The sequence below is a fragment of the Diospyros lotus genome, chromosome 1 (assembly GCF_014633365.1).
Source record: "Diospyros lotus cultivar Yz01 chromosome 1, ASM1463336v1, whole genome shotgun sequence".
NCBI classification, from domain to species: domain Eukaryota; kingdom Viridiplantae; phylum Streptophyta; class Magnoliopsida; order Ericales; family Ebenaceae; genus Diospyros; species Diospyros lotus.
In genome coordinates this window covers 41,292,549-41,414,944 of record NC_068338.1, presented here as the reverse complement: position 1 = coordinate 41,414,944, position 122,396 = coordinate 41,292,549, and the positions used below count along the sequence as shown (strand labels likewise).

Sequence of the window (122,396 nt, the reverse complement as noted above, 5' to 3'; positions counted from 1 at the left end):
AACCGGGCTAAAATACCTAATCAAACCGAATCGAACTTAGACATAAAATCGAATCGAACCAACCGAACCTATTCACTAATCGAAATAATCAAAACTGAACTAACCAAATTTAAATTTTTGATAATCGAACTGATATAATTGCCTAAAAAATTGAACCAATTAGCATAATAATTGACCGTAACTGATATACCGAACCGAAAACAAGCTACCTATCCAAATTCAAATACAATAAACTAAACGCACAACATCCAGACACACAACATGAATCAATCTAAACACACATACATGAATATAAACACACAGCATCCATCCACAACCCATCCGTAACATCAATCTAAATATCAACGCCTTTGCATCCAAATCTAAAATTAAAGGAAAATTGGATAAATTTCATTCATGATTAATAAAATGGCATCAATTTATTTTTACGATCATTCACTCAAAAGGTTACACAAAACCTACCTTATAATATATATCATTCACCTATATATGCACTGTACTACTGCATATACACACAAATATATGTACCTGTTAATCTTCAATTCTGAATCGATTAAGGAATTGAAGCAGACAGAAGCTTTGATGTTGTTTATCTTTTCTCTATTAGCACTCTGAATATGATTGCTCCAGAGAAAAGGGACAGCAATGACGGTGTCGGGTCTATGGATCTCAATTGTTAGTGTCAAGGGGGTAGGATGGGTGACTATTTAGAAGCCGACGACGACAATGATTGGTTTCGAGGGTAAGGGCAAAGGTAATAGACTTAGGGTTTCGATTCGCTCTCTCGAGTGGGATTCGAGTGCAAGGGGGCTGGGTTGGGTGGGGGCGACAACCATTGGTTTCAATCTTCCGATCGACAACGACGACAAGGATTAGGGTTATTTGCTCACGGGTAGGATAAGGGATTTGGGTGTAAGGGGTTAGGGGCTGAGGTGTGAGTTGGGTTGGGGGGGTGCTATGCAAGGGCTGAGCATCGATTCAATTTTTGTTGAGAGGGCACGAGGCAAGGGACCAAACAGCTCAATTCGATTTTTGTGGTTATTTATACCCCAATAATTGAACCGAATCGACTACTCGATTTTTTAGAAAATTAATAATCGAACTAAACCTACTACTCAATTTTTTAGAAAATTAATAACTGAACCGAACCGTCTATCAAGAATAACCGAACCAAATTGACCAAACCGATCAGTTCGGTTCTGTTAGTTCGGGTTACCCAAATTTTTGCACACCCCTAGTTGCCTCCTCTCTCATCTGCCATGGTTGTTTCTCGCCTTGCCTCGTTATTGCCCAAGGCCGCCTAATTACCTCATTGCCTCATTTCTACTTTGCAATAATTGATTAACACACACACACACACACACACACACACATATACACACACACAACAACATATATATATATACACACACAAAGCAAAATATACAGTGGCTGACGGCGTGGGGCAACGAACGATTGATTGAGTAACTGTGGGGGTGACGACAATGCTGGCGAGAAGGATAAAGAGGGTGAAAGAAAGAGATTGGTGATGAAGTCCGATGGCCTTTATTGGAGAAGTTCGATCAAACTTCTCCAATTGAATTTCTCTATATGGCCTTTATTAGCAGACTTTTCTGATTGGACTTCTATAGTCTTCATTATTAGACTTCTACAGCCTTCATTATCGGACTTTTCCGATCAAACTTATACGACATTCATTATCAGATTTCTCCGATTGGACTTCTATAGTCTTCATTATCGGACTTCTACGACCTTCATTATCGGACTTCTTCATCATCAGACTTATCCGATCGGACTTTTTCGATCAGACTTATTCGGCCTCATTATCGAACTTCTATAGCCTTTATTATCGGACTTCTTGACTTTCATTATCGAACTTATACGACCTTCATTATTGAATTTATCCGATTGAACTTTTTCCAGCCTTCATCAAATAAGTATTTGATCAACTTCGATCGGACTTCAGATCAAACTTCATCATCTTTTCACCTTTTTACTCCTTTTCGGTAGCGTTGCCATTGCCCCTTACAGTCGTTCGATCTGTCGTCCGTCACCCCCTACTGCTGTTAGCCACTGTATATTTTGCTCTGAGTATGTATATATATGTTATTGTGTGTGTTTATGCTATTGTATATGTATATATATACATGTTGTTGTGTGTATGTTAATTAATTCGTGCAAAATAGAGAGGAGGCGACAAGATATGACGGCACTAGGCAATAACTAGGCAAGGTGAGAAAATGCCAAAACAGAGAAAAAAGGAGATGACCATGGCAAATAAGAAAAAATAGAACATTTTTTTATAAAAAAATAAAATTAAATGTCAAATGATATGTCACGTACAAAGTCACACATTAATCAAAATTTGATTTTAACATTGGTTAAAATTGTAATTAATTTTAAAAATTACGCTCTTCTTATCAAAATTAAAAACATTAAATAAAATTATTAAAACTCAAAAAGTTTTGATACTAATAGCCCGTATTTATATTATTTTTCTCATAATTTTTTGTGAACAAACAAAAACATTCCCCCTCTTTACCTTCCATGCCGAACCCTTAACCATTCCACTTGGGGTCTCAGAGAAATTCGGATTCTCAGTGGCGCTTATCAGATCTTCATGCATTAAACCTGTTCCAGCTTGGAGCAATCCACACCTATATTTACTTATCGAGCTTCAATTCAGACTCGAAGTTGACAATCCATTCGCAAGATTGGGGTTTAGGGTTTTTCCAGCCAAAAATGTCATCGGGGAGACCGCCGGTGGCCACCGGCGGAGACAGGCAACTGGTGTTGGCCCCGGAAAGGCTGAACGCCGCACTCCAGCCGCGGCCTCCGCCGGCCGGATCAAATGCCCTGGTGGAGTACGTTCCGCCTGCGCCTAATCCAGAAGAAGAGGACCTCGAGGTGAAGCTTCGACGGATCATCGAACATGTTCCAGTTCGCGTCAGCAATACCTCCGGCAGTTCCGCCGGTTCTGGCTCCGGCGACTTTCATCAGGTACCACCGTGTCAAATTTCCGTCACAATAATGGCATTGATTGGAAACTTAAAAGTATTTAAAATTTTTAAACCAATCTCTTAGATAAACAATTTTTTTAAATGGAAAATCACATTGGGAAAGCTTTGAAATTACTGGATTTGGTCTTGCCAAGCAATCGACCTTTGAAAACAAATATACAAGATTGCAAGTTTGCCACTGGCAAAAACTGAGCCCTAGCTAAATTCTCTCCTGCATATTAAGCGCTGAGTCCATGATTTTCTGACCTTAGCAGTGTCAAAGAATTTTCTTTGCCATCAAATCCCGTGGTGTGATTATTTTATGCTCACTCGTGTATTGAATCCGATGATGCATTTAGAGTCTATGAAAAATTGTATTGGAACCACTAACTTTCGATCTTGAATATACAACAACAGAAGCAGCATATAAAGCCTTAATCCCACTATGTAGGATTGGCTATCGACCTTGAATATATAACAAAGAATAATTGTGTGAATATTTGAATGTTCGTAGTTGCACAAAATATATCTCTTACGTGTTTTCAAGAGTCTCGAAGAACTTGCCTTTGAAACATAATATCTCTATTATGTATCTACATGGTGTGTAAAATTAAACTCTCTGCCGCTCCCCGCCCCCTTCTTTTCTCTCTTTTCTTTTGTTAGCTCTCTTGATCATGTATATATTATATAGTGGGACAAGTATAAACTTGTTGGATTTGCAAAATGAATACTTATTTAAGATAAAAAAAGGAAATTTTGGATTGATTTTCTACACTTTTACTCAGAAAACATGTGAAATCTGCTCTGTGAATCTCATATTGATTTGGGTAGTGTTCCAATGAGAATGACTGATGTAAAAATTTACTAGGGTTTGCCTAATGCTCAAGGCCATACGCCTTTGTCAATTCATCCTAACATGCTCCTGAACAAATTATTATCACTTTAGGCAGGCAACTTAGGCAAGTGTATTTGACGTATAGAAGGATTTGTTCTTTTGACCATATGATGAAGACATTCTAATTTTGCCCACCAGGTGCCAACTTATACCCTGCAGAGGATACCCTACTAATTTGTTTGGTTGAGTCAACATTTCTAGATGCAGTAATATGGGCATGATAAGTGCTCTACTGCTATACTGCCAGGTGATGGAAGGGAAAGGGTACTTCCATTCTTGAGCTACAATCCCCTTCTAGTGGCTACCAGCTGGATTATGATTACGACATGTTTGTTGGTCACTCTTAGGTTCATGCTTGAGGATGCAATGGCTAGGTTTTTGTTTTCTCTACCATTATCCATATTAATCATAGAGGTGACATTATCATTTCATATATCTATAAGTTCAGGATAACAAGAACACATACTGGTGTCTTCAACTTAGTAATATCAGATGGTTTACTGTGGCCACATATGATCGGAGTCGAGAGACATTCTTATGAGGGGAGTAACAAAGCATGATACAGTCTGGTGTCTCAAAAGAATTTATCTCTTTTTGAAATTGATTTTGAAGTATTAATTAGTCACGTCATAAATTTTGAAATTTGTTTCGATGTTATGCTACTGTTAAAACTTTCATTGAGATTATATGCCAACCAATTTGACTTATTGTTGACTATTCAAAAAATCACATTAGAGCGCATAAGTAACTGTTAGGAATGGAAGTTTGATGACAACATAACATTGTGACAAATTTAAAAAAATTATATGCCTACAATTAGGCACGTGCACTCATTTGACTATTCAAAAAGTCACATCAGAACATGTAACTAACGATTAGGACATGATTTTAACAGAATTTTAGCTCATTATGTCTATATTGCAACAAAATTCAAAGATTATGAAGTGAATTGATAAAATTGAAACTTCACTCCTCAAAATAATTTTGCAAAATGGGTGGAAGTTTGGTAATTGCTTTGGTCATTTCCTCCTTGTTTTTGTTTTTTTTTCTAATATTTCATTTCTGGTTAAAGGGTGCCTTGCCTATGAAACAAATTCTGTTGTAGTAGGATAAATGAGGCGGGGAAGCTTGGGGGAAGTCTGTAAATGATATGTTTTGACTTAAAAGATAAACAGCTTTTTGTTTTACATGGACATAGGACTATCAATCCAATCTGTAGGTGATATAAAAAGAGTCAAGAGGATCCCTGTCAGGAGCTTTTGTAATGGAAACATTATGTATGATTGGTGTAATGGCAGGGGTAAGTAATTCTTGTAGTAATTCATATGCTAAGTCTAATCTTTGTGGTATTTTAGCAATGAACTTTTCCAAATATTTTTGTTTGCCGAATTTGACAGTGGAAAAGACGGTTTTAGGATTCTTAATATGCATGAAGGTTTTGCCTGCATGAGGTAGAAAGGAAGGGGTATTTCAGTATTTGAAACATCTTCTGTCCATGCTTGCTTTGCATGTTATCCTTCTTCCTCTCCTCCTGTTTATCTTTGTTCATCCCCCCCTCCTTTTCTCGGGTAGAGGCATGCATAACTTTGTGCTTGCTTCGTTGTTGCCTACATGTAATGGTCGGCGGCAATCGGGTGCTGTTCTGCGAGTCCATTTGGATTTTTTTTTTTTTTTTGCTTATAAAGGATGTCAGAGCCTGCGTGTTTGTAAACCACACACTTTCCCATGCTTCTTATTGGCTTGATTGCGCTGTAGATACATAGATGGTTAAAAACTTAAACCATGTATGTGATTTTGAATCCTTTGAAATTTTATGGACAGTATCGGCAAATGAGACGAAAAGAACAAGACCGGCTCACAAGGATGGATGCTGACTACCAGAGAAGAAAAGAAACAGCCGAATTCAATGTGAGGAGGGAGGAAAGAATGAGAGCTGCCGAGGAACGTACAGCCAAGAAGCGCTTAAAACGCCAGAAGAAAAAACAGAAGAAGAAAGAAAAGAAAAGCAAATCCGAAGCTGCTGGAGAGGAGCATCAAAAGGAAGAATCCTCAGACGATGACGGTGGCGACTCCGATGACGGTGACGAGTTGAAAGAGTGAGATTTAATTAAAAAAAAGAAAAAAAAAATGCAGTCCCAAGTTTGTTCCCTGTCTGGGCTGGGTGGGTGGTAAGGGAAGAGGCAGTCTCAGGTTATGTCACTGTTATTCTGGCATTTGTGTTATTGAGAACTTAATGTTAAAGCATGGTTTGTGAAGGAAGAAAGTGGATTTTAGGTGCAAATTTGTTTCCCTTTTTCTCAGTATTCAACTTCTGATGATTTTTAGCGTTATATGTATTTCGCCAATAATTAATTTTTTTTATCACAAATGAAGTTCCTTTTTTTGGTTAAATTTTATTTTTAATTATAGAAATGAGTTAAATTACACAATCATATTTAAGTAACAACAAAATCAAATAGAAACCCATACTCTTAATATTTTTATTTATTTATATTTGGTCATCAATAAGTTAAATAATATAGCAGAAACATTCAAATCTTAAATGTAAGTTAAAAGATTTTTCGAGGGCAAATGTATTGAACTCTTGAGGATTGTAACAAGATCAAGAATGATGGATAAATTAAAATATAAGAATGTATATATTCGACCTCGAGAGTATTAATGGAAAATACTCCGTTAAGAAACGAAACAAGTAAAAATGAATTTATCTTAAAGCAAGATAACGCGATAATTTATTAATTTTTCTCTTGTATTTTTATAATAATAATGGCACAAAGCACTGAGCAGTACAAAAGAAATAGATTCCTCTCTCCGGCACAATTGCTGTCTCCCTCTCTCCGTCCATCTGTACGTTTGTTCTGACCGTAAAACCCTAATAGCCATGGAACAGTCTCGCCGGATTTCCGTTCATCGAGCTCTTGGCGGCGGAGCAGGTTCGGTCTATATGTATATGCACTAGTGTAGATTTGTCATGCATATATATACTTGCATATGGTTCCGTTATCTACTTAAGCACGCATGGATTCCTTTATTGTCCATTTTCATCCGTAAATTGAATCCGAACCGGTCCAATCTTGGACCGAAACTGAACTTTAGCTGATTCACTGATTAATTGAGTTACTGGAACCTTGATGTGGTATTTTGTTTGTTATTCTATATGTATTCAGACGTTTCACTCAGCTTATGATACGATAGGAAGATATTTTACAACAGGATATGAGAGATCATTTGTAACTTCTAAGTATCACTTGCATGTGTACAATATCTGGTGCAGTGGCGGATGTTTTACTTTGGAGGAGAAGGAGGGAAGGGGTTGTTCTGCTAGTCGGTTCCACCGGTCTGTGGCTCCTGTTTGAGCGGGCTGGTTACAACTTCTTGTCTTTTGTCGCAAATGTTCTATTGCTTCTGGTTGTCATCCTTTTCTTCTGGGCTAAATCCGCTTCATTGCTCAATAGGTGGGTGAGTTCACGTGCTTTTGCCTAATTATACTACTATGTACCTACTGGTTTGCTTTAATTTTTATCCCAACTAGTACAAACAAAGAAAACCGCATAAACTCTCTACTACTTAGTTTTCCAGCACAGAGGAAAAAAGAAAACTTCTGGACAGTTTTTGGATACAGCGGGAACTCAATTACTTAGAAGCTTAAATTGTCCCAGCAAAAAAGTTCTTAATATAATTAAAATCATTACAACCAAGTAACAAAATGCCTGATTTAAGCATTTTTAAGATTACAGTGCACAGCAATTGTAGTTCAATTAGCTACTTCTTCTGTTACTAAGGGTCGTACACACTGTGTGTGGGCCATATATATTTGAGAGATATACACAAGTTGGGAGGATAGAAATTGGGTCAGTTTGGCTAGAAATTTCCAAACCTAGCAAGTTGCAATGAAAAGCATGGTGCTAAAACACAATTTAACATGCAATTGTGGTCCACAACCACGATTTTAGCCATTTATATAGGATTATCCATTAATTCAGCAAAGTTTAATAAGTGCCTACTGAATAGAATTGTTTCTAACAACTATTAAAACGTTTTAGGAAAGCATTTATTTGTTTTAGAACTTTCTGTGCATTTATAACATAGCCCGTCTTCTTTCTCAACCAATTGTTGAATCCCTAGAACTACTTCTTCCCCAGCTTCGAAGCTCTTGCTTCTCCATTATTTCTTCTACAGTAAATCTGTGAGCTGGTGAGCTCATCAGGCCATAAAAGCTGAAGATTGAAGAAGCTGGAAAAAGGTTATCTTCTAGGAGTCTGTGAGTCTGTGTTACAGGAGCTTGTAGGTATTTGCCTAAAGGGTCATTGGCCAAGGTGATGCCTTATTATTTCACACATCTTTCTCTCACAGTCAAGTGGTGCTTCCCAGATTTGGGTTTTTGTTGCTTCACAGGAGACAAGTGTTGCTTCTTTGGTTGAGAATATTTACTGTCAACGTAGGCAAATTCATTTCAAGCATCTTGGCAGTATTGGATTCTGTCAACGAGTGAAGGATTGAGATAAGGGGATAAGAAGCCTAAGATAATTCTAAAGATAAAGTCAAGATTATACTATTGTTAATCTCCTATGTAAATCTGTAAAATATAGAGATAATATTGTAATCTATTCCTATTAGTTAGGATTGTAATCTTTTCCTAGTTTTTAGGAGAAATATTAGGATGTCTCTTGTATATATATATGCGGCAGCATACATGATAGAATACAAGTTTTATTCTTCCTAAAACTCTCTTTTAACATGGTATCAAAGCCAGCCATCTAAAGGGCTCTTTTTCTCGGCCTTCATCGCCCTTTTTTTTTTTTTTGCTTTGGCAGTCAGTGCCATTCCAGTTTGCTTTCTGTTCTGCTTCTTGAACGATTGCAACCAGTTTTTTTGGTCTTCTTTCTTTACCCGATTAAGTTTCCAAGATCTTCCTAAGATGTCTACCGTCTCCAACAATAATCCTATACCAGAAGCCGTTGACACAAGCAGCTCTTCAGAAGTTTTATTCTCTGGAACCAACAGCACGAGTAGTGGGGGAGAGTTACAAAATATTCAGGCAGCCTACCGGTTGAACGGAAGAAACTACCTAAAGTGGTCTCAACTTATCCGAACTTTTCTCAAGGGAAAAGGGAAGATAAGCCACCTCTTAGGAATCGGCCCCAAGGAAGGAGATCCCATGTTTGCTGCATGGGATGAGGAGGATTTCTTAGTGATGTCTTGGCTATGGAATTCAATGGTATTGGAGATAAGTGATACTGTGATGTTTTTAACAACTGCTAAAGATATTTGGGAGGCTGTCAACCTCACCTATTCTAAGGTGAAAGATGCAGCATAGATCTATGAGGTTCGGACTAAGATTGCAGCAACTAAACAAGGGGTAAGATCTATCACTGAATACTCTAATGTGCTGCAAACTCTATGGCAAGAATTGGACCATTACCAATACCTAAAGATGAGATGCAGTGAAGATGCAACCCTACATAAAAGATTTGTGGAGAAAAAAAGAACCTACGATTTCTTGGCTGGTCTTAATATGGAATTTGATGCAGTAAGAGTTCAAATACTTGGTAAAGAGGAGCTACCTTCCCTAAATGAGGTAATCTCTCTAATCTGGGCTGAAGAAGGGCGAAGAGGAGTAATGTTAGACACTGTCCCTATGGAAAGATCAGCATTAATGGCATTGAAGGGTCCTAACCGGGGTCCTCAAGAAGAAAAGAAGGCTGCCGGGGATAAGGCTACAGGTGATAAAGATCCTCGAGACTTTCTATGGTGTACATTTTGCAAAAAAACAAGGCATACCATAGAGAGATGCTGGAAGCTCCATGGGAAACCATCTAAAGGAAGACAACTAGGAGGCCAGAATCAAGCCTTTATGGCCAACAACCAATAGCAAGGAGAGCAGAAACTGGCAGAACACAAGGAACAAGGAATGGCTTGGAGTTTAACCAGGTAGAAATTGAGAAGTTAAGGAATTTTCTAAACTCCCTTGACAAGAAAGAAAAAGGTACCTGTTCTCTCGCACTTACAGGTATGTCCCCTTATTCTCTTATCTTACATGCTTTGGGAACAACTCAATCTAACTCTTGGATCCTTGATTCTGGGGTAACAGATCATATGACCCCTTTACCCCATCATTTCATTACCTATAGCCCTTGTTCAAGTTTTAGAAAGATAACCTTGGCCGATGGGTCCTTAACCACTGTTGCTGGCCAAAGAGACATTATCCTCAATAAACATCTTACTCTTAAGGATGTTCTCCATGTCCTCAAACTGTTCACCAACCTTATTTCCATTAAAAAACTTATCCTAGACAATAATTGCAGTGCTAACTTCTCCTCCACCTTTTGTAAAATTCAGGAACAAGAGTTGAAGAAGATGATCGGGCTTGCTAAAACTAGGGCTGGCCTATACTACCTTGATGGATCAAGTGAGCAGGACAACAAGGGCAAGGTGATCTTGTGTCTTGTTTGGTGCAGTCCGATAAAAACCAAATTGGGTTACATCACCATCGTCTTGGTCATCCTTCATTTTTTATCCTTAAGAGTCATGTTTCTAGCCTTATTTAGGAGTGTTGATATTAGGGATTTTCATTGCTCTATTTGTGAATTTTCTAAACATAAAAGGGTGACTTATTCTTCATCTAATAAAAGAACCTCTCTTCCATTCACTCTTATTCATAGTGATGTTTGGGGCCCTGCACCTGTTTCCAATATTTCTGGGGCAAGGTCGATCATAACATTTGTAGATGATTGCACTAGGGTAATGTGGTTGTTTCTTATGAAAAATAAATCTAAAGTAAGCACCATTTTTCCTAACTTCTATAACATGATTAGTACTCAATTTGGGGTGCCAATCAAGAGGCTAAGATCTGATAATGCCAAAGATTTTTTCAACCATTCCCTCACATAATTCTGTCAACAAAAAGGCATCATCCATGAATCATCTTGTCCATATACCCTCAACAAAATGGAGTGGCCGAGAGAAAAAATGGACATCTATTAGCTGTGACTAGGGCATTACTTTTCCACCATAATGTTCCAAAAAATTATTGGGGAGAAGCTGTTTTGATTGCCACTACTCATCAATAGACTGCCCTCACAAACTCTCGGGTCCTATAGCCCTATTTAACTCTTAAACAAACATTTTCCTGAAACTCACATTTCTAGTGATTGGAAACCAAAGATTTTTGGGTGTGTCTCCTTTGTGCATGTTCATAGAGGCAAACTAGACCCTAGAGCTCTCAAGTGCATCTTTGTAGGTTATTCCTCCACCCAAAAAGGCTATAGGTGTTATCACCCTCCTTCCAAGAAATTCTTAGTCTCCGCTGATGTCACCTTTGTGGAAAATTCTCCTTATTTTGATCAATCTTCAGATCACCAAGTCATTTCTGATAGGGAGCCATCAGTATGTCTCCCTAATCTAGGATTTTCTCCTTATTCTGCATCCCCTTCAGATCTGGTTCACAAACAAACTGCATCAGACAAGATTCTAGAGGAGACCCCCCTCCCCCCCCCCCCCCAAGTCTTCCTCCACTCAAGGTCTACTCCAGGCGGCAGACGTTGGTTCCTAGCCCTATGCACGACCAAGAGTCCAATTCCTCTCCTGAACTTGCCAACACTACCAAACCTCTTGACAGTCTAGTAGGTACACCTTCTTTTGATTCTTTTACATCAGAACCCATTGAAGCTAAGAATGATCCTGGATTTTCCCCTAATGACCTTGAATGGCCTATTGCCCTTAGAAAGGGAACTAGGACCTGCACACAGCACCCCTTGCACCTGGTCCTTCCCTATTCAAAACTATCTACCTCCCACAAAGCCTTCCTAACTGGCCTTCATACCATTCCCCTTCCTCACCATTTTTCCGAAGCTGTAAAGGATGAGAACTGGCAGAATGCTATGGAAGTCGAGATGGCAACCTTGGAAAAAAATAAAACATGGGAGCTAGTTCAATTACCAAAGGGAAAACAACCGGTAGGATGCAAGTGGGTGTACACCATTAAGTACAAATTTGATGGGACCCTAGATCGGTATAAGGCAAGGTTAGTAGCTAAGGGATACACACAAGTCTATGGCCTTAACTACCTAGACACTTTTGCTCCTATTACTAAGCTAAATACAGTCCGAGTTCTCTTGTCCCTAGCTGCTACCTTAGGTTGGCCATTACTTCAATATGATGTAAAAAATGCCTTCCTGCATAGGGACCTAGAAGAGGAAGTTTACATGGACCTACCACCTGATTATAGTCCCACTACCTGAGGATAGTTCGTGTGTCGATTAAAAAAGGCCTTATATGGCCTTAAACAATCCCCTAGGGCTTGGTTTGACTGATTTGCTCACGTGATGCGCACTTTAGGGTACAAACAAAGTCAATGAGACTATACCCTCTTCATTCATCTCTCGGCCACAGGGGGAGTAACAATATTACTTGTATATATGAATGATATTGTTGTGATCGGAAATGATGAAGAAGGTATGACTAAACTCAAAGAATGCCTAATCAAGGAGTTTGAAATTAAGGAATTGGGATGATTAAAATATTTCTTAGGCATAGAAGTTGCACACTCACAAGAAGGCATCTTTATTTCTCAACAAAAGTATGTTGTGGACTTGCTAACAGAAACAGGATTGCTAGGGTGTAAGGATGCTGAAACTCCAATTGACCGCAACCACAAGTTAGGGGAAGTTCCATGGGATAAAGAGGTGGATAAAGGGACCTACCAAAGGCGGGTAGGGAAGCTAATTTACCTAGCCCACACTCGGCTAGATGTTGCATATGCAGTGGGTGTGGTTAGCCAATTCCTGCATAACCCAAAAGAATCTCACCTAAGGGCAGTCTATAGAGTCTTATATTACTTGAAGGGAACACCAGAAAAGGGAATTATGTTTAAAAAGGGACAAGGAATGACACTTGAAGTTTATACTGATGCAGATCATGCAGGATCAGTGGTGGACGAAAGATCTATGTCCAATTATTGTACTTTCCTAGTAGGCAATCTTGTAACTTGGAGAAGCAAGAAACAAACTGTGGCGGCCCGGTCAAGTGCAGAGGCAGAATTCAGATCTATGGCTCTAGGAGTTTGTGAGTTGCTCTAGCTAAAGATTTTGCTAGATGACTTGAAGATCGCCTTGGTGACACCTATGAGACTCTATTGTGACAAGAAGTCGGCAATAAGCATTGCTCACAACCCAGTTCAACATGATAGAACCAAGCATGTTGAAGTAGACAGGCATTTTATTAAAGAAAAACTTGACAGTGGTTTAATTTGTACTCCATATATATCATCTTGTGAACAGCTTGCAGATGTTCTCACTAAAGGATTGCTCGCAGCTGGATTTTAGAAGATAACTAGCAAGCTTGGAATGGATGATATCCATTCTCAATCTTGAGGGAGAGTGTCAACAAGTGAAGGATTGAGATAAGGGGATAAGAAGCCTAAGATAATTCTAAAGATAAAGTCAAGATTATACTATTGTTTATCTCTTATGTAATTCTGTAAAATATAGAGATAATATAGTAATCTATTCCTATTAGTTAGGATTGTAATATTTTCCTAGTTTTTAGGAGAAATATTAGGATGTCTCTTGTATATATATATATGCGGCAGCATACATGATAGAATACAAGTTTTATTCTTCCTAAAACTCTCTTTTAACAGATTCTGGTAGTTTGAGTTGATTAACATTCTAGTAAATTTCTTGTTATGTATGATAGTTTAGTATTATTTTCATGTGTCATGAATTTTGGCAATATTCATGCATTAGTAGTGTTCTAAAACGCGCTAGGCGTTAGTGGGGCGCAAGATGGGGGCCTAGCGATTAGGAATTTTTTATTTTTTTTATTTTAACATTTTGATGTAAATTAAAAATGTACAAATTTGTTTACTTGCTGCTTGCTGAGTATGAAGTGTATGGATCTCAATGAAGATATGACAAAAGATAGAAATACATGGAAGTCTAGAATTCATGTAGCCGACCCCACATAGTGGGATAAAGGCTGGATATGTTGTTGTTGTTGTTGTTTGAGTATTGTAACTTGTTACTTGCCATGGAGGAAGTTGGCTTGCTGCTTGCAGCAAGAGCAAGCAGCAATGAGCAAGGACTTCCTCCTTGCTGCTACAGCAAGCCACAACAACGAGCAAGGACGAAGATGGCGGAGCAAGTAGCAAGGAGGAAGATGGCCATACTTAACGGAGGAAGAAGAGTGAGAACCGGCGGGAAAAAACGGCCCGATCGGCAGATAGAGAGAGAGAGATGACGAGATTGGCAGTGAGAGAGACAAAAATGACGAGATCGGCGATGACAAGTTCAACCAGAGAGTGAATGGGAAAGCGAGAGAGAAGGGGAAAGCGGCGAGAGACAGAGAGTAATGACGAGAGAGAGAGAGGGAAGCTGAAACATAATCGGCCCAAGCCGCGCACGACCCAGGCAGGTAGGCAGCCTAGACCATGCCCTACCCAGGCGGCTAGGCGCCGATCAGGCCTGGCACCTAGGGGTGCCAACTAGGGCTTAATCGTGGGGCCAAGGGTCGCCTAGCGTGCGGCCGCCTTTTAGAACACTGCAACATTAGTAATTTTTTTTTAATTGAAATGTTATGGTCCTTATTTTTGAACTTTTCTATAAGAAGTTTGAGAATGAATATTGTTCTTTTATGAATTTTTTTACTAAACTTCATATAACAAATTGCAGATGAAATTTCAGTTAAAATCTGAGAATGGATATTGATATCTAGTTGAAATTCTTTGTTTTGTAACCCATGCATGTTAGGGGACTGATTTTAGCTTGTTAAATGAAACGTGCTCTAGAAAGTTGATTCTTTAGATAGACCTATTGAACTGGGATTCCTTCCCTTTGAGGATTCTTTGGTTTGAAGTCGAGTTCATTTGTCAGCTTGAAATTCATGTTTGATTAGTCTCTTTTTTATTTTTTTGGATGTTCAAAACTGATTGGGTTTGAAATTAAGTTGGACCTACTAAGAGAGTGTGGTAAATTTCTGAAACAAAGAAAAAGTAAACTCTGCAGGTTGAATAAAATTTGATACAGATCTTATACAAAAAAAGTTGTACCTACTCATATAGATCGATATTTTGGAGTATGGTAAACTTTATGTAGATTTTGTATAGAAAAAGTAAAGGCTGCAGATTAAAACAAATTTCTTTTTTTTTTGGGGGGGGAGGGGGGGGGCATAATTTAAACTGTTTGATTGTCAATTAGCTGCGTAACACTACATCAAAATGAATTAAATACAATTAGTCAAAACTACATGTATTTAACAATTTAAAAACCGTAATGGCTACTTTCTTAATTCGCAAAGTTGTAAACTAAAAGCAAGTCATAAATTATCAACATGGGTAATTCTTATAATATAAAAATTTTATTATATATATAGATGTGTGTGTACAGAGAGATTTGTTTGTTCCTAGCACTGCTGTTGTGTTGAATAGAATTTTTGACAGAACCTGACATATTCTAGTGGTGAATTGTCAGGGTTAGTAGGTGTGGAAAAAAATTTGTAAAAAACCCAACCATCACCCAATGAACCAAACAATGACCATAATGTAATCAACAACAACTATTTCTACATTTAATGCAGGAACATCAACATTAAATCACCCAACCAACAAACAGTAAATTCAACCAAATCAGGAATGAATGTAACAAAAATGACTTGTGCGTTCGCTAAAATAAATAAGGGTTTCGACAATGTTTACATTGTAGAAAGACTAGGAAAATTTAACAAAAGAAAATGATGTACCATAGTGGTACCCTATATGGTTGGGCTCTTGTATGGACAAAGCAAGTTGGGGGCTGGACTGTGGTGCTTAGGCGTGTTGTCCTCATGCATATGCATTGCAATACAAACAGTCCAAGGGTAGCATTATTATGTATTGCACTTGCATACCAAAGCTGCAGACTCAAGTTACTCAACTGTGGTCTGGAGGTCAACTACTAGCTATACCTTTGAATAGGTACAGATAGTATTGGAATTCCAAGGCATCTTAATTTGTGGAAAGACCTTCCAGCATGGTGAATGGGGGACAGGCCCTTTGGCACAGTGCATATGGAATGACCTTCCTACATGGTGGATATAGAAAGTCCCTCATTTATGGTGGATGTAAAAGTTCCTGCTGTGCTCTCTTGATGACCTCATTTATATTGTTGTTGCAATAAGCCTCTGAGCTCTCATGCTGGTGGTTGGAGCATAATTCTATTAGGGAAAAAGAACATCAACAGGTGTCTTGGTGAGTCAATGCTCTTCTCAAATAGATGCAGAAGTGTTGGTACAAGTCTCTGATGGGTCTGATGGTACTGCATTGAGTCATTGATATCTTGTGTTTGCAACACATGTTTTGAGGATTAATAGATGCTGACAAGGGTCTGCATTTCCCCACTATAATATGGAGAGATTAGTTCACGTGACATACACTCAAGAGTAATTTATGAAGAGATATGTTATCCTACCAATCCCCAGCTGCAAGATGGAAACAGACTGTAGAAATAGCTGGAGAAAGTATTAGTAACCTTGTGATGCTCCTATTGATTATCATGATCCATGTGGCCATTAAATAGCATTCCATCAGCTATACAAGCTATATTACAGATCTCTCATGCTCTCTAATTAATTGTGCCCCAGCAATAAGTAGAATGCAGGTCTACACCATTGTTGCTATGTCCAGGCAAGTCTTAGGGCAATGCTGAACTATTCATGGAAGCAATCCTCAATGATAGGAAAGCAAGTCAGCGGGATTGTGAGACCTCTTGGTAATGTGCCACCTAGTTAGGTCATAGACAATTGAAAGATTAATGTAAGAAGTCTAAATATGTGAACACATACCAGTGAATTGGAAAAACAAGACATGAGTATGTATATTGTAGGATTGGGTGCTTACCACCAGGCCAAAAGGTTAAGCTGTTAGCAAAGGCGTAACCTTATTTCCTTATAGCAAGGCAGCCCATTGTGCCATGGTTCAATTGTGACTCGGCCCAACCTGACCTCTGCCACATCAGGAGTTGGACTCGACCCAACTTGGCCTACAATACTTTTGCTTTCTTTATATAAAATCTGCAGAAAAATTAATGCACTCTCAAGTGTTCCAACATAATTTCTGTATGGGATCCTCATAGGTTCAATATGAAAACCTATAGAAGTTTTCTGTATAAGATTTGAATACAATTTTCTCTGACCTGCAGCTTTTATTTATTTTTTTTCTTTCTTTTAGAAATTTACCACACTCCTAAATAGCAACTTGTTTCAAAGACAACCAATTCTGAACATCCAACAAACGCTGATCAGATATGACTTAAACTAACTAATGAACATAAATTTGTTAACCAAAAATTCCCCAAAGTCATGGAATTCCAGCTCAATTGGTCTAGCTTATGAATAAATTTTCAAAGCACAACACTTTCATTTAACAAGCTAAATTAGCCCCTAAGATGCATAGATTACTAAACCAGGGATAGATTTAGAGTGGAATGTCAGTAATAATTCTTATATATTACTCAATTTCATCTCCAATTTCTTTAAGGAAATTATGAAATAAGGATTATAAAGAGTATTCATTCATTTATCTGCAATTTCTTGTAAAAAATAAGGTTCAGAAATTAGTATTATACAATTTCGGTTAACAAAAGTTTATAAATGTATGAATATACTTTAACAAAAAATTTACCAAGAAAAAATACCAAAATTCATAATATCAGATCATTCATAACAAAAGTTTACCAGATTGTATGAATCTCATAATACCAGAATTAACCCAAAAATGCATTAGATGAATTTACTTTTGTTTGGTGGCATATTTTCTTAAAGCAAAGAAGTAATGCTTGTTTTTTTGTGCAAAAAGCCCCATATGTGAGCAAGACAGCAATACCAGTTGAGAGAGAGAGAGAGAGGGGCCGAAATTCAACCCAGTGGTTGAGAAAGAAGGAGAGGAAGAACAAGAAGAAGGCCCAGGGCAGGAAGAAGGTGCCTGAAATCAGTATCATACATAAAGCTTTTATAGGCACGTTACACGTAATTGCTCTCATGAATTAATGGATTATCTGGGAGATGGCTAAAGTCATGGTTGTGAAACGTGAGTTCATATTGCAAGTGTGGTCTAGTTTCATACTTCCACTGCATGGTAATTTCTTGCCAAACCTACTGACCTCAGTTATTTTACATTAAAATGATAGAGGTTATGTCTAAAAGTGGAAGTGGTTGCCATTGAGGTATAAATTGTATATTTGGAATGAGCTTTTTAATATTTCCCTCAATGTAGATAAAAATAATGTTTTGTTGTACTATGAGATTGTCAATTGAATAGCATTTTTTTGATAAAAAAGAAAATTGATAGCTTCACTCTTAGAGGGTTAGCCTTTTATGTATAATAATATTGATTTGAGAAATTCTATAGATATTTCATCTCATAGGTTTTATTAAATAGTAACACTAGGGGTTCTATGCATGATTAGGCTTGTGCCAGATATATTTTTCTTCCTCTGAGGGGGCAAGCCTAGGTAGCAATGGTGAGATGGCTCCTTTGTGACTAGAAGGTCACAAGTTTAGGTTGTGGAAAGAGCCTCTTTGTAAAATGAATGTAAGGTTGTGTGCAAAAACAACCCTCCCCTAACTTAACAAATCTGGGAGCCTCATGAGCATTGAGGACCACTTTTTTCTTCCTTTCTTTAGCTATCTAATTTGCATCTGTTTTCTATTATTTCTTTCTCCTATGCCATTCTCTTCTCCTCTCTGTTATCTTTTTTCAAATTTATAAAAGAGAACTTGACAAATTGATGGAGTTAGTTATTGGTGAAAGGTATGACTGAGATAAGTTCAATTTTCATATTTATCCTTCAATTAATTAAAATCATTCAGAACAAAGATGTTTAAAAGGCTATATATTGTTTATATGAAATTGTGATACATCTTCAGAAGTAGGAAGCACCATATTGGTCTTCTCCCATTATATGATATTATTGATATAATGGTAATTAATGTGTATATCCCAATTGTCTTCTCACTAGATTTTTTATTTGATTTTATTTCCCAGCAATTTCTAATTGTATCTGGTATTGTTGACGTTATTCTAGTGGAAATTCTTTATCTTTTTCTAGTGCTAATGACGAGGTTTAGAAATTTGAATAATTAAAATTTCAGACCTCTGCCTCCCCTTCCTGATCTGGAAATTTCTGAGGAATCTGTTCTGAGAGCTGCTGATATAGCACAAGGGTGGATCAATCAGATATTGTTGATTGCACATGACATTTCCATTGGTCAAAATCTAAAACTTTTTCTTAAGGTATTAGTTGTGGATATATCTTCCTGTTCTTACTGGCAAAACTCTTTCTGCATATAAGTTGAATGTGCCAAGAAATGTGGAATTGGTCTTCAGGTTGCTTCGGGCTTATGGTTAATTTCATACTTTGGTGGTGTCTTCAACTTCATTTCTCTGGTCTATATTGGTGAGTTTCTTTGAGGCCTTTCCTGAACAAGTGCACAAGCCTTTCTAAGTGTACTTGAATTCAATTTGTTTGTTTGCTTTCTTTTTCCTGTAGGTGTTCTTCTTAGTCTCTCAGTTCCTGTGTTGTACGAGAAGTTTCAAGATCAAGTTGGTGAAAAGCTAATTTTAGTGTATGAGTTCATTCTGTCATTATACAGGAAAATTGATGATAGTATCCTGCGAAAGATTTCATTTCCTCTTAATAGGAAAAAGAAGACTCAATAGATCAAGTGTGTATCTCTCTCTCTCTCTCTCTCTCTCTCTCTATTATATATATATGCAGCATTCATGCTTTATAGGAATTGCATTCCATAAATTCCTGTGATTTTGAATTACAAAATTCTTAATTCAAGTGATATTTGGGTCTTGAAACCATGTCTAATTTCTCCTTTTGTTATCACATTCACTTATTCACAAATAATGATTGGGTACTGTTGTCAAAAAGTTGCATCTGAAATGAAAATAGAACAATTAATTTGGATTGAGGGGTTGGAATGGGAAATGAAAGATATGGAAGCGAAGTTTTGTTATTCGTCTTGCATGAATTAATTTTGAGGGTAAATGGAGTGGATAGAGGGACCTAGAAGGAGGGGGAGGGCTCACATTTTGAGTACTTCCATTCCCCTCCAAATTGGGAGGAAATTGAGGGGGATTCGAGGACTTGATATTTATATATTTGTTTAGCAACAAAAATGTCTCATTTAGAAATAAGTAATAATTTTTTGTGGTAAAATAACAACAGAATAAAACTAAGAGTATTCCAAAGGTGGAGTATCCTATAGAAAAAAGCAAACTAGAATATGTGCCTACATGCAAATCCAAAGATCCAGAAACTACGCAAGTGAATAAAGACAAAAAAGAGTATCCCCCATTATCTATAAAAATTAGAGAAATGAGAATGGTTCCTTTCACGCTATATACTGAATTGATAGTATATTCCCCATTATCTATAAAAAGAGTATCTCCCATTCTCCTATATCCTTTGAGAAGCTTTTATATTCTTTTCATGCCGAAGAGCCAACGTTATGTACTGAATTGATAGTTTTCTAATGGTCGTTAGGTATACTTTCAGGTTTCTGTTCGCCGGAATTCAATATCAACTATCACACGGTAAGGTACTGAATCATTGAGATTGAGATTGACCCGCTTTCTTTTTCTACACTGATGAAATCTCCCCTTGTTGAGCTCGTGGTTTTAGAAGGGAACTTACAAATACATCCAGGCTTACTTTCACTTGATTAGTTGAAGTATTCCTCTGTAGCCTTTCTTCTGCAGACTATGTTCTCTGGGCGTCTGTAATCTTGTGGGATAATTATGAACTTCACCTTCAAAATTATTTCTGTTCCTTCATAGTATATCTATTTCCCTGATTTATTTCTGAATTGATTTAACATTATGACCAGTAGCCTATTGAAAACTTGTTTTTTGTTATTTTTAAATTATAGTATTTGAGATCAATTCTCTGAGAAATTCTGGAACCCGACCGCTGCTCCGTGCCAAATTGGTCCTCAGGATTTGGACATGTGGGAAACCTTATTATGTTCTTTTGAGGTGAACTGCACGAAGTAGATTGGAAGCACTTTGTGAGATGCAGGGGGTGAAGTCTGGGAAATCTCTCAAAAACTGATGCCTAAAGTTAGTGAGAGGTTGACGCGTGTTAATGATGAGATTAAGTTCAAAACTTTATTTAAAGGAGTTTTAGTCATTATTTACAAATTTAATCATATTATTTAATACAGGGGTTAGCATTTCATTGATTTGGGGCCCTATAAATTTTTGCTCCTGAGGTGCTTCGAAGGGTGAAGGCACAATTACTTTCTCGTCATGTGGTATTATCTGTAGCCTTGCAAATTGCAGCTGTTTGCCTTCCTTACTCGCAGCATTCAGATTCACTCACAGGAGAAGAGGAGACGGCATCTGATACTGAAAGGGCTAAAAATCCTTGGAACCAAACAACATTCAATCAACGCAAGCTTAAAGCCTTAAAAACACATCTTAAATGCAGAGAGGGAGCGCTGACGTGCACTTAAATAATCAGCATTTTAGCTAAGTTAGTTTAGGCATTTACCAAGAGTCTTTTTTTGGAAAAAGTAATGGCAATTTAAAATTGAAATTAAATAAAAATGAGATTATTATTAAAAAAAAATTATAAATTTAATTTAAAATTGAAACGAAAATAAAAGTTGATTTGTTTTGCCCAATTTACCCTTTTTAACAAAGATCGACTGTTGTCTTTCCCGAAACAAACGAATCGAGGAAGCAAAATAGAATTTTTCTCAATAAAATACTAGGCTTGGCGACCAGAATAGTAGACGGTAAAAGAAAATTTCATGAAAGCCTTAAGTTCACTCAATGCTCATCACCATGTTTTACACTGGGGGCCATTTCATTCCACCGAGGTAGTTTGATCCTACTGCACTCATACATTTGTATTAAACTGAACAAGGTAACTGAGTTCGTAGAATCTGAGAACAAAAATACACGAACTTGAAGTTTGTAAAATCACTCTCTGCCTGCCAAATGCCAATTGTGTTTGCTGAAAACATGGTCTGCCCAGAAAATCTCAAACTAGAATTCGTTCAATATCATATCCGGTAGAACCAGGCTATGCAATACTTGGAACCTGGAACGGGTTCGGATGCCGGTAAAGTCACTGACCTTAAGAGCTCCAGTGAGCAGGCGAGGCCCAGGAAATGAGAAAGGATAGTGTTTGCTGATGCCTGGAAAACAAATATATAACTCGAGTGAGAACATTAGATCAATCAAATAACCCCAACTGGTACTGCACGTTTGTCTTCTGGTGTTACAATTTTTCATCCAGAGTAAATGGATCTCTAGACTGACAAACTGGACAGACTTCTGGTCTAAAGACTACGATGAAATTTATATGTAGGACGAGGTTTTACAATTCTCTTTTTAAGACGATATCCTGTTATATCTTGTCTCTCAAAGACTCAAACTATAGTTCTCCATAATGCTCATTACACTACAGTGAGATTGAAGGGTGCAAGATGGCATTTGAAACCCTATGGATGGTAAATCTGCCCATGATATGGAGGAGGAATACTAGCTCAAACCACATAGAGATTCTAAACTGTCAAATGCTAAAATTTAAAACTTCATGGCTTAAAACTGTTTTAACTGTCACATCCAGAGTACGACCAATGAGACGGAATTGGTTCAATTAAATATAGATCAATACCTGCACCAAGAATACATCCAATGCAAGGACAGGGCTGTAACCAGGTGAAATACCCTGGTAATAAGGATTGGCTGAAGAAGTTAGAGCTTTAGCAACCAACAATCCCACTGTGGCTTGCATGCCTAGCACAGCAGCACCCATTCCCAGAAGGTTCACTAGAATGCCATTTTTCAAGCTTTTCACAACATCAGCTCGAGGAGGAGCCTGAAAACACAACCAGTTAGATTTATCAGTAACAGCACCAGTGTTGTCTGATACAGTGGCATACCTGGAGTTTTTACCTTGAACCAATTCATATATGGGATACGTCTCCCAAATGGGAGAAATTAAGTGCCTACAGAATGAATTTGTCAAAACACAATGCATCTGCTAAATTGTTGTCCCAAACTACAATTTCAGGATGATCTCGTGGTCCAAGACCAGAAGTTCACTCCCTACTAAATTTCCAAAATATCTGCACTTGGAATGCTATAAGAACAGAATCCTATTTGAATTCCTTTTAAGTCATTGCTTGAAGCAACAACTTCATGACGTCGTGAAACCAGCTCTAATATTTGGTTGGAACTTACTGATTTTATCAAAATCAGATTGTCAAAAATGGCTTGGAGAATATAAAGTAAACTAAGCACTGAATTTGCCATTGTGCCAAGGAAAGAAAAAGTGGGGGAATAAGAAAATTAAAGATACAAAAAGTCCTGGAAAACTAAGCTTAAAAAAAAAAAAAAAAGTCAAACTGGCACTTGTGTAAATAGAGAGAACCAACCAAATTCAGTTTTAGGAAACATGAAACCAAAAGGCATTTACCATATGTATTACTAATCTTTTGGCAATATAAATTATTACAAATTTTAAACCCTTAATATTCATGATGGCATATCAAACTGTTCCTACCTATCTCCCCAAAACTATATTATATTGCTACATAAGGGAACAGCACATCAACAGAACCTCTATTTGTTTAAACTTTAAAAATGTAATCTCTGCTCTCTCTCTATGTAATGAATCTGCAATTAAACAAATTATGATAGAAGTGTGGGCATGCATGCGCTAAGAATAAAATGATGCCTTTCAAAAAGAATTACATAAAAGAGATTTCATAGAGACACAAAAAAAAAAAGAATGGCACTGTATACAACGAACAAGTGCAGTGACCTTTACCCATTTGGGTCACCCATCTGAATCACGTTTCATCATTATCTAGATCAAAGTTTCAATTAAATTATATGTCTCAATAGCTTTCCATAATACCAGTCTTCACAAGTGTTAAAAAACTTCTCCATCCCCTTAACACAATTATGCACGATGCCTTAAATACAGTTCCCAGACTTTGGTGTACACGGAAAACCATAATTTCTATAAGCTACTTCCATCTTCTCACCAAGTATTTATATTTACTTTATGCTTCTTGTCTGCCCACATACATCTTCATAGTTTGCATTTGTATCCAGCCCATTTTATAGAAGTGCTTCTAGGTATCTTACTTTTCATTCATAAGAAGCGGTAGTCTTGCAACCATTGTAAAACTTTACTTTCAATTAAAGGAGAAAATATATATCTACTTCCTTATGGAACTGATTATATCTACTTATTTTTTGTTGAATTTCAATTAGCCTTAACTGCTTTCAACCACTTCATTGAGGTTTCTAGCCTCTTGCAACCTTTCAATAGAATATACATTTTCCCTTTACATATGTGATACTAGAAGGGCTATTAGCATGAAAAAACAAAACATTTACGCGTTTTTATCCAAAACATTTCAATTTTGGCAATAGACGCCCGATTTAGTTGATTGGCTGCAATTTTAGCCACGACTTGAATTCGATTTGAGAGGCGTGTGCACCCGCTGACATGGCATGCCTAGCATTTTAAAACATTTTGAGTGGGCCTCACGTTGACACGTGGGAAAAAAATAAAAGAGAAAATGTTAAATATATATATATATACACACAAAGAGAAGGAAGTAGGCAGAGGATGGGGACAATGATGAAGGAGGACAACGATGGTGATGGCGGACGGTGATGATGACGACTAATCTAGAAGCTAGAGGCGACAATTGATCTGGGCTTCCTCCTACTCACAGGGACAACGACCGATCTGGAAGTTGAACCGACGACCGATCTGGGCTTCCTCCTGCTCACGCCCACCTCACAGAAAGCAACCCTCTGCTCTTGCTGGCTGATGACGTCCTTTGCCAGTCACCTCGCCCTAGCCGTCGATCGCTTAAGCCGACCCCATCGACATCAACAATTAGCCATCAAGCTTCCAGATTCTAAATTGACCTCCTTCCAGATCGGCCTCTATTGCCGCCTCCAACCCAATGCCGTCACCGGTCACTATTGCCATCATCCTTCGTCGCCGTCTCCGTCCTCCGCATGCCTTTCTTTTCTCTGTGTGTATATATATATAACACATATATATGTTATTTTCTTTTTTATTTTTTTCCACGTGTATCAATACGAGGCCCACTCAAAATGTTTTAAAATGTCAAGTGGCGTGCCACATCAGCGGGCGCACATGCCTCTCGAATCGGATTCAGGTCGTGGCTAAACTTGCAACCAATCGACCAAATCGGGCATCTATTGTCAAAATTGATACGTTTGGATAAAATCGCAAAAATGCGAAAATATTTGATTTTTTCATGCTATTAGCCCATACTAGAAACATGGTGCATCAAAGTGTAGTATCGTACCACATGATTCACATGCTATTAGTTAATAGCTGCTACAGTTGTCAAAGTATAAACACAAAAGCATTTTCATAATAATATACATTAATTGAAGTATAGATGATAAGAAAAATAATTCTAGAAACCATCACTATACAAATACAAACAATTAAACATACAGAGAAGCATAGTTGTCATCTTCTATTGAAAAGTAAAATATGTAAAGGAAAATGCAAAAAAAATATAGAAATGCATAGTTATACACTTTTATAGAAAATCCCTTTTTTTCCTTTTTGTTAAACTCTATTTTTTTTTTTTTTTTTGGGGGAGGGGGGGGGGATGAGTGGCATAATATTCATTTATAAAGGAAAATAGAGAAGTAACTGTTAGAAAATAAATGGACAGAGGTGGACAGTTGGTGTATGAAGCTCGAGGCGTGACAACAAACATCACTGTCCTTAAAGATAATTTCTCCCTCTCAAACAGTGCAAGAGCCCAGGTGGCTATCTCACAGGATACAACAAGCCCTTCCAAATCCGTGTGCACTCATAGGATTTGGGAACGATAGAAGAGCAAGAAACAGTGCAATAACCCAGCAGAACGACTATAGAAGCAACAAGGAGAACGAACAAAAAGGAAGGTAGCAATTGATTTTTGTGTCAAACAAGTGTAGCAAGGGGCTGCTTTTATAGGTGAAGAAATGTGAACGTTCGAAGAGATAATCTACCAAAGGATAAGAAGATAAGGTAGAAGGTAGTCAACAGATGAATAAAGGATAAGAAGTAAAAGACTTGGTCAACAAAGACCTGATCACTCTCAACTGTTGAAGACCAATTTAGAGCATTTTCGAGTAAGGCTAGAAAAAAAAAACTAAACAAAAGGTTGCAATGTGCGATCTAACTCGAGCGCGCCAGGGGGGGGGGGGGGGGGGGGGACGCAAATTGTCGATTTTGCCTTGAATTAGCTCAGTCTCATGCACGTAAGGCCCAACTCTCTAACAACTCTCATAAGCCCAAGTAGACTCAATGCATATGAGGAAAACTTTATATCCTACCAATGTGGGACAGAGACTCTCTATAGACCATTTGAAATATCACATGATTTACAACAATCCCCCACATAGGTGATTGCATCAAGTGTATACTGCAATCCAATACACCACCCATAAGGGATATGTAATTATTAAAAGCTATGTTCATCCTCACTAGATATGCAATCTAAGCACTACTCACATATCATAGGCAGGGATTTAAATTTTATATAGTGTTATACAGTATTGACAATTACTTCTTATTACCCATATGAACCTAATTCATGGGATTTCCAATCACATAGGTCGGATTCCTATCATTGTCAACATTTCAAGTTAGCTTTAATCCCATTCCCCTCGATGTTTCTAATATTAATTTCCTACCAGGAGGTTTAGTTAGAGAATCGGCCAAATTCACTTCTGACTTCATATATAATCTATGGAAATAATTCCATCTTTAAGCAATTGTTTTATCACATTATGTCTCAATCGAATATGTCGATTTTTATCATTGAAAGTTTTGTTCTTTGCAATGGCTATTGCCGCTTGGCAATCACAACGCATTGACATTGAAGGTGCCGGTTTTATTACTAATGGAATATTCACTAAGAAGTTTTTCAACTACTCGGCCTCATTACCAACCAACTCTAGAGCTATAAACTCTGATTCCATGGTGGATCGAGCAATAATAGTTTGTTTGGTTGATTTCCAAGACATTGCATCCCCACCAAAGGTGAACGCATAACCACTAGTGGATTTTGTCTCATCTAAATCGAGATCTAGTTAGCATCACTGTATCCTTCTAATACAACAAGAAATCCACTAAACAAAATACCATAATTTATGGTACCCTTCAAACATAGTTCTAAAAAGCACGAGGCGTAGTGAGGCGCAAAGGGTCCTGGAACCTAAGGCACGAGGCGCGCCTTTGGGAAGCGAGGCGCACATTTTAGAAGGAAAAAAAACTCAAAATCTTGTAAAATCATAAACAACTATCAAATTATCAATAATAACACATGCATATCATTTATGATTCATCATCTTCAAATTCTAAACTAACAACATCAAAGTTGATTCATTCATCATGTAAATTCTAAACTAGAAACATCATCAAAGTTCAAACTCAAACTCAAACTAGTACCAATCATCATGCAAAGTTCTAAACACACATTAACACTACAAGTCCACAATCAAGAAAATGTTTTCATTTTAAAAAATGCTATTTTTCTAAGATTAGCGCATTATAAGAAGACATATAAGAAAATGTTTTTATTTTAAAAAACTATCTCTTGGTATTTTGATAGCTAATATTCATTATTGTTAAAATGATTTTTAATGAATTTTTCAAGAAAAAGTAGGTATGTATTTTGAGAGTGGCAAAATCGCTAAATCCCGAGTTTGTACTAAAACCAAAATTCTATTTTCTTTTTGTTATGGATTTTAATTTTTTAAATATTTTTATTTAATCCAAATGGGGGGTACTTTCTTATTTACATTTATGTATTAAAGTAAATGGAAGGTAAAATATAAATTAAAGAAAATGTGAATATTTACTTAAACTAAAGAAATGTAAATATGTTGTAATGTATACATGCTGGAAATGAGAGGAAGATGGAGTGAGGAGCGAATTGTGCTCCATGTTTTAATTAAATTACCTAGGTTTCATGAGGTGCGCCTCTCGCCCCGGTGCCTCACCATGCAAGGCGAGGGCCTCGCTGAAATCGCCTCGCCTCGACCTAGGCGAGGCGCCGAACTAGCACCTTGTGCCTAGGCGCGCCTTTAACAACTATGCCTTCAAATATCTCATAATTCAAACTAATGCAGTCCAGTGATCTCGATTGGGATTTTGTATATACCTACTTAGTCTACACATAGCATAAGCTATATCAGGTCGAGAAAAATTCATTAAATGAATCAGACTCCCAATAATCTGTGCATACTCAGACTAGGCAACTAGATCACCTTGATTTTTCTTTAGATGAGTGTTAGCATCATAAAGAGTACTCACTGGCATCACATCAAAATTTCCAACTTCTTAAGAAGTTTCTCAATATAATGTTCTCGTGACAACATAATACAATCATTACTCCTTTTTATCTTAACACCCATAATGACACTAGCTTCACCCATGTCTTTCATATTAAATTTGGAAGCTAAAAAACTTTTAGTATTATGCACTATCTCATGACAAGTACCAATAATAAGCATATCATCCACATAAAAACTTATAATCACACATTCATTATCAATGAATTTTGTGTACACGCGTTTATCTACTTCAATAGAAGAAAAACCATCACTAGCCAAAACTTGATCAAAATTTTCATGCCATTGTTTAGGTGTCTGCTTTAATCCATATAAGGATTTAAGTAGTTTACAAACTTTATTTTCTTGACCAAGGATAACACAACCTTCAGGTTGCACAATGTAAATCTCTTCCTCTAAATTACCATTCAAAAATGCAATTTTAACATTCATTTGGAGAATATAAAGTTTGTAAATTGAAGTTAAGGCAATTAGAACACGAATAGATGAAATTCTAGTCACTAAAGCAAATGTATCAAAATAATCAATATTTTGTTTTTGAGTAAAGCCTTTGGCTATTAATCTAGTCTTATACTTGTCAATAGAACCATTAAGATTAAATTTCCTTTTAAAAATCCATTTACAGCCAATGAGTTTTGCTCCAATAGGTAAATCAAATAATTCCCAAGTTTTATTTTGTACAATGGAATCAATCTCATCTTTTATTGCTTTCTCCCAAAACAATTTATCATGAGAATATATAGCATCACAATAAGTTAAAGGATCATTATCAATACGATAAGTGTAAAAATCATCTCCAAAGGAATTTTCTTTTCTTAATCTTTTACTCCTCCTAAACTCTTCATTTATGTTTTCAGAAACATTTTTAAGAGATGGTGCATGAGTAATTCTTTCAGATTTTAAAGGAAAAATATTTTCAAAAAATTCAACATTCTTTGTTTCAACTATAGTATTACAATCAAGTATATCACTTCTCAATACAAGAAACCTATATGCAGCACTGTGTTCAGCATCACCAATAAACATGCAATCAGATGTTTTTAACCCTATTTTTCTTTTCTTAGAGAAGCATAATTTTTGCAAGACACCCCCACACTTTCAAATATTTCAAGTTAGTAGTATAACCTTTCCATAACTCATAAGGTGTTTTACCCGTTTTCTTATAAGGAATCCTATTTTGTAGATGACAAGCTAGCAAAATTGCTTCCCCCCAAAGATTATCAAGTGCATTAGAACTAACAAGCATGGAATTCATCATTTCTTTTATAGTCCTATTTTTCCTTTCTGCTATGCCATTTGATTCAGGAGAATAAAGAGTGATCTCATGAATTATTCCTTCTTTTTCACAAAAGTCATTAAATAAAACATATTCACCTCTTCTATCTGACCTAACTCTTTTTATCATTTTATTTAATTGATTCTCTACTTCTGCTTTGTAAAGGAGAAACATACTGAAGGCCTCATCTTTATTTCTTATTAAATATACTTTTGTATATCTAGAACAATCATCTATAAATGTGATATAATATTTTTTGCCTCCTCTAGTCATTGTTTGTTTTAAATCCCCTAAATCAATGTGAATTAGGCTTAAAAGTTCATATTCTCTTTGAGTAGAAGCACAAGTTTTCTTAGTTGATTTAGTTTCTGCACATATCTCACATTTATTTAAACAATAATTATTTATTTCAGTTATGAGTCCAAGAGATTGCATTTTCTTAATATATGAAATACTAACATGTCCTAATCTAGCATGCCACATATCAATAGAATCAAGCATGTAAACAGAAGAAGTAGCATTCTCATTAATTATTTCAAAAACATTAAGCACAAAAAGACCTTGATTACAATAGTATTTGCCCACAAACATATTATTTTTAGTCATTACAATCTTGTCAGATTCAAATGACACTTTAACCCCAACCTTGCTTAACAAAGATACAGAAACCAGGTTAGCCCTAATGTTTGGAACATGAAGGATATCAATCAAAGCCAGAGTTTTGCCAGATGTGAGTTTGAGAAGAATCTTCCCTTTTTTGAGATAGATTGTTTCTTCTCCTTCTCAAAGATACATATGTGAGTTTGAATCACCAAGATAGATTGTTTCTTCTCCTTCTCATACTAGAATGTAAGAGGAAAACACACTTTTATTTGCACATATGTGCCTACTAACCCCAGAGTGTACCACCCAATCTTTCACATTGGCCACAATGTTCGCTTGAGAAATAACCACAACAATAATATCATTTGCTTCAATCAAATTTGCTTTTGGTTAAGCAGATTTATCATTTCTCACTCTCTTTCTACACTGAGGTGTATGGTGCCCTGGTTTTCCACAAACAAAGCAATAACCTTTCTTTTTCTTGAAACTAAGGTTAGTTGCTTTAGGCCTATAATCAGTTTTATTTTTGTGTTCATGCCTTTTGTTGGGATTTTGAGGTTTACCTTGTACCAAGTTAGCCTTGTACGCCATCTCCTTTGCCCTTGCAAATTGTAGCTCTTTGCGGTTTGTTTCTTCAATGATGATGTGTACAACTAGGTCTTCAACTGATAGTTGTTTGTGCTTGTGCTTAAGTTGGTTCTTGTAGTCATTCCATGATTCAGGCAATTTTTCAATGAGTAGACTAGCTAAAAATTCTTCTTGCAACATGATGTTTTCATCTTTCAAGTCCTCTAAGAGTTTGTGGCACTTGTTGATTTGAGCCTTGATTTCCTTGTCATCCACCATTTCCCATCGGTAGAATTTTCCAATCACGAACTTTTCTTTGCCAACATCCCCAGCTGTGCACTTAGCATTCATGGAATCCCAATTTTTCTTTGCTTCCTTAAAGGGATAGGAGACATCAAATAATTCATTAGATAATGTACTGATTATCGTGTGCCTACATACCTTATTTACATACGTCCAATGGTCCAATAGCTTGGCATCGACACTAGCTTCATTAGGCTTGGATTCACTAAGTGCATATGCCACACTCTGAACATCAAGGATTGAATGTACCCTCTTTTGCCATCTTTTGAAGTTGTTTCCATCGAATAGTTCGATCTTGGACACATCGGGAAATGGCTTCACATATTGCATTGGCGAGATGGAAGCAAGCACAGAAGGCGCAGCAGATGATCCGCCAACATGGTTGACAACACGAGGGATGACATGGTTGGCGACAACGGCATTGTTGGTTGCAACAACACTAGCAACAGGATGGTGGGCTACAATAGCAGCGACAACAACAGCGATAGCAGCATGGTTGGCTGCAATAGCGCTAGCGGCATGGGCAAGATCTGTGATTGCATGGTTGACGACAATGATGTGGAAAGAGGCATCCATCTTTATCCTTAAGAATATTAGAAAATAAATGGACTAAGGTGGATAGTTGGTGTATGAAGCTCGAGACGTGACAACAAACGTCACTGTCCTTAAGGATAATTTTCACCCCACAAACGGTGCAAGAGCCCAAGTGGCTATCCCCCAAGATACAACAAGCCCTTCCAAATACGTGGGCACTCATGGGATTTGGGAATAATAGGAGAGAAGCAACAAGGAGAATGAACAGAAAGGAAGGTAGCAATCGATTTCTTAGTCTCACAAGTCCAACAAGGGGCTGCTTTTATAGGTGAAGAAATGTGAAAGTTGGGTGAGATAATCGACCAAAGGATAAGAAGATAAGGTAAAAGGTAGTCAGCAGATGGATAAAGGATGAGAAGTAAAAGACCTAGTCTCTCTCAACTGTTGAAGGACAATTCAGAGCAGTTTCGAGTAAGGCCAAAAAAAAGAAAATTGAACAAAAGGTTGCAACGTGCAATCTCACTCGTGTGCCCGGGGGGGGGGGGGGGGGGGGAATTGTTGATTTTGCCTTGAATTAGTGCGCGTAAGGCCCAACTCTCTAACAGCTCTCATAAGCCCAAGTAGACTCAATGCATATATAAAGATGAGGAAAGCTTTCAATCCTACCAATGTGGGACAAAGACTCTCTATAGACCAATTGAAATATCACATCATTTACAGCAGTAATACCATTAATTACAAAACCACTCAAAAAAAATCTAGCTCGTCTATTCAAAGATGAGGAAAAAAGGAGTAAAAGTGGACACACCTTTGAAGGGTCATTGGCACTTTTGCGAAGCTTGTCAGAGAGACGTATATACCCAAATGACCAAAACACTGAAATGAATGCAGCTGCTATTCCACCCGCAGTAGAATAAAATGTGACAGGTGACGTGATCTTCCCAGTAATAACAATAGAAAATGAAAGGATCACAGCAGCCACAACAGTGCACACTAGCTGGCCCCAGAAACCTAAACTACCCAACCTCTTGAAGTACCTTGCCGTACTCTCTAACCTCTTGGAAACCTGCATCAAATATTGGAAGGCAGCCTTCAACTTCAATTGCATAACGCATTCAAAAACACTTGATTTGTGATTCTTGGTTTGACAATATACTAGTTCCCAAATACTTACCTTTAGGCATGAATGAATTCAATAGCGCAAGGCATTCAAAAACCCCTGATTTCTGTTTCTTCCCTTGATAATATCCTAGTCCCTAAACACTTTTTTATTTTTTTAGTATGAATTAACTCGCTATATTGTTCATCAGATCAACAATCATATTCATTTCAAACATAAACGTTGGCCTGCAGATCTATGTTTGGATATTGGATTTCTGCGTGGAAAGGAAAAGATAGGGATAGAAAATGAAAATGAAGAACGATTTGTAAATTCATTTTTTCTCATTGGCTTTTAGGAAAGTTGGTAAATTAGGTACTTTATGCATAAACACACACACACACACACACACACACACTTTGCTTGATAATTAACAAAAGAATCATATGCAGGTGAAACCTCATTTTCTTTTCCCTTTTAACGAATTGAAGATCCAAAATAGCACAAATCTATCCAGTACAGACTCATATGCCCTAAATTGTGGGTAATCCAACTCCATTCCGTCGAACTCTAGACGTGTATGAGTTTGTGAGCTTGCAAACTGAAAATTCCTAACGAACGGTTCAAAATTGTTCATAAATTTCAATTAAAAAAAGAGTGTGATCCATAGAAGAATTGACTACCAGTACGAAAAGAGAGAGAGAGAACCTGAGCGAGTTTCGCCTTCTCGGACTCGTCATTTGGGGAAGTGTAAGCCGCAGAAATTGGGGCAGAGGCGAGGATCGTGGTTTTCATTCTGAGCATCAAATAAGAAGAAGAAGAAGAAGGCAGAGATGTAGGTGAAGAAGATAGAGACTGTCGAGTGTTTAGGGAAGAGATAGAAAATGAAGATAGAGAAGGGAGTCGAGGGGCGTATGCGAGGGGACATGGCAACAAGGGCTTTACCGCCGCGGGCGACGGCGGAGCTCCACCGCACCGACCGGCCGGCAACAGTAGAGCTTGCATAGCTACTGAAGCAAAAGGGCCGAAGACTCCAGAGTTCAGATATTAACGGTGGATGTAAAATAGCGAACGAAAGAATTCGGAAAGTAACCCTTCAAATGGGGCTTGTTTGCTTGAACCACCTTTCCTTTTCCCCGACATTTTTCTTTTAATTCCTCTAATATTTCAAAATAGCTTCTATGACTATGGACTTTTTTAATTTTATTGAATGCCAACTTCTAAATTAATAAATCATCCTCCTCCATTGAAAAATAATTTTATTTGAATTTTTTTTAAAAAAAAAATTAATAACATTAGATCTATATGTGCTCCAAGAAGAATTTGGTCATATTGGTTTTTATTTTTATCCATCACAACATGACAGGTTAAAATCAGATATTAATGTTCATTCAAAAAAAATTATAGATAATTAAATCTATTCATGCAATTAGCCACATTATTATTTATCTCATAGAAGAAGAAGTATAATTTATTATTTTCCAGTCAAATCAAATTAGATTAAAACTCGGACCAATGGGCTTCGGTTCTATCACAACCCAAGAGGGCCCAGTCTGAACCTTTTAGGCCTTAAGCCCAAACCACACTGCATTCGCCTAGCGATCCAATCAAAGTTTTAAAACTCGGACCGGAGCAACTCTTTTACTTTACCCGATTCCGGTTCTCGTCCTTACAAGCCGGCCCACAAAACATAATTGGTTTTACCTACTGCCGACGGCATGTCTGCTCATATCCTTTCCCAATTCTCATCTTCGGAATTCAACAAAAATCTATCCCAAATTCAACCCCAATATCAGCATGGGAATGGCCAGTTCGACTCAGATGGAAAAACCACAATCCAACAAACACATCTTCATCCTCTCCGGCCAGAGCAACATGGCCGGCCGCGGCGGCGTCACCCCTCACAAACACTGGGACGGCGTCGTCCCGCCGGAGTGCCTCCCCGACCCCGCCGCCGTCCTCCGCCTCAACGCCCAGCTCCACTGGGAACCGGCGCACGAACCTCTCCACGCAGACATCGACACCAAGAAGACGTGCGGCGTCGGCCCCGGAATGGCCTTCGCCAACGCCATCAAGGGCCGCGTCGGCACGATGGGTCTCGTCCCGTGCGCCGTCGGCGGCACGGCCATAAAGGAGTGGGAAAGGGGCACGCACCTTTACGAGAACATGGTGAGGCGGGCGGAAGCAGCAGCGAGGGGCGGCGGCGAGATCCGAGCCCTGCTCTGGTACCAGGGAGAGAGCGATACGTCGTCGGAAACCGACGCCGAGGCTTACAAAGCCAAAATGGAGAAGCTGATCCACGATGTGCGCTCCGATCTTCAGTCGCCATCTCTTCCAATTATTCAGGTGAATTCTTCCTGGATCGAGACTGCTTTATTTCATCTCAACAAATTCGATTGGTTTATGAAGCAATTGTGTTCTTAAATTGTGTTCGTTTATCAGGTAGCGATCGCGTCGGGAGATGAGAAGTACATAGAAACGGTGAGAGAGGCGCAGAAGAGCATCGATATAGCGAATGTGGCTTGCGTGGATGCCAAGGGCTTGGCGCTGAAGGAAGACAACCTGCACCTCACCACAGAGGCCCAGGTTCAACTGGGCCGTATGCTGGCCGATGCCTACCTCACCACATTTTGCTCGTAACTTCGATATTACGGTATCCTGTTGACGTAACTTTGTACTTCAGTTCGTATGTATTCATGATCGTTTCCTCGCAAAGACTTTGATTGAGTGTTATTATGCTACTTGTCGAGAAACCTTCAGAGAAAGGTTTATCGAATTATTTTTTATTTAATTTTTCTTCTTTTTTCCATTTTGAATCTCGCCCATTCTCTCTCTCTCTCTCTCTCACTCACTCAATCACTCAGTGTCTCTCTTACACGGTCTCTCTCAAACCCGCCACTCTCTCTCAAACCGTCGCCCCACCACTACTGTGAGCACCACCGTCACCCTCCTACCACCGCAAGCAGCGTTTGCTGTCCGTCGCCCCTCTGCCGCGAGCATCGTTCGCCGTGACCCTCCATCTGTCACTCGCACCGTCGTCGCCCCCTCACTGCCGCGAGCAGCGTTTGCCGTCCGCCCCCTGCCACAAGCACCGTCTGTCGTGCCCCTCCCTCTGCCTCTCGCACCGCCTCGCCCGGTCGCCCTCACCACCGGCCACAGACGGCCATCGCCCCCCCCCCCCCCCAACACCGCTTCTCGGACCGCCATCGCCCCCTGCCAGCTGCTCGCAGCGCCTCGCCTCCACCCCCTTTGCCTCTCCCTCCGCCGCGAGCAACCGCCCGCACCCACCAGGGTTCCCCCCACTGCCGTCACCCCCAGCAGATCACCCCCACCCGTTGCCCCCCCAACCCCTTCGCCTGCTGTCTCCCCCACCGCCGCCGCCGTCCTCCCCAACTGGGTCACCCTCGGCAAGTCGCACATACATTTATATATATTTATATTTTTTTTTTCTGCTTTAATTTTTCTATTTGCTTTGTTGTTGCTTTTTTTCTATTTACTTTAATAGTTTTTATAATTCTGATTAAAATTTGTTATTTGATAGTAAATTTAGTTCTTGAAAAAATATAATTAATGCAATTAATTTTATATTGTGAAATTTATATAATATAATTAATTTTATATTGTGTAATACATTTAAAAAATTATCATTCATCAGATTTTATGTAATATAATTAATTTTATATTATGTAATATAAATTACAATTTATGAAATTTATAGAGTGTTTTTAAGTTCACTCTAAATTTTGATAAAATTACAATCTCACTGTTCTAGTTTAAAAAGCTTAAAACAGTTTTGTTTTCATAAGCTCATTTAATTTTGACATTTCTCAATTTCACCCCCCAAACCAAGGAAATTATTCTAATCTTTGTGCTAATAATGCACAATCACAAAAGCAGATCCATGCGGTCTATGGGTAAGCAGAAAATTTAAAAAGAGTGAAAACAATAACACCTACACTCGAGGGATTTACGATTATAATTTATCATTAAAAACATTAAATTAAATAAGTTAACATACATAAAAATATATTAGATTTAATAACTAAATTTTTATAAATTTAATTTTTAATTTTTGACCAACACTAAAAAATGCACTAACAATCGCCATTAGCTACCATTGATTTGAGAATAATAGAATTAAAACGCACTAAAATAATTATAAATAAAGTAATATTTAGACATTTTCGTCTTCTTTAACATTGTCTTCAATCTTTTTCTAACTACATTCGCTGACAGGTTAATTTAATTCTCCAACCACATCATATAAACTTGATATTCCATGAGCTTGAACTCCAAATTCCTCACACAATCAAATAAAAAAAATAAAATAATATTCTTTTATAGCTCAAAATAATTCACATTCTTTATTTTTCATTTTCATAATCAAATCAATCAACTAAAAAAAAAAACAAATAGAAAAATTAAAGCAAAAAAAATATAAATAAATAAATAAATATAAATGTATGTGCGACTCACTAATGGGACAGACTACGGTAGTGCAGTCAGCGAGATAAGGGTGATAATAAGCGAAAAGGTCGAAAAATAGGTAACTAGGGGGCGATGACAATAAGAGAGGCAAGAGAGGGCGACGGTGGGTGGGGGCGAGGTGCTACGAGTAGTTGGTAAGGGAGGCGATGTGTGTGTGGGGGGGGTGACGACGGTCTGTGGGCGATGGTAAAGGCGATAGGACGAGGCAATGCGAGTGACAGAAGGAAGGGCATGTGTGGACGATGCATTTGGTAGGGGGCGAACAACAAACACTGCTCGTAGCGATAAGGGGGCGACGACAATACAAGCGACAAGAAGAGGGACATGGCAAACGATACTCACGATAGGGGGTGACAAATGACTAACGTTGCTCATGGTAGTAAGGGGGCGACGGCGATGCGAGCAACAAGGGAAGGGGCACAACAGATGATGCTCGCGACATAGGGGTGACAAATGACTAACGCTGCCCGTGGCAGTAGAAGGGTGATGATGGTGCTCGCAACGGTAGTAGGGCACGATGGCTTTGAGAGATAGAGTATGGGAGAGATAGTGAGAAAGAGAGTGTGCGTGAAGAAGGACGAGAATCAAAATGAAAAAAAAAAAAAAAGATAACAAAATAAATTAAAAATAATCTGATAAACCTTTTTCTTCTCGACAAGTCGCATAATTCTTTTTTTATATAATTGTGATATCATATTATTTTATTATTGTGATAGTGAACAATTTACTTTTATTTCATTTTTTTCTAATCTAAAATAAATAGAGTACTTTAGTGGTTCCACACTCTTATTCGGACTTTCACCGCACTCGGCACCAGCCGACAGCCAGCTAGCCAACTACCCTACCACCCGTTGCTTCCCTTCCCGTTCAAGGAAAATCGAAAACATGTACACAATACGTGTTACTACTGTTTTTCTGTGATGGTTATAATTTACATTTGTAATTTGTTAAATTTGTTAATGTGTACTAAATGAATATGCCGATTGCCGAGTAAAAATCATTCACATTACAAAGACGCACCAAAAGTTTATCTATAATCTTGCTTCCAAATGGTTTAATTAATTTATAGTGATAAAGAAAGTTAATGTGTGGCATCTTATCACTTAACCATGTTCATGCATCTCTTAAGCTGATGCAAATTTTTTTTTTTCATTATTGGACTAATTAGTTAATCTTTTCATTTGACGCAAACACATAGTATACATTTTAATTTATTTTTAAGCGCACCACTAACTCTCCAATGCCGATCATTGTTGTGAATATTTGACATTTCTTTGGTACACAAAATATCTGTTTTGGATTTTATGGGAAAGTCATGTAAAATAGAGAGAAGCGCGTGGTTGTAACTTCAGGGATACAATTAATTTAGAAGAATATTAGCCAAATTAATTCAAATTAACAAAAAAATTATCAGTTTTCGGACAAGATTGGGTAAAACAGTAGCTTTCCTACCTCGCGCAGCCGAGCAATATATATAGCCATGGATACAGCGAGAGAGAGCAGAGATTCCAAAGAAATTTGGCAATGGCGGCTTCTGCTTCGACGAGCTTTCTCTCCACGCCTGCTCTCCGGAAGTTGCCTCCATGCTCTCTTTCATGTAAGCTCCCTCTCTCCGACGCCTTCGGCGTCTCCGTCTCGCTCCGCCGCGGCAGACGCGCCGGCCCGTCCTTCGTGGTGCTGGCAATGGACGCTAAGCCGACGGTCCTCATCGCCGAGAAGCTCGGCGAGGCGGGGTTGAAGCTGCTGAAAGAAGTTGCAAACGTCGATTGCTCCTACAACTTGAGTCCCGAAGAGCTCTGCACCAAGATCTCGCTATGCGACGCCTTGATCGTCCGCAGCGGCACGAAGGTTACCCGAGATGTGTTCGAGGCGTCGGCCGGCCGGCTCAAGGTTGTCGGACGCGCTGGCGTCGGTATCGATAACGTGGATCTGGCGGCGGCCACTGAGTTCGGTTGCCTTGTGGTTAATGCTCCGACGGCAAACACCGTTGCGGCAGCTGAGCACGGCATCGCGCTTCTCGCTGCCATGGCTCGGAACATTGCGCAGGCTGATGCATCTATTAAAGCCGGTCAGTTACCTTTGACCTCGCTGCTCGTATTACTTTTTTATTAGCATTTGTTTTTCTCGTTAGTGAGAAACGAACATTTTTTGCGGCTGTGTATACTTTCTGTCATGCATTTCTTCGAACTGGTGGTGTGGTCGAACTTTTATCCTTCTGTCTCAGTCAATACTCGGTTAGATCTAGTCCACGTGCGTGCAAGTGTGATGCTTTTTATTTTCTTTTTGTTTTTTGGTTTGAAAAACTTGAAGATGTAGTAGTTTAGATTCTGATTGTGCTGGCTGTTACAGAAACTTGCCAGATCTGATTTTTTTTTTTTTTGCTTTTATATTTAATTTATTTAAAGATTCGACAGGATTTATTTAACATGGCGAAAGCCTGGTATTGTGATTTGAAGAATCGAATTACATAATATCTTGTTACGTAGGCACACTTTCTTAGATTCGCGTACTGATTTGAATATTTGTTTGCTAACGTAGTTATCTCTAGTTATGGTGTTGAAAAATTCCGATTTGAAAGAGAACTTGTTAAAGCAATGGATTTTTCCATCTCTACAGTTCTACTGGCTTTGCCACTATACCCCCTAGCTATGCCACCAATATCAAACAAATTGTGGTTCCAAAATTCTTGGTGAAACAGTTGATCTCCCTGCTTAGTACTTGCTTTGAAAATTATAACCATTAGTCTTTTGGGCAACATGGTGAGACATGCCATGATGTCCACTGTAAGACCAGTGCCATTGGTTTTTTTCTTCATTTCTTTTCACTTCTTGTCTCACTTAGCTTTCTAACTTGGGTCAATCCCTTTACTGGGATCAGATACATCTAGGCTGTACATATATATCTTCCATCTATGACCTCCAATTTGTATACGTTTAGGCCTTTAATTTGCACCATGCAACTCCTCTATTTTAATCCACCTAATTATAAACAGCACTCTGGCATCACTTAATAGATGCGATGTATATTTTGTATAAATGAAAGAACATGTTTATAGCCTTATTTACATGAAAAAATGAATAAATAGATAGAAACCAAATTTATGTCGAAAGCTCTTATACAATTAAGAGAAAAATTCATGGGGCAAATAAAAACTTTCCATAAAAATAAGTGGCATAAAATCTTACAAAAAAAAAAAAACAAATAATTTCTCCACAAGGTGAGTACAAATTTTTTTTCAAGACTATTCAAGAACTTGAACGGGTACAAAAATTCTAACTTTCATATGCTACCAGAGGTATATAAAATATAGAAATATTCTCTTTCATCAAGAGTAATTCTCTGTAGATTGACATGCTTCACTCTCCCTTTTGAACTCTATGTTTTGAGGAAAATTTGGTGGTTAGAAAATTGTGAAAATTTTGCAATTCCAGATTTCTGGATTGCATGAAATAAATTTGGTGGCTGCTAACAAAAAAATATCAGTAACTTGAACATGCAATAATGAGGCCAACCACTCCATTCAACGGGCTTGACCCATCATATACCGCAAAATAGGTGCTCTGTTTCTAAATATATTTATTTACCAATGAGGAAAAGTTTGAGAATTTTCGTTAACTCGCTATAGAGAAAGCAGTTCTTATATCTAATTTCTTAAATCCATGCTTACTACCATTCTTAAAACTATGCAGTAGAAGTCATTTTCACAACTTGCCTGAAGATTTTATCAAATTCAGTACTTTTTCTTTTATTCAAAACCTTTAACAACAAATTGAACCTTGTGCTTTACTAAGTTTGCATTGCTATCTTAACTTGAATACCCATTTGTTTTTGAGGTTTTTTCAACACTAGTAAGCTTCACCATCTCAAATATTATGATTGTTGTTTTTATTTTGCTAGAAATTCATTCCATCTAACATTTCTTCCATTTAACTACCCTATTAGTAAACAAAGTATATTCAGAAGCGGGACGGTTCATTGATGGCAATGGACCCATTATCCCTTATTTCTTCATAAGGGATACATGCTGACAGTTTTTGGTCAGCAGCGTCCAAATTTTGTTTTGTGCAATCTGCAAATACGTCATAACTGATTTCTTGTGGTTTTTGAAATACCAAATTTTCCCTATAAATGGAAAGCTCAAACGGGAGAATGAAGCACCTTGATCCAAACATAATCCCTCTTGATAAAAGAATCTTTTTCATATTTTTCCGTATACCTCTTGTAGTGTGTGAGATGGTAGTTATATTTCTGTATTCTTAAGTTTTTGAGTATATTTTTGGGTGTGAATTTTTGTACCCGCCAACCCCACATTATGGGATAAATAAAGGCTTGGTATGTTGTAGATTTTTCATGCCCTGCTTGCAGAGAGAGAATTTATTTACCTTTTTTTTAAAGAGATTCTATACCCATTAGTTATATAATATATTTGTCCCGAGGGTTGATCCTCTTAAATATTGGAGATTTTTCCATATAAATTTGGCGTCTATCCATTTATTCATTATTTTTCATCTTTAGTGCTGAGGGATGGTTTCTTTAATGTACATAAAGTACATCCTGTGCTCAACAGTTTTGCGACTGCATCCACCATCTGTAACACCAATAGCAACAATGGATTTACCTCCTTCAAAACTGCCAACCACCACCTGCAACCAGTATCATCATTGAGGAACATACCCTTATAAAATGCCTCTTTGCTCCTACTGACTGACATCAGTTCAGGCCTCAGGCAACCAGCATTTGGTTCCAAACAGTTCAAATATTATTTAATCTGGCCTAATGGTATTCTTAATAATGTTTCTGTGGATTATTGATGCTACAGTGGCTTTAAATTCACATTGGAAGTAAAGATCATGCTCTACTGTACATGCTAGAGGTTAACTCTAATCATTATGTGGATATTGGATTCAAGTAAAATTGAGAAGTGAAACCAGTTAATCTGTCATATTTTGGTCACTTCAGGGAAGTGGCAACGGAACAAATATGTAGGGGTGTCGCTTGTTGGAAAAACACTTGCTGTGATGGGTTTTGGCAAGGTAGGATCAGAAGTTGCCAGGCGCGCCAAGGGGCTTGGTATGCATGTGATTGCTCATGATCCGTATGCTCCAGCAGACCGTGCCCGAGCTATAGGTGTAGAGCTTGTTAGCTTTGATGAAGCTATAGAAACTGCTGACTTCATCTCACTTCACATGCCTCTCACTCCTGCTACATCAAAGATTCTCAATGATGAGACTTTTGCAAAGATGAAGAAAGGAGTTAGAATTGTCAATGTTGCTCGGGGGGGAGTAATTGATGAAGAAGCTTTGGTGAAGGCACTCGATGCTGGCATTGTTGCTCAGGTTCTTGCTTTTACATTTTTGAATCTCAAGCAATCTGTTTATTGAACCTGGATAACATGTCCTTATCCTGCAGGCTGCACTTGATGTTTTCACTGTAGAGCCACCGCCAAAAGATAGCAAATTGGTACTACATGAACAAGTTACTGCGACTCCACATCTTGGTGCCAGTACTATGGAAGCTCAGGTCTGTTTTATGATAAGACTTGCCATCTGCACAGGCCTATATAGTTTTCTTCTACGGTGTCATTAAATAATGTCTTGTTTGCTTTATAGGAAGGGGTGGCAATTGAAATTGCTGAAGCTGTTGTTGGAGCCTTGAAAGGGGAACTTGCTGCTACTGCAGTGAATGCACCAATGGTTCCTGCTGAGGTATCACTTTGGATGTCTGCATTTCTTAACAACTTTTTTCTTGGTATTGTCAAGGCCATGTTATCTTCTGAGCTGCATGCTGTTCATAACTTTCCCCTTGTTTAACACAATTTTTGGATCTTGGATTGGTGAATGGAGAGGAAAGTGGGATGGAAATCAGAACATATATAAATAGTTATTATTTAAGGATCCAGGAAAACAAAAGTTTCAACAAATATTAACCTTCTTGCATTTCTTTTTCCTTCTGGGTCTTTTCCTTTGATTGATAAGTATCCAAACATAGGCATTGAATTGAAGTATATTTTCTGAGCAGTGTGTATTTTGTACATTTCTTGCTCTTCTTTTAAGAATCTGTTATTTTTATGATTGTTGCATTTAGACAATTTTCTCATCTGGATAATTGTGGAGATTAACTTTAACCTTTGACTCACTGATAGCTTACTGTTTAACCTATCTGCATTTGTGTTTGTGGCTAAGAGCACTTGTGTGTGTCTGATGAGTGCAGATGACCAAATTTTACTGATCTTATTGAATAAAGAGCCCTTGATCTTAACAGTTTACAAGCTACCTTCTTAGGGTCTTTTTTCTTTTGGCCTCTTACCCAGAAAAAATAAAAGATGTCAAAATTTAACCACATTCTTTCTTCAATACTGCAGGTGTTAGCAGAGCTGAAACCGTTTGTTGAACTTGCTGAGAAGCTTGGTCGACTAGCTGTCCAATTAATAGCAGGTGGGAGTGGTGTTAAATCTGTAAAAGTGACGTATGCTTCTGCCAGGGGTCCTGATGACCTTGACACAAGACTGCTTCGAGCCATGATCACTAAGGGCCTGATTGAGCCTATATCCAGCGTTTTTGTAAACTTGGTGAATGCAGATTTCACTGCTAAACAGAGAGGTATTCGGATTGCTGAAGAACGGATCATACTAGACGGTTCACCAGAAAGTCCCCTTGAGTTCATCCAGGTTCAGATTGCAAACGTAGAGTCAAGATTTGCCAGTGCAATGTCAGAAATTGGGGAGATCAAAGTAGAGGGACGGGTGAAAGATGCCACTCCACATTTGACAAAGGTTGGATATTTTGATGTTGACGTGAGCTTGGAAGGTAGCCTTATTCTCTGCCGACAGGTTGACCAGCCTGGTATGATTGGGAAGGTGGGAAGCATTTTGGGAGAGGAGAATGTCAATGTGAGTTTTATGAGTGTCGGGAGAATTGCTCCGCGGAAGCAAGCGGTTATGGCCATTGGAGTGGATGAACAGCCTAGCAAAGAGGCGTTAAAGAGGATCGGGGACATTCCAGCTGTGGAAGAATTTGTTTTCCTCAAGTTGTAGCCTGTTCAACTTATCCACCATACTACCTACGTATTTCGTTTGTGCCAATTTTGAGGACCCATCTATGTGTCATGTAGTAGCTTAAAGGTGAGGCAGAAACGATTCGGCTGTGCAATTATGAGGGTTTCTTGTGGATTTTGGAACATTTATCGTATCCTGAACCAATAAAAGAATAAGAAAAAAAAAATCAGCAGGTTACGTGATTTCTTCCTTCTCGCCTTCTTTTAGCTACCTGTTGGTTCTATAGAGTGTACATGTGGCTTTTACTAATCAGGAGACATGGCTTTACATGCTTTTACTACAAAATGGGTTCCAAGATCAATCAAAATATTCCCTCCATATTTGCCACTGAAATTGTCGACCACCCAGGTTTATGAAATTTACCCATTATTGCATTGTATAGAGGACGCGAAGGAAAAGTCTATTATTCTCCACGGAAGTGAATATATTAACTAATGGCATTCATATATTACTTGATCTTGGGTTTCGATATCATTCATTGATGATGATGATGATGATGATGATGATGATAATAATAATAATATGCATTGATCCATCTCTTTGCATAACAAAAATCATCATTGCAAGTAAAGGAGAACATTTCTCACTTTTTTTGGTCTCTTCTTCCGGTAAGAATCTCATTCTCTTCTGCCTTTTCAAGCATCATTCATACCGGCTGATTACTTGGAACAGAACACATCTCTCTTGCTATATATCTGCTTCTCCAGTTTCCTGCAGTTGAAACTTCTTTCAACTCTGTCGACCATTTCTTCGGTCGAAGTGCACTTGGCATGGGGGCGGCAATGTCAAGGCTTGCTAAACAGTTTCTTGGAAAGCGCGATGTCAAAATTCTGATGCTGGGTCTCGATGCTTCGGGAAAGACAACCATTTTGTACAAGTTGAAGCTGGGGGATGTCCTTACAACCGTACCCACAATTGGTATCTCTCTGCAACTGCAACAAAGAGTTTAATTTCTCAACATGACACTAGTATATGTTTCAATAACACTTTGGGTGCATCTAATTAATTTCAATTTAGTAAGTTGACGAACAAAGTTGCCTTCAGGTTTTAATGTCGAAGCACTAGCATACAGAAACATCAGCTTCACCGTGTGGGATGTAGGAGGGCAAGCCAAGGTAAAAAGTTCTCAAGGAATTTCTTTACTTGTTCTGTTCTTTCATTTTTAGTCAAGGTAATGGCGATTATGGAGACTTGATGTGGGAAAAATGAGTTGAATATGAAGTGAGACACCTGCTAAAAGACTTCTATTATGCTTGTGTTGGATATCTAAAAACTGAAAATCAATCCAGTGGCTTGATCTATATAGCCTGTGTACTCTGAACATCAACTAATTAATTGTGCCAACAATTGCTAGATAGATTCGGTCTTTGTGGCGACATTACTTCAGAAATACCCAGGGGATCATTTTTGTGGTCGACAGCAATGACAGAGGAAGAATCTCAGAAGCCCGAAGGGAGCTGCATCAGATTCTGAGTGAGGTTTGTGATGTCATAAATGTGGGACAAATTAATTGAAGGCATAAGTGCTCTCATCTGAGTTTTCTTTCTCATGAATAGAGATCAAGCTTCCATTTTCACCTTTTGTTGCAGGATGAACTAAAGGATGCTTGCTTGCTTGTTTTTGCCAACAAGCAAGACCTTCCGCATGCCATGTTTGCTTCCGAGGTTGCTGACAAACTCGGCCTGCATTTACTTCGCCGGCATCGATGGTGAGGATCACAGCATCCTTCTCATTCTCATGCATTCTAAATTTTGCTGCTTGCCATGAACAACAACTGTGTTCATATAGGTACATCCAGGGAATTTCTGCAACCTCCGGCCGAGGTCTTTACGAGGGTCTCGATTGGTTATCCAGCAACATTCCCAGCAAGACAGCAATGAGCAGCCTGACTAAAGAAGTTGGATCTAGTCTCACCAGCTGACTGATATTTTTAGCCCATTCGTCGTGGTGAGAAATTATTTTATGACTTCGAAACACCATGTCAGCAAAAAAAAAAAAATAATAATAATAATATTTAGCGTCCTAAATCAGTCAAATGTTATTGCATGTTAGTTCATCTCTTTATTTTCCTCCCTTTTTCTGCAGAAGAGAAATTGTATCTTCTTGGTGATTAGTCGTCCCGTTCCATCTCCAACTCTACTTAAGGTGGTGGTAGTTCACGGCATAGGTGCATTAGGATGCCCGGGAGGTCTCAAGTTTGAATCTGGAGCAGCCTTGCTTTGCCATTTGAGACTTGTCTAGCCGTTTGCTATGAGATTATCTTAGGTGGCTTAACTTATGAAGAATATAAATCTCCCAACATTGTGCATTTTGTTTTGCATAATTTATGGTAGCTCTAACTAAAAGAGGATCCACAATGATTAAACTACTTGTGTGTTAAAATTTTTTGCATGTACCTATCAACCCAAATCAAATGAAGATTATGATATAAGAAACTAATACATGATCTCTATTTGTATGAAATCACCCATTTAGAAAGATATAATGACAAAGATAAATTTTATGTTTTTATGACATAAAGGTAAAGAAATGGAGCGACTGTTAGTTATGATTCAAATTGAACATTTTCTAGTAACAAGAAATTTTTATAAATACACTAAATATCAATAGGAATTATACGAAATATATCAAGAGAAAGATAATTTTCTTATTTAAAAAAAAAATATCAATAGGAATTTTAAGCTAATGAGAGATATGTTGTTTGTTTAAATTTATTTTATTTTTTTATTTTAAGAAAGATATAAAAAGATAGTCTTCTTATTTCAAAAGAGATGTCAACAGAAATTTTTGCTAAAATTCTAAAATACTTTTATTGCATTCTGGAAATTATTTTTCATCTTAAAAGAAAATATCAACAAAATCTTGGCCTAAAGGAAGATAAAGAGAAATATGACCTTTCCTCTACACTGTCGAAATGGAAAATATTTTCCTTTTCTCTCAGCTGGCAGCAGATAATTCATGTAATTTAGAAATTGAATATATACATGTAAGTACAGGAACAAATTTAAGTTAAAAAAAAGAAATATTTATGGACCAAATTGACCAAAATCAAATACTTGTTTTGAAGGTCAAGTTGGCCTTGTTCTCCATGCATATTTCTTTGTTTTCTACTATTGGGTTATTCTGTGATCAGTAATTCAGAAACAATTTGTAGAATCAATTCATTGAACTCTTTTCCTTGGAGTTTCTTTGGTTACCAAACTAGAAAATGGCTGGACACTATTACCAGACCTGCCTCTGCCTGGAAATTATCTTGCTATCATATTTCATTAACTTCCTTCCATTGACACACTGAAAAGGTACTGTGGCTTCATTAGTGTGTTCCAGCATTGGGACTTTGTATCTACACGGAATCACCCCCATCATATTTAAGCTTGAAATTGCTAGACCTCAAGAGATTGTGATTTTGAGATTTATACTAAAAAGACCGTAAAATCATTTAAACTGCAAAAAGATTACAATACCATCATTCATTCATTATTATTGATAATATGTATTGATCCATCTCCTTGGCATAACAAAAACAAACAGTTTTCACTTGTTATGTTTGTGTCGTCATCTTTCTCATGCTATATCTGCTTCTTGAGTAAATATAAATATCAACATAGTTTTTAGGTGGGAGAAGAGTTAAATGGTTGCCATGTCACAATATTGTGAATTTTTTGTAGGTAGAAAAAGTTTAGTATATAGTATATAAATAGTTAGATAAAAATTTGTGACATAATTAAGATTTCAATTATTTTATCATGCGTAAGGGAAAGAGATTGCAAAAAAATCGTGAGAAGGCCCAAAATGCTAATTTACGGTAAAGAAGAAAAATACTTATCTTTTCTCAGTATATAGGTGAGTTAATATATGATTTTATTTACCTAACAATTTTATATTTGGGTAAATTATTAATTAATTAAATAAAAATAAAAAAGGCCACCAGAGTATTTTTGGTGTGGGTAAAGGAAGGGTTTTAGGTTTGAGTGGGAGCAAACGAAATCGGTCGCAGGCGGAGAGAAAGGGGACGAAGATGGAGGGCGCGTCCTACCAGCGATTTCCCAAGGTGAAGATCCGAGAGATCAAAGACGACTACTGCAAGTTCGAGCTTCGGGACACCGACGCCAGTATGGCCAACGCCCTCCGCCGAGTCATGATCGCCGAGGTTCCCACCGTCGCCATCGACCTCGTTGAGATCGAGGTCAACTCCTCCGTCCTCAACGACGAGTTCATCGCCCACCGTCTCGGCCTCATTCCCCTCACCAGCGAGGGCGCCATGGCGATGCGCTTCTCCAGGGACTGCGACGCCTGCGACGGCGACGGCCAGTGCGGGTTCTGCTCCGTCGAGTTCCACTTGAGCGCCAAGTGCCGCGACGACCGAACCCTAGATGTCACGAGCAAGGACCTGATGAGCTCCGACCCTGCTGTTGTCCCTGTCGACTTATCGGATACCGGCTCTGGCTACGACAATCCCGAACAGAGGTCCCTCCCCCCCCTCTCTCTCTGCGTGCGCGCGCGTGTGTCGTGCCATTCAATATTTTATGTTTCATGTTAGAAATGTGTCTTAGGTTGAAGAATCTTGTGATAATGTTCTTATTGCTCTGTTGAATTGCTTTATTTTCAAAGCTATAATGCTACAAAATACTTTCATTTTACTATAGTTTTTGTTCAACTTATTTCTGCATTTATCAGAAATTGAGATTATTTAATTTCTACTAAAACAACAAAATAACATATCCAACCTTTATCTCACTACGTGGTGTGGGCTACATGAAATCTAGACTTTCATTTATTTCTGTCTTTTGTCATATCTTCATTTAGTCCCATACATTTCATATCAAACTTTAATATCTTTCCCAAAGTCTTTTTGGGTCTGCCTCTACCTTTTTTTTTTTAACTAATTATTTCATTTTATCAACTCTCATCGCATGAGTGTTTCTTGGTCTTCTTCTCACATGACCAAACTATCTTAGTCTAGTTTTTCTCATCTTCTCTTCGATTGGCACTACTTCTACTTCTACCTTATTACGAATGATCACATTTCTAATTTTATCTTTTCTTGTATGGCCGCACATCTATCTTAGCATCTTCATCTCCGCTATACTCGTCTTTTGCTCATGCTGGTACTTGACTGCCCAACATTCTGAGCCATACAACAAAACTGGTCTTATAGCTGTCCTATAGAATTTTTCTTCTAGTTTTAATGAGATTTTACCATCACATAACAATCCTGATGCATTTCTCCATTTTAGCCAACCTGCCTTAATTCTATGCATCCCTCGTGAATTTTTTCATCTTTTTGAATCACCGATCTCAAATATCGAAAATGGTATTTTCTTTGTATGATTAGATTTTCCAATTTTATTATAACATCTTCCATTCTTACTAAATTTACATTTCATATATTCTGTTTTCTTTCTACTTAATTTAAATCCCCTAAATTCTAAATTGTTTCTCCACAACTCAAGCTTAGTGTTCACTCCTTCTTTTATTTCATCCACCAATACTATGTCATCTGCAAATAGCATACACTCTGGCACCTCTGTCTGAATGTGTTTAGTGAGTTCATCCATTACTAAAGCAAATAAGTATGGACTTAATGCAAAATCTTGATGCAGTCCCATTGTAATTTTAAACGGTATTCTTTCTGCATGTTTTGACTCTTGTCTCTACATTGTGATACATGTCCTTAAGGGTTTGTATATAGGTTATTTAGACTCATTTCTTCTCTAAAACCTTCCATAATACTTCTCTAGGGACCCTATCATAGGCCTTTTCTAGATTTATAAATACCATATGTAGGTCCTTCTAATGATCTCGGTATCTTTTCATTAGGCGTTTCAATAGGTATATAGCTTTCATTGTTGACCTTACCAGGCATGAAACTAAACTGATTTTTCAAGACGTTTGTTTCTTTTCTGAACTTCTGCTCTATTACTCTCTCCCAAAGTTTCATGGTATGGTTCATTAACTTAATTTCTCTGCAATTTTCACAGTTTTGAACATCTCATTTGTTCTTGTATATAGGAACCAAAATACTCTTCCTCCACTTATCTGGCATATTTTTTTATTTAAGGATCGTGTTAAATAATTTCATTAGTCAGGAGATGCCCTCTTCTTCCATACATTTCCATGCTTCTATTGGTATATTATCTGGTCCCACCATCTTATGATTTTTCATATTTTTTAATGCTTGCCTTATTTCTTTTGAACTTATGCGTTGATAAAATATATAGTTCATGTTCCTTTCGCAGTTACTAAGATGTCCTAACCTAACTCTTGTGTCCCCACCATCATTGAATAATTTTGTGAAATACTCATTCCATTTCTCCTTAATCGCTCCCTCATTCACTAATATATTTTGGTTTTCATCTTTTATGCATTTCACTTGGTTTAGATCCCTTGTTTTTCTTTCTCTTGTTTTAGCTAATTTATATATATCCCTTTCTCTATCTTTTGTATCAAGTCGTTTATATAAATTCTCATATGCTTTTTGACCTTGTTTCACTAACAGTTCTTTTTGCTGTCTTTTTCGCTTCTTTATAATTTTTTAGGTTTTCTTCATTGTTGTACTGATATACAACCACCTTATAGCAAGTTTTCTTATTTCTAATTTTCAATTGTACCTCTTCATTCCACCACCAAGACTCCTTAAAATTTGGGGTTCTACCATTTGTTTCTCCAAGGACTACATTTGTCGTGCTTCTCAGAGCAGTAGTAATTTCCCTTCACATTTGGTTTGTTTGTCCTTCTCCATTCCATTCCCTTCTATCCCTTATTTTTTCTTTGAAGATTAATTGTTTCTCCTCTTTTAAATCCAACCACCTAATTCTTGGATTTTGTTTTATGTGATTTTTTCTTTTCCAATTTCTTACTTAGACATCAAGTACCAAAAGTTTATGTTGAGTAGTCAAACATTCTCCCGGTATCACCTTACAATCCCTACAACATAATCGATCCTCTTGTCTCATGAGGAAGTAATCCAATTTCCATTGAGATTATATAATTGCATCACATCAAATTTAGGTTCTATGATTTTATGTATCAAAAAATTGGTAGCTATTTGTTTTATGTGTCTCCCTACTTGCATTTTATGCCTATATCTAGACTTCTATTTAATCCAATTTTTTCTTATGGTAAAAAAGAGCATCCAATGGGCTGCACGCCTTGCAAGGGTTAGGGGATGATTGTTTTTGTATGCAACCTTCCTCTTGGTTTTTTTATGCAAAGAGACTATTTACACAACTTGAACGTTTCCTTTTGGTCATAAAGGAATATCCTAATCGTTTCTACCAAGGCTCACCTTTTTCATTTTCTTTATGGTGTTCAATTTTTTTTAAATCTAAATTTTTCTGTCCATTCCTTCTATTTTGGGTTTGTATTAAACCTTTGGGTGAGGATGCTCTTGTAATGTTGTAACTATTGTCATATGGATGCTTTTGACTATGACTATCATACAACTGCTTTTCCTTGATTAAAAATCTTGTATAATGTCCAATCGTTGTTTCTGTTCAGGTAGTGTGCCCCAACGTTTGGTATTCCAGTAATTTTGACAGAAAAGCCAAAATTTGGGAAAATAATTTTTTTGTATTTAGTTTTACTGTTTAAGAAGCCAAAAAGAAAGCAATACAACAAAATGGTAATCCACAAAAATAAATTGAACTCAAAAAAATTTGGTTTCTCTACATGGCTTTCTTTCTTTCATATTGAAAGAGGAAATATTTTCCCTTTTGTCAGCTGAACAGCAGAGAAAATTGAAAGGAAGATTTGAAGAAATGAAGTCAGCTTCTATTGTTCCACTGATATTACAGTTAACAGCAATTGAAAAGACTTATAGTCAAGTAACCGTATTACCCTTTGTGTAAGTTGTACTTTACTGAATTATGTATAGGCTGAAAATTGCAATGTCTTCCTATTTTTTCAAAATAATTAGCCAGAGCATAATGTAATAGGGTTTCTCTGTATGTTTGTTTTCATTTACTTTGCACATGTTTTATTGATCAGCAAATTTGTACATTGAACATAAATATTGATATTTAATGTATTTGAGTTGTCATTGGAGCTTCTTTTCCTTTTATGTTTGTGGGCATATGATGTGTCCTTTCATGTGGTTCACAACAGTATTAAGTTTCTGAAATTTAAGATTATTCATCTCTTTTGTATCCAGGGGAATTCTAATAGTGAAACTACGTCGTGGACAAGAACTGAAGTTGAGAGCCATTGCCAGAAAAGGCATTGGCAAAGACCATGCAAAATGGTCCCCTGCAGCTACTGTTACTTTCATGTATGAACCAGATATTCATGTCAATGAAGATTTGATGGAAAGCTTAACATTTGAGGAGAAAAGAAGTTGGGTTGAAAGTAGTCCTACCAAAGTGTTTGATATTGATCCCAATACTCAGCAGGTTGGTTGAAGTTTCACAATTTGCATGTCTTGTAAAATGATATAGAACAAGACATTTAATGACTTGACATGGTAGATAGTTTGGTGTTAGACACTTGAATCACCCCAGCTAGACAATGTTGTAAGAAATATGCTATATTTGGTTTTGGCATGAAATTTCACTTGTGAGGATTGGAACGTATCTTGTCACAAAGCAAATGAAATGAAGATCATAGAAAATAGGATAGAAATTGTGTATAGACTGATTCTCATCTAGTATAAGAGAAATGCCTAGTGTCATTCATCTCCTATTTATTTATCTATGGCATAATGAACTAAGTCATGCAAATATGAATATGCTTATATAATCTATCCAAACATGATCTTGTTGAGAAATTGCCTAAAGCTAAATATGAAAAATATTTGAGGCATCCATGAAAGGCTAACAAATAAGTATTATCATTTAAGACTTCAAAACTTGGCTATGTCATAAAAGACTAGGTCATGTGAGCATGAATGTCGTTGACTATCTATCCAACGTGATTTTGTTAAGAGATTGCCTAAGAACAAATATGAAAGAAACCACATTTGTGGTGCATGAATGAAAGGCAAATAAATAAGTTTATGCTTAAAAATGAGGGTTCAACCCTTAGGCCTCTAAGTTTACTTCATTTATATATCTGTGGTCCTATGAGAACTCTAAACTTAGGTGAAAAATAATATGTGCTAGTTATTATGAATGATTACTCTAGGTTCACTTAATAATATTTCTTATATCTAAGAGTGAAACATTTAGCCCATTTGAAATGTTTTCAAAAGATAAAAATATGTGTATTTCAAAAATTAGAAAGTGAACATGGGGATATTTTGAAATGAACAATTCAAGCACTATTGTGAAGAAAAATAATATTGGTCATAATTTTTTTTTCTAGTGCTGGAACAAAATGAGGCAGTTGAAAAGAAAGATAGATCTTTACAGTAAATGGCTAGAATTGTGCTATGTGACAAAATTCCTTTTTAGTCTAAGCCATTAACACCTCATGCTACATGTTGAATATGATTTTTATAAAGCCTATCTTAAAGAAAACCCCTATGAGTTATAAACCAAATATTCCATATTTTCATGTTTTTGGCAGTACATGTTTTATCCTTAATAGTGGTAAAAACTCTTTAGAAAAGATTTGATGAAAGAATTTTCTTAAGATATTCTACTCAAAGTAAAGCATATAGAGTATTTAATAATAGGACTCTAACAGTAGAAGAATCTATTCTAGTTATAGTTAATTATGTGAGGGTTGAAGTTCCAAAACCCAAGGAAGGTGGTGATAAAGAATTAGGATAAAGATTTGAAAAATTTCTCATTTAGATCAAAAGAATCAAATCTATCAAATGATATTATGTTTAAATGCTTAATGAAGAAAATGTAGCTCATTAAAAGAGAGAATCATCATTTTCAAGAGAGAAAATATGTAGCTTGTCCTTTCTCAAATTGAACCCAAAAATATTAAGAAAGCTTTAATGGATGAAAATTGGTTTATGGCTATGCAAGAAGGGTTAAATAAATTTGAAAGAAGTGGTGTATGTGATTGGTTCCAAGACCTAAAGATCACCCAACCATATGAACCAAATGATTGTTTAGAATCAAAATGGATAAAAGAGAAATAAAGCTAGATTAGTAGCTTAAGGGTATAGTCAAGAAAAATGAAAAGATCATGATGAAACCTAGGCTCCCGTAGCAAGTCTAGAATCCATAAGAATGTTGTTGGCATTAGCATGCCACAAAACCTTTAAGCTCATCAAGAGAATGTCAAGAGTGTCTTTAAGTGGTTATAAATGAGGAAGTGTATGCGGAACAAACTCCCAATCTTAAGAATCCTCAATATGAGAATTATGTGCTCAAACTCTCCAAGGCTCTATATTGTTTAAAGCAAGATCCCAAGTCATGATATGAAAGTCCTAACAAGTTTATTATAGAGGAAGAATCTAAAAGAGGTCAAATAGATATAACATTACTCTAAGCCTCATAGCAAGGACATTTTATGAATCTACAAGTAATCTATGTAGATAACATTTTTTTTTCAAATCCTCAAATAAATCCCTATGGAATCAAAGTTGCCAATCTAATGCAAAGGGAACTTGAGATAAGTATAGTATAAAGAAGATGAAGGGATCCTTATGTCTAAGCAAAAAATTACATATTCTTAAGAAATTTAATATTTTTGAAAAGTTGCATCTCAAAAGAATAGTACATCAAGCCTAAACAATTATGGGAAATGCCAAATGGTGGAAAATGAGCTATATAGAAATATGATTGGACAATTGCTATATTTTATAGCTAATAGGATGAACATTGTGTTTAGTGTTTGCCTATATGCTAGATTTCAATCCAATCCTAAGAAATCCCATCTTGGAGGCAAAATAGCTAAAAAGAACACTAGTGATCTATGACAAGTTATAAGAAATTTCCTAGTGTCTTTATTTAGAAGGAAGTGAATTTCCATTCCATTTTCTTTCACTAAAAGTGATTATATAGTTGCTCGATTCCTAATGGATGGGAACGAGTTAAACTAAAGAGTTCAAATCATTTTTACTCGAGCTTATAATATTTGCGCCTTCACTGTTGTATTTTCTCTCCAAGGCTTTGTTGTTCTATCATTGTAAATTTATTATTGAGCCTTGTTTTCATTGTGAGAGAACTTGTAACTAAGAGTGTTAACTCTTAGCTTATCTCTTTCATTTGTATCGTTGTTCTTTTCCTAGCTTGTGTAGCTAGAGGGCCCATTTGAGTGGGAGGTTGTAATTCCTAGTCTCGGACTAGAGGACCTACTCGGGTTGAGTAGGGGGTTGATAGTGGATGGTTTGAAAAATCCTTAGTGAGGAGGTAAGGTAGTGGATTAGGCTTGGGTTAAGCCGAACCACTATAAATCTTTGTGTTCTCTCTTGCTTATGTTTTTTGATTTGTTTATCATTGCTAGCTTTTCATTATCCTCACTTGCATTGAATTTTTATTTTCAATCAAAAGGATTTCAAAGTTTTAAATCAAGTTTTTAAAATAACCAATTCACCCCCCCTCTTGGTGTGTGCCATAGCACTTTCTGGTCTAACACATGGGAAGATTGCCAAACATGGCATTGTTAGTGTAGGGTCTTAATTGGCATCTAAATAAGTAACTAACCTAAATAAATTTTGGTCATCAGGAGGCTGGAGAATGCAACTCCCACTTCAATCTTATATTTTGACATTGAACCTCATGTTGGATCACTTTTCTGCCTCCTGCTTGGAAATATTACTTTTTCTACTATTCTATACACCTCATGCTTGAAATATACATTTCACGCATCCAAAATTGCTGGGATATTCCTGCTTGTTCTCTCTCTCTCACACAGCACAAAGAAAGAGAAAGGAAGTAAAGAGAGTTTTCTATAAGTGGTTTGGAAGGTGTTTTGTCCTATTTTGTAATTGGTAGAGAAGGAACAAAAGAGAAGGAAATTTTTGCTTGGCTAAGTAACTTAGCCCTTCATTTGTTTTGAGTTTCTACCTATTAGTTTCATGTATTCAACCTTGTCTTTTCATATTAATTTGTTCTATTTGGTTAAAGTTGGTAGAACTTCATTACTAGCTTGGTTTATGTAGTACTCACATTTTAAAGATCGCTTGGAGTATGTATTTGCTGAAGCTTTGCATGGGTAATCTAGAGTTTTTGCCTAGGTTTTATGATGTAACTTGATATATCATGGCTCAACTTAGAGGTCACCATTACTCCTGGCTTAATTGATGTATCAGTTCTAAAAATTTGTCTTCCTGTCGCTCTTGTTGATTCCATACTTGGTAGGAAGTCAATGAGTTACTGGCTCTTCTGCTTTGGATTATTGATTAAAAATGGAGTATTAGAGCTGCCAGCTGTACATTGAATAATACCCATCCTCATGTCTCCTCATCAAGAGCAAAAGCCTTTCATGAAGTGATGGTTTTAGTTCTCAGTACTCCTTGTGTTCCCTAAAAGGCCTCTGGTCAGCAGATGTTCTGTAGATTTGTAATAGGTTCGCCAAATTGACCCATTTTAGTTGCTCTATTATTTTGTTCTGATTGTTATTTTTCAGCATATTTCACAGGCGAACAATAGATCTCCATTGATGTAATCCCATCCTTCTCTGCACCCCATCATTTTAGGTCATCTCAAGCAAATTATTGCTTTCTTTTCCTTTTTGTCCTAGGTTGTAGTAGTTGATCCTGAGGCATACACATACGATGATGAAGTGATTAAGAAAGCAGATGCCATGGGAAAGCCAGGTCTTGTTGAGATCAATGCCAAAGAAGATAGTTTTATATTCACAGTGGAATCTACTGGGGCGATCAAAGCTTCTCAGTTGGTGCTCAATGCAATAGATGTTCTTAAACAAAAGCTCGATGCTGTTCGCCTTTCAGAGGATACTGTGGAAGCTGACGACCAATTTGGCGAGTTGGGTGCACATATGCGAGGAGGGTGATCTCTTTGTAATACCGCTGGATTCCTTGGTTCATTTCCATGAATTTTAGTATTTGTATTTATGTCTTGAAACTTTGGGTAACAACTAAAACCTTCTGTTTTTGTTTTTTGTTCTCGTCCAACTCAAACATGCATCATTTGTGAAATATGCAAGAAGGGCATTATACCGTTAGTTTATCTCCTGCTCTTTCTGTTTAAACTTCTTCTGCTGCCTTCGATGGTATATCACCTCCTGGTTGATTTGATGCGTTTCTTGAATAAATAGTACTCTCTTTTTACCAGGTTTTACACCTTAGTAACTTACATTTTGTTACACTGATGGCCTGTTTGGCGATTGTTTCTCTGATCTTGTTTTCTATCCTTTCACTGTTTCCAGACCAAAAATTTGATTACTTCGAAGACCTTTCTTTTCATGAGATGACAAAACTTTTAGAACTAGCTAGTCAAAACATATTTATTTCTTTGTTTTCTAAAATTAGATTACTTTGAGATCAGTTCTTCGATATCAATTTGCTAAATCAGTTCATTGAACTTCTCCCTTGGATTTATTTGGTTACGAAATTAAAAAATAGTTGGACAGTATAACCAAACATGCCTAGGAAATCCCCTTGCTATCTTACTTCAATTCTACAACTCACCAATGAAGCAACTGTACCATTTCAGTGTCAAAACAAAAGTTCAACCAAACATGCCTAGGAAATCCCCTTGCTATCTTACTTCATTGAACTTTTGTTTTGACACTGAAATGGTACAGTTGCTTCATTGGTGAGTTGTAGAATTGAACTTCATGTTGTGTGTCTGCCCGAGTTATCTTGCTATCATATTTCAGATTTGTAGGCCATAAATTGAGTCATGCTTTCTTGCAGTAACATCTTGGTTACTTGATCTTGAAATTGCTACTCTTCAAAAGATTATGATTTTGATGCAGAGGCTCGACTTAACAAAAGGTACATTTCATCACTCTTTAGAGTCTCTTGGAAGAACAAGTTCATCATTTCATTGACCTCTGTTTAAACAGCTTTCTTTACGTTGTTCAGAGCATGTTTCCCTTCTTTTTGCAATTCTCGTCTCTTAACATCGTTGGAATGCATATCCAATGAAGAGAATAAATTAAAGTTGGATTATAAAAGTAAAATTTTTACAAAAGATTGTTGTGATTGGACTCTATGGTATAATCATTAAAATATGTTTTTGGCTCTTTTTATGAAAAATTTCATCTGGAGATGATTTTTGTTATTCATGTAAATTAAAAAATATTTTTCTTTTCAACTATTAAATACACCCTAAAATTTGGTATGTACCCTTCTATGAATATGTCTTGTAAAAATCGAAATCATGGACCCATTTACCAAAGCACGGTGATACAATTGCCAAGATAAGTAGCCGAAACAGACAGCTAACCAAACAAAAAAGATCATAGTGTCCTTATTCTGATTTTCACAATTACAGTTACTCGTTATCAAATTTAAGATCATGATCATTTGTCCGATGCGGGGAAAATATTTTTTTATCTTGTTTTTTTTCCTATTTGATTAGATTTATGTTACAATGATATTTCCCAACATTCATCTAAAAAAGAGTCAGTCAATTTAATTTTTAAAATATAAAAATTATACATAATTAAACTAAAAATATAAGGCCTATCAAGTGTATTTTACTCTCAGTAGAAATGCAATTATGTGCAGCATGCATTGCTGCCATACCACAACACTTGTTCTGAATATTTTCTCCAAAACGCAGCATAGACTGACAAGATTACTCCTCGGCTTCACGTACTATCAAAATCTCTCTCTTTGTATCTCTCCATTGACTGGGCCTTCGTGCGGCACACCTATATATGTAAAGGAGGTCCATTGCATCAGGGAAAATGTAATGGTATTTCAGGCCATCGGTATTTTAGGTAATTAATATTGGTATTTGTTTTAAGTTATTTATAATATGTACTTTTTTTTTACTTTCATTATAAACTTTTAAATTTATTACACTAAAACCCAAAATTTTAAGTATTATCATTATTGAGATAAGAAAAACCATTATGGAGATAATGATTGTCAATCGCAGATACCCAACACTCACAATGTAACGACCCGTTAGTGGGTCTAGGTGTTATGGGTATTTTAGTTTGCACATTAGAGTTGTTGTCTTTATTAATTAATTGTTAAAAATATTATATGAGTTGGTAATGGGGGTAAATTAATGAAAATAATATTTGGTGTGAAAAAGTCTCAAAGTTGTGGGCTAAATGGGTTTGGGCCTTATTTGAATTAGACCATTGATAAATAATTAAATCTTAAGTGTAAATGAATTGGGTTGAACCCAAATCTCAAGAAAAGTCCATTGGGCCTTAGTTGGATTGGGCTATATATATATTTTGACTTGGGCTTGGGCTATATATGTATTTTGACTTGGGCTTGGGCTATGGGCATAGAGAATGGTATCTTAATTAAAAAGAAAAAAAGATTAAGAAAATGGTAAAATGACCAAAATGGGTAAGAGATATGTGAATTGTGTGTGTTAGTATGAAGGGCAAATTAGAGAAAATTAAAAGGGAGATGGATTGAAAGGAGTTGGGAGACAAGTCTCCCACATTTTTTCCCTCATTTTCTTTCTTCTTACTTTCTTGTTCCCTTCTTCTTCTCCCTCTCCCGATTGTCTCTTCTTCCTCCATTGTTCTTCTTCATTGAAGCTTTAAGTGGAGACTATGGAATTTTCAATTTCAAGGGGTGTCTTCATCTCTTTGGATTTGCAACCATCTAAGGCAAGTTCCCTTCCTTCTTGTTTCATACGCAAGATCTTCTTCTTCTTCTTCTTCTCCTTATGATTGTGTAAGTTTTTCTTCTCTTGTTTATCTTTTAATGCAAGTTCTTCAACCTTGTTTCCATCTTAGAAGGCTTGTTTCCTTCATTTTTAAGTTGTTGCTCTTAAATTCTTATTCTCGGATTCACTGACCATGTTATGTTCTTTGATCTATAACTCTTTGTGTTTATATCCAAATTGAGATCCGTTTGTTGGGTTGTAAACTAGACATCTTAAGCTTCATTTTAGACACAAGAATCGAATTTTTTGACTAAGATTTGATCATGTTATAGCCTTGTAAATCCCTGCTAAGATCTGGAAATTTTACTGCTTTCGAGTAAACTGACCTTGTTGTACTCTTTAGGGTATAACTCTCTGTGGTTATATCCGATTCAAGATCCGTTTGTTTCTATATAAACTAGACTTGATAATCTTCATTTGGTAAATTTTTTAGAATTTTTGGCTGTGTTTTGAGCCTACAGTATCCTTGTAAATTCTTGCCCAGAATCTGGAAATTTTCTGCTCTGTTTTTGAATAATCTGTTCTTGCTTCGGTTTTTGGGGTATAATGCTCTGTGGTTATATCCAAATTGTGATCCATTTATTTTTTCTATAAAATAGACTTCATGGGCTTCGATTCGGTATAAGATTTGAAATTTTTGGTTATGATTTGTACCCATAACAACCTTGTTGAATTCTACGTAGAATTCTGTAAATTACTGTTACAAATTCTGCCTTGTTTCGGTTTTTGTGGAATATCTCCTTGTGGTTATTTCCGATTTCAAATCCAGTTGATGTTCCAGAAACTAGACTCATTAGGCTTTGATTTGGTATATCGTTTGTGGTATTTGACCAAATATTGAGCCCAGATTGGATTTTTGAAAATATGCTTGAAATCTGAAAATTTCTGAAATATGTTGTTATTCAACTCTTCCTATGTAGTCTATCCTTCTTACGTTTAAAATTATGATTTTTGTATAGTTCTTCCATTGTTTTTTTGAATTATTCTTGATAACCCTCATTGTTGGATAAAAGGGTTTTATTTTCCTTATTTCGATAAATCTTGCAATATTAATTCGTTTTCTTATTGAACATTGCAAAAATCTAAATAGGGTTTTGTGTCACCCTACATTTCTTAAGGAATGACATTTATTCATTAGGGTCTAGTGTCATGCAAGATTTAGTGTTTCTTGCATGTATAAATTTTGATTCCTTGCGATTATTATTGGGGTAAAAATATACCGTAAATATTAGTTTGGGCATTTCTATAAGTATGAGTCAATAAATGTATTAAAATTTACCCTGTGATCATAAGATAGTGCACACTTTAATTTATGTAATTGTGCATGTTAAGCATGATTTGAGATTTTTCTTAATCATTGAGGATTGACATGAAATGGGGATATGCATATGTGATGCATGATTATACTGATTTGCGCACCTATTATTTTGCGCGACGGCTAAGTCCGTGGATGAGAAAGGATATCCTATGAGCGCTTGACGCGGGTGAGGTGGCCATCAACCCAGAAGGCGTGACTCAAATTGTTATCATTTGTTGATGTATTTTCATGATGCATATATATTCATGAATGGATATATATATATATATATATAGGCCGTGAGAGCCTTGAGAATTATGCGAAAAAATTCTCTATTATTGGTGCATATGCATAAGCATGGGAACGAGTGCATAATATATGTAATAATCACGACATGAGAAATTAATGTAAATGGAGAACTTATGAGTCGCGTTATACTAATATCTCCTCATAGAGTTGTTTATTCTATCTTGATTATCCCTGCCTTTGATTCTATATCTCTATGCTTTATAAATACACTTGCTGAGTCTTGTGGCTCACCTTGTTTACTCTCATGTCATTCCAGGTACAAGTAGAGCAGTGGTTGAGGGCGAGCCCAGTGGGACTAAAGCCCAGGGTTAGAAGTGTACAGAGACCTTCCAAATTAGATGGTCTATGTTAGCATTTGTGATGAAGGCAAGTGTGAGGAAATTTTATGTTGTAAAATTTGTTAGTGCCCTTGTATTTCATTTTGTTTAGATTATAGTCTAAGATGTTGTAAACCTTTATGTTAGCTTCTGCTGAGTTTATCTAAGGATAGTATTATGGTGTTGTATGTTATTGTTCTATATCACACTTGTGATGACCTCCTTTCGGATATCCTATACTAGCGGGACTATCCGGTAGTGGGCCACTACACACAATTTCCATATGGCCACCCATATGGAAATTTGGATTTGAATCTAAATTTAATCTAGATTCAAAATTTGTTTAGAAACAACAAAAGGAGAAGAATAAAAAGATGAAAGAGAAAAAAGAAGAACTCAATTCATACAATGATGGTTCTAATCGCTCAAATCGAAATATGGGATTTTTTGAAAAAATTGATCATGTGAAAACTTTTTAAAATTTGAACTTGATCTTTTTGAAATCTAGGTTTTTAGAGATCAATTTCTCTAGAAACCCATAGTTGATGGTGGATTTCTCTCTAAAAACCTATTGTCAGCAATCAATGAGATTTTGAATAGAAACTTACCAGCTATACCACTCTCATTCTTGTAGACCTCTGATCTTATCGTCGTTCAATATGTAACAACCCATCCTTTGGTCTTGTCTTTGATCTATCTTGTTTATCCTTCCGTCAAACTCACATAGTTTCATTGATTGAAACCAATGGATTCTACATGATCAAAACCACTAAAGACACGCCATAGACAGAGAAGTTTGCGCCAATAGAAACCCATTGTGCAATGATAATTTGTTGGAGACTATTATAATTATTTTAATTTTTTGAATTGTAGTGTAATAAGAGCCTATAAATCATATCAAGGCCACCATATAACTAGTTGAGTAGGTCCCAGTTACAAAAAATCAAGGTCTCAAATTTGCTCACGCTCATCCAATGGTGAAAATGCAAGGTATTAAATATATAGAATAATAATTTTTTTAGCCAAATTGGCTAATCCAAATTATGAGTTAGATGGACAAAAGAATTATTCTACTCATGTTACAGGCTTTACAATTAGTAATCCTTAAATTTATTTAATTACTATTTAACAAAGACTGCTAAATCGGCCAACTCAATAGAACTGATTGGGTCAAGTGACCCATTCACCCTTGCTTAAAAAAGCAAGGGAAAATGGTTTTTTAGTAAATGGGCTATTTGACCCTACCGGTGTTACTGGGTTGGCCAATTTATCATTATCAAATGTATAAAGATGGGTCTTCATTCTAGCTGCTAACAACTGAGAATAAGAAGTTGAAGATATATAAATGGGAACATATATCCATAGTCTATAGATGCGAACAAAAATTGCATTGCCTTGGCTTTCACCACAAAAATCAGAGATATGTGTCATTTATGAGGGGAAAGTATGGTCTGAATTGAGAGATGAAAACAGAGGAATAGAGAAAGAGAACCATAAATAGAGATGCAGAGCTGCAGATTCTTTATTGCTTTTCTGTCTTTCACTCTCTCTTTCTCCCTCTGCAGCCACCAACCCTCCTTTCCACCTCCAGTGGGGGAATCGGACCCCAGATGAAAAGACAACTTAAACACAGTAAATTTGTAGTTTTATGTGGAGAGAGAGAGAGAGAGATCTCAATGAGGGCTGCCAATGAACTCCACAAAAAGTGGCACACTCATTGGCTGTTCTTGGGCTCTTTTTCCCTTCTTGATCAGTTGACTCTGCTGAAGAATCATTTGAACAATCATCAGAAGCAAAAAGTGCATCAATCACGCCATTTGGGCTGCCTGGAATAAGAATTTGTTGATTTTTTGCGCTTGCGAGAGTTGTTAGTGCTTGATAATTCAACTACGAGTTCGCAGCAATCTTCTACTTTTTCCTGTATCATACAGCATAGTTTTAATGCCTTGTTTTTGTACTTCAATTCAATCCGAGACGTGAACAATATTTAAAGACAAATTAAGCACCACAGCCAACAAAAGAATAAAAGTACAAACCTTTCTAATCTTGAGCACGCCCAGAAGCAGGTTTTGACGTTCAATGCAATCACAAGGCTCAATTTCATTCATAACGTGAAGCATTGCCGCCGCGGCCAACACAGATGGCAGATAAGCTGCAGATCTCGAATCTGTTTTGTTACAAGAAACGCGGAATTCAAAACAATGAAGTTTTTGAGTGAGTCATACAATGGAGACCTATTCATAGAGAAATAAGCCACATCAAATTTGATCTGACTTTATCTAATCCAGCCTAAAGATGAAGATGTTGTCACAATATTGTTCTTTTGCATGAATTTGTATTCTTAATATGACACTTTTACAAGTCAATTGCCGTGATGAACATGTTTAAGGAAGATGAATGTGAGCGAGCAAGTGACGATACAAGAAGAAGGGTTGTTCTGTTTATGATTGGTCAATGGGGTGGACAGCCGAGGCTAAGGCGTAGCTTACCGGCGGCGAGAGAGAGGAGGAGGCGGTGACATCGCCGGAGAAACTCCTGATGGATGTGATGGGTCTTCAGTCCAAGCCTCCTCATAACGTGATCAAGAAATGAAATTGGGGTGACAACGTGCATCTTCCATTTGAGAGTGGACAGCACCAACAGCTCCATTCTCTGGATAGTTTTGGCCTCAAACAGATACTTGGATTCCTCTCCCTAATCAACAAACACAAAAGCAAAAGAGTACTCTAAGCTTGAGTGATCAAAATTATAAAATTCGGAAGGATCTGCAAATTTTGCCTCTTGACTGCGGATATGGACGTCAAATTTCTGTATTATCTTTTCTCATGATTTCTACGCATGTGCAATCCGATCCTAAGATGTGCATATATATATATACCTGAAGGTCGAGGAGGAGAGGGACTTGGGTTTCTTCAACTTTGGCTGCCAAAGAGAGGCAGCTCACAGCAGCGAGCTGGATCATCCATGGCTTCTCTCTCTGAAAATGGAAGCCAGAGAGAAGCTTGTCCAGATAATTAATGGCTAGAACAGGAGTGACAACTGTGAATCCACAGCGAGCGGTGACACTTAGAATCCAATCCACAGCCTCGGCGCGAGCAGAGCCGGCATCGCCATTAATGTTGCCAAGGTTGAGGTGAGGAATCTGCTCCTCTTCTTTGGAGAAGAGAGAGACGAGCTCTGCATCTTGGCAGAAGAGATCTTGATCTTCCAGAGGAATTAGTAGAGAAGGGTTTGATTCAGAAATTGTTGTTGTGGTTGCTCTCTGATCCTCCTCATCATCTTCCTCCCAGTGGCGATCCATTTCCTGGCAGTGGAGAACATCTTCTAAGCTGAGAAAGGAGTGGTTTTGGTGGATGGCCATATCGAGCTTTCGGTACTCTGCTCATCATGCAAAAGAGAAAACAAGAAGAAGTAAAAAGATTTTGGAGCTCATTCGATTGATGAGTCTCTCTCTCTCTCTCTCTCTCTGTGTCGCTCTCAAGACTCGTTTCTCAAAAACAGAAAGAAAAGGAAGGGGCGTTATCACATCTCAGAGTGGGCTTCGCGCTTGGCATTTCTACTTTCTAATAATAATTTGGGATGTTTTGTATTTATTATTTTTTTTATTTAATTTCTTATGATGAAATTTTCTCCTCATTAATAATATTTAATTTTATTTTTTAGTCTAAATTGGTGATTAATTGCTAAAATTAAGGTAAGAGCATATTAAAAATTTCACGTAATATGATCATTAATTCAAACTATAAAAAATAAGATTAAATATTATCATTCTTTTCTTATTTATTTACATAATAAATGAATAAATCTATAATCAAATATAGCTGTGCATAGAACAAGTCTACGAGTCCTTCGCCTCACTCATCCCATCCCATCCCATCCCATCAATGAATCAATTAATGGGCAAAATTCATTCACACATTCAAGGAATTAATAATAGAATTCTTATTATATATATATATATAATCTTTAATTTCAAAAACTGATCATTGGTTCATTAAAGTCGATGGATAGTTGAAAATGGTGAAAGACCACCCAACTCCCTCCCGTAGCCGTATATTAAGAGAATGCTTAAATAGATTTAAGTATGTAAGTGAGCTTATAGCTTAATTTAAAACTAAAGATTTAATCACATAACTCATTTTACTTAAATTCACCCCCTCACTTTTACGATATTAATTATATTTTACATTACTCACTCAATCTTACACCCTTAAAAGCGAGATTAATTTAGTGAATAACATAATCAAATCTTAATTTTTGCAAGTATAAACCTACATATACATACTTAAGCTTTATCTAAATAATAATAAAGAAAGATATTTACCGAATTTGAAAGCAGAATCTCCCCCCCCCCCCCCCCCCCCCATCGAATCGCTAGTTGAGTACACCACCCCACCCTAGAGGTGGATGATACGATTTTCATTTGGTGGTGTGAACGGCACGCACACCAAACTGGACCCCAAGAAAACTGCCTCTTATGGAACCAAATTTAAGGACACCCTGTCCTCCAGATTCACTTTGATTTACACGCACCTTTTAAGTCTTATAAAAATTAAAATTCTATGCAGAATATTGTGATTTATTAATTAATAATTGTATTAAAAAATATTTATAGTTATTAATATATTAGATTAATATAAATTTTTTTTTACAATTATTTTCGTTTGTAATTCAACCAGCGTCCCATAAAAAAATAAAAATAAAAAATAAAGATGGATGAGCGTTTATCTAGTTAACAGGAGGAGGAAGCAGGGGAAGAATAGAGGTGGAAGTGATGGCCAGCTCACCAGAACAGAATCATTTTTATTGATTAGTTACAGCAGTTATTAGATTAATACACAGTTAATAAAGTAAGACACAGTTATTATCTCCTCATAATTCACTCACTCTTAACCGCAAACACAGCTGTCGCTGCTGCTTCCTTTGTACTTGGCTTTTAAAAGTCAAAACTACTACACTTGCACTCCACCTCCACCTCCACCTCCATATGGCAATTTTTATCCTACTCCCATCCCACAAATTAATCATTTTGGGAGGATATAATAATATACACACAACAAAAGAGCACCGACGAAAAGAAAAAAAATACGCGCATTGATATATATATAGGCATAAAAAAGGCTCTCGACTCATATTTAACCTGCATGTATTATTTTTGTCTCAAATGACCACCTGCCTAAATCAAAATTAATTGTTAGGTATTGTTACCTAGCTAGTAGTACATCTATTCAGTCCACTGCTGCGATCTACCTTGGTCTTTTCAATAAAAAAAATCAATATTCTTCAACAAGCACCCTCACCCTAAATTGCAGTCACCCACTGTCCCCCTCTCCCATTTTATGAGATTGAATTATCTAGCGGAAGTGAAGTCCGTCGTTAATAGACTTCCACGAGATGAGTAAATGGTTAAAAGCTCAACAGGGGGAAAACTCGTTTACTGCAGTTGTTCTTTAAGAGGACACCTCTTTCCATTCATCACCACCGTCCATGTGGACTTGTCATCATCATTTCTTGGCCAATATCATGTAACTCCATACTTGAAAGAAGCATGAATTAAAGCGAAATAGTCAAAATGGACTTTCAACGGAAAACAAATCCAATCCATCCAGCTCAAAATATCAACCCTACACGCCTCACCAACACATTTCCAGAAAAGGGATACATTACTAATTTGGACTCAATTTGTATGCTGATAACAAACAAGGTTTGACTTGCCAAAATTTTGAGAAATTAAGATATATATCATATTAAGCGGAGAGAGCTTGAGTTTGTTCGCTATGGATTCACAGTTGTAGGCAAACAAATGGTTTAAGCACATTAGTTTAAACAACTTTGTGTGTATAATTTCATATTAACAGCTCTTACAGCAAAATCAAACAAGATATGCCCTAGTTGAAGGCAAATAAAATGACCAAACGAAGATATGTGTCACGGACACATTATTCAAAATACAACTTATCAACAATTTCACTGGCAAGCACCAGAAAAATTTGTCATCAGAAGCATTGAAACCTTGATGTTAGAAAGGAGAGTCAGCCAAGGCCGAAAACATACATGGCTATTAGTAGATTGGAAATCTTGTTCTTCGACCTTGGAGTCAGAGGAGATTTGTCTCAGTATGGTGGCGGAGGATACATGCCAGTGTGTGGGCCTAAACGAATAGCAAACAAAAGATTCAGTGAATTTTGAGAGTGTGGATACTGAAAATAAGTGTGGATCACAAGAGTTACCAGGAACATAGAAGGGCGCCGCCTGTGGAGGTGGTGGATATGGAGGTTGCTGTTGGTATTGTGGAGGTATCATGTATGGTGGAGGATGAGCAGCTGGTGGAGGGGGAGTGTATGGTCCCGGAGGAGGATAAGTAGCTGAACCGGGTGGGGGCAAAGAATACTGGGCCTGTGTTGGGTTAGCGGGGGGTGGTGACGAATAAAGAGGGGCCGGAGACGAATAAAGAGCTGCAGATGGTGGTGGTGTAGAGTACATAGGGACCTGAGGGGCTGATGGTGTTACATATGTTGGAGCTGACGGAACGTAGTTTGTTGCTGTCTTCTGTAGCAAACTCGGAAAAAGAAGTATACATTAGAAGCTATAATCATAGCATCTTCGTTTTAGAATACGCGGCAATTTAACTGAGTATTGGGTAATGGTATTTCAGAACCTTGGCATTTCCATAGTACAGTATAAGTCTAACTTCTCCTGCATGCCTGTGAGGAGGAAAAATGCATTAGGAGAGTTCTAAAATATTTTCTGTTCCTAATGCATTGCTCACAATAGTAAAAACATTATGCACTCCAGAAGAGCAAAAAAATCATGATTATTATAGGTTTACATGCTGGATTGGTACACATGAACCCACTTGCCATATTTTCATTTGGGACAAAAAGCAAAACATTACTGAGGGGAAGAAAAGGAACTCCTCTCAATCACAGTAGCATAGCCTTCACAAGAACAACTGAACAAGTTTGCACCTCTTCATAGCCCCTTAATTACACCGGGTCATCATCAGAATAAGCCAAGGTATGACAAGAAATGAAAACTCTCCTCTGGAATAAGCAGCAATGCAACTGGGAATTTTGTTGAGGGCCCAAAATAAACGGCCTAAAATTTAGGGGGCTCAAACAAACTTGCTCGTGTATAAGCATATATACATATATATATGGGCAACAAGCCATTTTGTAAAGGACAAAACTTCACTCTCTGCCTCTCATTATGAGTGCTCTCCCCAGTCATGACATTGTGCATACTTCACTTTTCTATAAGCACTTAAACACCATGTCGTAAATGTGAGCAGAATATTTCTAGCTCTTGTGTGTAGAAGCAAAAGAATCTCCCCAAACCCAAACAAATCGGCGTTGCACAACATTCACTTTCCTCTATGAACGCTTAAACTCTTTGTCATAAATGCAGAACATAATATTTCTACACGTGTGTAGAAGCAAAAGAATCCATAAAATTTAGAGAGGCTTTATAAAGATGGAGGAAAAATTTCTGATTCAACAAGTTTAATCTAAATGACATTATAAATATAGGGGCCTGAGAACCAAGTGCTCTAGTAAGTTTCTTCACTATTTTAAGAGTGGTAACTGGTAAATCTATTTCAAGCAATAAAGCTTTTTTGGTATTGTATATCCCATGTCTACTACAGGGATAATCTTTTTTGCCCAGTTATGGCCAAGCTCAGAAAATAAATTGAGATACAATTTTCTCATATCAAGGATAGCTGAAGCTCGAGTCTCTGGATTATTAGGAAGAACTGAAAATTCACCTCAAAAGTAGTAACAGGAAATCTCAAGCATAAATGTGTGACAATCAATCAGATTCTATATTACAAGTTTGTTCCTGGAAAAACCAAGTCAAAATTCATGCATGTATATGGTGTAAAAGGATACTTATTAAAACATGTGCCTTTAATAGGTCAAAATGCAATACATATTTATACTGCAGTATAATGATCCATCACGGAGCATATTTACCAGTTGTAATGAAGCAAAATGTTCACTATTTCAAGAAGTCAAGCATGCCACTGCCTAACTCAAAACTTGTGAAAGTACTGAACTCCATTCAGCACCAGAATTGACCTGAAAACTTTAGAAACTTTCTGGTTATTACTGCTAAGCAAAACTAGAAAGGGAAGACAACACTGACTCCACAGCTCTGAGGAATGAAACATCTAATAGTCACATGAATGCAAGACCGGAGGTGCAATTTTGCGAAGCAGCTATTTTTACTCTCCTTTGTAGCTCTGGTTAAGCTAAATTGATATTAATTATAAGGTAACCACTAGTAGCTAAGATCAACCTTGTGCAAAGTTCAGTTTAGAAAAGGGGTGCATTGATACAACAAATGACTAAAATCTAAACCAACAGAAGTTAAGAATGTTAAAGTAGAGAGATTAGTTTTTTCTCGTGAACAAGATAAGGAGGGGATCTAACATTTAAAACAACATTAAATATAGCAGATCAAGCTAAATATGGAAACCAAAATTTTGAATTTTATGCTCCTTGGGATGTCCATACTGTAGTCAGAATCCACCCGGATTCTTATTGTTTTCTTGTTCCTTTAAGGACACTGATGGAAAGAAACCATCCATTAAGGCTAGTTCACATTACAGTTCAGCCTATGATTTCTCACGCTCGACAAAGTTTATGAGAAAACTTATTGTGCAATTACTAAAATTATAACACAAATTAGCCCAAATTTTTTGTACTATCTTCAGAATGCGTTAATTCTTCATAAGTCAGTAGTCAAATGGAATTCTGTTACGGTTCAGGGTGCATGACTGAGAGGGTTTACCTGCCGGATTTAGTCTGCAGCGGCCATGTGCTGTCCTCGTAGCCCTCAGTCAAAACCTTTTGCAATTGAACCCTATAAATAGAAAAGATCACCCCAAACAGATGAGGCAAAATAAAACTGTAAGTTTAGGAGAAATGCATGGGCCTGTTTGATTGTCCTCAAAATTCTAAATTGAACAATTAGAAGATTAGTTCAATTATTCAGAGATAGAACGCCTCAAGAACTTCTAAATTACTCTGTCATTTCTTTTGAAGCACACATTCATAAACCAAACAATAGGAGATCCTCAAGCTAATTTTTTGGACGTCTCAACAGAATGACTTCGTGTTAATTAGCACAAACAAAATCAAACGTGCCTCCAGTAAACCAAGACGAAAGAGCAAATCCACTTACTTTCCGCTGCCAATGAAGGCGTCGAGAGTGACCGTGTTGCTGTTCCAAACCCTAACGTCCAGCTCCCGAAGCCCCTCAATCATCTTGAACGTGAACTTATCTTGAAATATAGGGTTTTTGCCGCCGTCTTCATTTCAAAAAAACACAAAAGATCCAAATTCAACCGCATCCTAGCAATACGTCAAAGAAATATGAAGAAGCAAAACAAAGAGATCTGAACAGTACCGGTGCAGGTCCGAGTGCGGAACTTGGTGCTGCCATATTCCAGGCAAACGTAGGGATCCTGCTTCGAAATCCATTCCGTGTCCTTCAATTTGCTGCAACCAACCACCGTGACTTCGAGGAGGCGATCTTGAATGCCGGCGACCGACGACATCGAAGGCTAAGCCGAGGATAGGGAGACGAAGCAAATCGGATTTTCACGTGTGCTGGCTCGCGGCTGCTCTTTGATTTGGCGGTAAATGGTCTCTTGTTATAGTCGTTAACCGGATTTCGACTCAAGTGGCTAGCTGGTTGGTGGGTGCCGAGTCGTAGTTGACGCCACCAATACAGCAAAGCAGGCCACTGGCCACGTGACTGACTGACTGACTGATAACGGAATAATTGGAATTATTATTATGTTGTTCTCCGTCAACCGTGGAAAATTGAGCCTTCATAACATTTTGTGACCATCGGTCAGTGACCTAGTAATAATAATAGCTTAAAGTGTTAAAGAGTTGCGTAACGGTTTTGTCATGAATATATTTATTAAATTTAAGAAATAAAGAAATTAATAAGATTATCATTAAAATCTAATATCAGGTATTAATATCGTAGTTTCGTCGTAAACATCGTCTAAGTATATTTCTTTAAAATATCAGCTTATTGTTATGTAAGTAAAAAAATCTTGTTAATACCTAACTTAATCGATAATTTAGATTAGAGTATACAAAGTGTCTCTTAGTTTCAATAATTACTTCAAATTATTGGAATAAAAATAATTATATAACATTTCTTTTACTTTTACTTTTACAAAAGGAGGAAATTAGTACATTATAATTAAAAAATAATATTGTTAAGATAATAATTTTCGTCTAATAATTTAAAACACACTTAAAACTGAATCGATAAATTAGAGTATTGCCTACTCTCTCCAAGAATGTGAATTTTGAATTTGGGGATTATATTAGCGGTTTGACTTCTTAAAATGTGAGATAAATCATTGACTTTAATAAATAATTGAACAAAGTGAATGGTTTGGCAGAATCATATATTGAATAATATCTACCTGATATTGTGCAAATACTAAATAAAAAGACATAGATTAGTGCAACTAGTTGGGGTTTGTCAATTCTATGCATATTGTTCTACTATTTCATTCAAATGACTAAATTAGCCTTTTTATAATTGTCAAAGTGATATTTCTTTCTTCTTCTTTTTTTCCTTAAATTTCTATGAATGAAAGCTTACACCTACTATCTGCATATGCGTGTCAGAACGATGTGATTTAATTGCATTAACTTACAACTTTAACAGATTCTGGTGATTAAAAATAAATAAATCATCACGCCTTACTTCAAAGTAACTCAAAACTATTTATAGAGTCTATGGATAATTTACCTAAATGTTAATTTTCATTCCCATAAGCATTTTTTATCACAACTTACTTTATAAGACTAGAGGGTGGTGGAGGCTGCCAAAAGCTTCTCAAATTCATTCATCCATCCATCAAATCAGCAAATACATTGTATCAATTCAAACTTACCTGATTTTGAAGTCAAAAATATAATTTTTAAAAACCAGGATTTTTCTTCCTCTACCACAAGAAAGTTAAAAAAAAGGAATCATCCCTAAGGTCAATGCTTTGCAAAATCCATACACAAACCAATAATAATTAAAGCAAATAACAAATAATTATAAATAAATTAAAACTGGCAACTTGGCAATGAGTAATGGGCAGTGCATTGACAACCACTAAAAAATACGCACTACAGGCAGAACCAGAGAGTGTTTACAGCCAGGAGGAAGTTGGTAAGTCTAGTAAACTACAATTTAATTTATTCCTTGGACAACTTGGAACTGATAAAAAAAAAAATATGGTTGAATAATTCAACACTGCTACGAGTTTATGAAGTCATAGTTTTGAACTCCACCTGCACACTGATTCACATTAACAAGAAGGCCCAAACAAGATTTGCCACATTTCAGAATAGAATGAATGGAATGAAGATGTCAATATAGAAGTGGGGGCACTAAGACTGCTTACAGACCATTTATATACACATCTTACTTCCAAGCTATTTGTTCAAGCCCTCGGTTCACTCGCTATCGTAGTCGTCTTCATCTCCAAATGTGAAAACAGAAGCATCAGCGGCCATTGCCTTGAAATCGCTTACCTCCCCTTCTGGGTTAGGGGCTGCAAGTCCCGGCACAGCTCCTGCGGTTGCATCATTTTTTGGCTCACTTATAGGATGGCTCTGCATGGAGTTCGTCTGCCCCAGAGAGACTTGCTCGGTTTGGCGACTCAAACTTGCTACTTGGGTTGCATTAGTAGAGTCTGAATTGGATGCCTTTGCATCGTAAGTTCCTCCAGTGTCAGATGCAGCTGCAGATTGCCGGCTTTTTGAAGACCCTGTTTCCTCGGCTTCACTGTCTGAGAATACGTCATCCTTCTCATTGCTTCCCGAGTCTCTGTTTGGGTTCTTAGTGGGAGTATCTCCAGCAACTGGCACAGGAGTGGTGCCTGAACTTTCAACAGATGTATCAGTAGCAGGCTCTGTTTGGGGCCTTGTGGGAACCGTTGCACTGTGGTCCACAAGCACAACTTCCACTTGAAATCCAGGAGATGGCAGTTTCCTCTGTGGGCAGTCCATACCAGAAAATATAGCTTAAAATTGGTGAAAAACATCGCAACAAAAGACAATGAGATGAAAAACAAAAAAGTGTCTCAATCAGCCAAAAAAAAAAGCACTCTAGCTTGCTTAATTTGTCTCGGATATCTTTTCCAGGAAAAGACAATATTTAATCCCCAGAAGTTGAATTCTTAAAGGTACCACCAGCATGGGCTGTGGAGCATCTATTTCATTATTATTAAAAGGGCATCCCTGATGCACAAGGCTACTCAACTTGGTGAAGGTGGTGGTGGTTTTGTTTGTGTGTGTGTGTTGTGTGTTTGGGGGGCGGGGGGGTTTCATTTTTGTACATAAGTTTAACTTTGTTTTGCAAAGAGCCAATTTCATGTTACCTTGTCAAACCCATCAAGATCACTTGTGGTCAGAAATTTTCTATTCTCGATCATTGTTGTGTTTAACCAACTGCAGAGTCAATAGAACCAGTAAGTTGTATAATCAATTAAGGATAATGTGAAATTCCAGGGACCTTAGTGCTTCTATTTCCTTCTCTTTAGACAAAAAAAATAAAAAACTGTTATTCTGGAGAAACAAGGAGGGGAGAAGGTATACCAGTAAAAATCTCCTTGTCGGTCATGAAAATGAACTTTGAAGTCACCAGCCAACTCTGTCAAACCAGGTTCACCAGGCAAAGCAAAAACCATGATCCCTTTCTTTGGGGCACTAAACCAAAAGTCTTCCGGCTGCATAACCATGCAAGGGTGAAGCAAAATTTAGCAACCAAGTTCAAAACAAAGCAAAATCATCACTGTTACAGAAGTCAGACTTGGTCGTCACCAAATTATTGAATAGACCTACCGAGAGATCCTTTGTTCTTGGATGCTTCTTTGTGGTGAAAATAGCACCTGCAATAAAGGAAAGCACCACAAATAGATACACTCTTAAGGGCACAAACAAGTCTTGATGGTTGAATTACAGTGAGATGAATTTTGGGGCCATAAAGGCCACAAAAGTGTAAAATATCAAGATCTGTAATCCGGAATCAAATTGCCTCTTCCTGTAATCATACTACAATCTGTGCTCAGTCTTATAAACCGCGCAAATATACGATACATTGGAAAAGGATAAAATAGGATAAGAAAGTAATTTTACTGTGGAAAGAAGGTATACATAGTACAATAATAATCAAGCCAATTGTTTATTAATCCCAGAAAGTGATTCCGTGGAGACAAAACTAACTAGTTTTTCTACAAGAATGACATGAACCATCACCATACCTCCAACTAAATCAATTGTTCAAGGTTTGACAATATAATTGAACTAATTTGGAAGTTTGGCACAACAATAGCTCAAATACTGATTCAAAAACAGTATTTGACAAAAACTGGAAAAAAATTAACTTGATTCCTTTACCCAACTGCATAATCATATTGCAGATCTGTGGTCCACATGCTAGGAAGCAACTAAATTGCAGCTCCTGGAAGCAAGTTTTATCACTAGAAATGGACAATCAGTCAAAGAATAAGAAAAAAATTCCCAATTAACCTTTTCATTTGGGTCACTTTTCTGAGATTTTCAAAGAATATGCCTACTCTCCTACCAATAAAACTAATCAGAACCCAGACCAATCCATACCATATTGGAAAGGGGTGAACAACTGGTCTTCCTTTCAAAATGAAGCCATGTCAGTAATGTCCCTGTTTTTTTCTAAATTTATCCTCAAAAAATAAATGTTACAATTTAAACCACTCCTAGTACATTTAGTTAAATATATATATATAATTAATTATCTAAATTACTGTCTACAGTTTGAGAGAGAGAGAGAGAGAGAGAGAGCCTTGAAAAAGTAAGAAGAGAGCCAATAATTCTGTGGCACGTAGCAGATTTGTCAAGGAGGGAGAGAGAAGCAAAACCAATGAGGATTAGCATGATGACAGACTAGGATAACTCGCAGTATAAGATACATGCATATGCAGTGCAATCATGTTTACCAGAAGGAATTGAGAGAGCTAGACAGAACTAATCTAACAAAATATGAATCATGAAGCAAAGTTCAGAAATATGATCAACTATTATTACAAGAAAACAAGAACTGTAGGAAATAGACATACCATTATGATCAGAGACGGTAATGGAGGGCCTAATCCAGTAAGGGCACCGGTGAAGTCGAAAACCCCTGAGCATGCATCTGCAAATGGTTTGAATTAGTTGAAATCAACAAACTGAATCCCAACTTGGAGTTGGCTATGCATTAAACTCTATTCTCATAGAGAGAAAGCCCATAGTGAGATTGTTAATTTTCAAGGATTAATACTCATGAGACAAGACATTAGGCTTTTCATACAAAAAATAGAAACTAGACGTTAAAAATGTGCATAGCAAGGAATATACCTTCGTCCTGAAGGTATTTCTCCACCAAAGTAGGTTAGGACTCGTTCAAAATATTTGACATATCTCTATAAATGCGGAGGGAAAACACAATTATGAGATAAGATGGAAAGAAAAAATAAAAAAACCAACAATAGAGAGAGAGAGAGAGGGGGGGGGGATCATATAGAGTAAATAGACTAACAATCTGACTTGGGAGAACTAGCCCTTTCCCATCAATACATCTTTTCTGGTTGTAGTAATCAATGGACTCCTCAGCTGTGGGAAAGAACTGCAGATAGATGCAAATGCAAAAATGCAATTGGGAAAGTGAATAATTGAACCAAAAGGCATTTAGACCTATTGCAATATACTTGTGCCCACATGTTAGGACATAATTTACCTTCAAATATAAGAGGAGGCTAGAAATCATGAGCCCTGTCCTGGCCATTCCAGCCTTACAATGCACAACCACAACATTTTCAATATCTTCCTTCAACCATGAGTATGCACTTTGACAAAACAACGTTATGAGTTGAATAGGAGGGCAATTATGGTCATCAAAGGGGAAACTAGCCACCTGCATAGAGCATAAGATAATTGCAGTTACCAATTAAAAATCATCCAACTAAAAGCCTTATTTCTACATGGAAAGCATCCTCTGCAAAAACAAACCTGATATTTTCCTCCTATCAACAGAAAAACAAAATCTTCCAGTCATAATTTGTAACCAGTGTGCCATAATTTGTAACTAGTAATGGAACTAAAAGTTAAACAGAAAAACGTCTACCACAACAACCCCTTTCCAAGTACCAGTAAGAACAAAATCTTCCAGTCATAATTTAATTTGACACTTAAGTAATACCAACAAATAGATTACATCATTAACTTTCATTTGTAACCAGTGTGCCAAAATTTTAGATTCAATAGACATTTGAAGTCCAGCAAAATGCACTGTGGGCAACTGCAAGAAATCCTGGCAAAGTTGAACAGTTTCCTTCCTGGAAACTCATGGAAATGTTGATGAAATACTACAATTTTTAGAATAGCAAAACATTAGAAGGATCAAAAACAGAAACTAGAGGCTTCATTCTGCATAAAGCAGAAGAACCCATTCCTTTTAAAGGTTATGCAGAAATTGGGCCCATAGACAAGTGAATCCACGATTATCAATCATAAAAATAAGGTGTTAATATTGCCCAAGCATGTCTTGGCTGTCAAAATCACTAAAATGATTCACAAAAGAGACATGACCACAGGTTTCATCATCAGGCTAATTAACAATTAAACATCATATAACGCACCTTTCCTTCAAATAGTGATGCATCATACAGCCTCTCAGAACAAAGGTTGTACACTTTATATTTACCCTGCATTCATAAAAGTAGAGAAAAAAATTGAGGCACACTTATCCTGAGAAATATTAAATGCACAACTAAGAGTACTGGACTATTTAACAAAACTATCAATTTTCTTTTCTCCTCAACTTTTGTAGGCATTTTTAGGTGCACAAGAACCATGTGGTTAGCTTGGAGTACCCACTGAAATTAGAATGGATTAGGACACATGTCGAGATCATTAAGTGGTAAAGGTGGTTTGACGGTTATCTGAACCAGATTGTGGGTAACCAAGACATGCAGACAGTGCCTTAGTTCATTCATTAGGAGAATAAATCAGGTAGGAATAACAAAGGCAAGTAAGACATGCACCTACCCTTTAAGGCAACAAACTGCAGGTCCAAACACCTCAAGATAAACTAATTGGAAATTATGTGGTTATTTGGCTCAGATGTTTGGGATAGAGGTTCACCTTGATGTCAGATGAACTTGATGTCAGAATAAATCGGTCGGCAGAGGCCAACTTGATTTAGAGAGGTAATTTATGTTTCGATCCTATTGAGAAATGTGTTTCAAGGCATAAGCACATCAACAGATAGTTAAAAGTGTTTCATATGAATTATCTGTATTCTTTGCAGTAACCATTATCCAGGACATTTGTGTTCACCTTAATATTGCTTTGTGCTTTACTTTTCTACATATTTTGTATACCAAAACTTTGATAAATGCAAGGTCTCAAATGGTAGGTGCATGAAACAAGCCAAATGTACCAAAGTTCAAGCATTCCACTTTTGAGCCAAAAGTACCAAGGTACTGGGTACGTTTAGAGAGGTATGATAATTAAAAATGGTTCATATAAATGCAAGGGTATTCAGGGTATGTTTTCCCTTCTGTTATTCAAGATCATGAATAACAGAAGGGACTGAAATGTACCAAAGTTCAAGCATTCCAGTTTTGGCCAAACAGGTCAAAATACAATCAAACTTATGAGAAAACATTAATACATCTTCTAACATAAACTAATTATCATATTAAGATCAGGACGGAATTCAGAGACTCACCAACTACCAGAAATCACCAACTTACCATTTACATGTGTTCCATTTACAAACAGAGATGTAATAGACAACATATTCTAGATCAGAAAGCAAACAGAAACATACAAAAATAAACTGGTGTACTTTCTTTATCACAAAACACTCTAAATATAATTAAGAAAAAAACTATTCAGTTCAGACCAATCTGGCTAAAACTGATCATATTCAGATTGATGTATCACGTTGCCACCAAGGGGGGCCATTTGTAAGCCTGGCACAGCAAATAATGAAGAAAAAATCAAGATTAGACAGTTCATACCCAAAGCCAACTGCAAAAAATGAGAAAATCATTGCTTGGTTCAGAATCAGCAAGAATGAAGGCTCAATACAACATACAAAGCTTGTTTTTTCTTTCTTTAAACTTGAACTAATTAGTAGAGCGATAATGTTACAGATACAAATAGGACTGTTGCTTCAAAACATCAGAGACAAATTGTTCTGGCAATCCTCTCTTACTAAAAAGAAAGCAAACTATTCAAAACGGAGACTGAAGTGGTCATGAAAGATACCAAAATAGCAAAGAACCACGAGCTAAGAAGCAAGGATTTGGATTTTTCACAGTGACATCTGGACAACATAATTTTTGGAGAGATAAGGACAAGACATAACAAGAACATCAAATAATAAATAACATTTATACACAAGAATTATTGATAATCAACAGAATAGAAATTATGCACTAAAAAGGTACTAATCTATTTTAGAGCATGCTATTCATAAAAATTGAGTTTCAAAATTCTTGAAGCTAAAAACCCCAAAGGGGGGAGGATTAGTAAACATGGATCTATATGGTATTTATTTTTAATTGATTTTAACTTACTGAAATAACTCACAACATGGTTCTGAATTTACTTAAATGGTTGATGCATAAGATCCTTACTATGACTTTGGTATCACTTGAGTGCCTGTAAATTGTCCTCTTTTTTTTAATAATAGGACACGTTTGGACAATTCTCCAGGTGTAGCATAAACTGCCAGATGAGGGCCAGTATTCAGTAAAATACAGCATATTCTTAGAAGTGTCCATGCCTCTTAAAAGTAAATATGATTCGCCAATATCATATAGAAAGAATTTAATCGATCTTTGTTGTTGGGTTAGCAAGCAACATAGAAATGAATAAGCATGTGCTTCTAAGCTGCAAATTTTGGGAAATGTCCCACAAAAACAATCTCAAGAGCAATCTTTAGAAGTTTTTGATATCACTGTATTAGACATTGAACATTTTGAGTAACAACTGTTACATATTATAACTGCAAGACAGGTTTTTCTAATATTTGTAATGTAATGCTGCACATTCAGATTTACATGTGCATGCATTGCGAACGGTTGCCATTACCTTGTGATGGGTTTCGAAGAACTTGATCACTTCTTCCATGTGATTTCGGTAGAAACCCTGCATCAAATTTTCAAATAGTCTAAATGTTGGAATAATATTGTACACTATTGAGTGTTTCCTTGTAAAAAACTTAAGTTTTCTTACCTCAACATATCCAAAAAACCCAGAGCTCATATCACCAGCAGGGAAACCCATAGCAATTATATTCTCTGTGATGTATGTCATATCTAGATCAAAGCCTCCTTCCTATAAAACGTGAAAGGATTATAATTATAGATCAACCCATTACTTTTCTGTATATCATGATTCATAATAGCAAGAAAGACCAAGAAATACAATTCCATCCATGTAAACCGTCAGAAAGCAGTCTTCCTTTGTAGGCAAGCATCAAGTTTTTATGTCTTTCAATGCATAAAGGTTTGAAGGTTTTCATGTAGAGAGAGAGAGAGAGAGAGAGATGTGGCAACCACGTTATGTCCACCTCGTTTTCATGTAGAGAGAGAGAGAGAGAGAGAGATGTGGCAACCACGTTATGTCCACCTCAGCTTGTGACATCATCAATTAAATAAATGGAAGCAAACAATAGTCTAAAACTGAAGCTAAATGGTAAATGTCCCTATTGAACAAATTAAGAAGTTGAGTATAAATTTGAAAGCTCAGTGAAAGACTGAAAGTTGGGCATTTTTTTGCTAATTTACTATATAAACAAAAGATAAGACCATGGATAGATATGACTGGGATAAAGGCTTGCTAGTTGTTGTATTTATTTTTGTAACCCTCCCCTGACCCTTGCAAATGAGGAGACTGGTGCACTGGAGACACCCTTTTATTTTATTTATTTATATTTGTGTTTGGAGGTCAAACAATTTGCCTCAAACATCCCCCCCTCCCCCCCCCCAACCAAAAGCAAACAAAGCAGTAATTATACAAGGAAGCTACCTGGTATCTTCGCTTGTTCTGAGAGACAACATGCCGAGCCTTGACTTGCACTGCCTTCACGGCATTCTTAGATGAGTCAACTAAACCCTTAGTCAGATTACCAATAAAACCAGGTTGTGCTGTAGGTGAAGCTTCATCAGAAGTATTTTCTGGCGGAGAAGATTTCGGAGATAAGCGCAATCCTAACCCACTAGTGAAACGAGCAAAGGTTGATTTTCCAGAAGTTCCTGATGGTAATTCATCTTGTGTGCCCCCCCGTGACTGGGGAATTTTCAAATTTTTGGCCCATGTAGATATACCAGAAGTCGACAGCCGAGATGGTGCATCATGTGCAGAATTATCTGGTCCAGAATCTGCAGTAATTGCAGATTGTGCATCTGGAGTTGTAATGGGTTGTGGAGTTGAAGAATTGGAGGATCCCAAATCCATTTTAGCCCAAAGATATCAACAGCAACAAATGGAAAGTACTTAGCACATCAGATGTTACAAACCCTGCAATCACAAACACACTTAAAATAACCAATAAATAAATGGTGGAGAAAGAGGAAAGATATGAAAATACATGAAAAAATAATAGGTGAAATCACTTGCTAAATAAATAAATAAAAATGTAAGTCTACAAAATAAATGAAACAACACAAGCATCGAGGCAATTTTATTTCTGTGCGACCTCTAAAATTAAGGGAGAGTTTCTTCAAATACCAACGGGCAAAAATAAACAAATAAATAAATAAAGGCACCATCTATTGACCACTTTGGGGCATGTTTTCATGTTAAAACTTAACATTTACATTAGTACCAAATCCAGGTGGATCTGTATGGTAGAAATAAGTGGAGAATTACCACATAACCATATTAAATATATATTCCCAACAAGAGAGGAAAGAAGCAGACTGAAGCTAATAGATATATTCACAGGTGAACAAGATAAAATGAATATTAGGTTTGTCCAAGAAAGGGAGAAGGATGCATCTTCGACACTCATGGGAAAAGACCCTGACTTGGAGGGATGAACTAAAAAAACCAATTCATCTGACATGCAATATCTAGCCAACTTGTCAGGCACACTTAACATTGCAGTTCATTATGAAGCTCGTAACCTGAATAACAAGATAATACTAAGTAATTTCAGAAACTCAATTCTGACAATTGGTCTGGTCATAGAAGGTTACTCAAAATAAAATACCAAAATTTATCACCTCATCAAGCTGACTTAAGGATAGACAAAAGACATTAGTTACGGCCAATATTCAGTCCAGCGAAGCAGACACAAGCATGTAATTTTGGTTCAGTGCCTGGTCAGTACCGCAGTGATTGAAAACCCACAGAAGTCTAAATTAAAACAGTCGCCAAAACCCAGAAAAAGTAAGTTTTGATCACTTGTTCAATATAATGAAGGAAACAAAAAACAAGGATGTTTGATTAGAGTGACACTTGAATTAGAGTGATATTGTTATCCTCTTATATACCATGATTTAGATGTTTGATTCATTATCTCGACAAAATTCACAAGTCCACAGAAAAAAAAAAAATGTCATCTAAATTGATAAGTCTAAGGAAAACCTTCAGGTGAGTGATAAAAGGAATAAACAGTAAAACCTATTTCCATTCAGGGAAGTTTCTAGTACAAGCTACTTATTGCAAATGAAATTGGAACAATAGGTAGCAAGAAAATTTCATGATTGGACCAAACAGAGAAACGATCCCCGATCTGAATCTATTTTCTCACTCCCGATCTCCAAACCTCCGAGATTTCATCAAATTTGGACAGATTATAAAAGTACGTGCATATATGTATATGTAAATACCGTGACCTTCTGATTTGCACCAAGGAGAGTATGAGGTTACCTGAAAGGGCAGTGGTGGAGATGGCGGTGGCGGCGGATACAGTTGCCGGAACGGCGAGTAATATGGCGGTTCGAGTGGCGGTGGTCGTCGTCCTCGTCGTCGTTTTCCTAGTTCGTATCTATCCCTACTCTATGCAAATGAAGCGGACAGGTTGAACAAACCCTTGATTCCATATCCGTTCTGTATTGGACTTCGAGTAGTGTGTCAAATTTCTTATCTTATTTTAAAATGGACCCCTGGTGTTGCTCTAATTATATTAGAACCCCATTATTTTGTTTACTTTCCAATTTCTTTTAATTGGGCCAGGGCGGTTGTCAACTTATTTATTTGACAGACCAATGACATTTATTCTGACTTATTTGCTTTGTTTAAGCAATGGTTAGTCAAATAAGTGAAATATTCAGTATATTTTTACTTGATTTCAGGTTTTGACAATCAAATATAGTTGTTTTATTTGATATTTGCACAAGTAAAATTATTGTTAATAAGATAAGAACAAGATTTGGAACCCCTATTTTAGGAGTTAAGGTTATAGATTTTTTTGGGTGATTGGGGTATTATTTTTAACCATGGGTCATCTTATGTCATATATTCTATGTTTTTAATAAATAAATAAAAAACTAATAAAAATGGTAATGAGATTTTAATGGGTATGGGCATGTTCATGTGTACTGCAAAAAACCTAGTTATTGAAATTGGATCAATCATTAAACTAAGGGGAGTATTAGTTCACTAATTTGTTTAATAAAATTATTATTATCACAAACATAAGGGCTGTGTTTGCACTTTCATGAAACCTCAGGGTATTAGGTGTAATTTACCCAAAAAGTCAATATCAAACTAATTTTTGTATGTATTTGGACAATGAGATTTGAATATTTAATCCGTGATTCATGCTTTTTATATTATTTAATCTTTTTCAATGCTAATTTTTAGTGTTTGTATAATTTGAGCAATGATATTGGTACTATTCATTTATTATGTATGGTAGTCAAGTTTTAAACTATCTTTTATATTGTCACATCACCTTTCTAATCTACTGCTTATGTTCTATATATATTGGAAATCAGCATTTCCTGCCAAACCCCAGCTGTGGCTAGGTCCTAATGAACCCAGCCAATAGCCATGGCCATAACCGAGTTAGAGTGTGACACCTTATATTTCAATTACCAATTAGATCCCAACTATTATAAGACACCTATAAAAAAATACCTATGAAATTGGACTTAAAATTAACCTATTTAATTTTGGGATGCAATAACAATGTTTGGGATTTTTTTTTTTTTAATGTCAAATAAGTCATTATTTCACTTTTAAAAAGGGTTAAATAAGCTATAGTACCGTTAAATTCAATGTCAAATTAGTCACTATATTTTAAAAAATATCAAATTATAATTGTGTGTGATTTTTTGAACCTAGATTTAGAGTTTGATTTGGACATTTTATAACTATGTTTTGTGTAGGATTTTTTTTTATTAGAAATAGAGTTGACTTCATTGTAAAATATTAAGATGATATCTCCCTAACTCTTGATCTAAAAATATAATAATTTATTTGATAATTTTTGAAAAAGAGTGATCAATTTGATCTCGAATTTAAAAGTACAAAATCTTATTTAATATTTTTAAAGTCTAATAATTAATATAACCCTTAAACCAAAATGCAATAACAACTTATTTGTCATTTACATTTCTCTTTTAACTTTTTTTGAGAAGCTATCATTAAACATGCCTTTCTGAAATTTCAACTCCAGAATCAGAGTATGATCCGTCAAAATCTAAATCCAGTTTAGTGCTTACGTTAAAAAGTCATCAGACAGTCAATGTATCGGAATTAAACTGTTAAATTGAATCACTTATAATAATGATTTTATTACTTTTGTTCATTTTCCTCTTAACTTCAAATTCAATCCAAACAGAAGCTTGGCCATGAGTCATCTAGGTCTCACACGCACACTCACACTCCTTCTCCTCCTCTAAAGATTTAAATTATCTGCCTTGGGCTTCGTCTGGGCCAACCCGCCAAAGAGACCACAAAGGATATGCCTTGTCTGGCCCATTAAAACCACAACGTATTCGTAATTAATTTATATATTATTAAGTTAAAATGTCAATTAAAAAATTATAATTATTAGAAAACATTCCTTTTTTAGAAGTAAAAACGAATTGTGTAAATATTTGGGTCAAGAAGAAGTTGATAAGGAAACAACAGGAGGCTCGTACGTACATATCCCATATGTAACGGCACCAACAGGCCGCAGATGTCCTCGCCTTTAATGCTGCAGCAGCAGCAGAGGTGATGAGAGGACCACCTCACCTCTTTCGCGTTTCAAATTAATTAATTCATTCATTCATCAATGACTTGTGTTTTATAATAATAATAGCAACCAAAAAAAAAAAATCATAATCACTACAGTTTGAGTATTCCTACACACCTAATCATCAAAATTAAAAATATAATAGCTTAAGTATACTTAAGAATTTATACCGTTATTAATAATATGTAAATTAATAACTGGAGGCATCGAAAAATATCGTGGCCAGGCCTGGACACGCCTCGCTTTCCCCGGTGTCGAGAGCTGTTTTAGTTAGCGTATGCATGTGGCGTAACGTACGCTTTATTCACGTGGTTCACTCACTGAGAGCTCGGCGTCGGCGTCACTTCAAACGGTGGCTCTTCCGCTGCCGCTTCTCCTATACACATCCACTATAATAAATAAATAAATTCTAAGAGCATCAATTATTATTATTATACTATTATATACAAATAGTTTATGTATATGAAAAATGGAACATCTATTTAATTACTTTATAGTTGGAAAAAAATTATTGTGGTTAATGAGACAATGGGAATTTTGTAAGCATTAAACAAGAAGGTTATGTTTAAGAATTTAAATGATGGATAACAACAATTAGCGAGCATTTTAAATATTATTATAAAATCACGTCTTTTCATAGCCAAATAAAAAACACGTATTTAAATTTGTAATTGTTTACTTGTCTTTTAGCTTTCCCTGTTACTTTGACATTTATTTCTTTCTTTCTTTTTTTTCATATCCCCTACCCTTAATTACCGGGGTGGGGGGCACGTGACTCTAGGCCAAATATGTCGCCCGGAAGGATACGGAAATCAAGCCGCTGAATGAATTGCGGCCCCATCTTCCTTCCGAATTCCAACCCCTCACCGACACCCATGATCAGCCACCCCACCTACCTAGCCCCTTTCCACAACCTGTTTGATTGCCCAGAAAAGTGCGCCATTAAAAGGAATCTTACCCATTTGCTTCATTTCAAAATTTCAAATAATGGCACTCTGCATGTTTTACCTTTTTTTTTTTTTTTTTTTGGTTCTGAATTCCGAAATCGAAGGCAAACACAAATTTGTAAATCATCATTATAAATATGATTGCTTATTGAAGATGCAAATTTGGTTCAACGAAGCCGAACGAAGTAGTCCTATCTATCTATGTACACTTGAACGCCCATAACTTTCTTTCTTTCCCAGATTCGCAGAATTTGCCACCTTTTTTTCCAGGGAGGGAACCAAACAAACAGATCTAAAGATTTGAACGCCCAAAACTTTACCCATCGTCGCACATGCTCTCAATAATCAAAAGCCTATATAAAAATTACATATTTATACTGTAAATTTTGAGAAAGAGAAAAACGCATTGCGTCACAGACTCATAAGTAATTAATCACAGTCCTGCTTCTAATCATCTGCCAATGATAATGGCGACGACGACGACGACGAATTAGGGCAGAATTCAAAGCTATTTGGATCCCCCTTTTCCAGCACGAAATGAGCCAAGGAGTCATTGGTCTCAATCAAGTTATCTCTGCACAAGAACTCGTCGCTGCAAACTCTCTCCACTTCCCGGTCGAACTCGTGCACGAACACGTGAGTCTTGGCCGCGCCGGCCCGCTTGCTCCTCGCCAGCACGCCGGCGGTGAATATCGCAGCCATCCTCCCCGGCGCCGCCGCGAAGTATCCGCGGGGGCCGTCCACCAGAATCACGTCCCACGACAGTTCGTAGATGTGGTTCGGGAGGTCGTTGATGGCGAGCTTGCAGTCGGAGAAGAGGAGATTCTGCACCGGCCGGCACTCGGTTTTGATCTCCTCTCTGGCGTGGTCGACGAGGCCGTAGAGATCGCTGACTCTGGTGGTGAATTGGAGGTCGTAGGCTTCGATCTCCGGATGCTTCTCTTCGAGTTTGGCGACCAGGAACGAGCTCTCGTCGACGAACACGGTTCGACCGCGGTGGTTGAGGGAGTTCCAGAGGAGAGTCTCGTGGGTTAGGCCGAAGACGAGGAAGTTGCAGGGAGTGGAGGGGCAGCGGCGGAGGACGGCGGCGATGGACTTGAGCTCGGCGGAGGACAGCCGGCCGGTGGTGTTGGAGGCGGCGGCGTAGTGGAGGAGGGCATCGAAGACGGGCTTGGGGAGCGGCGAGGCGGAAGAAGTGACGGAGGCGGTAGCGGCGGCGGCGGCGGCGGCGTCTCTGGTGGTGATGAGAGTGAAAAGGAAGGCGAAAGTGAAGAAGGCGAGGAAGGCGAGAAGCCAGAGGCGGTGGGAGGCTCCGCCGTGCTTGTTGATTGCAGGGTGGAGAACGATCAGCTTTGGGCCGCCCTTCATTTTGAGAGAGAGAGAGAGAGAGAGAGAGATTACGTCAAGGCCATACCCGTCTTCGATCCTTGGCTTTCTCTCTCTTAGTTGGTGGAAGCTCTCAGAGAAAGAGAGTGGAAGAGTTGAAGACTGAGACTGATAGCAAGGGTTTGTTGTTACTAAAGATAAGGGAATTGGGGACGCATTAAATAAATAAATAAATTGAAAATGATTTTCCTCTACAACGAGTCTGTACATATCATTTGTATATATATCCAGTCTGTATATTTTCAGACATACCGTGTTCTGTAATCTTATTAAAAAATAAGGTACATTTAATATTAATTATTATACAATAAATGCATCTATTTTTTAAATAAGTGTTATTATTTCATTTTAAAACATTCATAATAGTTAATAAATAATGTATTTTACAACATTTCATTAACCAATATTAATATTTTATCTCACCTTAACCATTATTTTAAAATAATAATTACACTTTTTTTAGACAAAATTAGCCATCACCCTCAAAATAATAATTAATATTTCTTTATATTATATGATTCAATACATTATATATTCATGAATAAAAATTATGACAATGTTTATACCAATAGAAATTCTACACCTTGATTCAATATATACATTATATCTTACACCTTGATGCTTAATATTTAACTATTTTATGCCATAAACATACTTCATCTCATACGAGTAACATTAATTTATTATCTTAAGAATAATATTTTTAAGTGAAAAATAAATATTTATTATTATTTGATATAAAATTTTAATAGTATATATTTTGAAGAATAATATGTATCTTATTTTTAATATTTAAATAATTTTATTAGTAATAAAATAATTTGAAATATAATATATTTATTACTAATAAATAAAATTATTTAAATATTAAATAAAATATAATAGATAGGCATTAATAACGGTTAATCATATTTATTTATTTGTGCTTAGCTTATTAGCAGGGCAAAATGGAAAGAGAAATCAGGTAGAAGATAATGTTCGTTCACGAATCGCGAGGTATGCCGATGCGTTGTGCAACTTCCGATGAGATCAAGATTACGATTCGACGGGATGTGGGGCCGGGATTCATTAGAGACTTGGTTGATTTGGGAACGACCGACCGACCGACGTACGTTACCAGTGACGAAAACGACGTCGTTGTCCGTTTGTTTGATTTGGTGGTGGCCTCCTTCCGTACCAATAATTCCTGCCTGCCTGCCTGCCTTTGCTCCTTTGGTTAGGCTTAGGGCTGTTTAGTGTTTAGTATAAATAATTTTATTTCATCCGTCTTTTTTTATTATTATTATTTTCCCTTTTGGAATTTAATCTTTTACAGATTTTGGAAACGTTTTTTATTTAATTTGTTTGCTGATGACTGACACACTGACATTTTAAATCAAAAAATCCAATAAACTAAACCAAATAAATGGGGGTATTTTCGATATTTTAAATTGGTAATTCAACGATGCAGCTGACAGTGTAACCTTCTTTCCGTTGTCACATGATGACGAAGCTGACAGCTGACAGTGGAACAGGATGTCAAGATGAATTAGGAAACCACATTTACTCTAATTTCTTCAACCCTTAAAATATTTATTAAAATAAATAAGATATTAAAGTATTAAGATAAGATTAAAATATTTTTTATATTAAAATATAAAATAATTAAAATAAAAATAAAAAATATTTATATTTTATATTTTATTATTTTTTAAAATTTATTAAAAATAATATTTTTTTCATATATTTATTAAATACATATGATAAGTTTTAAGACCAGTGCTTTTTACTAAAATATTTTTATTATTAAATTTATTAAAAATTATATATTAATATTAATAATAAATTTATAATTAAAATAATATTTTATGATTAATGTTAAAAATAAATTATAAAAAGACCAACCAAGTAGAAATAATTATTGGTAGAATTACAATAATGTTACATAGATAATTAAAAATTATCAAAACATAATAAAATATAAAATTAAATAAAATAATTTAAAATTAGTGAATGAAATAATTTCATTTAAATTTTAAAAATTATCAAAACATATGACAATTTAAAAATATATTAAATGATATTAATTATCTTATAAGGGACATATGGATAATTTAAGTTTATCTATAAAAAATTAAATAAATTTATATAAAATCAGATAAATTTATTTATAAAAAATAAAATAAGAAGTCACGTGAATTTTTTTTTTAAAATAGATCATATAAATTTAACAAATATATTGAAAATAACAAATATCTGAAATGTTTCTCACATTTTTATCTCATATTTTGATTAATAACATTTAAATTTATTAAATATATTTTATTTTTAAACAATATACATTATTAATAATACCCTTTATTAAAAATTTATTAGTAGTAATAGTACTAAAAGCTTTCATTTAAACCCATAAAATTTATGATATAAACTGTTAAACATTAATAGTTAGGCTTTCATTTAAAGCATTCAATAATTCAAACTAAAAAATAATCAACCTCTAAATATATATATATATATATGCAAAATTAATTTAACGATTATGGTAGGATGTCTAATCCTCACGTCAGAAGACAATCGGGATGGGAATGATGTGGTCTGAGCTTTAGGTGCTAAAAAGAATTTTAATTCGATTAGTTAGGAGTATGTTGTTGTGGGGCTTTCTAATTGAACCGTGTGCCACTGCCACCTCAAAGATTAGTTTCCAAAAGGATTTTAAATCCAACTTTAACTAACACTAATGATGAAGCATCCGCTCTGAATCCAAATTTTGATTTTAATTTTAATTTAAATGGGTGTGAGTGAGTGAGTGAGTGGGATGCCAAAGTGACCTCCCATCACCTAACAACACAGCTTTAACGAAATTCAATTCTTCTGACCAACTCAACCCTTTAACTTTACCTTTTTCGTAATTAAGACGTCCTTTTTGTCCAAGTATAATATCCTTTTCCCCCCATCCATCCTCAGTAATGGGTACTCAAATAGCTTTTTTATTTATTTTTTAATTAAAAAAAAGTAAGAAGTTAATTCAAAATCATGTAATAATCTAATTAGGAATCAAAAATCACTATAGAGTATTATTTTCTTCTTTCCGATAACGTCTCATCACGAGTGTTCTTATTTATTAATTTTAAAATACCGTGAACAAGTTAAATCAAGGAACTTAATAGTCCTTAATTTCGATTTCATATCAACACTCTAACCATAATAGAGTAGGCTCGAAATGAATCATCAAAATCACCCAACTATGTTCATTGGTTGTTGTAGAGTATTCTTAAAATAATATAAAATAGAGATTAAAAAAAAAAAGTAAGATGCATTCATTGATAAGTAAGTAATCATCGACTTGGGTCTTAGGTAATAGCGATGATAAAATATCAATAAACAGTCATAAATAGTCACTCTGCGTCCTTTTTGTTGGGATAATTATTGTTAGTTAATTTGAGTTTAACGTAGAGCCGAGGATGAGGGTCGAGTAGAGGTGTCAAAAGGGCCGGACGGCCCGCGGGCCGCCCGGCCCAGCTCGTGATGGGCCGGGCTTTGGCCCGGCCCGTTACTGTTCAAACGGGCCGGGCTGGGCCAAAGAAATTGGGCCCACGGCCCGGCCCGTGGCCCTTATGGGCCGGGCCCATGAGGCCCTTATGGGCCAATAAGGCCCTTACTTTTTTTTTTTAATTTTGTTATTCTTTAGTAATTATTGATATTTGATACTAAAAAATTTAATTTCACAATATATATAAATAATAACCATCAATTTATTTAAATTTTTTAAGTTAAAATTTTTATATATTTAAATTATAAATAAACATTCTCCTTTTTATATGTACATTATTTTTCATATCAATTTACAAGAAAAATTATAAGACATATAGAATTTTGAAATATAAAATAATGAAATAATATTTAAAACTTAAGAATTAAGATAGAAAATATTTTTAAAAGAAACAAATTAATTTTTATATATGTATTATTTTGATATTTATATATGTATATATTATATGTATTATTTTTAAAAAAAATATTTAAAAAAAAAGAAAAAAAAAAAAAAGGGCGGGCTCACCGGGCCGGGCCCGCTCGGCCTTGTGGGCTAAGGGCCCGGCCCGGTCCGGCCCTTTTGTAGGGGGGCCGTGGGCCGGGCCGGGCCCTATCCACGGCAAAAGCGCCCGGGCCCGGGCCCGGCCCTGCCCTTTTAGTAAAAGGGCCGGCCCGGCCCGTTTAAAAAGCCCGTGGGCCGACTCGGGCCGGACCGGGCCGGCCCTTTTGACACCTATAGGGTCGAGGAGGGAATAACAGGCATATGATTAATGATACATCTATCCAAAGGGAAATTTTATTTGCAACAACAATTTTTGTTCTTCACAATTAACATAAGTAAAATTTTAGTTTTACTATTTACAATCAGAGTGATTACTTTTTGTAACTATCTATATTTCAAACATATCCTCCAAATACTCATCCCTCAAAAGACACCCCCACACACAAAAAATCATCTTCACACCACTTCTCACATCAAAACCTCTTCAGACCACTATTATCTCGTCGTCGCCAGAGTTGGTTGCCTCGCCCGCCCTTTTCGCTGGAATCCCTCGTTTTTTCGTCAGAATCACAGAAACCAAGTAAGAAAGATTTAAAAAAATTCTATTTTGCAACCAAGTGTTTTGCTCTTCGCGGGATAATGTGGCTACCCATCATCGTACCCGAATCCATGATTTCGAAAAATATATAATTCTCTCAAACCCATAGATTCAGGAAAAATGTATGTAATATATATATGTATGGCATATATTTATATATATATATATGTCATCTGAAGTTATTCTCATAAAAAATTGATGCATTTGATTAGATTTGACCATTTTGCAATCCCCACATGATAAAGACTCTTTTATTTATAATAATTTATATAAAAAATTACGTCTGTATTATATATATATGTATATAATTATAATATGTATATGTATAATAGTTTCTCCCAAACCAATGCTATGTATATAGTTATAACATTAGTTATAATATATATATATATTATAACTATATACATAGCATTCTCCTGAACCCATGGATTCGAGAAAATTGATTTTTCCCTAATCCATAGATTCAAGGTGCTTTCAAAGTCCCTAAATCATAGGGTTTGCATTCACCGACATTCGGAGGCATCGAACGGCTCCAACAGTAGCTGGTGGGAATGCCTCCGAATTGCGGCATTCGAAGGCGGTCAACCTCCCCAAATCTCGGGGTTCGGGGCTTCAAGGCATCTGAAGGGATATTTTTTTTTTAATTAATTTTATTTTTTTAATTCATCAATGTAAATTATGTGATTGAAATAGTGATCGATGTTATAATTTGTGCTATTTCTCGTCGAAACATAAATACTCATTATTTTTTTTGTCAAATTCCAGTATAAACATTTACAGATAATAATCTTCCATCACTGATAAGAGCATCTCCAACCCTTCACCCCAAATTTGGGGTAAGACCTGATTCCTCTCCAACTCTTAACCCTAAATTTGGGGTAAAGGAATAGCTTATTATTTTTTATTTTTTTTTATTCTAAATATTTTTTTATAATGTAAATTATTTACTTATTTATTATATATCAATTTAAATTATTACCTAAAAATTACATAATTAACTAAAAAAATTAATTATCAATAATATTAAAAAATAAAAACATTACATTTACTAACTCAATTAATAAAATATTATATTAAACACAACAAAATTTATTAATTATTATTAATTGATTATAATTTATTAATATTATTTAAATATTATTAATACTAATAATAAGTAAATAAAAATGTGAAAATATATAAAGGTGGGATACAAAAGAAATTAAATTTTGTTATAGTTAAAATGAGGGGGGGGGGAAAATAGGGATAAATATATTACCTCAAATTTGGGGTCAAGGAATAATGCAACCTCAAATTTGGGGTAATACTATTCATAACCCCAAATTTAGGGTAGGATTTGGGGTGAGTTGGAGAGGATTTTACTCAAAATTTGAGATTTTACCCCAAATTTGGGGTTGGGTTGGAGATGGTCTAATAACTGGTAATTGGCTATGGCGAGAAAAATTGGGCTGAGCAATGTTCAGTGTTGAATAATAGTGGCTGTGTAATACTCAATGTTGAATAATAGTGGTTGCGCGATATTTATTTGTGAGTGAGTAAAGTGACTGTGGTGATGGTGGGTGAGAAAATGGGTACACGTGCTTGAGGAGTAATGGTGAGTGATTAAATATCAAAAATTTAAATAAAAGATAAATATGAATATTTACCTTAGAATATTTTAAGAATATTAAAAACGACTTGCCAAGAACAAATCGATTGCAAATAGAATTTTTCTTATCCAGAATTTTCCCTATCCAAATCACGTGATCAGATGCTGCGATCAAATAAAAGTACTATTTTTGGAATGAGGAGTGTCTTATGAAGATACCAACCAGATCCTTCCAAATCGATATTTTCTATCTTAATCTTATCCTTACAAATAGATAATCCTGGTTCCTCCACGGGATTGCTTTACAAAATATATTGTAAACGGCCTTTCTTTCTTATTGCTTGGTCAACGACTGGACACATGACATAAGAATATTATTTCCAATATACAATGCGCCATTTAAGGAAACAGTTGTATACATTTAATATCATCTCACAACTCCTCATCAGACTATAATAACAGTCATCGTAAAAATTAATTAATTGAAAGATTGTTGTAATTTTAAAATGTCAGATACGACCCTTGAAATCCAGAAACTTCACAACATAATACATACTAATTATTATTCCTACGTATATAGTTCCCCTTTGCAGAATTTTGAGTAACCAAACAAAATTTAAGGGCATGTTCTCTTTCTCAGGCCATTTTTTATTTTTAATTTTTTAAAATACTGAAAATATGTTTTCTTTATTATTTTCAAAAATACGTTTTCAAAAATAACTAAAAATTTTGTAAAAAAAACTCAAAACAACATTTTATTGTTTTGGTTATTTTCAATGAAAATAGGCTGAAAAGTAAAAAACACGAAAAACAGCCTCGCACCCTCCCACCCCAAATCTCAATATATTCTCTCTCTCCTCTCTGCTCTCTCAAGCATGGGCCGTCGACCGCCCTGCCATGTCCGTCGCTGCCATGAGCCACATCTCTCCTCGCCATCTCTCCGTCAGCCGTCGACCTCGCTCATCATCGCCGAAAGCCTCCATCAACCGCCCCTGTGCTGACCCACATCTCTCTCCTCTCTTCTCTTATTTCCCATCTCTTTTGTTCACGCCATGGAAGAAACCAGATCCGATCGGTGTCACTGACAAGCATGGGCCTTGCTTCCTTCTCCATCGTGGGTCATCGTCTTGGTCGTCATTGTTGTTCTTCGTTGTCGTTCGCCAATCGAAGATTTAAAGCCACTACCATAGCTGACTGGTTGAGTTGCTTCTTCTCGGCCATGGCGTTGGTCTGCTCCCTCTTTTCCTTTCGAACAACAACATTTGTGACCACTATCTAGGAAGAAAGTCGACGGCTAGAACCACCGCGATAATGGGCGAAGAAGGAGATAGGGCGATCGGCCGTGGCGTTAGTCCTCCCCCTGCTTTCCTCATCTCTGTTTGTGATTTTTTTTTTTTTTGTGTGTTATTTGATTTTTTTTAATTTTATTTAAATATTAACTGAATATATTGAATATATGATATGATTTTTTTGTATTAATTTTTTTAATGATATTTTTAAGATTTTGATTTTTTGTTTTATTTTATTTGAATTTTATTTTATAGCTTAAAGTATTTGAATCAAATTTATAATTTATTAATAAATGTTTACAATTTATTTTGAATTAAATTTTTTAAATAAAATATCATAATAACAAAAAAGAAACTGTTTTTAAAATTTCAAAATAAACGCGTTTTCTAATTTTCTATTTTAGAAAATAATTTTTTAAAATGATAAAAAAAACATATTTTTAAAAATCTCAAAACAAATACTAAAAACACAAAATTTAAAATAAATTCAAAACTCAAAACTCAAAAATAAAACACAAAGAAAACACCACCTAAATCTGCAAGAAAATAATTTCATCCGCTCAGAAATTCTTCATTCTTCTTGGTTTCGTTAGAATTTACTGATTTTATTGTCTTTTAAATAACTATCATAGTTTTAATAAATAAAATAACAAAAAAAAATTGACATTTGAGCATTTAAAATCAAAATAAAACATAATGGACAAAAGTATTATAAGGTCAAACTTGACGAGGAGTGGATCAAAACATCAAAATAAATTTACTTTTTAGACAGATATGTATATCTGTATAACAAAATTATATGTACCTGCTGAAAAAATAAAATTATAAGTACACTAAATAAAAAAATAATAATTTAAAATGTGCAAATCTCGGGCAGGTTGGAGGACCCAATGTCCATCTTTTGGCGAGTTAACATTTTTTTTTTCCCCATCCAAGCCAAGGCTTGTTTGATGGATATGCAATGACATCTCCAAGTAATCTCATTAAAAAGACAGATGAAATGTTCATGAACAACGCAAAACTTTTCCTATGATTTCACACCTTTCGAATTTGTACGAAAGATAAGACATTTAGGAATTTTTGTCGTGGTCCTCATGCACCACCACTGCCATTTATGACGACCGGCGAGTATTTTGCCTCTTCAGGAAATAAGAACTCAGAGCTGCCACAAAGCTTCGAAGAATATGCCATGTTATATTCAATAATCTCATATAGTAATATTTGTTTGATCATTCAAAGAAAGTGTCAACAAATATTGAATTACAATCCTAGATGGGTATTTTGCAGAGACCTGTATCCAATCAACCCTAATCCCAACTAAAGTTGCTCCACAACATCCAAGTCAGGAAAGAATATTATGCAACTAAAATTACAGAGGAGCACAAGAATAAGTGATTTATGTGTAGGAAAAAGACATAGGCAGGAGGGGGGTCGACTCCTGCTTGCCTCAAAATGATGCTATGATTGAGGTGAAGACATGGGACTTTCATTATCCAACAGCAGTTTTCTTCAATGACCAGCCAAAATCTTTAATTGAGTCATGATCTTCAATTGTGGTATTTCGCACTAGCATGTTTAATCTGAAGGGCAGCTCTAACGACATTTCCCCTTGTAATGAGTCCAACCTTTTTACAAAAAAGAGGTGGATTAGAAACTACTCACCGCAACGCGCAACCGATAACACTAAACCTTAACCAGCCAGATATAGAGATGTATTACCAGCCTGCCATCACCATCCACAACAGGCAATCGCCGGTATTTTGTTTCGAGCAACAACCTGAAATTAGAAAATTTAGTTTGGTCTTAGTTATGGTTTCTAACTTGAGGGAAAGAAACAATCATTCTCTATCTTTCCTTTCGTTTAGTAGGCAACCCTGTTGTCTCTAAGCAGAATATAAGAGTTTCCACAGTGCACAAGACTTCTCACTCTGGACGAGTTGAAGGAGGGGTTACTTTTCTGCAGGCTGTTTCCACAACCCAAACCCATAACCTTCTTATTATTAAGTAATAAATAGTGCCCCAGGGCATAAGCGAGTGGCAAAGGGACAGGTAGAAAGTTTATATGGGGGCTCTCAGTGTGGGTTTGATTTCTGGGGGAAGCAGAATGCTTCCTTCTAAGAGAGAATCTTGGAAGTGATATTAGTGGTGCCAAGGCCTATCACCCTGGTCACTCGGACACATCCCTCGATTTACCTCCTCAGTGTAACTCTAGAGACGAGATGGTTGAGGATGCCAGTAATGAGGAATGAGATGTAATCCAAAAAAAAATAAAAATATATATATTAATGGATATCATCTGCAGCAACATATTAAAAGATCACGAGGAACATGAATTTTCCTACCAGTAGAGGATGAAAGACAGTTCAGAGAGAGGATAATTAAATAATTTAAGTTGAAGCACGTGAAAGCATAAAAGAAGCAAGTACCTTGCAGCATCTTCGAGATTGGTGGTTTCACGGACAACAAGAGGGGCGGGGGTCATCAAATCGCCAACAATTTTTCCATTAGTTTTTCCAAGCAGTCTTTGGATCTCATTAAATGCCTGCCATAATGACCATGATCAATAAACTAATGGTTGGTGCAACCATTTTTTAGAGTTCAGGGCTAGAAAATTTAATTCTTGAGTACCAATATTTCAAAAATAAAGAACGACTGCAGCCTTCAGCTGAGTCCAGGGAAGTTAGCTAGAAAAATTTAATTGTTGATTAACTAAACTAACATTTCAAAAATAAAGTGTGGCGACAGCCTTCAGCGATTCCAGGGAAATTAGCTTGAAAAACTAATTGTTGGTCAACAACTAAACCAATATCTCAAGAACGAAGTACAACCACAAACTTCAGCCATCCCAGGGCCATGTCAAGAGGATTCTCACATCATATCAAGTTTTATCCAGGGAGTAGGATCATATGCACTTGGTCCCAGCAATATTGATTGCAGAGAGAAGCAAGGAAACCAAGATGAGGACAGAATGAAGGTTTGTAGGAATTTTTTTTTGCAGAAAACTCTTAGTCATAATCCATGTGCCCGACATGACTTAATGGGATTAAGGTTTGCGGTGATGATGATGACGATGATGAGAGAAGCAGGGAAACTATGACAGTTAAAAATGATTTATAGGTTGTACAGTGATATATTAGCTATAAGGTGGCCAAAAGTAGTTTAGACCCGCCAGGAAGGTCTAAGACATGAGCCAGACATCCTCAGTTATTTTAAGAAAACTCAAATGAACAGCTATCCGTTACTTTTTATCTCCTGTGTGGTGGATATTTTCGCTAAAATAACTAATGACTTATAGATTGAAATGGCACAAAGAGAAGTTGAGTCAACTAATTGGGATCCAGAGATTCTTTAGCAAAGGATAAAAGCAGAACGAGAGCAGAATTGCACTCAGAAGACACCTTACAATAATCAGAATATATTACATTATTTGTCAAAAAAAATTATAGCATCAAGAAAATTGATAATGGAAAAGATGGGAAAGTCTATAGAAAATAAAAAAAAAGGTTTCTCTTACATACTTTCCAGGAACTATCGACATCAGGAAACAAATTTGTGTCTGCTTGACCACCACCTAAATGCCAGAAAGAAGAGAGACAACTAAATTGACCAATAGTATCACAAAACCAGATGACTGAAGATACATAATCTAAAATGGGAAGACAACTTGCAATAATCAGACAGATGCACAAATTTTAGAACCATTATTCTTAAGACCAAATGTATCAAAAACAAAAACAACCTGTGTAAACCATGCCTGGATGAATATCAAAATACGGAATAGTACCTGAGATAGAGTCAAGCGCCAAGAGATCGTAGTCTGAAACAACACCAACCTACAGCCACAATTTACACTCCAATCAATATGTAACAAAAAAAAAAAAAAAGAACTTAAACAACACTCCTCACCCTGAAAGAAAAGAAAATCCAGTTAAGAACATAATAAATTGCTAACTGCCCGGGAAAGCACCAGAGAACTACAGAACAAATGAAGGCCAGCACAATATCCTCTAAGGCTCAAGATATTGTTCCCTAACAAAGCAAAGAGTCCTCCATAGACACAACCATCACCTTAAACCGTCCAGCTAAGGATTGACGAACAACTAGTAGAACAATCTTCAAAATGATCATTTCCAAACAAGCAAATTCTTGAATATTTATATTATAAATTACCCTGAAGGTTTGTCCATGAATCCCTATCCAAGGAATTTAATAAAAATTTAATTTGGGAAAAGAATTTCACATGAACCATCAGCACCGTTACATACTTGCCAAGGTTGGGGCAGAAGCATTAATTAGCTATGGATTGTATAGATGATCTAATACAGCTTGATCAACCTAAAGTTGCAGAAGGAAGTAGAATAGTAATACATCATAAGGATGCTTGAACTTTCCGCTGAGTTAGTTACTAACTCTTCATTGGTGGCTTGAGCACTTCTCCAGAAGTGGGGTCAACTACTTGTCTACATCATGCTTAGTAATCATTAAAAGATGGATTTTTGTGTTACCTTATGCAGCTCCAAATTAGGTTTTCCAGTGATAGATTGACACATCAATCAACACTTTATGCTGTATTCCTGACAGAGAGCAGTGTCCTGTCCATAAGGAGCTCTAATTGCTAGAAATACAACCAGATAAACTTGATCCATGACACCAAATAAAATTGGCAAGATTAATATGTTCTAATAGTTTAAGAGACCAGGACACAACAACTTGTATCACAGAAGACAATAAATTCTGTCCGCAAGGTGCAATATTAATGTTAAAAATACAAATAATAACAGTTACTCTCTAATTATTTGAGCTTCCAGATGAAATGGTAGCAAAACAATCTATTCACATATTCTACACCAAAGCAACAGCATTGCTGTGTAGAAATAAAATAATAACATAATTCCTCTCTCTAATAGTTTAAAAGTTTCCACCAGATACTGATCTGGAATCCTTTGTATGAGAGCATAGAGCGCATGTTATCCAACCCACTTATATTGGGATTAAAGCTTGATATGTTGTTGTGCTCTGGTTGGAGCAACAGTGGATCCTACAACAACTCCAGCTCACAGTCTACCAATCAACAATAATTATATGATTGCGCTCACCTAGACCTCTCTTGAATGAGAGGTTGGCCTGACAAGTTGGGATGATATTGTGATAAATAATTGAATACGTATCTCATAAAATCCAAGCTCTAAAGTTATTAATAAAAGAAAAAAGAAAAATGCGGCCTCAAATTATCCTTTTGTAAGTCCATCGAGCTAAAGAATATGATACATGTCTACGACCAAGGGAAAGTAAAATTACCAATTTCCAATCATCATCGATCACAGGGAAACCAGTAACTCGCTTATCGACGAGTGTCTCCAGAGCTGTAGATAACATAGCTGATGATGAGAAAATGAAAATACACACCCACACACACACACACACACATTCATATATATCAACGAAGCATATCGACAGCGGGAAAGCAAACAACACGTCTCCAATTACCTTCATCGACAGTTGTCGTGGTCTTCACCACATGTAAATCCTCCTTTCTGGTCATGAAATCCCCGACCGTGTAAATCCCAGTCCTTTGCTGCAAATTAAACCAAGAGTAAGAACCAAACCAGGGAAATACACACGGATGAGTGAGGCGGCCAATTACCGGAGTCGAATTGGCCGTGCCAGAGGCGGAAATAACGACCGGCCGTCCACGAAACCAAGATGAGCCAGGCGTCAAAGAAGGCGGCCGATGTAGGAAGCTTCGAAACGGAAGGACGCACAACAACTGAGAGGAACGGTGGTGCTGTACGGCTGCGGAAGCGCCGGGAAGGGGAGCGGCCGCGTGAGGATTGGCAAAGTGACGAATCGAATTCATTGCAGAGTTCGTTTCTGCGAGGAATGAGGAGAGGGATTTTGAATGATTGCGAAAAAACTCTGTATGCGTCAGATTCTGGTCTTAGGGCGGCGAATGTCGGCAGTGCAAGAAGACGTTCCGTGCGAGTTACAAAGTACCGCCTCAGGGAGAGAAGCTTCCATCAATTAGGTGGGAAAGAACGGCAACAATTAAGCCGCCATTGCCGGGCTAGTCTTCGGCCCCACTGCCCACACTCATCGTGTGATGGATAAGCTTCCCCCAGCACGGCAATGCTTTTTTTGAGCAGTGGTAAAAAGATAAAAATACTTTCACTTAAATTGTAAATTTTGCCATTGTCTTACCTGGTTCCCTTTCTCTCTTTTCTTTTTGTTGACTTCTAATACAATTATTGATAGTCACTACCTTTATTTTGCTCTCGTCGTCTCGCCAACCAATCTTTAACAAGATGACAAGGTGAAAGCAGCGATAATCAGTGATTACATCAACGATCATGAGAAAGAGATAAAAGAGAAAACAAGCAGACAAAACAATGATAGAGTTTACAAATTTATAATTTGAACTAGGGGTGTGTAATCGATTATAATCAAATCGAATTGATCAAAAATTATAAATCGAATCAAATCGAATTATATGTAATAACCGAACCGAACCGAACCGACCGACCCACCCCAACTAACTGAAACCAAAGCCTAAACCATATTAACCAAACTGAAAATGAACCGAAAATGAGCTGGAACACAAAAATAATCAAGAGACTGCCTTGCTGTTGTTGCCGACCACATAGGCGGCTAGTGATTCCGATCTTCGAATTCCTCCAACCACGGTGACCCACAAACCCAAAAATTAAAAGCATTTAAGAGTTAGATTTTAATAGATATAAATTTCAAACTTTCAATGTAAAAGAGAAGTTATACCCATAAAACTTACCTAAAAACCATCGGCGTCATCTTCGTCTCTGGCCATTGGAAGCAGCTCGCATCGGCGTCATCTTCGTCTTTGGCCATCAGCAGCAGCTCACATTGGCATTATCTTCGTCTTCGCCATCGGCGACAACAAGGGATGGTGGAGGGAGAGATAAGAGACAAAGAGATGAGGTGGCTTGATTTGCGAAGCCTCAAAGAGCCTTCATCTTCGCCATCAGCGATGGCGAGGAATGATGGAGGAAGAGAGAAAGGACGAAGAGATGACCATGATGTAGTGTTGTCGCGTGACTAGATCTAAGATCTATGAAAAGATGAGATGAGGTAGTGTTGCGATCAGCCAGATCTCAAAGAGAATAAAGGCGAAATGGCGAGAGAAGGCTATAGTCTCAGAGAAAGAATGATGAAGAGAAGACAGTAGCAGACATGGGGTGTCGTGCCCGCATGAAGGAGGAAGGGCCGGTTTGGTTCGGTAGAGGAGGAGTGTTGCGCCTGCGTGAGGGAGAGGGGTTCGGTTCAGTTTTTTGGTTATTTTTACTAAAATAACTGAATCAAACCGCATAACTGGTTTTTAAGGACAAAAATAATCGAATCGAATCGTTTCTTTTGAAAAATCAAACCGAACCGATCAAATTTGGTCGGTTTGATTTAGTTAGTTCTATTTAACTGAACTTTTGCTCACCCCTAATTTGAGCGAAAGTTTTTTTTTGTCTTTTTAACACCTTTCAGTAACTCCCTCAATAGATTTGTCAGTTAAAGTAGATTAATTTGATTTTTTTAACAATAATAGACAAAGATTAAAAATTATATATTCATTTTATTCTTATACAAATGTGTTAAGTAGACTAGAGTTTATAAAGATATTTTTTAAGTATATTTAATATATTTTATTTTTAATAAAATATAATAATTGATATTTAAATATTTATATTAACTAATAATAAATATATTATATTTAAAATATTTTATCAATTAATAAAAATATAAAAATATTAAAAATAAATATGTATTTGTTTTAAATATATGTATTTTAACGAATGCCTATTTGACATAAATTGTTCGATGTCTTTGAATTTTTTAAAAGTTTATTTTGCTTCTGAGTTATATTTTGTTTAAAAAAATTAAAATTTATATTAATGAATGACATTAAAATACTGATTAATTTATATTTAATATATTTTGTTTTTAAATAATATATAATAATTATATTTTATTCTTAACATTTAAGCACATTCATTGTTTGATAATGAATGTATTGCGTTTTAAAAATAATTTACCAATTAGAGTAATACTAACTCTAAGAGTAATGATTAAAGTGTAATGAGTATATATTATTTTTAAATAAAATATATTTATTGTATCTTATTTTTAATTTCGTAATAATTTTATTACTTGATAAAATATTATAGAAGACAATGCATCTATTATTAACAAATAACAGTATTTTTGAGCTACAGAACAATATGCATTTACGACATTTTAGAACAATGGGTGCCATTACTTTGTGTTGATAATAAAGTGTTACGAGGAACAATTATTTTACTTTGTAAGGAAACAAATTACATTAATATACCTTAAAAATTGTCCCCAAAATACTCATTAACAAACCCAGAATTAATCATTCTATTTTTGGTAAATTTTACAAATAGCCTTTAAAAGTTGCCTAAATTACCAGAGTCACCCTTGAATTTTCAAAAACATCACCATCCTCCCTTACCGTAAGGAGAGCACACCAGTTGACAATTTTATTCCTATAAATTTGCCATCTCTTTCCATCTCCTCACTTATTTTCCTTGACCACCACTATTTTTAATGAGCACTATATTTTAGAATACACACTATTACTCGTGTTTTTCGTCGAACTTATTTCAGGATCATCACGAGAGACATAAATTAAGAATGTGCTTGGGTGGTTAGGTTTTTTTTTTTTTTTTTTAAAGCTGTATCTATTGACATTTATCAAGAATCACTCCTAAAAAGAAATTTTGCCTCTCTCAGGAATCAATCCCACGCTGGCAATCTCAATGACTTTTACAACCCTTCTTTTACCACTCAACTATGCCCCCGGGGACATGACCACTATTTCTTTCTTCTATATATTATCTAAGTAATGATCATAAACTAAGTTTTAGATTAATTTATTTCTCGATAGATTCAAATTCTTTTTATAAAAATGTTCAAATTTAAAAATGAGTTCGAAACAATTTAAATCCTTGCAAAAAAAAGTTTGAAAGATTAAAGAGGATGGTACCGATGGTCAACTAATCATTATTTTGTGTCTTGCTGTAATTTTTTTATATTTTTGATAATTATATTAAAAGAGTTGAGAATGATATTTTTGACATATATAAAGATTTAACAATACGATAGGAGAAAAATAATTCAAGGTCATTAAACTCAAAGATAAAGTATGAAATTTATTTATTTATTTGCTAAGACATCATTTTTTTGTTTTCAACTAAGCAAGTGTGAGTGCACTTCCTCTTCTTGTATTTTAAATAAGTCTTCGTTTATCTTTTTATCTCGATTATGAATTTAATTTGACAATTCCCGTTACACATAAAAATTGTTTAAATTGTTCAGAACAATTACAATTCTACTATTACTAACAGAATCAATTTACACTGCTCTTATATTAAAATAGGTTAATTTTATACGTTTTCAATGCAAATGAGTTTTTTAATTTTGTGTTGAATTATTTATCTTAGATAGATTAAAAAGCAATATGTCATTATTTGCTGAATATTAACATGCAAGTCGTCAAAATTAGGGATTTTGAAAATATTAAATTTAGTATTAGATAGTTAATACTAAATATTAATTTAATTATCTCTTTTCTCTTTCCCGCCATGGAAACACCACAAATCAATTGTCACACTTCACTCCTGACCTGAATCCTCTCTCTCTCTCTCTCTCTCTCTCTCTCTATATATATATATATATAAAGATATCTGTACTTGACCTTCTCTGCAGAGGACGGGACCTTCCCCGCGCGGTGCAATATAGCTCCTCCTCCCCGCAGAATCGTAATTAGCTTCTAATTTTTAAATCTGTCGCTTCTCAATCTCAAATCCTTCTTGTTGTCTTCACTATTCATCATTTTCTTCAATTGTGCTCATGATTCTGCACTGGAATTTGTGGCCGTGAGTAAGTAATCATTCTGCTGGAAGTTGTTTCGAGAATTAAATCTGCCTGCGAGTGTTAGAATTACGATTGAATATTCTATGAATTTTGAGGCTTAGATTTGCATTTCCATTATTCTTAACTTCGTCATGATGTTTGATGAAATTCCTGAATGATTGCATTGTGATATTTTGCTACTGTCTAGGTTAGGTCATGCTGTACTTTATGGCTACCATATTCGATCCATATCCTCCAAAGCCAAAGGCTTAGCCACAATGTTGGCCATCTCTGAACTGGCAAAACTTGTTCCAGCAGTTTGATGCTTGAGATCAATCCTGTTTCAGTTAAAAACTTTTGGAGATCAAGCATTGGAAGAAATCTTACCGTTATCACTGAGAGACTGACTCTAACTTTGACTTCTAGGTACCATCTGAGAGGGGAAATAAATGGTTACCATTATGTGATGATAAATAGGCTACAGATTTAATGCATATATGTACTTCATATGACATATCATCATATTCCTTCACCTGGTGTATTTCACCTATGTTTATTTGTGACATGAAAAAGTACATTTGTAGAAATAGACATAATGTTCTTCTGAATTTTTAAAATTTTGATATCATTTTGCTTCCTGCAGGAAGTATTTGCGCTTTTGCAGAATTTGAAAGTGGCAAACAGCCAAAGAAAAATTGATGAATTTACTTCAGGCTCGTGCAAATTTTGCCAATATATGATGGCAGATTCCCCGCTCAGGTATCAACAATTTTTATTTAATCAATATGACACAGTTAAAAGTAGCAAATTTGTTTTATTTTCTAGTGTAACAGAGATACAATCAAAGTATGTTATACTAAATTTATTACTTAAGTAAATACTAAACCTTAAGGAAGTAAAGTGAGGTTTCCTCAACTTTTTGAGTTAAACCCAGTCCATTGTCATTTCTAGATCCACAAAAATCTTATCAAGGCTTATCCTTATCCAAATTAGATGTTTTTTGAGAAAGTCATGTGGGGTCACCTTGATTGTCATTTTAAGATTCTTCTACTTTTTAGATTAAACCTAGTTTGTTGTCATTTTAGATCTGTTAATTGATAGTCATTTCTAAATCTATTGATTAATGTTATTTGAGACTTGTTCTTATCCAATCTAAATGCTTCCTAAGAAAGTCAAATAGAGACACTCGAAATCTAGTAGCTCAAATTTTCTTGAACTTTTTAGGTTAAACTTGGTTCATTCTCATTTTTAGATCTATTGATTAATCTTACTAAGGTTTGTTTTCATCCAAACTAAACTAGATGGTTCTTCATCAAGTCAAGTGACGTCATTGTAAATTTGACAATTGAACTTTTTGAGGTAAACTTGCCTTTGATCCAAACTAGATGCTTCTCAAAAAGTTAGTTGGGGTCACTCTAAATTTGTTGGCTAGATTTTCATAAAGTCCACCAATTACTATTATCAAAGCTTGCCTTTGATGCAAATTAGATGTTTTTTGAAGAAATTAAGCAGGTCATTCTAAATTTGTTGACTCAGATTTATTGAAGTTTATTTTTATTCAAATTACATACTTCTTGAGAAAGTGATGGGATCACCCTAAATTGACAACTTAGATTTTCTTGAACTTTTCAAATAAAATTTGATCTATTAAATTGACAATTTAGATTTTTTTGAATTTTTCAAGTAAAACTTAATCCATTGATTCATGTTATTGACTTTTGTTCTTATTTGAATTAAATGTTTTTTTGAGGAAATCAAATGAAGTGTCTTAGATCTAAAGACCTAGATTTTCTTGAATTTTTTTGGGATATATGGCTTGATATATATCTAAATTAGATGTTTATTGAAGAAGTCAATTGAGGCCATCCTAAATTTAATGGCATAAAGTTTCTAGATTCATCTATTTATAGTTATTTTTAAATTTATTAATAAATGTTATTCTATCTAAATACTTTTTAGGGGAGTTAAGTAGGGTTATCCCAAATTTTGATGACTTAAATTTTATAAACCGTAAAACCCGATCCAATATCGTTTCTAAATTCTCCAATTGATAATTGATTAATATTATCGAACCTCATTCTTATTTAAACTAGATTATTATTTTTTTTTTTTTTGAAGGAATCAAGTGAGGTCATCCTAATTCTGACGGGAGAGATTTTCCTTCCTCTGATAATCTGTGGGCCTAAAAAACGACAGAGGACCCCACTATAAAATTCACAGAACCCCAAGGCCATCAATTTCACAGTGCGCAATTCAAACTATCCTCTGAACTTGTCATCCTCCGATCACCGGGCCCGCCGCCGCCGGCGATTTAATCCACCTCGGTCGAGCCCTACATTCTTCCTCTATCTCTCCTCCCCCCTCCTCTCTCTACCACTCAGTCCAGCAAAACAATGAAGACACAAGTCTCTCAAATATTCACTTTCTAGGGTCTCGTTTTCTCTTTAATTTGTGTTACTCTGGTTTTCAGGTTAATAGGGTTTGGCATCTATAAACAACAGCGCGGAGGCGAAGAGAAGGAAAAAAAGTGACTGTTTACGGGCAGATAAAGGTTTCTTTTGGGAGTTGGTTGGTATGGCACAGGCTCAGGTTCAACCTCAGGATGTGAATGGCGCGGAGAACCAGTTGGCGGCGGCATCATCGCTTTACATCGGTGATCTGGATGTGAATGTGATCGATTCACAGCTCTTCGATGTATTCAACCAGGTGGGACAGGTAACGTCTGTTCGAATATGCAGGGACTTGACTAGTCGGCGGTCACTCGGTTACGGTTATGTTAATTATGGCAACCCACAAGATGGTTAGCTCTTTTTCTGGATTCGAAATTCATGTTCTTAATTGAAATGCGCTTCTTTGGTTCTTGTATTTGCTATTTAGTTGACGTTTTGTTGCATAATTATTGTTGAGTTACATAGAAATTTATAGTTTCTGTTGAGGGGACTTCTTGTAGAAAGCGTAAATTATAACCAATAAAACTACTGAAAGAAGGAATGGAGTTCTTTGTTTGGTGTGAACTTATTAATGCAGGAGTTAGTTGTCAACTCTTTGTAGGAATCTCACGGAGGTTCTTGAGACCATTTTAACGGTTGGATTGTGTGCCCAGTAACCAAGGACTTGGGTCATATCTCTCTCCATTGCTTATAGTTATTGCTACAACAAGTTTTGCTTCAGCCGATCCTTTTAATGGGATTAATTATTGACATTTGACAATATGGTGGGTCATATCTGTGTGGGGCATTTGCTTGTATTAAAAATAAAATAAATAAAAGGCCTAGGCCTGTCATGCGAGGTACATGAGGGGTGTTGGGCTTGTTAATATCCCATTAGACTTTCATTTGAATGTCCAGGGCTTCGAGATTTTGGTTGTCCTAGCATGAAGGATGAATTCTTTCCTATTTGTTCAATTGAGAAATCCAAGGTATGTGCCCATAAGAGATGGACGGTTTCTAGGAAACATAATACCAATAAATGTAGAGAAGATAAAAGTTAGGACATGAGCAAGCAGGACTTAACTGAAAAGTGCATGGGCACCCATTAGAAATGGCAGACTCTCTCATGCTAGACTAACTGCAAAAGCGCACATTAAGGCTACTTGAGCAAACCCACTGAACAGGCTTGAAGGGCCAATGCTGCACAAAGACAATGTGGCTCTCATCATTTCACATGGCCATCTTGGCTCATCTAAGGAACATTTTGCACGAAGAAGTTTGTAACTGTGAAACTAACTGATTCTAGTATAACTTAAGAGGGCTTAACTCCACAGCACACAATTCAATGTCACGAAACAAGAGGAAGGCCGGAAGTATGAGAAATTTTGCTGCGGATATTAAGTATAGATTAGCTATTTTCTTTCCATTATTAATTAGAGACTTTTCCATTTCCAGTTGGTAGTTTGTTAGGCTGTTATGCCAAGTGTAAAGGGGCTAGAATAGGACAAAAGAATCTGTTAGAAGAGAGAAGATCTGCTGTGGCAGCACCTATGGGTCCTATAAATACTGTCAGTCTCTTGGAAGAGAATTAATTAATTAACCAATTTTAGATTCTCATTTCCTGTATCCTCTCTCTCCAATTCTCTCTCTCCCTTCTCTCTCTTTCTTCCTATCCAAACCTCCCTCCTTTCTCACAGTTCTCTTGCGCCTGCTTCCAATTCACACCGAGTTGGAAGTTCGATTGTGGTCACAGTGCAACTGTGACATTTGGTATCAGAGCTTCGGTGCTGGCAAGAAGTATTAAGACCGCAGAAGATGACCGAAGGAACGCGCATGAAGAACATGGAGTCGTAGCTCCAGCAACTCAGCTCGACAGTGGGAGAATTTTAGGATCGGGTGGACTGCTTAGAAGTCAGCAACCAAAAAAATCATGATGTGATCATGACAGTAGATCACAGGGTGGAAGGAGGACTTAACCAAATGAGAGAAGATATCAACCAAATGAAGGAAGAGATGGGTAATCAGCTTCAACAATTTATGTTGATGTTTACTCGCCAAAATCAGGTTAGGCTGTCTCCCGATTTTCCTCAGAGAGATAGAAACGACTCTATATTACAGAATGGGAGGATGAATCCAGAAAATAGAGCCCATGAGATTGTGGTCGAGCAAGGTGATGACACTGAGGCGTTGTTAGGTGGGGAACGGGAAGACCGAACTGTACCTCCAACACGAGAACTTCCTAGGGGGTCACCCATCCTAGGTGGTGGGTTAGAAAGTGTGAAAGGTTGTTTGAGTGGTACAATGTACCAGGAGAAAGGAGGGTTACCTTAGCGGCAGCTTACTTTGATGACGGGGTGGATGCATGGTTCCAAGGTTGGACTCGGAGGCGAGAGCACTACACCTGGAGGGAGTTCTCTGAACGGTTGTGTGAGAGGTTCGGGGAGAAGAGCATGTCGGACACTATTGAGGAATTTAACAAACTAAGACAGGTGGGTGATGTTGGAACCTACTTAAGGAGATTTGAGGAGCTGAGATCTTTGATGAGTAGCCATAATCCTCACCTAACGGAGGCATATTATGTCTCTAGTTTTCTCAGTGGCCCGAGCGAAGAACTGAGGCCTATGGTAAAGATGATTAGGCCACGAACCTTGGAGCAAGCGGTTGAGAGTGCCAGGTTGCAAGAAATGGTAGTTGAGGCCTTGTTAAAGAAGCAGAAGGTGCAGCAACAAAGAACTGCACACGCGGGCAGGGGCGGAGCCAGCATAGGCCCAGTGCAGGCCATGGCCCTCACTGGGCCTTTGCCCTCCATTAATTTGGCCCATACTGGGCCTTGGGCCTCCATTAACCTTGGCCCTCCATTAATTTGGCCCTCACTGGACCTTGGCCCTCCATTAATGATGAGAAAATTTTGATTGGCTTTGTGGTTTATACTAATTTTTAATATATTTATATTATTTTTTATTTTTTTCTTTAAATAAATTTTGCCCTCACTGAAAATATCTTTTGGCTCCGCCCCTGCACGCGGGGAGTTGGCAGCAAGGAGGAAGCAGCAAAGGGGTCGACAAGGAGATGGTGAGGAGTAATGTTGGAGGAAGGAATTTTGCTAATTCCAACCTTGGAGGGAGGCCTAATGATCCTAGACGGCAACCTGGTTCCTGTTATAGGTGTGGGGACAGATATTTCCCGGGGCACCAATGCAAACGGCAGCGGCTGTTATTGGAGGGCCGAGGGGAAGAAGAAGTAGAAGGCAAAGAAGAAGTGGAAGTAATCGGTGAAGAGGGAATAGAGGATAATGGGGGGATATCTCTCCATTCACTCAAAGGGATCACCAATAACAAGATAATCAAGGTGGAAGGCAAGACGAAGGGAGGCAACTTATCAATCCTAATTGACAGCGGAAGCACCCACAGCTTCCTTGACGATGGCACTGCCAAGAAACTGAAGTGTCAGCTCACTAATACAATGCCTCTGAGTGTCACAGTGGCTAATGGAAATCGGGTAGTGAGTAACATGGCCTGCTTGGGATTCATATGGGAAATGCAGGGGGAGAAGTTTGAGGCAGATCTCAGGCTGCTGCAATTAGGAGGGTGTGATGTCGTTTTAGGGGTGGATTGGATGAAGAAGCTGAGTCCCATATGCTTTGATTTCAACCGTATGGAGGTGACCTTTGAAAAGGAAGGGAGAAGAATGACACTCACTAGTGGGAGATAGGCTGCTACTTGCAAGATGATTACAGGAAGGAGGTTGCAAAGTGTCCTCAGAAGCAAGTGGAGTCAACTTACACAATTGTTCTCCATTGTGGAAGTGGAAGGAAATATTAAGGAAGAGGAGCCAGGGGAGCTACAGCTCACTGTCAGTCACCAACAAGGGAGAACTGACCAAGTATGCACCTTACCACTTATTGATGAATTGTTGGAAGAATTTAGGGACCTCTTTGTGGAGCCAAATACCCTTCCTCCTAACTGAGCCGTAGACCATGCCATTAACCTAAAATCGAATACTGAGCCTGTAAACATCAGATCCTACCGCTACCCCCCTGCCCAAAAAATCGAGATTGAAAGAATGGTGAAAGAAATGATGAGCCAGACTTTCATTAGACCGAGTCAGAGCCCCTTTGCCTCTTCAGTTTTGTTAGTTAAGAAAAAAGATGGCTCCTAGTGTTTTTGTGTAGATTACCGCCAGCTTAACACTCTAACCATCAATGATAAGTTTCCCATACCCCTTATTGAAGACCTAATGGACGAGCTTAACCTGGCCAAATTCTTTTCCAAGCTGGACTTGCACTCGGGCTACCACCAAATCAAGATGAGGCCTGAGGACGTCCACAAGACTGCCTTTCGTACCCACCATGGCCATTTTGAGTTCTTGGTGATGCCCTTTGGACTCACCAACGCCCCAGCCACCTTCCAATCCTTAATGAACCAAGTCTTTGAACCCTACCTAAGGAAATTCATACTTGTGTTTTTTGATGATATCCTTGTTTACAACCCAACCTTGGACCAACATCTTAGCCACCTAAGAACCACTTTTGAGGAAACAACTAGCTATTCATCAAAAAGTCCAAGTGTGCATTTGGTTAGGACCAAGTGGAATACTTGGGACACCTAATCTCGGGCAAAGGAGTCAGCACTGACCCAAGGAAGGTGGAGGCAATGCTCAATTGGCTGAAACCCACGACCATAAGGTCTCTTAGGGGTTTCCTTGGGCTCACCGGGTATTATCGAAGATTTGTGAAGGGATATGGGATTATCAGCAAACCCCTCACCAACTTGTTGAAAAAAGGGAACTTATAGTGGGGGTAAGAAGTAGAAGATGCCTTTGAAAAATTGAAGGTGGCAATGAGCGAGGTCCCCACGTTGGGGCTGCTGGATTTCAGCAAGCCTTTTGTGCTGGAAACGGATGCATGTGGAGTGGGAATTGGGGCTGTATTGATGCAGGATGGCAGGCCAATGGCTTTCTTAAGTTAGGCCCTCAGTCCAAGACACTTAGGCTTGAGTATATAGGAGAAAGAGTTTTTGGCTGTTCTTATGGCTGTTGAGAAGTGGTGGCACTACTTAGAGGTCGGAAGGTTTGTGATCAAAACTGATCACGAGTCCTTGAAATTTCTGCTACAACAAAAGCTCCAAACCCAGTTGCAAAAGAAGGGAATGGTAAAGTTAATGAGGCTAGATTATTCCATGCAATATAAAAAGGGCAAGGAAAACGTGGCCGCTGATGCCCTATCAAGGTGTCAAGAGGAAGGTGTTGCCGCCCCCATAACCGTGGTGATTCCTGAATGGTGCAAGGAGGTAGTGGATAGCTATGAAGGAGATGGACACATCCAGAGCCTGCGGGAGAAATTAGCCCTGGGCAGCAAGGAAACCGAAGACTACACCATGGTTGATGGACTGTTGAGGTATAAGGGAAGAATTGTAGTGGGCCATGATGAGGAACTCAAGAAGAAAATCCTACAGTCCCTGCCTGACTCTCCCCTAGGGGGGCATTCGGGTATCCAAAACACTTACTTGAGGGTGAGGCAGTTGTTCCATTGGCCACAACTTCAGAGGGCAGTAAAAGAATTCGTGATGGGGTGTGATACCTGTAAGAGGTGCAAGCAGGAAAATGTGGCCTATCCAGGGCTACTGCAACCCTTGCCAATACCGGCACAGTCATGGACAAGTGTGTCCATGAACTTTATTGAAGGTTTGCCAAGATCAGAGGGGAAGGATTGTATAATAGTGGTGGTAGACCGACTTACTAAGTATGCACATTTTATAGGGCTGACTCACCCCTACACCACCCAAGAAGTAGCCAGGGCATTCATGGATAGAGTGGCAGCTGTGCATGGGGTTCCTCAATACATTGTATTTGACCGAGACAAGGTGTTCATCAGCCATTTTTGGAAGGAATTGATGAAGAACCTGGGCATAGGACTCAACCTTTCAACCGCCTACCATCCTCAATCCGATGGGCAAACAGAAAGGGTCAATCAAAGCCTAGAGACCTATCTTCGATGCATAGGTGGCTAGCATTGGCACAGTGGTGGTATAATTCCAGCCACCATGCTTCTATAAGGAGAACGCCATTTGAAGCAGTGTTTGGGTATAGCCCACCGACTCTACTGGCTACTGGAGGGCACACCACTGCCCCATCTGTGGAAGAGTGCTTGCAGCAGCGAAGGGAAGTGCTGTAACAACTCAAACAGGAGCTGGCATCGGCCCAAAACCGAATGAAACAATATGCCGACAGGCGGCGGAGCGATCGAGAATTCAATGTTGGAGAAAGTGTTTACCTAAGTCCACACCTTAAGTCCATCTCCCAAGGGCCAGTCTCTAAACTCAGTCCTAAGTACTTCGGGCCGTTTCCCATAACCGCTAAGATTGGCAAAGTAGCTTACCAATTGTGGCTACCAGAAGGATCAAGAATTCATCCAGTATTTCATGTGTCCTTACTAAAGCGGACTACTGGCAAGGAGAGGGTTAACCTCGAGCTACCTGCACTACCGAAGGAGAAGGAAGGAGAGAAGGAGTTCGAGGCTATACTGGAAAGAAGGGTGGTCTACCACCAAGGAGCCCCCCTCATCCAACTGCTGGTAAGGTGGCAAGAAGAGTCCTCGGAAAGGGCTACCCGGGAATATCTCCCTCAATTACTACAAAAGTTTCCGAGGGCAGCCAGCCTCTTGAATATTTCTTGAGGACAAGAAATCGCTGAAGGGAGGGGTATTGTCACGAAACAAGAGGAAGGCCGGAAGTATGAGAATTTTGCTGCGGATATTAAGTATAGATTAGCTATTTTCTTTCCATTATTAATTAGAGACTTTTCCATTTCCAACTGGTAGTTTGTTAGGCTGTCATGCCAGGTGTAAAGGGGCTAGAATAGGACAAAAGAATCTGTTAGAAGAGAGAAGATCTGCTGTGGCAGCACCTATGGGTCCTATAAATACTATGTCAGTCTCCTGGAAGAGAATCAATCAATTAACCAATTTCAGATTCCCATTTCCTGTATCCTCTCTCTCCAATTCTCTCTCTCCCTTTTCTCTCTTTCTTCCTATCCAAACCTCCCTCCTTTCTCACGGTTCTCTAGCGCCTGCTTCCAATTCACACCGAGTTGGAAGTTCGGCTGTGGTCACAGCGCAACTGTGACATTCAATCACCAATGAAGGTTTAAACCTGATTATGCTTTTGTTCATGTCTATGATAGTCAACTATGATTGCCATTTTTTTTTTCCTTGCAGCATAATATAATCCTTTGCCTTTTCCTTCTTGAATAGTTGAATGTCATTATGTTCTCCTGGGCTTTTTATGAAACTGGGGTCTATGTTGCTTTTTTAGATTGGCAGTGAAATGGGTAACATTTCTTCTGAATACTGAACTTAGACCATTTTGGCCTTCTTTTTTCTGTTTTCTATCTCTGATTTCTGTCAATTTCAGCTGCGAGGGCATTGGAGTTGTTGAACTTCACTTCTCTTAATGGGAAGCCCATTAGGATAATGTATTCTCATCGTGACCCTAGTTTGCGTAAAAGTGGGGCTGGAAATATTTTTATTAAGGTATTGATATGTTTATTCCTCCTTTTAGTAGTTGATAGATGTGAGAAGTGCTTTACTTGCTAATTTGTGCATTTTTTTCTTGACAGAATTTGGATGAGGCAATTGACAACAAAGCATTACATGATACATTTTCTTCTTTTGGGAATATTCTCTCTTGCAAGGTGGCAATAGACTCCTCTGGTCAGTCAAAGGGCTACGGTTTTGTGCAGTATGATAGTGAGGAAGCTGCCCAAAAAGCTATACAGAGGCTTAATGGTATGCTTTTAAACGACAAACAAGTATATGTGGGTCCTTTCCTTCGGAAGCAAGAACGAGAAATGGCTATGGAAAAGACGAAATTCACTAATGTCTTTGTAAAGAATCTATCAGAATCAACATCTGAAGAAGATTTGAAAAAAATATTTGGTGAATATGGGACAATCACTAGTGCTGTGGTGATGAGGCATTTGGATGGAAAGTCTAAGTGCTTTGGTTTTGTCAACTTTGAGAATGTTGATGCTGCTGCTCGATCTGTAGAGTCTCTTAATGGACAAAAAATTGATAACAAGGAGTTGTATGTTGGTAAAGCCCAAAAAAAATCTGAGAGGGAATCTGAACTAAAACTTAGATTTGAGCACGCCACGGAGGAGGCATCTGATAAATCTCAAAGGCAGAATCTGTACCTTAAAAATTTGGATGATAGCATTGGTGACGATAAGCTCAAGGAATTGTTCTCTCCATTTGGTACCATAACTTCATGCAAGGTTTGCGTGTCTATATGGTGTGTTTAAAGGCATCGCTGCAGTTGGTTCTGTTAGTATGTTGTTTAAGGCTTGACTTAAGTTTTATTTCTTCGATAAATGAACAGGTTATGCAAGACTCTAACGGAATCAGCAGGGGATCAGGATTTGTTGCCTTTTCTACTCCTGAGGGGGCAACCAGAGCTGTGGGTTCATTTATTAGCAATTACCTTACATTTTATCATTAAACTTTTTTTTTTATTAGCAAAAGGAAAAAAAAAAAACCTTTTATTGATGCTTTTCCTGTTTATGTTGTTTTTGGGATAGCTCATGGAAATGAATGGCAAAATGGTTGTCAGCAAACCTCTGTATGTTGCCCACGCGCAAAGCAAAGAAGAAAGAAGAGCAAGATTACAGGTAAATCTACTTATTTTTTATAGCTTCTAACCAACCTAGAGGTACTTCAAAGGAAGCATAAAATGGGGGCAACAGAAGATAGTTTTAGTGTCTATATCATGTGAACATGTAACCGTCTGATGCTGCATTGATTGCAATTTCCCACTTTCTGCCAAGTAATTTTATATTGTTTTCCTGAGTTGTTATATGTAAAAAGTAACATGTATCTAGGTGAGGCATGCATTTAATGGCTTTTCAATGTATCAAGTTTGTTTTGTCTCTGATTCTCTTGGTGCAGTCATGCATATGGCCATGCATTTGAATACACGTTTACATGTAAGTCTTAATTCTTTTGCTTGTGTAGGCTCAATTTTCTCAAATGCGACCAGTTGACATGACACCTTCAATTGCTCCTCGTATGCCAATCTACCCTCCTGGTGCAGGTCTTGGGCAGCAAGTTTTCTATGGACAAACTTCTCCAGCTTTCGTACCACCCCAAGTAATCCACTCTTCATGAGTCTTGTTCTGTGTATGTTACTGTGATGTATTTCAACTTTAACCATCACGTCTTCATTGTAAGTAACACTCTCAATAGTCTTCTTTGGAAAATTGGTTCCATGTCTAAACTATTTTTTTATTTATATAACTTTCAAATCTCACTGACGTTATCTACCTTACTATTTTTCTATACTTCCATTCCACAGTTCAATTTTAATATTTACACTTTCTTTTGTCTTATTTATCAAGACAATATCATCCGCAAATAATATATACCAAGGCATATTTTCCTGTATATGTTTTGTGAGTTCATCCATCATAAGAGCAAAAATAAGGGGCTCAGTGCAGATCCTTGATGTCATCTAATTGTGATTGAAAAACCTTCAGTATATCTCCCCCCCAAGAGCTAACACCAGTTTATGGATAAGCAAGCTGGACTCTTTTCTTCTCTAATCCCTCTGCAAGATTTCTCTAAAGGCTCTGTTATAGCTTTTTAGTTCTGTGAATGCTATATGCAAATCTTTTTGTTTATCTCTGGACCTTTTCATTAGATGCTAAGTAAAAAATTTTCGTTGTTGACCTGTCAAGCATAGAACCCAAAGTTGATTTTCAAAATTCTTTGGTATCTCTACTCAACAGATACTCAATCACCGTTTTTCAAAGTTTTATAGTGCGACTATACAAGGTGTGTTTGTGTTCGTAATTTTGTTTTCTTGGGTTTATATTTCATCAGTCTGGTTTTTGGTAATAGATTCAAGCAGTGATTTATGACATGCTGTGTCTAAATTTTGTATGGTTCGGTTTATACTTGACAGCCTGGTTTTGGATATCCTCAACTTATTCCTGCCATGAGGCCTGGTGGGGCTCCCATGCCAAATTTCTTCATGCCACTGGTCCAGCAGGGTCAGCATCCGGCCGGGAGACATGCTGGAGTCATGCCACTGCAGCTGGGCCAACAGCCTGTTCCGCTTGTACGGCAGCAGGTGCTACTTGTTTCTTTTGTTCCAATTATTTAAATTTCAAAGTCGCCTTTGTTTTTTCTGATTCCTCGTTCAACTGATAGATGTTTCCTAGGGGACAGGTCTTTCGTTACGCTCAAGCTCGTAGGTTGCTTGATGCTTCCATGTCAGGAGCTGCTGGACGCGGGCTTTCTGTGCCTTTGCATGATGGTGGAATGTCTCAGCCCCCAGTCCCAATTGCGGCTTTGGCTTCTGCCCTTTCAAAGTCTTCTCCTGCAGACCAAAGGACGGTACGCATCTTGTTCATACTATTTTATTTATTTGCTTTTCAGGTAAAGGGCAACTCTATGCTTTAAAATGTTGCAGTACCGTGTTTTTGGCAAAGCCAATATCGAACTTACATTGCAGATAACAGCCAGATTATGAAGTTGGATAATCTTTATAAATGACTTTAGATTGCTATGTAGTTTACATAATTATCATCTTATTCTATACTTAATCTGAAAGTTGCTCAAGGCTGCCGCCTATAATCAAATCTGTTTAGCTCAATTAAAATAACATATTATTGGGATGATATTCCAGAGATAAGAAATACTAAAGTTAGAGAACGGATAGTGGCCCTGGATATTGTAATCATATCTCTGCACATATTATTTAAAGAGCTCTCCTTTTTCTCTGATCCATTAACTATGGTGTTCCAATTTCCAATAATGCCTTCTGATATATTCCAAAGCATTCAGTGTCGAGTGCAATTACAATGCCTGGACCTCAGCGTTGTTTGTTTCTTCTGTTTGGTGTTAATTGTAGATACTGGGTGAACATCTTTATCCGCTGGTAGAACAGCTGGAGCCTGAGATGGCTGCCAAGGTAACTGGCATGCTTCTGGAGATGGACCAGGCTGAAGTTCTGCACTTACTTGAGTCGCCGGAAGCTCTGACAGGCAAGGCTGCAGAGGCCATGGAAGTTCTTAAGAATGTTAAACAGCAGCAGGCCACTGATCCAGCCGAACAATTGGTCTCCTTGTCATTAAATGATGGAATCGTTCCTTGATTTTTATAACCCGCAGTTTTGGAGTTTCAACAGCTTAGCAAGACTTTTTTAGATGTGATTTTGACATATGTTTTTAATGAATTCTATCGTGTGGTTTGGAAAGCACTTGTTCTTGGTGCAACTTGATATTTTTATGCTTTTTGGGTGTTTGGATGGTGCAAAATTTATCATATGCTTTTTGTTACAGCGTTGCTAAAATTTCTCAGTGCAAAAGCAAGTGCGTAGACAGAGAGGCCAATTCAAGTCGATCATATAACCGCTGCACTTGAAGCCACGAGTTAGTGAAGCATGAGGTATGGCATTTAAAACTGCTTGCCTAAGAGCAATAGGTACACACTATTGAGGCTGTAAATTCAAGAAGTCATCCATCCCCAAGAATTTGTCCTATGTACGTAAGAGACTATGCTAGTTTCATTTACAATTCAGGGTTCATAATTTTTTTTAGGACGAATTATCTTTACATAAATTTTTGTGCATTTATTGGGTGTTCGCAATTTGTAAATTATTACCCAAAAAAAATAGTAAATTCAAATCTCGTTGTGGTGAACTTCTCACATAAATTTTTGTGTGTGTTTTATGAGCAATCCAGGTCTCTAATTAGAGGTGTGGTGTGCTATGCGGGCAGGAAAACTGAGAAATCAAGCCAAAACAATCATTTCACAAGCTCTTAAGGCTAAAAAGCATGCCTGACCCTGACAATAATTATTTTTTAATGCAAATTTATTTTTATTTTCGTAAACAAATTATTTCAGTGATTTGAATCATAAATAAAACGACGCGTTGCTACCCAAAGTACGTAATGGCTACGACTAGAGTATTGCTCTTTCCCCGGAAGAGCATATATGTGTGTAAGTAAAGCTTTGTCAATTACTGGGGTAACCAGTAGCCACTAGCTAGTCTTCTTATGTTTTAACATATCTATCGTTCTTCCAGTTTTTCACCCACTTTGCAACGTGAACACAAGAAGAGAAAAGTAGCGCGAGAAGGGCGTCAACATAATTTCTGGAACAACCAAAAGGTTCTAGAACCTAAAAACCGCTATCCAAGTCGTCTTGGGTAAACAAGACTCGTCGCTTTCATTCCCAATCCATCTGAAAGAATCAGAGCGAGACGTACTCTCTTGGCACATACAACTCTGGCTCTCTGCATGAAAATTTATTGGACATGGAGGCGACTCGCCCCAGCGGCTTCCTTCATTTCGAGCAGGGCATCTTCGAAACACCTTGCCAGAACTTCTGGGTCGGGGATGATGTCTTTGGCCACCAGGATTTGCATCTCAGCTCGGCCTGCGTAGCTCATCATGTGCATTGTGATCGCCTGCATTCGACAGACACACAAATTTAATGTTTCGAGTCCCTCTCACTCGACACTCGATTCTATCATCCAGCGAGTGGTAGCATTGGAGCAAAAAGGAACCCAGATGGGAGTTAATTAGAAGCTTTACGTGAGGCAGGCTCGTGTTAGTCACCCTCACGTAAGTTATACGATTGCCCGCGAGCATAATCTCCTCGCTGGGGCCAACCAAATTCGAGAGGGTAAAGGACGTGTTACAGATAACCCTGTAATTAAGCCAGCTTGCAGCCTACATATATATATACACAAGAGATATATAGAGATTAGAAATCAGAAAACTTGATATCCACAGCTATAGCACCCACCCCACCTTTGCTCCGAAACAGGCTATCAAAAAGTTCAATAATCTGTACGAGAAATGAGCCTCCAAAGACTGTTTCTTCCGGTCAATCATCTTCTTGGCTCTCTTCACATGCTGCAGAGGATCGTCGCCGCGTGGATGGTAATGGACAGGCAGGAGAACTATGCCGAATTTGTTACCCCACCGCAATCCAGAATTGCCCCGCATCAGATCCGGGAGATCCTGAATTCAGTGATGCATTTTCATGTTTCATTGAAATTGAAATTGAAGAAGAAGAAGAAGAAGAAGAAGAAGAAGACGAAGGCATGGAAAGAGAAGTGGGAAAAGGAAATATTGAAGGGTTCAAATGACCTGTAATCGGGGCAGTGTTCTTAAATTAACCATGGCTAGACCAGTGATTTGGAGCCCCTCTGGCAAAGCTGAAGAAACATGGAAGTGAAATTCAGTAGATGAATTTATTAGGGTGGCAAGATAATGGCGCGCGGTAAGGGAAAGCAGCAGTTATACCTTTTGGTGATCTGATATGGAGGTACCTTGATAGCCCGGATGACACAATCCCAAGAAGCACATCGTTAATGGTCTGCATATACATTCAATATATATATATGGTTCAGATGAAGATTGATCGAATTTAGCGAGAAACTCTTCTAACATCACTAAGAATGAAAACGTTAATCAAGCCCAGAGAGATCACATAATAGTTTCATAAACAACTCTAGATGACTTATTTCATTTAGAGTTCTACTTGAGATGTCCGCCGGCTTCCGGCACATGATTTTCGATAGAGAAAATAAATTTGAATCTAATTCATAATGATTATACAAAGAGTAAATTCTACGCTTTACCACCTTCTTCTTGTTATAAATATATTGTTACAATTATTTATAATATAATTTTTAACAATATTTATTATACTTATTAAATATGTAAATATCAGTATGCCATTCTTATTTGGAATCAATCTATCGGAAGAAATGTAGTAAGTAATCCACGTTTAATTCCGTTGAAACGTGATGCGTTAGACACGTGAATTTGGGTTGCCACGTGGCGTAAGAATCAATAAATAAAGGCTGAAAAGTAGAAGGACGACTTTTGTCAGAAAGAAAATAGTAATAATAATTAAAAAACAAATTGACCGCCTCCTTTAATCGTCAGAAAGAACAACGATTAATTAATTAAAACTCAGCAACTTACTGCGGCAGGCACAGCTTTTTTCACCGCCTTCATGTGGTCCAAGCGGAACTTCGCCGTCACCAGCTTCCTCGGCCACAGCTCCACCCCCTCTCCGCCGCTCACGGCGGTCCTCCGGTCCCTCACCCAAAGCGTCCTCAGCATCATCTGAACCACAAACACCACTGTCCACCACGCCACACTCACCACCCTCCCCAGCCCCCACCCGCCGCCGCCGCCGTTGTTCACCTTCGAAACGCCAGAAACGATACTCGGCCTCTCATCGGGACGATCGGCCTGCCGACACCCTGCCAGCAGCATCGACATCAGCGACACACCGTCGCCCAAGGCGTGGTGGAGCCTGAACACCGCGCATTTGTGGGCTCTCAACACGTGTATCTCCCAGAGAGGCTTCTCCGGGCTGAGCGGCGACGACACAGACAGATCCGCCACGTAGTCGTTCACCGCCTGCTCGTCGCCGCCTTCTCCGACCGGCTCCTCGAGGACGATGAGGTGCTGGTCGAGGTCGATCTCGGTTTTCCGCCAGTGTTCCCGGCCGTGACGGTCCCGCACCATGAGGCTGCAGAACCTGGGGTGCTTGATCATGACGGAGTCGGCGAGTTCGGACCGGACGGCGGCGAGATCGATGGGCTGTGTGCCGCGGATGATGCAGTGGATTACTTGGAGCATATCTTGCTGCAGAAAAAGGCGGCCGGCCGGCGTGACTGGCTCGTCGATGTGTGTTCCCGACGCGTTCATGCTTAGAGACCACCACAGATAGCTCCTCCAGGTTTTTGGGATTTGGCTCTTTTGCCGAGGAGTTCCATACCATACTTGAAGGGAACACGAGATAACTAATTAAAATTAATATTGTAATATTTTTTATTTTATAATTATAAATAAATTTAATATTCATTTTTATAAAATATAATCATTATTTTTAATTAGTCACACATTACATTATATTATATTATATTATATATATATATGTATATTGGCGTCTCCTCTTCACTTCTTTTAGTAAATGTTATTCTGGTGCGCCCAAATCCCAAAGCTAGTAAAAGTAAAACATTTGGGAAGTGATTTATGACATTAATTAATGGATTATTAACATTCATACATTTCGGGATTAGCTGTGACTAAATATACACTGTTCTGTTCATTATAATTTATAATAATTAACTTCAATCACAAAAACC

General features: G+C 37.0%; 13 protein-coding genes and 1 pseudogene across 20 annotated transcripts; 7 read left to right on the top strand and 7 right to left on the bottom strand.

Moving 5' to 3' along the window:
• The first annotated feature begins 2,526 nt into the window (after positions 1-2,526).
• LOC127810484 (uncharacterized) lies at positions 2,527-6,218 on the top strand. The gene is made up of 2 exons (XM_052350037.1): positions 2,527-3,000; positions 5,716-6,218. The coding sequence occupies exons 1-2, from the start codon at positions 2,743-2,745 to the stop codon at positions 5,992-5,994; spliced, it is 537 nt and encodes a 178-aa protein (XP_052205997.1). The 5' UTR covers positions 2,527-2,742; the 3' UTR covers positions 5,995-6,218.
• A 463-nt stretch (positions 6,219-6,681) lies between these two features.
• LOC127810372 (reticulon-like protein B11) lies at positions 6,682-20,791 on the top strand. 2 transcript variants are annotated; one of them, XM_052349927.1, is made up of 6 exons: positions 6,682-6,827; positions 7,169-7,349; positions 19,018-19,159; positions 19,253-19,322; positions 19,519-19,590; positions 20,433-20,791. In XM_052349927.1, exons 1-6 carry the CDS (start codon positions 6,776-6,778, stop codon positions 20,480-20,482), a joined length of 567 nt encoding a protein of 188 aa, XP_052205887.1. In that variant the 5' UTR covers positions 6,682-6,775; the 3' UTR covers positions 20,483-20,791. The 2 variants fall into 2 exon arrangements, with proteins under 2 accessions (XP_052205887.1, XP_052205811.1); XM_052349851.1 differs by having other exon boundaries at positions 19,416-19,590.
• Positions 20,792-21,676: 885 nt separating this feature from the next.
• LOC127810136 (protein TIC 21, chloroplastic) lies at positions 21,677-33,768 on the bottom strand. 3 transcript variants are annotated; one of them, XM_052349535.1, is made up of 4 exons: positions 33,394-33,768; positions 32,395-32,652; positions 22,563-22,766; positions 21,677-22,080 (listed from the first exon to the last, which is right to left on the bottom strand). In XM_052349535.1, exons 1-4 carry the CDS (start codon positions 33,688-33,690, stop codon positions 21,946-21,948), a joined length of 894 nt encoding a protein of 297 aa, XP_052205495.1. In that variant the 5' UTR covers positions 33,691-33,768; the 3' UTR covers positions 21,677-21,945. The 3 variants fall into 3 exon arrangements, with proteins under 3 accessions (XP_052205495.1, XP_052205575.1, XP_052205410.1); XM_052349615.1 differs by lacking the exons at positions 21,677-22,080; positions 32,395-32,652; positions 33,394-33,768 and adding exons at positions 30,746-31,124; positions 31,191-32,387 and having other exon boundaries at positions 22,623-22,766; XM_052349450.1 differs by lacking the exons at positions 21,677-22,080; positions 32,395-32,652; positions 33,394-33,768 and adding an exon at positions 30,746-32,387 and having other exon boundaries at positions 22,623-22,766.
• A 602-nt stretch (positions 33,769-34,370) lies between these two features.
• LOC127810301 (probable carbohydrate esterase At4g34215) lies at positions 34,371-35,497 on the top strand. The gene is made up of 2 exons (XM_052349731.1): positions 34,371-35,031; positions 35,128-35,497. Exons 1-2 carry the CDS (start codon positions 34,483-34,485, stop codon positions 35,323-35,325), a joined length of 747 nt encoding a protein of 248 aa, XP_052205691.1. The 5' UTR covers positions 34,371-34,482; the 3' UTR covers positions 35,326-35,497.
• A 3,167-nt stretch (positions 35,498-38,664) lies between these two features.
• LOC127809758 (D-3-phosphoglycerate dehydrogenase 3, chloroplastic-like) lies at positions 38,665-44,418 on the top strand. The gene is made up of 5 exons (XM_052348805.1): positions 38,665-39,241; positions 42,133-42,509; positions 42,583-42,693; positions 42,783-42,878; positions 43,535-44,418. Exons 1-5 carry the CDS (start codon positions 38,698-38,700, stop codon positions 44,204-44,206), a joined length of 1,800 nt encoding a protein of 599 aa, XP_052204765.1. The 5' UTR covers positions 38,665-38,697; the 3' UTR covers positions 44,207-44,418.
• Positions 44,419-44,566: 148 nt separating this feature from the next.
• Positions 44,567-46,770, top strand: LOC127809763 (ADP-ribosylation factor 1). Its single transcript, XM_052348819.1, has 7 exons — positions 44,567-44,835; positions 44,935-45,145; positions 45,272-45,342; positions 45,586-45,705; positions 45,817-45,935; positions 46,016-46,174; positions 46,313-46,770. Exons 2-6 carry the CDS (start codon positions 44,998-45,000, stop codon positions 46,146-46,148), a joined length of 591 nt encoding a protein of 196 aa, XP_052204779.1. The 5' UTR covers positions 44,567-44,835; positions 44,935-44,997; the 3' UTR covers positions 46,149-46,174; positions 46,313-46,770.
• A 1,401-nt stretch (positions 46,771-48,171) lies between these two features.
• Positions 48,172-57,258, top strand: LOC127812965 (DNA-directed RNA polymerases II, IV and V subunit 3-like). The gene is made up of 3 exons (XM_052353589.1): positions 48,172-48,694; positions 52,380-52,617; positions 56,810-57,258. Exons 1-3 carry the CDS (start codon positions 48,246-48,248, stop codon positions 57,080-57,082), a joined length of 960 nt encoding a protein of 319 aa, XP_052209549.1. The 5' UTR covers positions 48,172-48,245; the 3' UTR covers positions 57,083-57,258.
• Positions 57,259-63,325: 6,067 nt separating this feature from the next.
• LOC127797950 (cyclin-D3-1-like) lies at positions 63,326-65,312 on the bottom strand (annotated as a pseudogene).
• A 2,298-nt stretch (positions 65,313-67,610) lies between these two features.
• Positions 67,611-71,551, bottom strand: LOC127795148 (protein SRC2-like). The gene is made up of 6 exons (XM_052326635.1): positions 71,233-71,551; positions 71,008-71,134; positions 70,615-70,686; positions 68,480-68,525; positions 68,052-68,370; positions 67,611-67,972 (listed from the first exon to the last, which is right to left on the bottom strand). Exons 1-6 carry the CDS (start codon positions 71,381-71,383, stop codon positions 67,935-67,937), a joined length of 753 nt encoding a protein of 250 aa, XP_052182595.1. The 5' UTR covers positions 71,384-71,551; the 3' UTR covers positions 67,611-67,934.
• A 1,381-nt stretch (positions 71,552-72,932) lies between these two features.
• On the bottom strand, positions 72,933-82,957 carry LOC127807575 (phosphatidylinositol 3,4,5-trisphosphate 3-phosphatase and protein-tyrosine-phosphatase PTEN2A). 2 transcript variants are annotated; one of them, XM_052345559.1, is made up of 13 exons: positions 82,761-82,957; positions 80,913-81,421; positions 80,118-80,219; positions 79,974-80,030; positions 77,507-77,572; positions 76,606-76,782; positions 76,408-76,494; positions 76,227-76,291; positions 75,947-76,023; positions 74,694-74,740; positions 74,448-74,578; positions 74,231-74,300; positions 72,933-73,844 (listed from the first exon to the last, which is right to left on the bottom strand). In XM_052345559.1, exons 2-13 carry the CDS (start codon positions 81,339-81,341, stop codon positions 73,305-73,307), a joined length of 1,848 nt encoding a protein of 615 aa, XP_052201519.1. In that variant the 5' UTR covers positions 81,342-81,421; positions 82,761-82,957; the 3' UTR covers positions 72,933-73,304. The 2 variants fall into 2 exon arrangements, with proteins under 2 accessions (XP_052201519.1, XP_052201512.1); XM_052345552.1 differs by having other exon boundaries at positions 80,913-81,404; positions 82,761-82,956.
• A 3,382-nt stretch (positions 82,958-86,339) lies between these two features.
• On the bottom strand, positions 86,340-87,544 carry LOC127794893 (protein IRX15-LIKE-like). The gene has a single exon (XM_052326190.1). It carries the CDS (start codon positions 87,390-87,392, stop codon positions 86,472-86,474), a length of 921 nt encoding a protein of 306 aa, XP_052182150.1. The 5' UTR covers positions 87,393-87,544; the 3' UTR covers positions 86,340-86,471.
• An 8,527-nt stretch (positions 87,545-96,071) lies between these two features.
• On the bottom strand, positions 96,072-100,935 carry LOC127807922 (CBS domain-containing protein CBSX1, chloroplastic-like). Its single transcript, XM_052346157.1, has 8 exons — positions 100,542-100,935; positions 100,385-100,472; positions 100,196-100,260; positions 98,682-98,730; positions 98,416-98,468; positions 97,324-97,439; positions 96,617-96,674; positions 96,072-96,522 (listed from the first exon to the last, which is right to left on the bottom strand). The coding sequence occupies exons 1-8, from the start codon at positions 100,752-100,754 to the stop codon at positions 96,445-96,447; spliced, it is 720 nt and encodes a 239-aa protein (XP_052202117.1). The 5' UTR covers positions 100,755-100,935; the 3' UTR covers positions 96,072-96,444.
• Positions 100,936-106,932: 5,997 nt separating this feature from the next.
• LOC127807907 (polyadenylate-binding protein 8-like) lies at positions 106,933-118,494 on the top strand. 3 transcript variants are annotated; one of them, XM_052346128.1, is made up of 10 exons: positions 106,940-107,118; positions 107,265-107,594; positions 114,633-114,751; positions 114,838-115,494; positions 115,599-115,676; positions 115,798-115,887; positions 116,231-116,365; positions 117,180-117,347; positions 117,428-117,613; positions 118,131-118,494. In XM_052346128.1, the coding sequence occupies exons 2-10, from the start codon at positions 107,369-107,371 to the stop codon at positions 118,371-118,373; spliced, it is 1,902 nt and encodes a 633-aa protein (XP_052202088.1). In that variant the 5' UTR covers positions 106,940-107,118; positions 107,265-107,368; the 3' UTR covers positions 118,374-118,494. The 3 variants fall into 3 exon arrangements, with proteins under 3 accessions (XP_052202097.1, XP_052202088.1, XP_052202106.1); XM_052346137.1 differs by having other exon boundaries at positions 106,933-107,594; XM_052346146.1 differs by lacking the exon at positions 106,940-107,118 and having other exon boundaries at positions 107,362-107,509.
• Positions 118,495-119,218: 724 nt separating this feature from the next.
• Positions 119,219-122,021, bottom strand: LOC127797388 (wax ester synthase/diacylglycerol acyltransferase 4-like). Of its 2 annotated transcripts, XM_052330248.1 has the most exons (6): positions 121,222-122,021; positions 120,535-120,607; positions 120,379-120,446; positions 120,037-120,249; positions 119,818-119,955; positions 119,219-119,690 (listed from the first exon to the last, which is right to left on the bottom strand). In XM_052330248.1, exons 1-6 carry the CDS (start codon positions 121,954-121,956, stop codon positions 119,529-119,531), a joined length of 1,389 nt encoding a protein of 462 aa, XP_052186208.1. In that variant the 5' UTR covers positions 121,957-122,021; the 3' UTR covers positions 119,219-119,528. The 2 variants fall into 2 exon arrangements, with proteins under 2 accessions (XP_052186208.1, XP_052186214.1); XM_052330254.1 differs by lacking the exon at positions 119,818-119,955.
• Between the last annotated feature and the right edge of the window lie 375 nt (positions 122,022-122,396).

What these genes read in the sequence shown, in the direction of transcription:
- LOC127810136 (XM_052349450.1), bottom strand. Translation starts at nt 31,628, where the DNA reads ATGGATGCCTCTTTCCACATCATTGTCGTCAACCATGCAATCACAGAT.
- LOC127807907 (XM_052346137.1), top strand. Translation starts at nt 107,369, where the DNA reads ATGGCACAGGCTCAGGTTCAACCTCAGGATGTGAATGGCGCGGAGAAC. An exon ending in CTGGAAATATTTTTATTAAG is followed by an intron (nt 114,752 to 114,837) that starts GTATTGATATGT and finishes TTTTCTTGACAG; the next exon opens with AATTTGGATGAGGCAATTGA. An exon ending in AAAGAAGAGCAAGATTACAG is followed by an intron (nt 115,888 to 116,230) that starts GTAAATCTACTT and finishes TTGCTTGTGTAG; the next exon opens with GCTCAATTTTCTCAAATGCG.
- LOC127810372 (XM_052349851.1), top strand. Translation starts at nt 6,776, where the DNA reads ATGGAACAGTCTCGCCGGATTTCCGTTCATCGAGCTCTTGGCGGCGGA. An exon ending in TCCGCTTCATTGCTCAATAG is followed by an intron (nt 7,350 to 19,017) that starts GTGGGTGAGTTC and finishes TTAAAATTTCAG; the next exon opens with ACCTCTGCCTCCCCTTCCTG. An exon ending in CATTTCTCTGGTCTATATTG is followed by an intron (nt 19,323 to 19,415) that starts GTGAGTTTCTTT and finishes TTTTTCCTGTAG; the next exon opens with GTGTTCTTCTTAGTCTCTCA.
- LOC127795148 (XM_052326635.1), bottom strand. Translation starts at nt 71,383, where the DNA reads ATGTCGTCGGTCGCCGGCATTCAAGATCGCCTCCTCGAAGTCACGGTG. An exon ending in CCGCACTCGGACCTGCACCG is followed by an intron (nt 71,135 to 71,232) that starts GTACTGTTCAGA and finishes TTTGAAATGAAG; the next exon opens with ACGGCGGCAAAAACCCTATA. An exon ending in TGTACTATGGAAATGCCAAG is followed by an intron (nt 68,371 to 68,479) that starts GTTCTGAAATAC and finishes AGTTTGCTACAG; the next exon opens with AAGACAGCAACAAACTACGT.
- LOC127794893 (XM_052326190.1), bottom strand. Translation starts at nt 87,392, where the DNA reads ATGAAGGGCGGCCCAAAGCTGATCGTTCTCCACCCTGCAATCAACAAG.
- LOC127809758 (XM_052348805.1), top strand. Translation starts at nt 38,698, where the DNA reads ATGGCGGCTTCTGCTTCGACGAGCTTTCTCTCCACGCCTGCTCTCCGG. An exon ending in ATGCTGGCATTGTTGCTCAG is followed by an intron (nt 42,510 to 42,582) that starts GTTCTTGCTTTT and finishes CTTATCCTGCAG; the next exon opens with GCTGCACTTGATGTTTTCAC. An exon ending in CCAGTACTATGGAAGCTCAG is followed by an intron (nt 42,694 to 42,782) that starts GTCTGTTTTATG and finishes TTTGCTTTATAG; the next exon opens with GAAGGGGTGGCAATTGAAAT.
- LOC127812965 (XM_052353589.1), top strand. Translation starts at nt 48,246, where the DNA reads ATGGAGGGCGCGTCCTACCAGCGATTTCCCAAGGTGAAGATCCGAGAG. An exon ending in TACGACAATCCCGAACAGAG is followed by an intron (nt 48,695 to 52,379) that starts GTCCCTCCCCCC and finishes TTTTGTATCCAG; the next exon opens with GGGAATTCTAATAGTGAAAC. An exon ending in TTGATCCCAATACTCAGCAG is followed by an intron (nt 52,618 to 56,809) that starts GTTGGTTGAAGT and finishes TTTTTGTCCTAG; the next exon opens with GTTGTAGTAGTTGATCCTGA.
- LOC127809763 (XM_052348819.1), top strand. Translation starts at nt 44,998, where the DNA reads ATGGGGGCGGCAATGTCAAGGCTTGCTAAACAGTTTCTTGGAAAGCGC. An exon ending in ATGTAGGAGGGCAAGCCAAG is followed by an intron (nt 45,343 to 45,585) that starts GTAAAAAGTTCT and finishes ATTGCTAGATAG; the next exon opens with ATTCGGTCTTTGTGGCGACA. An exon ending in TGCATCAGATTCTGAGTGAG is followed by an intron (nt 45,706 to 45,816) that starts GTTTGTGATGTC and finishes CTTTTGTTGCAG; the next exon opens with GATGAACTAAAGGATGCTTG.
- LOC127810484 (XM_052350037.1), top strand. Translation starts at nt 2,743, where the DNA reads ATGTCATCGGGGAGACCGCCGGTGGCCACCGGCGGAGACAGGCAACTG. An exon ending in GCTCCGGCGACTTTCATCAG is followed by an intron (nt 3,001 to 5,715) that starts GTACCACCGTGT and finishes TTTTATGGACAG; the next exon opens with TATCGGCAAATGAGACGAAA.
- LOC127807922 (XM_052346157.1), bottom strand. Translation starts at nt 100,754, where the DNA reads ATGAATTCGATTCGTCACTTTGCCAATCCTCACGCGGCCGCTCCCCTT. An exon ending in GCACGGCCAATTCGACTCCG is followed by an intron (nt 100,473 to 100,541) that starts GTAATTGGCCGC and finishes TTTAATTTGCAG; the next exon opens with CAAAGGACTGGGATTTACAC. An exon ending in TGGATGGTGATGGCAGGCTG is followed by an intron (nt 96,523 to 96,616) that starts GTAATACATCTC and finishes TTTTGTAAAAAG; the next exon opens with GTTGGACTCATTACAAGGGG.
- LOC127807575 (XM_052345559.1), bottom strand. Translation starts at nt 81,341, where the DNA reads ATGGATTTGGGATCCTCCAATTCTTCAACTCCACAACCCATTACAACT. An exon ending in CAAGAACAAAGGATCTCTCG is followed by an intron (nt 74,579 to 74,693) that starts GTAGGTCTATTC and finishes ATGGTTATGCAG; the next exon opens with CCGGAAGACTTTTGGTTTAG. An exon ending in ATCTTGATGGGTTTGACAAG is followed by an intron (nt 73,845 to 74,230) that starts GTAACATGAAAT and finishes GACTGCCCACAG; the next exon opens with AGGAAACTGCCATCTCCTGG.
- LOC127810301 (XM_052349731.1), top strand. Translation starts at nt 34,483, where the DNA reads ATGGGAATGGCCAGTTCGACTCAGATGGAAAAACCACAATCCAACAAA. An exon ending in CATCTCTTCCAATTATTCAG is followed by an intron (nt 35,032 to 35,127) that starts GTGAATTCTTCC and finishes TTCGTTTATCAG; the next exon opens with GTAGCGATCGCGTCGGGAGA.
- LOC127797388 (XM_052330248.1), bottom strand. Translation starts at nt 121,956, where the DNA reads ATGAACGCGTCGGGAACACACATCGACGAGCCAGTCACGCCGGCCGGC. An exon ending in GAACACTGCCCCGATTACAG is followed by an intron (nt 120,250 to 120,378) that starts GTCATTTGAACC and finishes CACTGAATTCAG; the next exon opens with GATCTCCCGGATCTGATGCG. An exon ending in CTAACACGAGCCTGCCTCAC is followed by an intron (nt 119,691 to 119,817) that starts GTAAAGCTTCTA and finishes TGTCGAATGCAG; the next exon opens with GCGATCACAATGCACATGAT.